Below are 144,179 nucleotides of genomic sequence, written 5' to 3'. Positions count from 1 at the left end.
CCAAAAAAGCCTATGCTTCCAAGGAGTTAGTGCAAAGGCATTTTAATGAACTTCCCAACAAGCCAAGAGGAAATTTAGAAACTTATTGAACTGAAACATGAATGAAGTCTGTTAATACAATAACTTCAGTTAGAACTTTTCACCCAAAATGTGCCAGGTACTTTAGACTTAGGGATTATTCTAGATACCTTTTTCTAGATTATTTCAGGTCCTTTAGAATTTAAATACCACCAACGGTGTTAAACCAACAGCTGAAAAAATCCTGCCAGGCCAAAGAAACATCCTTGAGAGAACCCCACTCCCCTTCACAACTCCAGCCTTGTGCCTCAAAGCCTAGAGGAGTAAGGGGATGAGGGGTCTTCTCTCCTTGACCTTGGCTATATTCACCTTGTATTTTCCTGTCTCTGAAAAAGATTGTGCTTCCTTGGGAGACATGGCCACCATTGCTGGTCTCAGTAAGATGCTACCTCACCAGGACTGGATATCCAACACTCAGGATGGCTTCTTCATCCTGTCCTTTTTTTTTTTTTTCTTCATCCTGTCTTACAGAATATCTATTTTCCCAGGTTGTAAAGTACTGAAAGCAAAAGGCTGAAGATGGAAAAATGGGTTACCAGAGCATGACAGTTCTTCCCCCTTTTATGAAAGTTGACTGACTTACTGAGCTCATGGGGATGGTTGTTCCTGGGTGACCCAACACACTGATTTTCATAGAATTGTTTTCTTTCTACAGGGCATTGCATTTGGTGTTTTTGGAACAAAAATGGTAACATTGCCACCGCCTTTGAAGGACTTTGGTACAGAAGAAAATTTTAGATAAAATCCCAGGTTTTGATAAAAAGAGGAAAGCAGCACAAAACAAACAAAAGAGAAATTTTGCAGTTCTCCCCTCTCCCTCCTCACATCTTACTTCTCTCTAACCCACTCCTGGCACTGCGTGAAAGCCTGGAAGACTTCTTTGATGACACAAGGCAGGGTAACAAAGCCAAAGACCTGGCTTCAGAAGCAGGAGACTTGAGGCCTGGTTCTGACTGCACCCATTGCGGGCCTCCTAGTCCTGGCAACTCATACAACAACCCTTGGCCTTCTCAGAGTGGTTCTTTCTGCAATTCTGGTTTTTGTGAGTTTTTCTGTGAGGTTTTAATGTTCCTTATACATATCTGTCAAATCCACCCTTGTACTGGGCCCTGTGTAACAGAAGGAGGATCACACTTAGTCCCTCATTCATTCATTCATTCATCCAACAAATAGTAATCATAATAATTTTTGGTAGAAAAAAAAGATAAGAAAAAGAAAGACAACAGTTATTATAATCCTATAAAAGAAAAGGTACAATAGTATCAGTCGGGATTCACAATCACAAAGTATCCACCAAGTTTTATTTTAAAAGAAAGGAATTTCTTTGAGAATGTGAGGGGCTTATAGATATTCTACAGCCAGGAATAGGCCCAGCCACCCAGAGGGCTGCTCTAGTAAAGCCTCCCCACTCTCCCCAGCAGCAACCACCCCATCCTGGACCCTACCCAAACAGTTCACACAGAAGGACCATGGGTCAGACACCAAGAGCTGCCTTGGAACATGCAGGTCTTGCACAGACCCACCTGCCCAACAGTGGTTAATCCCATGGCCAATAAGTAAATAGACAAATGTGCATGAAAACATCTTTGGAAAATCTTTTATCAAGAGCTGGTCACCAATTTTCTTTGGAATTCAATTGGGAATACATATTTGTAAAAATTACTATAAAAACATATTCATTGTTAAGAAAAATATCAAACAGTACAGTATGAAGTTAAAAAAAAAAGCAACCTATTCCTCATCCCACTCATTTCCACTCCCACTGTTAACAGTTTTGTCTGTATTATTTCACACATTTTCATGAATATACCTATATATAATATAAACATATTTTTATACCATGTTGTTTTAAAAATTACTTTATTCACTTAACAATATATCATGAAAATATTTTATGTCAGTAAGTACAGATATACATTATTTTAAACATATTTTATTATGAAAATTTTCAAGAAAAAAACATGAAAACAAAGAGAATAGTATATTGAAACAAAATGATAAGCCTAAATTCAATACAATCAATCCCAATTCATCAACATCACCACTTATTCTCCCATCCCTGTAATATTTTGAAGTAAACACCAGGTATCACATCATTTCTTTTTTTTTTTTTTTTTTTTTTTTTTTTTTTTATCACATCATTTCATCTGTAACTATGTCAATAGGTATCTCAAGAGCCAGTTGGTAAAGTGACAGATAAGGTCTCTGTCATAACTACTCAAATCTGCCACTGGAGTGAGTGCACAATGGCCATAGACAATACACAAATAAATAAACTTTATTTACACAACATCCCATGGGCCATACTTGGCCCACAGGCCATGGTTTGTAAACCCCTGCTCTAAGAGATACAAAAGTTGTTCTTTGATGCACAGCTTTTCTCTTTTCTACTAAAAGAAATTAATAAAGAGCTCTTTTCTTTAATATCATCAGATCTAAAAATGTTAATCATTTCTTAATATTATCAAAGCTAAGCAGTTCATTTTTCCCTGGTTGTATGATACAGTCTTAGTTTATGTATTTTTGTGTTCAGCTTATTTAAATCAGAATCAAAAATAAGACTCATATATTCTAAGATATTGCTTGTTATATCTTCTTAGTCTCTTTTAACCTACAATTTATTCCCCATCTCCTTTTCCTCCTTTAATATTTGCTAAAGAAACAGTCTTAATTATCTTGTAAAGATTTCCAGTTTGGATTTTGTTGATTATATCTCTGTGGTAATATGGAGCATGTTCTTCTGTCCCTTGTATTTCTTATAAATTAGTAATAAGATTTAAAGTCTTTTTTTTTTTTATTTTTTTTTTTTTTTTTTTTTTTTTTTTTTTTTTTTTTTTTTTTATGATAGTCACAGAGAGAGAGAGAGAGGCAGAGTCATAGGCAGAGGGAGAAGCAGGCTCCATGCACCGGGAGCCTGACGTGGGATTCGATCCCGGGTCTCCAGGATCGCGCCCTGGGCCAAAGGCAGGCGCCAAACCGCTGCGCCACCCAGGGATCCCAGATTTAAAGTCTTGATCAGGTTTCAGTTAATTTTTTTCTTCTTTGCCAGGACTACTTCTTCAGGAGGCACATGATTCTAATGGTTTCCTTCCCTGTGATGTTATCAGCCACTGACAGTCATTGCCTGATGGTATCTGAAGTTTGCTATTTCTTCTTCATGTATCAGTTAAATTCCTTTAAAGAGAAAATTTCATTTGTCTACTATTTGGTTATTCTGAAATGAAAATCATACAATAAACCTCAAATTGACTTCTGATGCTTTCCTTTAATTTACTTGTTTTCAAGTCATGAAATGGCTCCCTGAAACCTTCCAAAGACATCCAATGAAGGGTTCTTTCTTTCTTTTTGATATCATTATGAACCTATAGATTTAAGCATTGCAGTTATTATCCTTATTGATACTGAAATTGTCCCACCTTTGACCAATGAGAACTTGTTGAAGTTGGGTCTTCAGTGCTTTAGACATCATTTTAGTATTATTTCATGGCATCTTTTCTTTCTGGTATGACAAAATTTCTGGCTCATTTGCACCCCAGACCTGGAAGCAATCATTTCTCCAAAGAGTCATGGTTCCTTCTAGAGGCTAGTGACATTTACAGAACATCATCTAGAATGTAGGGGTGCTTACTGCTACTGGGATGGTCTTTGTGTCTAGTGTTTTGGATGGATAGAGCTAAAAATATGTTTTGTTTTGTTAAGGATAAAATACATTATGAGATCAAACTGATATTTCCAATTCAAATTTAGGGCTACAGGGTTTTTACATAACATCATCAATTTTACATTTGTTTTTCTTTTCAACCATGCCAAAAAATTTCAATTCTCAAAACCACAGCATAATTACTTTTCCTATAATAATATACACAAAAATCTTCAAATAATAATATCAACCTTACTCTCCACAATATGATTACTGAAAAACAGTTTAGTATCTTAGGGTTTTTTTTTTATTTGGTTGGTGGTTTGGTTTGGTTTATATCCTTAGAGCATATCCCCAGAAGGGATATACAGTTAAATTATTCTGTATTAAAGGTATTAAAATAGTTCCTTCTCTTGGGATCCCTGGGTGGCGCAGCGGTTTGGCGCCTGCCTTTGGCCCAGGGCGCGATCCTGGAGACCCAGGATCGAATCCCACGTCGGGCTCCCGGTGCATGGAGCCTGCTTCTCCCTCTGCTTCTCCCTCTGCCTGTGTCTCTGCCTCTCTCTCTCTCTGTATGACTATCATAAATAAATAATAATAAAGAAAATTTTAAAAAAATGTTTAAAAAAAAAATTTAAAAAAAAAAAATAGTTCCTTCTCAAAAGTATGTCCCAGGTTCATTTGTTTTGTTTTACTTTCAATTTTCAGTGATTCATTTTTTCACTTATTTAGCTTTGTTTTAGAATTCTTCATAATGTTTATATGATTCCAAAGTAAATATACAAAATAAGATATATTAATTCTAATTTCTATGTTCTCTCACTATTGCCTCCCTCCTCTTAGACAACAATTTTGAATGCTTATCCTTCCATTTTTTTTCTTTAAAAGATTTTATTTATTTTAGACAGAGAGAAAGAGAGAGCAGGAGCAGAGGGAGGAGCAGAGGGAGATGGAAAATCAGACTCCTTGCTGAGCACGGAGCTCAATGCAGGGCTCAATCTTACAGCCCTGAGATCATGATCTGAGCCAAAATCAAGAGTTGCTTAACATATTGAGCCACCCAGGTGCCCCTCCTTCCATTTTTTTAAAGTATAAGCAAACATGTATATATTTTGTATTTCTTATTTTCTTAGTTGGATAGCCTTCTGCATACATCTACAAGGAGGATATAGTAGTCAGTGTTCCCCCAAATTTGATCATGAAACCTTTTTCCAAAGGAGTATCCCAAAGGGTAAATACTAGGCAAAACTCATTTGAGAAATGCTGATACAATTCATAGAAAAGAAAAATAATCTACAGATGCTCAATAAATATACATCAGCTGAAAAGTTTTTCTTCTTCACAAAGTAAAGGGGTCTCTTTGTTTTTCATTTAATAAAGTCTCTTCCTTGATTCATCAATCCTCTTCAAGAATATGATTTCCATGACTCTTCTTCTAAGAACACCCCATGGAATTGTGACTGAGAGTTTGTAAATGTGATTGCAAAGTCCTACAACATTGCAATTTCTCAACTCCTCACACAGCGCCTTGGCTCTCCACTGACATTTTTTCTCCTCAATGCCAGTCACCTCTGAATAGGGTTACTTTCTGGCATTGAGCTGTCCTCAATCACAAATATCAAAATAATCCAGGAAGACATTTTCCCATTGTTATACCTCTATTCTCATCTTCTTCAGTGTCATTAAGTCACATGAAAGTCCAATGTTCTCTCCTTGCTCACAGGTCCAAGTGCACATCCTGCTCTGAAGAAGCCCTGTGGTGGGCCTGTTTGTCAGAGTACTTATTCTTTGTCCTGAGGACTCCTCTTTTGTACTCCCTTTATCTGTAGTTGAAAGAATTCTGTCTTTGCTCCAAGCACCAGTGGTGGTTAGTGTTTGGACAGAAAATAGGAAGATTTGACTCCTCACTGGTGATACATCAAGAGGAAATTAATAAAGGATTCTGAGCAGCACTCGGTCGACCTGAATTCTTGAATTCTTGCTGAGACAGAGCTCTTAGGAACCCTGATGAAGAGATCAACCCCGCTCTATGTTTCTACTGAGCTCTTCAATACGGCACTAAGGCAAGTTGGCTAATATAACAACCCAGCATGAATGACTACAAAGCTAGAATTGTGTCCCTGGAGAGCTCACTAGGATGGAGATGAGTATTTCATGAAAAAGGCCAGATCACTGCAGAGGCAAAAGGTTCATCTAAATCAGTGTTTGTAGTTGCCGATGTGTCAGCCAGCAAAGTGAGGTTTTCATTTTGCTTTGACTCTACCTATTTTCCTTCAGGGCTGCTCTTGTTCCTATGTCTGAACCTTTCTTTGTTGGAGGCCTTCAGCCACCTAATCCTGATGTATACTTTCTATACACAATCTAGGCAGCCTCCCAAGGGAATGTAATTTTTGTACCCAATGTCCTATCACCTCTTACTCACACTTTCCTTATTCTTCTACCTGCCATCTGGTCCTGAAGGACAGTTGCTTTCTCACTGGTGCCCCTGTTCATGTGCCTGAGATGGAATTATATAGCTTCACATCAGTATACATCAACTAGGAACTGGGATCCTTAACTGATGTTTTTCAACACCTGTATCAGAATCACCATAGGGTGCCTACTGAAATATAAATTATGAGGTCCCATCCTAGACCTTCTGAGTCAAGATCTCTTGTGGGAGGCCTAGAATCTGCCCTTTTAACACTCAAATACTTCTCTTTGCATTAGAAGTTAAGAACCACTGACCCAACCTTTCCTATTTGTAGATCTGACTGCTGGGCATCACCTCAGCTAATCTGTTTCTCTCCAAAGCCTTTTATACATGTGCAGAGTAGCCCCATCTGCCTCACATCTATAGGCTCATACTATTAAATACATTGCTGTAAAATTTACCCCAAACGCTCCCAAACAGCCCCATGAACTTATTGTATCATATTTCTAGAGTTCTTTTTTTAGTTCTCATCAAAAGAGACTTCTACTTATAAAAATAAAAAAACAAGAGTCCCAAATTGCTTTCTCCCATTAAAAAGAGAAAAGAGAACTGAACAAACTGCTTTAAAACCTTGGAAATGGCACAAATTAGTTCTAGTATAAAAACTCCAGACCTACTCTACAAAAGTTTTTTTTTCTACAAGAGTTTAAAAGCAATATTTGAAAGGGCCAAACTGATTACAAGTATTTGACTACCTGTCAGATTAAACTCCAACACACTTTAAAGGAATAAAATAATATTTAGCATTCAACAATGAAAAAATGCAATGTACTAAATCTAGTAAAAAATTACTAGATTTCCAAGAAGCAGAAAAAATGTGATACATAACCAATAGAAAAATAAGTCAATAGAAAACAATCCAGAAATAATAGAGAAAATGGAATAATAAAACAAAAACATTAAAGCAGACATTATAAATGTGTGATAACTCAAAGATTTAAAGGAAAAAAAAAGGAATATAATGAGGAGAGAAGTGAAAGGTATAAAAGAGAAGCAAATGAGAAACATAACATCTAAAATGAAAATTTTACTGAGTGGAATTTTCAGATTAAACATCCTAGAAAAAAAGAAGAGTAAGGAACTTAAATTCAAAATGAAGCACAAGAAGAAAAAAAATGATTTTAAACATGAAAAGAACCTTAGTGGTCTGTGGAACATTATCATGTAGTATAGTATAAATATAATTAGAATGTAAGTATAATTAAAACCTAAAGAAGAAGAAGGAGCATTGAGAAAAAAATATTTGAAGAAATAATGCCCGAGGGAGATTTTTGGGAACATGTCAAAGTAGGAGGATCCTAAGCTTACCTTGCCCCATGGGGAAACCTAGATAACAGCCACATCAGTGAAACTAACCCAGAAAGTGACCAGAAGACAAGCAGAACAGACTTTCCACTGTTAATTGGAGAGAGGAGGCCACATCATGAAAGGTAGGAGGGGCAGAAACATGATCAGGAACTAAACTCCTGGTGAGACTAACCACAAATGGGAGGGACACCACAAGCACAGAGAAGAGAAGTAGACCCCACAACAGGCACTCCAGACACAGACCTGCTCTGGGAAGACAAATCCCCATAGCACTTGGCTTCGAAAGCCAGTAGAGTTTAATTTTGTAAGTTTTTACAATCAGCAGGGCTTAACTCTGGGTACTTTAAAAATTAGCAGGCTTAGTTCTGGGAGATCTGGGGGACAGGGTCAATAGGAAACTGAGCTCCTGCCTTTAGGGACACAGCACAACAAACAACTCTGAGGAGATACAGCATAGAAGCAGTGGTTTGAGAAGTACCTGGGATATACATGAAGAAGACTTATTTATTAACCTTAGAATGTGTGCTGGAGGGGCAAGAATCTTTAGGAGACTTCCTCAAGAACAAAATATCTGGAAGGTGCCATTTCTCTTCCCTCCCTCAGCCGGACTAGCCAGACACTTGCAGGAATAAGCACAAACACCTCATACCTAGCTTGCTAACACCACACACCCTGCCCTGTGTTCTCTCATGTATCTGCCCCATCCAACCCATGTTACTCAGCAATCATCCTTCCAAAGTGGCTCCTGCCATGTCACATCCAGAAAGCAGCCACAGCAGGGACCTGAGCCATTCCATGTCACATCCAGAAAGCAGCTATGGCAGGGACCAGAGCCATTTCAAAGTGACTTCTGCCCTGGGGAGAGGGAAATATGACACCCCCCCACACACACACACCAGTTCAACTGCAGCACCAATAGACAGATGATCTAACTGCTAGTCATGCTCACCAACATAAAGGTCTCAGGGGGCAGCACAGAAAGAAGGCTCTACAATTTGGTGTGATTGCAGCCCCAACAAATAGGTGGAGAGCAGGCATCTGGTCTGGATGCAGACACTGCCCAACTACCAGCCCATAGTGGCTTCAGATTGGGCCTTTAGCAGAACAGGGACCAAACCCTGCCCACAATAGGCAAAGTGGGCCATTAAAACCAAGTGAACTAAAGGCATATGCAGCTCAGCCACAATAATAGGGTGCACACAAACCACATAGGAGACACTCCTGACGTTCTTGGTTCTGGTAAACAGGGGGCATTATGCTATAAGGTACCACCACAGGACCTCTTCTTCATAAGGTTACTACTTTCAAGATCAGAAGATGTAGCAATTTTACTTAATGCATTAAAACAAACCCAGAGAGTAAGAGAAAATGGAGAAATAGGTCCCAAATGAAAAAAAACACCAAAGCAGTAGCAAGAGAGTTAATCAAAATGAAAATAAGCAATATTCCTGATAAAGAATTCAAAATAATGGTCATAGAGATACCAGTGAGTACTGGACTTGGGAAGAGTGGATGAGCTCAGTGGGACCTCCAACAAAGAGATAGAAAATATAAAAAAGAACCAATCAGAGATAAAGAACTCAATAGCCAAAGCTAAAAATCCACTAGAGGAAATCAACAGCAGATTAGAGGAGGAAGAAGAATGGACCAGTGACCTGGAAGACAGAGTAATGGAAAGCAACTAGCTGATCAACAAAACAAAACGAAAAGAAAAAAAACAAAATAAGAATAGGCTAAGGGATTTGGGACATCATCACATCATCAAACACAATAACATTAGCATTATAGGGATCCCAGGAAAAGAGAGAAAAAGAGGCAGAACATTTGTTTGAAGGAATAATAGGTGACAATTTTTCTAATCTGGAAAAGGAAACAGACATTCAGATCCAGGATCCACAGAGAGTTCTCAGCCAAACAACCCCAAAGAGGTCCACTTTGAGACATAATAATTAAAATGGCAAAAAATAGTGATAAGAGAGAATTTTAATAGCAGCAAGAGAAAAGAAAATGGTTACATACAAGGGAAACCTCATGAGGCTATCAGCTGATTTTTCAGTAGAAATTTTGCAGGCCAGAAGTGGCATGATAAGTGCTAAAGAAAAAAACCTGCAACCAAGAATACTCTACCCAGCAAGAATTCATTCATGATAGAAGGAAAGATAAAGAGTTTCCCAAACAAACAAAGTAAAGGAGTTCACCACTAAACCATCCTACAAGAAATGGTAAAGAGAGTTCTTTGAGTGAAAATAAAAGGCCATAATCAGGAGTAAGAAAATTATGAAAGGAAAAAATTTCACAGGTAAATATAAACATAATAAAAGCAGTAGATTAATCACTTAAAAATCAATGCAGAAGTTAAAGCATAAAGCAATAAGATCAATTATATCTCAAAAAATCAGTCAAGGGTGAGGGGTGCCTGGGTGGCTCAGTCAGTTGAGCATCATACTCTTGATTTTGGCTCAAATCATGATCTTAGGGTTGTGAGATTAAGACTTGCATCAGGCCCTATGCTCAGTGGAGAGTCTGCTTCTCTCCCTCTCTCTCTGCCCTTCCCCTTCCTCTCTCTCTGTCTCTGTCTCTCTCTCTCAGATAAATAAATAAATCTTTTTTAAAAAATCAGCTAAGGGATTCACAAAATCAAAGATGAACAGTATGACATCATATACATGAAACATGGTAGGGGAGTAAAATATTAGTGCTTTTCAAATGGGTTTAAATTTAAGTGACTGTCAACAATATAGACTACCATATGAACAAGATGTTACATATGAACCTAATAGTAAACACAAATAAAAAACCTGTAATAAATAGATATGCAAAAAACAAATACAAAGGAATCCAAGCATATCACTAAGGAAAGACTTCAAAGCACAAGGAAAGAGAACAAGAGAAGAAAGGAACATAGCAGAACTACAAAAACAACTATAAAACAAGTTACAAAACGACAATAACTATATACCTATCAATAATCGCTATGGATGTAAATGGACTAAGTGCTCCAACTAAAAGACATAGGGTGACTGAATGGACAAAAAGGCAAGACTCATCTCTATGCTGTCTACTAAGAGACTCGTTTCAGACTGAAAGACATAAGGAGGTTAAGAGTGAAGGGATAGAAAAATTTTTGCCATGCAAATGGTAGCAATACTTGTATTTAATAAAATAGATTTTAAAACAGACTATAACAAGAGACAAAAAAGAACACTACATAATGATAAAAGGAACAATCCAACAAGAGGATATAACACTTGTAAATATTTATGCACCCAGCATGGGAGCACCTAATACATAAAGCAACTAATAACAGACATAAAGGAAGAAATGAACAATAGTAGGAAATGTTAACACTTCACTTACATCAATGGACAGATCAAACAAAATCAACAAGGAAACAGTGGCTTCGAGTGACACATTGGACCAGATGGATCTAACAATATATTCAGAATATTTCAACCAAATACAGTGCTGAAGTGCCACATTTTTTAAAGTGCACATGGAACATCATCTAGAATAGATCATGTTAAGCCATGAAACAAATCTCAATAAATTCAAAAAGACTGAAATCATATTATGTATCTTTTCTGACCACATACTATGAAACTAGAAATCAAACACAAGAAAAAAAATCTGTTAAGAACACAAATACATGGAGGCTAAATAACATGCCACCAAACAATGAATGGGCCAATCAAGAAATCAAAGAGGAAATGAAAAATACATGAAAACAAATGAAAATTAAAACACAATGATCCAAAATCTTTAGGATGCAGCAAAAGCTGTTCTAAGAGGAAAGATTATAGCAATATAGACCTACCTCATGAAACAAGAAAATCTCAAATAAACAACATAACCTTACACCTAAAGGAGCTGGATAAAGAAGAACAAACAAAGTCTGAAGCCAGTAGAAGGAAGGAAATAATAAAGATTACAACTGAAATAAATGAAAGAGACACTAAAAAAAAAAAATAATAGAACAGTTCAGTGAGTCCAGGAGCTGGTTCTTCTAAAAGATCAACAAAACTGATAAACCTTTATCCAGATTTATCAAAAAAAGGAAAGAAAGAAGAAAGAAAGAAAGAAAGAAAGAAAGAAAGAAAGAAAGAAAGAAAGAAAGAAAGAAGAAAGAAAGAAAGAAAGAAAGAAAGAAAGAAAGAAGAAAGAAAGAAAGAAAAAGGAAAGGAAGGAAAAGAAGGCTCAAATAAAGTCAGAAATGAAGGAGGAGAAATAATAATAATACAGAAATACAAATAATTATGAGAGAATGTTATTAAAAATTAATATGCCAACAAATTAGACAATCTAGAAGACATGGACAATTTCCTGGAAACATATAGCCTCCCAAAACTGAAACAGGAAGAAATAGAAAATTCGAACAGACCAATAACTAGTAATGAAATCAAATCAGTAATCAAAACATTCCCAAACAACAAAAGTCTAGGACAAGATGGCTTCACAGGTGAATTCTGCCAAGCATTTAAAGAAGAGTTAATGCTTATTCTTCTCAAACTGTTCCAAAAATTTAAAGAGAAAGGAAAGCTTCCAAATTCATTCTACAAGGCCAGTATTATCCTGATGCCAATACCAGATAAAGACATTATGCAAAAGGAATATGACAGCCTAATATTTCTGATGAATATAGATGCAAAATCCTAAACAAAATACTAGCAAACTGAATCCAACAATGTATTAAAAAAAATCATTCACCCTGATCCAGTGGAATTTATTCCAGGGATTCAAGGATGGTTTAGTATTCACAAATCAATCAACATGATACATTGCATTAATAAGAGAAAGGATAAAAACCATATGATCATCTCAATAGATGTAGAAAAAGTATTTGACAAAGTACAACATCCATTTATAAAAACCCTCAGCAAAGTAGATTTATAAGGAATGTCAACATAATAAAGGCCATATAAAAAGCCCACAGCTAACATCATACTCCATGGTGAAAAACTGAAAGCTTTCCCTCTAAGATCAGGAACAAGGCAAGGATGTCCACTCTCACCACTTTTATTCAGCATAGTACTGGAAGTCTTAGCCATAGCAATCAGACAAAAGAAAGAAAAAAATAGAGAAAGAGACAGAGGGAAGAAAGAGAGGGAAAGAAAGAGAGACAGAAGGGAAGGAAGGAAGAAAGGAAGGAAGGAAGGAAGGAAGGAAGGAAGGAAGGAAGGAAGGAAGGAAGGAAGGAAAGAAGGGCATCCAAATTGGTAAGAAAAGAGTTAAATTTTCATTATTTGCAGATGATAGGATACTGCATATAGAAAACCCTAATAACTCCACCAAAAAACTATTAGAACTGACCAATGATTTCAGGAAACTTACAGGAAACTTACAACTTACAGTACAGATACAAAATTAAAATACATAAATCAATTGCATTTCTATACACTAATAATGAAGTAGCAGAAAGAGAAATTCAGAAAACAATTCCATTTACAACTGTACCAAAAAGAATAAGACACCTAGGAATAAAATTAATCAGGGAGGTGAATGACCTGTACTCTGGAAACTATAAAACACTGATAAGAGAAATTGAAGACAACACAAAACAAATGAAAAGCTATTCCATGCTCATGTATTGGAAAAACCAATACTGTTGGGATGCCTGGGTGGCTCAGTAGTTGAGGATCTGCCTTCAGCTCACGGGATTGAGTCCCACATTGGGCTCCATGCTTACATAGTTAATTAATCTATGACAAAGCAGGCAAGAATATACAATAGGGAAATGACAGTCTCTCCAACAAATGGCACTGGGAAAACTGGACAGCTACATTCAAAAGAATGAAACTAGATCACTATCTTAACATCATACACAAAATAAACTCAAAATGGATTGAAGACCTAAATGTGTGACCTGAAACCATAAAACTCCTAGAAGACAACATATACAATAATTTCTTTGACGTTAGCTATAACAACCTATTTTTCTAGATATGTCTCCTCTGGCAAGGAAAACAAAAGCAAAATTAAACTACTGGGACTACACCTAAATAAAAAGCTTTTACACAGTGAAGAAAACCATCAACAAAACAAAAAGGCAATCTACTGAATGGATGAAGATATTTGCAAATGATATAACCAGTAAGGGAGTAATATAAAAAATACATAAAGAACTAACACAACTCAACACTATAGAAACAAACAATCCAATTTAAAAATGGGCAGAGGACCTGAATAGACATTTTTCCACAGAAGACATATAAATGGCCAGGAGACACATGGAAATATGCTCAACATCACTCATCATCAGGGGAATGCAAATTAAAACCACAATGAGATATCACTTTACATCTGTCAGAATGGCTGGAATAAAGAAGACAAGAGATAACAAGTGTTGGCAAGGATGTGGAGATAAGGGAACCCTCATGCACTGTTGGTGGGAGAACAAACTTGTGCAGCCACCATGGAAAATGGTTTGGAGGTTCTTTTAAAAAATTTAAGATAGATAGATAGATAGATAGATAGATAGATAGATAGATAGATAGATTGATTTACCATATGACCCAGTAATTCCACTACTGGGGTATTTACCCAAAGAAAATGTAAATACTAATTCAAAAATATACATGCACCCCTATGTTTATTGCAGAATTCTTTACAGCCAAGATATGGAAGCCACCCAAGTGTTCATCAATACACAAATGGATGTGCATACATGTACATACATATATACATCTCATATATATATATGAGAATATTACTCAACCATAAAAAAGAATAAAATCTTATCATTTGCAATGACCTAAAGAATATAATGCTATGAAATAAGTCAGGCAGAGAAAGACAAATATCATATGATTTCATATATATGTACAATTTAAGAAACAAAAGGAATGAACAAACAAAAAAAAAACCCCAAACAAACCAAAATATGGACTCTTAAATACACAGAACAGATTGGTAGTTGGCAGAGAGGGGGTGAGTGGGAGGATGGCTAAAAAAGATAAAAGGGATTAAGAGTATGCTTATCATGATAAGCACTGAAAAATGTATAGACTCATTGGATCATTTATTGTACATCTGAAACTAATATAACACTGTATGTTCATTATACTTGAATTAAAAGAATGCCTGAGGGAACCCTGGGTGGCGCAGCGGTTTGGCGCCTGCCTTTGGCCCAGGGCGCGATCCTAGAGACCCGGGATCGAATCCCACATCAGGCTCCCGGTGCATGGAGCCTGCTTCTCCCTCTGCCTGTGTCTCTGCCTCTCTCTCTCTCTCTGTGTGTGACTATCATAAATAAATTTAAAAAAAAAATTTAAAAAAAAAAGAATGCCTGAAATGTTTCTAAAATGAATGAAAACTTTAAACCCACAGACCCAAGAAGCTTAATAAACCCCAATCAACACAGTAAACATAATGAAAACCATACCAAGGTACATTATAACCAAATTGAAAAACTGTGATAAAGATAAAAATTGTAAAAGTACCCAGAGAAAAAAGGCATGCTACAAACAAAGGAATAAATATATTAATTACACAAACTTCTTGACAGAAATTATGAAAGCCTAGAGACAATAGAGTAATATATTTTAAGTGCTGAAAAGAATAAAGGAAAACTATCAACTAGAATTTTAAGTCCAATGCAAAAATAAAGGTGAAATAAAGACTTTCAAATGAACAAAAGCTGGAAGAATTTCTCAACAGGCAGACGTACTATAAGAAGTGTAATTTTTCATGAAGTTCTTTAGGCAGAAGGAAACCAATGGAACTTGGATCTACACAAAAGAATGAAAAAATGCCAGCAATGGCAATATATAGGTAAACATAAGGCATTTTTCTTACTTTTAAATTTCTTTTAAAAGAATTGACCATTTAAAGTAAAATAGCAACAATAAATTATGGAAGTTCAACATATATAAAAGTAAAATCCATTAAAACAGCATAAAGAATAGAAATGGGAAATGAATTATAAAAAAAAGTTATAAAAAAATTATAAAAAAAAGAAATGGGAAATGGAAGTATACTATTGTTAGTTTCTTACACTATACTTGAAGTAGTATAATATTATTTGTAAGTAAACTTTGATATGTTAAAAATGCATATTTAATACCTTATCCACAATTTAAAATAAAACAGAAATATCTAACAATCAATAGTGGAGTAACATGCAATCCTAGAAATAAAACCAATTAATCCAAAGAAAGCAAGAAAGTGGGAAAAGAACAATATGGGATAAAAAGAAAACAAATAGCAACGTAGTATACTTAATTCCAACAATATCAATAATTATATTACATAATCTAAATGCTACTATCAAAAGACAGCTATTGCCAGACTAGATTTTTAAAAATCATATTTTATATGCAGTCCACAAGATATTCATATTAAAATATAAAAAGACAAGTAGGTTAGAAGTAAAAGAATGGGAAAATATGAACCATACAAACACAACCCCTCACCAGGCCCCCCCACAAAAAGCTGGTGAGCTAACATGGCTAAATTACTATCAGAAGAGTAGATTTCAGAACTAATTACACCAGGAAGTGGCACCTGGGTGGCACAGTTGATTAAAGAATCTGACTCTTGATTTTGGCTCAGGTCATGATCTCAGGGTCCTGGGATTGAGCCCCACATTGGGCTTCATGCTCAACATAGAGTCTGCTTGTCCCTCTCTCTCTGCTCCTCCCCCCCTTCTCTCTCTCTCTCTCTCAAATAAATAAATAAATAAAATCTTTAAATAACACATACATACATACATACACCAGGAATAAAGAGGGATATTTTATGTTGATAGAGGGGGTCAATTCATCAGGAAGAGATAACAATTCTAAATATATAAGCACCTAAAAAAAAGCTTCAAAAAACAAAAAGCAAAACCGACAAAATTTAAATGAGAAATAGAAAACCCCACAATTATCATTGAAGATTCCTTAACTTTTCCCTCAGTAATTGATAGAACAAATAAGCAGAAATTTAGTAGAGATATATGAAACATAAACAATACATAAAATAGGATGTTCACTAGGACTGTTGTTTTGGAATTGGCACTAGTGTGTATACCTGAAAACAACAGGCTCTAAGTATCTCATATTCTAAAGAAATTTGCAAAAATTAGAGCCAGTGCTGCCTTATTAAAAAAACAACCAAATTAGCCCTCCTCCTCCCTACCATTGTTCCAGCTAACATCTACCTACCTCATCATTAGCCCACAAGAGAAAACAATTATTGAGGGGGGAAATGAAGGTTGTATGTCTCTGGCCTTGGGAGGAGTCTGAGGTTCACATTTAAGTGACTTCCTCTAACACAAAGCCCAATTTTTTGGAGGAGGCCCTGAGAAAATCCCTTGTAGAGCCTGAGAAAGAAAGACTACCATCTCTTCCTTGTCAGAATCCTTGCTAAGCTGAAAACCCTGAGCAAGCCCACAGTGGTGCAGCCACCAGAATGGAGAATAATGAGAGAATTATTGAGAAAGCTTGATCTTTAGCCCTGGTGGTTGTGTAGCACTTGTGAATTTGATAATGGCGTTTTCTTCTCCTCTGGAAATTACTGGGGGCAAAAAGTCTTAGGAGTAGCTAAAGGCAGAGGGAGAAGAAAAATCTGTGACAGTGGTCAAGATGCAGATTCTTAGCATCCTGAGGCAACTGACTTGGAAGAGAGAAACCCAGTCCCCATGGCCCCACAGGCAAGGAGCCCAGAAGATAGAGGAAACAATGATATGGATGCCAAGATTATGTCCTTGTACCAAGAAAGGCCACTCTCAAGTCAGCATCAGGAGATCTCTGCCTCTCTTTCTCTTTCAGTCTCAACACCACAGGAACTGGGAATTTAAAATGGGTGACGGGCACTGAGGCGGACACTTGACGGGATGAGCACTGGGTGTTTTTCTGTATGTTGGTAAATTGAACACCAATAAAAATTAATTAAAAAAATAAATAAATAAATTTTTAAATTTAAAAAAAATTAAAAAAATAAAATGGGTGGGAGTTGAGAGACTAAGGATTCTAAAATCAGACCTCTAAATAAACCTTCCAAGTGCTACAGTGAGGAAACTGAAGGATCAGCCCACACCCTTACCCTCTTAAGTGAGGCCTCTGGGCTCTGCTGGGGCTGGGGAAAGGGATTTTAATTTCAGATTGAAATCAGATCTAAGCCTGGAGTTTCAATAACTGAGAGTCACTGGAAACCTATGGGATTGGCCAAAAATGTTGCTAATGTAAAAGGGGCAGGGGGATTGACAGCGCAGTTATTGGAAAGACATTAGACTGTCTCATGTTAATATCCCACTGAGTTCCTAGTACTGAACAAAACCAGATTGAGTATTACTGTCTATCCAAACAGTGCACGTATTTGTCAATTTTAATGGCTTTTCATCATATTGATATGTATTACATTATATTTATAGGCAATGATGTACTTAATAATGTACCTATTATTGAACATTTGGGTTATTTCCATTTTTTTCCTCTTAGGAAAAGGGTTGCTATAAACTTCTTGGTATAAATTGCTCTTTTTCTTCTTAGCTATTCCCTTAGATATATGCCCCAGGACTCCCTTCCTGTGTAAATCCCAGACTCACTTCTTTCCCTATTACTCTATTGTGGCATCCCATCAGTACACCACATGTATATGAGTTGACTTTCCTTCTGTTATAGGTGACAGTCTGCAATTCAGACTGGCTTGTACACAAAAAAGAACTTACTGGCTTACATAACTCAAGGTCCAAGGATAGAGCTGGTAACAGGTCATTCAATCCAAAGGCTCAGAGGACACTATTCAGTCATTTCTCCAATTGCTTTGTTCTGCCTTTTTCTAGGAGTCAATTTCATCCTCCAGCTGACATGCCCCAAGAAATCATGATGGTGGCAGCAGCTCTTAACCTCCTACCTTCGCAATACAGTAGAAGGAAAGATAACTTTCCCAGAAGCCCTAGCAAATATCTTTATTCATCTCATTGGCTCCACATGAGTTATGTGCCATCTCTGAACCAATCACAGTGGGTAAGCCAGGTAAAATACAATGACAGACCTAAAGTAAGTATGGCTGGTCAATTCATTCATGGGGTATAAATGAGGAAAAGATGTCTCCTAAGGAAGATTTGGACTACTGTCCTCAGAAAATGGAATTATGGGATTCTGGGTACCAAACAATATATGTCCACTACACCCATGAATGTGTCTCTTTATCCCTCTGGGACTGTAAATGCTGAGGCTAAGGATTATATGGACATCACCAGTTCATTCACCACACCCAGAATTGTGCCATTTATCAGAGAAGGTAAATTTTTAGTGACCATTTATTGAATAAACAAATTCCCCAAAACATAATAACCAGATTAGAGGAAATAAACTTTTTAAAAAAGATTTCATTTATTTATTTGACAGAGAGAGAGCACGTGTGCATGCATAAGCAAGGGGAGAAGGAGAAACAGGCTCCTCACTGAGCAGAGAACCCAACTTGGGGTTCAATCCCAGACCCTAGGATCATGACTTGAGCCAACAGCAGATGCTTAACTGACTGAGCCATCCAGGCACCTTGGAAATAAACTTTTAAAAATATTTTATTAGAAAAGTCTCAAATACACAAGCTAAACTTACACCTAAAGGAGCTGGAGAAAGAACAGTAAATAAAGCCTAAACCAAGCAGGAGAAGAGAAATAATAAAGATTAGATAGAGCAGAAATCAATGAAATGGAAACCAAAAGAACAGTAGAACAGATCAATGAAACTAGAAGCCATTTCTTTGAAAGAATTAATAAGATTCATAAGCCCCTAGCCAGACTTATCAAAAAGAAAAGAGAAAGGACCCAATATAATCATGAATGAAAGAGGAGAGATCATGACCAATACGAAGGAAATACAAAAAAATTTTAAGAACATGTTATGAGCAACTATACGCCAATAAATTAGGCAATCTGGATGCATTCCTGGAAACTTATAAACTACCAAAACTGAAACAGGAAGAAATAGAAAACCTGAACAGACTCATAACCAGCAAGGAAATTGAAGCAGTAATCAAAAATCTCCCAACAAGCAAGAGTCCAAGGCCAGATGACTTTCCAAGGGAATTTTACCAAACATTTAAAGAACTAATACCTATTCTTCTGAAGCTGTTTCAGAAAATAGAAATTGAAGGGAAATTTTCCAAGCTCATTCTGAGGCCAGCATTACCTCCCAAAACCAGAAAAAGACCCCATCAAAAAGGAGAATTACAGACCAATATCCCTGATGAACATGGATGCCAAAATTCTCACCCAGATACTAGCCAATAGGCTCCAATAGTACATTAAAAGGATTATTTACCATGACCAAGTGCGATTTATATTCCTGGGCTGCAAGGGTAGTTCAACATTCACAATATATGATACATAAAAGAAAGAACAAGAACCACACGATCCTCTCAATTGAGGATCATGCAGAAAATGCAGAAAAAGCATTTGACAAAATATAGCACTTTCTTGATTAAAACTCTCTACAGTGTAGAGATACAGGGAACATATCTCAATATCATGAAAGCCTTATATGAGAAGCCCACGGTGAAAACTGACAGTTTTTCCCCTAAGGTCAGGAACATGACAGGGATGTCCTGTCTCACCACTGTTGTTCAACATAGTACTGGAGATCCTAGACTCATCAATCAGACAACAAAAAGAAATAAAAGGCATTCAAGTTGGCCAAGAAGAAGTCAAACTCTCACTCTTCACAGATGACATGATACTTTATGTGGAAAACCCAACACCCTAAAATTGCTAGAACCCATTCAGGAATTCAGCAACATGGCAGGATATAAAATCGATGTGCAGGGATCCCTGGGTGGCGCAGCGGTTTGGCGCCTGCCTTTGGCCCAGGGCGCGATCCTGGAGACCCGGGATCGAGTCCCACATCGGGCTCTCGGTGCATGGAGCCTGCTTCTCCCTCTGCCTATGTCTCTGCCTCTCTCTCTCTGTGACTATCATAAATAAATAAAAATTTTAAAAAAATCGATGTGCAGAAGCCAGTTGCATTTCTAAACCTAACAATGAGACATAAGAAAGAGAAATTAAGGAATTGATCCCATTTACAATTGCACCAAAACCCATGAGACACCTAGGAATAAACCTAACCAAAGAGGTAAAGGGTCTATACTCCAAAAACTACAGAACACTTATGAAAGAAATTGAGGAAGATACAAAGAAATAGAAAAACATTACATGCTCATGAATTGGAAGAATAAATATTGTTAAAATGTCTATGCTACCTAGAGCAGTCTACACATTCAATGCAATCTCTATCAAATACCATCAACATTTTTCACAGAGCTGGAACAAAAAATCCTAAAATTTGTATAGAACCAGAAAAGACCCTTAATAGCCAGAGGAATGTTGAAAAAGAAAACCAAATCTGGTGGCTTCACAATGCCATACTTCAAGCTGTATTAAAGAGTTGTAATCACCAAGACAGTACGGTACTAGTATAATGGAACAGAAGAGAGAACCCAGAAATGGAACCTCAACGCTGGTCAATTGATCTTCAACAAAGCAGGAAAGAATATCCAGTGGAAAAAGGACAGTCTCCTCAATACATGGTACTAGGAAAATTGGACAATCACATACAGAAGAATGAAACTGGACCATTTTCTTGCACCATACACAAACATAAATTCAAAATGGGTGAAAGATGTAAATGTGAGACAGGAGTACATCAAAATCCTAGAGGAGAACCTAGAGAGCACCTCTTCGACCTTGGCCACAGCAGCTTCTTGCTAGATGCATCTCCCAAAGGCAAGTGAAACAAAAGCAAAAATGAACTATTGGGACTTCATCAAGATTAAAAGCTTCTGCACAGCAAAGGAAACAGTCAACAAAACTGAAAGGTAACCTACAGAATAGGAGAAGATATTTGCAAATGATGTATCAGATAAAAGACCAGTACAAGTTACAGAACTTATCAAACTCAACCCCAAAAAACAAATAATCCAGTCAAGAAATGGGCAGAAGACATGAGCAGATATTTCTCCAAAGAAGACATATAAATGGCCAACAGACATGTGAAAAAATGCTCCACATTACTTGACATCAGGGAATTACAAATCAAAACCACAATAAGATACCATCTCACATTGGTCAGAATGGCTAAAATTAAGTCAGGAAACAACAGATGTTGGTGAGGATGTGGAGAAAGGGGAATCCTCTTACACTGTTGGTGGGGATGCAAGCTGATGCAGCCACTCTGGAAAACCATATGGAGATTCCTCAAGAGCTTCCCTATGACCCAGGAATTACACTACTAGGGATTTACCCCAAAGATACAAATGTAGTGACCCAAAGGGGCACATGCACCCCAATGTTTATAGCAGCAATGTTCATAATAGTAAACTGTGGAAAGAGCTGAGATGTCTTTTGACAGGTGAATAGATAAAGAAGATGTGGTGTGTGTGTGTGTGTGTGTGTGTGTGTGTGTGTGTGTATAATGGAATATTACTCAGCCATAAGAAAGGATGAATACTTGCCATTTACATTGACGTGGATGGAATTGGAGGGTATTATGCTGAGCAAAATAAGTCAATCAGGGAAAGACAATTATCATATGGTTTCCCTTATATGTGGAGTATAAGCAACAGGGCAAGAGGACCATAGGGAAAGTCATCAGAGAGGGAAAAAAAACCATGAGAAACTCTTAACTATAGGAAACAAACTAAGGGTTGCTGGAGGGGTTTGGATGGGGGGATAGGGTAATTGGGTGATGGGCATTAAGGAGGGCACATGATGACAAGCACGGGGTGTTATATGCAATTGATAAGTTATTGAACACTACATCTGAAACTAATGATGTACTATATGTTTGCTAATTGAATTTAGATTTTAAAATATCTTTTAAAAATATAGCTTTTTACATGTTGCCAGATTTTCTCCAGAAAAAAATATCAATTTATAATAAAATCGTAATAAAAGAATAGTATAATGGTAATGTATAGTAGGATAGCTATTTCCTCAAAAATATTACCAACATTGAGTTTTGTCATTTTGATTCATTCCTGGTAATACAGTAAGTCTTCAGCAGATTTTTTTAAGCTGCTTTATTTTAGATTAATTTAGTCATTAACAAAGTTGATCATTTACCCAGCACTAAAATATTATATAAATTTAGCTTATACATTTTTTTTAATTTTTTGTTTATTTATGATAGTCACAGAGAGAGAGAGAGAGAGGCAGAGACACAGGCGGAGGGAGAAGCAGGCTCCATGCACGGGGAGCCTGATGTGGGATTCGATCCCGGGTCTCCAGGATCGCGCCCTGGGCCAAAGGCAGGCGCCAAACCGCTGCGCCACCCAGGGATCCCAGCTTATACATTTTTAAAGGACATTCAGTAAGATTTTTTCTTTTTTAAAAAAGATTTCTTTATTTATTTGAAAGAGAGAGAAAGTGTGTGGGATTGGGGGGAGGGGCAGATGGAGAGGGAAAGAATTCTCAGACTCTGCTGAGCATGGAGCCAACATGGGGCTTGATCCCACAAACATGAGATCATGACTTGAGCCAAGATCAAGAGTCAGACGCTTAATCAACTGAGCCACCCAGGCACCCCTCAGCAAGTTTTTATAAATCCCTTTTCTTGGACAGCCCAGGTGGCTCAGCAGTTTAGTGCCACCTTCCGCCCAGGGTGTGATCCTGGAGACCTGGGATCGAGTCCCACATTAGGCTCCCTGCATGGAGCCTGCTTCTCCCTCTGCCTGTGTCTCTGCCTCTCTCTGTGTGTATCTCTCATGAATAAATAAATAAAATCTTTAAAAAATAAATCCCTTTTCTCATATTACATATTCCAGTATATTTTCACAGTGATCAGCCTATGAGGATTCTTTTAATTGTAGTAAAATACACATAATATACAATTTACCATTTTAACTATTTTTAAGTGTAAGTTTGGTGGTGTTAAGTACATTCACATTGTTATGAAGACAATCTCCAAGAACTCTTTTCAACTTGCAAAACTAAAAATTTTTCAAAGATTTTATATATTTATTCATGAGAGACAAGAGAGAGAGGCAGAGACATAGGCAGAGGGAGAAGCAGGCTCCATGTTGGGGGGCCCAATGTGGGACTGAATCCTGGGACTCCAGGATCACGCCCTGAGCTGAAGGCAGACGCTCAACCACTGCACCACTCAAGCATCCCAACAAAACTAAAATTTTTATACCCATGAAACCATTCTCTATTCCTTCTTTCACTCAGCATCCTCAACCTCTATCCCTATGAACTTGACTACCTTAGATACCTTATATCAGTGGAATCATACTGTATTTGTCTTTTGTGACTGGCTTATTTCTCTCTGCAATATGTCCTCAAGATTCATTAATGTTGTAGCCTGTATTAGGCCAAGTAATATCCATTGTATGTGTATATTATGTTTTGTTTATTTATTCATCCATCGGTGGACACCTGGGGCATTTTCACCTTTTGGCTATTGTAAATAATTCTGCTATGAACATGGGTGTACAAATATCTGTTCAGGACCCTGTTTGCCATGGTGGCTACATCAATTCTCATTTCTACCAACAGTGCATAAGGGTTCCAATTTCTCCACATCCTTGCCTATACTTGTTGTTTTCTGGGTTTGTTTTGTTTTACAGCTTTTACTGTAAGCATCTTAATGGATATGATCTGAGTATTTGGTATCCCACAAAGAATATGTGGAGCACAAGGTGGGTAGTGATGTGTTAAAGGTATCGAGGGACTTTCTGCCAAGAAAGCAAACAATGACAGTCTCTCCCTGGCAGGCAGTTTTGTTCCCTCTCCCATGTCTACATGTGAATTTTGAAAAAAGAAACATTCCAGTTCTTGTTCTCAAGAACTAAAAATCTCTGGAGAAGTATGGGTTGTTTCCTATTGGAATTATATTCCTGGTGTCATTGCCAGGAAACCAGACATTTTCTGGAGATAAGAAAGAATACCACCTCTTAACATATGTGAGAGTAGCAAAGAGAGAATAATGGGAAAAAGAAAGTAAATCAGAGGATAAATTATGGGAAATATTATATATTTCAAGGGATACATTTGGCATGTAGGAGAAAGGAAGAGCAAAAGTAAAGAAACCAAGCTTCCTACGAACAGCTGGCTGCAAATCCTTCACAGGCCACCAGCAATCAGGACAGCAGAAATATCAGCAGAAATATCTTGAGAAAAGAGAACAGAGAATAATGGATTTATTTATTCATTCATTCATTCATTCATTCATTCACTGAGCTTGTTCTAGATGTCAGGCATTGTTCAAGACACTGAAGATTACACCATTGAATAAAACAGACAAATCAGCCCTTCACAAAGCTTTCATCATGATGGTAGGAGACTGATAATTAAGTAAATATACGAAAAGATGGATGAGGGGAAAGTGATAGGAAGTGGTGTCAATGAGCAGGAGGGTGCCAAATCGTGTTAGGGACTTGGGCTCTTATTCTGACTGAACTGGCAAGATATTAGGGAGTTGGAATGGAGAAAAGTGTGACCTGATTTATGTTGTTAAAATATCATTTAGTCAGAGTATTTGGGCAAGAAGATGAGACTGTCTACTGCTGGATTAGAAGCACAAAAAGCAGTTAGGAGGTAATTGCCATAATCCAGGACAGATGGTCGTAGCTGGGACAAGGGTGCAAGAGGTGGCAGTGGAAGGAAACTAAGAGCTCAGATACATTTTGAAGGTTGAGCTGTCAACACTGGGTGATGGTTTGGATGTGCAGTATGAGAGAAAGAGAGGGTTCAAGGATGCATCTGGACTTCTGCCTAAGCAACTGTAGGACTGGATTACCATTTACTGAGAGGAGGAACAGATGTGGTGAGGAAAACTGGGAGCTGGCTAGAGGTGTAGCAGTTGAGTAGGCCCCTCAGGGGGAAGGTCAGGGCTAGAAAGGCAGCCCAAGCCATTGCCCAGCCACCTCTGACCTCAGACTGTGAAGTGTTGCCAGCAATCTGCATGAGAAAGATCGGAGGCTACAGCATAACTCACAGCCCTCACATTTATATAGTATAGGTATCTATAACATAGGCTTGCATAAATTCAAGACTTAGAACTTGGTAACAATTATATGTAATATGTTATATATAATGTAACAACATATTCTCAAGTAATATCCTCCAGTAAAGACTAGATCTACTATGCGATCCATATCTTGCCTACCTCTTACCCCCTTTTCCTTGATCTCCATTCATATCATCTTCCTGTTGGCTCCTTAAATCCTCCATGCTTCCTTTCACCACAGGGCCTTTGTACATGCTTTACTCTCCACCCAGAGTTTCATGCCCTTATTCACTCCCCAGGAAACTCCTCCTGCTCATCTTTCAGATCTCAGTTCCTATATCTCTCCCTTGGGAAACCTTACCCACAGCTTCAGCTTATGCCAGGTCTCTGTGCTCCTGGCCATCCCAGAAGGGCCAATCCCTCTTACCAGTGGTAGTTTTATATTTATTTCAGTAATTACTTGATTAATATCGCTCTCACTCATTAGAATATAAGCATAATATAGGATTTTATTTACAATAGTTTCTCCAGGAAATTGCCTGTATCTGGCACAGATACTCAATTATTGTTGAATCAGTGAATAAATAGGAAGAAATTCAGACATAAGATTTTTCTTTAATTGTTTGAGAAATACCAAGAACAAATGTGTTGCTAAGGTTTAAGTCCTTTACTTTAATATAATAATCTCTGAAAAACTATGCTAAAATAAAAATATGAAATATTTTAATTTATTTATGTGTTATAAGAGGATTATATTTCCAAAAAGATAAAAGATAAAACATTGTAAAACTGCTCCTTACGTCAGGCCTTTTTGACTTGATATTTGATGACATTTTCAGCATTCTGTACATATTTTTAAATTTTGTCCTTTTTCTTTCACAGTTGAATACATTCTCAACTAGCTTGACTCTAAGAAACATCTAACTGAGACTAAAGTTTCCACCATCAGCATACATCATTGTATGTAGATTTGCATCATTGTTTCAATCAAATTGAGTTTATTAGATCTAGACTCCTCTTTATATTTAAATGTCTGAACAAACTGGTGGTTGCTAAAGGGGGGGTGGATGGGGGAATGGGCAATATAGACAAAGGGAACAAACTTCCAGTTATAAAATAAATAAGTCATGGAGATGAAAAGTATAGCATACAGAATACAGTCTGTAATATTATAATAATGTTGTGTAGTGACAGATAATGACTATACTTATAGTGAGTACTAAGTAATGTATAAAATTGCTAAATCTCTATGTTAAATCACCTGAAGCTAATATTACATTATATGTCAGCTGTACTTCAATAACACATTTTTTAAAAAGACCTATCCTGACTTTTATTTTCCTTTAATTTTTATAAAATAATAAGGACAAATGCAATAAAATATTTAAATATATACACTATTGTATAGACATTAATGGTGACAGGGCCCCATTACTGGTGGCTTCCAGGCCAGGTCCCATTGAACTGCAGAACAAAATGCTCACCTATCATGGAGCATCAATGTAAGAGGAAAAGATAAAACTTACTAGTTTTTTTAAAGATTGTATTCTTCAAAAAAAAAAAAAAAAAAAAAAAAATAAAGATTGTATTCTTCAAAGATTGCAAATATTTTCATTATATAGAAATTCCTAGTTTATGTGACTATTTACCTAAAAAAATTTTTGACTATAGTTGACACACAATATTGCGTTAGTTTCAGGTATATAATATAGTGATTCAACACCTCTATATATTATGCTATGTTCACCACAGGTGTAGCTACCATCTGTCACCATACACCACTATTATAATATCATTAAATATATTCTCTATTCTTTTTTATTCCCATGATTTATTCATTCCATAACTGGAAGTCTGTACCTCCCACTCCCTTTCACTCATTTTGCCCATCCTCTCACCCTCTCCCATCTGACAACCATAAGTTTGTTCTGTGGATTTATAGGTCTGACTCTGATTTAAAAACAAACAGATTGTTAAGAACAAGAGAATTAAATATATGTAAGTTGGATAAAATTTCATAAGTAATAAGAAAAGATACTAATAATCTGGTGGTGGAGAAAGAAGTATACAAGAATAAGTTTAAAACAAAGACCACAATAAAGTGCCATGATATGGGACCCCAACAGTGATTTGGAGAAAGTGATTCTAAGCTAATTGATCATAAAAAGTCACTTGGATTATGTGGAATTTAAACAAAGTCATAGAAAAAAGTTGACAAGGCAAGAGCAGAAAGAGATCAACCCAGGAGTGACATCTTAGAAGAAAGGAGAATAAGAACCTCCAGAAATTTTTCTACCTATACAATGATTAAACTGGCTGAAACTGACTGAAGTAACTACTCTGGAACTCTGTATCCAGTCAAACACTTGGAACATTCAGGAAAAATCTTGATGAAGAAGCCAGTAAATTTCAGTGAATTTTAGCTTCCTTGCATGGTAGAGATTACCAGCTACTATGGCAAGGCTCTGTGCAGTTGGCTGGCCTGCATTTCTTGGATGCCTGGTTGGAACTATGGTGAGCAATTACACCTTGTCTTTCAAATATCAAGGCTGTGGGCTGATTGCTGCTATTGAGAATTCAGGGGCTGGCAGCCATTGTTTCAATCCTCATGGGTTGGAGTGGCTTCCAGGGAACTTAAAGACATTCCTCAACTGATGCAAAAAAAGCATTTGACAAACTTCAACACCTTTCATGATAAAATAACACTAACAAACCAGTAAAAGAAGGAAACTTCCTCAATATTAAAAAAGGCCACATATGAAAAACTCTCACCTAACATTGATATTCAATCAATTTATATTCAAAGACTAAAAGCTTCTCCCCTAAGATCAAGAACAAGACAAGAATGCCCACTTCTCAACTACTATTCAGCATATTACTGAAAGTTCTAGTCAGAGCAAATAGGCAAGTAAAAGAAGTTAAAAGCATCTAAATTGGAAAGGAAGAAGTAAAATTATCTCTGTTCATAGATGACATGATCTCACATGCAGAAAGCCCTAAAGACTCCACCAAAAAAAAAAAGAAGAAGAAAAGAAATTGTTAGAGCCAATAAATAAATGCAGTAAACTTTCAGTATGCAAAATCAACACTCAAAAATTAATTACATTTCTACAATTAGCAATGAACAACTCAAAAAGGAAGCCAAGAAACAATTCCATTTACAATATCATCAAAAAGAATCAAATACTTAGGAATAAATTTAAGCAAGAAGGCAAAAGACTTGGACACTGAAAGCCTCAAAACATTTCCATAAGGAATTTTTTTAAACTTAAATAAATGGAAAAGTGTCTAATGGTCACAGATCAGAAGACTTAATACTGTTAATATAACAATACTAGTGATCTACAGATTCAGTGCAACCCCTATCAAAATTCTAATGGCATTTTTTTTTTTTTTGCAGAAAAGAAAAACCCATTCCAAAATTCATATGTAATCACAAATAACACTGAATAGCTAAATCAATCTTTAAAAAGAAGAACAAAGTTGGAGAACTTTCACTTCTTGATCTCAAAAATAAGTACAAAACAACACTAACCTAAACAGAATGGTACTGGTATAAGGGTAGATATATAGACCAATTGACTAGAATAGAGAGCTCAGAAATAAACTCTCACATATATGGTCAATTGATGGCCAACGAGATTGCCAAGACCACTACTGGGTATTTAACCAAATAAAATTAAAACACAACTTGAAAATATATACACCCCCTATATTTATTGCAGAATTATTTTTAATAGCCAAGATATGGAAGCAACCTAAGTGTACAGCAATAGATGAATGGATAAAGAAGATGTGAGATATATATAAAGGAATTTAACTTAGCCATAAAAGGAATGAGATCTTGCCATCTACATCAACATGGATGGACCTAGAAGGTATTATGCTAAGTGAAAAAAGTCAGAGAAAGACAAATACCTCAGGATTTCACTTACATGTGGAAACTAAAAGCCAAAACAGATAAACAAACAAACAAAGCAGAAACTGACCCCCAAATATGAGAACAAATTGATGGTTGCCAGAAGGGAGGGGGATAGAGGGATGGGTAAAATGAGTGAAGGGGAGTGAGAGGTACAGCTTTCCAGTTGTGGAATGGATAAGTCACAGGGACAAAAGGCACAGCATAGGGAATATAGTCAATGGTATTGTAATAGTGTTGTATGGTGACAGATGGTATATTTGTGGTGAGCACAGCATACATATAGAGTTGTAAAATCACTATGTTGTACACCTGAGACTAATGTAACACTGTGCATAAACTATACTTCAATTTAAAAAAATAATAAGATTGCCAAGACTAGTCAATGGGGACTAGTCTTTTCAAATAATGGAGATGGGAAAACAGGATATCCACATGCAAAACAATCTAGTTGGACTCACACCTCGTACTATACAAAAACTAACTCAAAATGAGTCAAAGACTTAATTTTAAAAGATAAAACTCTTAGAGGAACACATGGAAGAAAAGCTTCATGACATTGGATTTGGTAATAATTTCTGGATATGACACCAAAAGTACAGGCAACAAAAGAAAAAATTGATAAGTTAGACTTTGTCAAAATTCTAAAACTTTGTGAATCAAAAGATGCTATCAACAGAGTGACAGGACAGTGTTCAGAATGGAAGAAAACATTTCAAATCACATATCTGATACGTGGTTAATATGTAGAATTTATAAAGATCTTCTAAAACTCAACTACAACAACAACAATAAACCTAATTCAAAATGGGCAAAGGGATTTGGAAAAACATTTCTCAAAAAAAGACATACATGTGGCCAATGAGCACATGAAAAGATGTCAACATCCTTAGTTGTTAGAGAAATGCGAATCCAAATCACAGCAACACACCATTTCACACCAATGAGGATGGCTATTATGGAAAATCAGAAAAGAACAAGTGCTGGTGAGGATGTGAAGAAACTGGAACTCTTGTGCGCTGCTGTGGGAACATGAAATGCCGCAGCTGCTGGGGAACACAGTGTGGAGGCTGCTCAAAAAGTTAAACATAGAAGTACCATTTGATCCAGCAATTCCACCGCTAGGTAGATGCCCAAAAGAACAGAAAGCAGGCATTCAAATAGATACTTGTACACCAATGTTTAGAACAGCATTATTTACAATAGCCAAAAAGTGGAAATAATCCAAATGTCCTTCAACAGATGAATGGATAAAGAAAATGTGGCATAGCCATACAATGGAATTATCTAACCATAAAAAGAAATAAAATTCTGATACATACTACAACATGGATAAACCCTAAAAGTGTTATGCGAGACAAAATAAGCCAGACATAAAAGGATAAATACAGTAGGATTCCACTTATATGAGATATACAGAATAGGCAAATAAAGTAGGATGGAAGTAATCTAAAGTTGCCAGGAATGGGAATGGAGAGTTATTGTTTAATGGCTACAGAGTCTCTATTTGGGATGATGAAAATCTCTGGAAAGACTCATGGTGATGGTTACAAAAACATTCTGAATGAACTTAACGCTACTGAATTGTTCAATTAAAATGGTTAAAATAGTAAATGTTACATTTTGTATTTTACCACCATATGTAAATAAAATAAAATACATAAAATAAAATAAGGGCACCGACCCAGGGAGAAGGCTGAAGGATGATGCTTCTTGCCAGCACTGTGAAGAGCACATAAGTTTGGATATTCCCCTGAGAGCCAGGAGCAGTGCCGTGCTTGGCAGAGGGAGAGTTGCGGCAGGGACCTGTGGAGGTAGCCAGCTGGCTGGACCTACAGTCAGGAAGAGGTATCTGAGCCTGCCTAGAGCATCAGGACCAGGACAGGAAATCAGGCACATCACCAAAATGTAGGCTCTAGGACAGCAGACACCTTCTCTGCATTCATCATTTTATCACTAGGCCCGGACACAAAACAGACCATAGGTATTTGTTGGATGGATGGATGAATCAATCAATAGTGAAATCACACTCAAATTATATCATAATGTATGATATCAGAATGTATCTGCATGTATCAGGGTCCCTGGAGGGCTTATCAAAATACACGTTCCTGTGCCCAGAGGTCCTTTCAATAGACTGGGCCTGAGAATTTGCATTTCTTACAAGTTCCCAGGTTATGCGAATGCTGGTAGTCTGGGACCACTCGTTGAGAACCACTGATTTAGAAGAAACAATTTCCATAATTGAAAGACTAGCTCCTTGCTCAAATTTCTCTGTAAATATATTAACCGCTAGATGATTATAAAAAAGCCCAGGCTGATGAAACCAAAACATGATTGGGATTGAATTTCTTGCTACCCTGAGTGGGGGATATTGAAAGCTAAATCAATTAGATTTAAGAAAAAGAAATACGGTTTTTCTTGTGTGTGATTGTTAAAATTTTACTTAATAAAACAGGTGAAGAAACCAATTCATGAAGAAGGCAAATCCTCAGCAAGACCCCAAATAGGCAAAAAGAGAGGTGGATTGAAATTCTGAGTGTTCTGCTCACTAGCTATGTGACTTTAGTGAAATATCCAACCTCTTTGGGTTTCAAATACTGTACCTATAAAACAGAGATGATTGTAGCAAACTCATGGGGCTTATCATAAAAACAAAGTAAAATATAGGAGAAACTTTCTTGCCCAATTTCTACTTAAACAACTTTAACCATCTCTCTTCCTGACCTAAGCCTATTATGTGAGGCCAGCAACAGGTTCACAGCCCACTTTCCTGTCCCTCCCTACCCTTCTGTTCCCACCAACGGAGTGAAAGACATTCCAAAATCAGGTGCATCTACTATCAAACCTGTTTGCTAATTGTGTTTCATATTGTAACTATGTAATTTAACTAAAGATTACTTAAATCCATGAAATATGAATGCAAAAATATATAGTATTGTTTCTGTGAAAAATACCTTGAATGCATTGGAAAGTCTCCATAAAGGTAATGGCTAAAATAAATCAGTATCAGATTACATGCACAGGAGACATCTTGTAGAAGAGTAGGCAGGGATAGTAAAAATCTAGAAAGATTCCGCTCAACAGCTCCCACATACCTTTCAGTGTTTGCTCTACTTTAAAGAATCCTAACCTGGAAGCCTTAGATAATGGATCACAGATGAGGTTTATGCAAGAATAATCCTCTGGAATACAGTCAGGCATTGTCCTCAAAGAAGGGATCTCAGCCATAAATCAATAGTTTGGCAAAGAAATGTACAGATTTGTGTTTTAAGTTAAAGTAGAAGTTTAAGGTCTGAATACAACACTTTGTATGATTCCCTGCTTCCACTGACCTTTTAACAGACCAAAATACCAGTCCTAGTCACATCCGATAAGAAGTGCTCACAGAGCTTGGCACTCACTAAATGTTCCTTCTCCCACTACCACCCGCTACCACCTTGAAAGGTCGATCTGGTTTCACACCCAAATGCCATTCCTGTTCTTTAACATTTCATCAGTAAGTACACACTACTGAAGTGTCTTCACGTTGCACCAAAGCAGTGCTATTTGCAGAGAACATTTGAGGCCCGGGACATTTCAATTTTACACATTCCAGGAGCCTTACCTCCATCAGTCCGCAGAATCCAGGGAGGCCTAGGGAAGGTGCTGATGCAGACCAATCATGAATAGTCATGCAACTCTTAATAATAACAACACCTAGCCTTTACGCAGCACTCTAATGAGGATGAGCCCTTCAAAGATGTAGGTTAATCTCCTGGCCCCCTTTTGAGCTGGGTCAGTGTTATTCTTTTTCACTTAGGACGTTGAGAAGTAGAACACAGAAAGGTTAATTGACTTGCTTAAGTTGGTACTACCAGTCAATAGAGGAGACAGAGTGAGACCTCAGGCTGCCCAGGTTGTCAGCTGTCTGCCCTGGTCTTGGGTTTTTTGCTTTGGTTCCTTTCCCAAAAGCTTATGTGTGTTTTCTGACCTTACAGTAACACATTTATATAAAGTGTGTGTGCGTGCTCCTGTGTGCATGTGCATATGCATCTATGTATATGCGTCTTTCCTCCTTCACGAGAAAGCCTGGAGAGGAAACAATGTGCACGATGCTTCCTCAAGCTTCATTTTCTGCAGTCCCTCAGCTGATTGGGAAGAGCTCAGACCTCCTCCAGCCTTTCTGCATTCACTGATAACTGCATTCTCAGAGAAAGAAGCAGATGCCAGGGCCACTGCAAGCATCTTCCCAGGCCACCTGCAGCAATAAGGAACAGCCCAAACTAGGGGAAGGACTGTGCCTACAGACAAGCTCTCCAGAAGGCCTGGCTATCTTGCCCCCAAGCAATTCCTAGAATTCCGGATAGTTAGGCCCACTTATATTTAAAACATCCTATTGTGTGAAAATAGGACTCCTTGGTGCCAGTGAACATCTCTACCCACTCTGCCCATGCCATAGTTCTGATGCTTAGAAGGGCTGGTTATAAACTGTGACAGTGTCATGTAAGTTATTTGCATGATCTGAAGGCGCTTTTTTTGGGGGGGGGGGGGGGAGGAACTTATGCAAACATCAGCTCAGCCTGAGGAGCAACAGGTTGGCCATAGACAGAATAATCAGGCAAGACTGATGGGATCCTATTGTCTCTTCCAGGGCCAACCCTGTAAGCCTCTGGGAACAACATTCATTCATCCACAAATGTCTATCAAGCAACTACTGTGCACCAAGAAGCAGGGTAGCCTCTGGCACTTAGGAAGAAACTTCCACTAACCAGAAGAAGTAGGAAGAAGGAGGAAGGAATAGCCTAGTAACATGAATGAAGAGGAGATTGAAGGTGACACATGGCCTTGGTACAGGCCTCAGGCTGGTAAGCCTCTGAGTGCTGTCCCAGGACTCTAGCCACGTCCAATGCCACTTTATCTTACTCCTGTGTTTCCTGCTCCCAAACTTTAGAGGCCCTCTGAGGGTGATGATCTTGCCCCACAAAGGTGACAGGTCTCTCTGTCATCCAGAACCAGCAGGAACTTAACAAAATCTCTCATTTTGGTCTTGGTAGAGCAGGTAATTGGGAAGGAACTTCAACTACTTTGTTTCTCAATTAACTCTGATTTTACCTCTGATTTTCTAAGCCACGTGTGGGCCTAGGAACCCCTCAGGTGATTATTCTGTACTCATAGCTTGAGATGGCTTTAAAGTAAACCATATCGCTATTAGCAAAGCAACAAGAGATAAGGGACCCCTTGCACACCATCGGTGGGAATGCAAACTGGTGCAGCCACTGTGGAGGTTGCTCAAAGATTTAAAAATAGAGCTACCATATGATCATATGCACTTCCAGCAATTCCACTTCTGAATATTTATCCAAAGGAAATAAAATCACTATCTTAAAGAGACATCTGTGCCCCTGTGCACTACAGCATTATTCATAACAGCTAAGACATGGAAGCAAACTAAATGGATAAAGGAAACATGATGTTAAAGATTTTGTTTGTTTGTTTGTTTGTTTGTTTGTTTGAGAGAGAGAGAGAGAGAGAGTGAGCACATGAGCAGAGGGAAAGTGCGGAGGGAGAGGGAGAAGGACAAGCAGACTCCGTGCTGAGTGTGGAGCCCCACACAGGGCTTGACCCCAGGACCCTGAGATCATGATCTGAGCCAAAATCAAGAGTCAGATAATCAACCAACTCAGCCACCCAGGCACCCCAAGAAAATATGATTATACACATATGACTTTTTATAAAAATATAATTTATCTATATGTATATATACATATACACATAACACACATATATGTATGTATATACACAACCATAATAAGGAATGCAATTGTGCCATTTGCAACAACATGGATGGACCTTGAGGGCATTATGTTAAGTGAAATAAATCAGGCCGGGAAAGACAAAAATACTGTCTCATCTCACTCATATGTGGAATCTAAAAAAGCTGAACTCATAGGAGCAGAGAGCAAATTGGTGGTTGCCAGGGGGTAGGGGCTGAAGGAAATGGGGGGATCCTGGCCATAGGGTGCAAACTTCCAGTTCTAAGATGAATAAGTTCTGGAGATCTCCTGTACGGCATAGTGACCATAGTTAACAATGCTATATTGTACACTTGAAAGTTGCTAAGAGAGTAGATCTTAAGTGTTTCACTACACACACATACACACACACACAAGGTAGTCATGTGAGATGACTAACACTGTGAAAATAATTTCACAATTTACACATATATCAAATCATCACATTTTATACCTTAAACTTACACAATGTTATGTGTCAATTATAATTCAATAAAGCTAGAAAAAAAGAGTATGCTGTATCACAGGAATGCTAACATTTATAAATGCATCCTCCCTTAACTCTTTAAAAATACCATATGAAGGCAGCATTGTGAAGTTGAAGAAACGCTGAGAGTTCTTAGGTTTAAGGAGACCTGGAATCTCAGCTTTGTTTACAAATCAGTTTGGGGCCAGTTGCTTCATGACACACACATGCCTCAGTTTATTCATTTTACCCCCATACTTCAGTGTGCCCTTCTGAAGGCATGTTGAACCTGTTGGTTTCTGGGCCCCTGCTCTTCAGGAAAATTAAGGGTAGTTCCTTCATTTCCTACCTCTATAAAACCATTAGAATCTATTTGCTTTAGTATGTTGCCAGATGCATTTTATACACTCTGCTCTGGACAGAAAGGTAGCAGTTGGAGAGGTGGCAGGTAAACACCACACTCATCATCTCTTGTTCATTTAAAGGAGGCAACAGCCCTGTGATGGAGGCCATGGTGCCCCCCCAGTCCCACCTGCAGCCCCAAGTTGGAGGTTCAGGAGGTTGGCTGTGACCCCACCTGAGCTCCTCCTTGAGAACCGCCCTTGCCTGAAGAAAGTGCCAAGGCACCCAGGTTACACATCCCTATTGGGGACAGCCTGATCCAGTAGGAGTACAATGGCCCATTCCCTTAGCTTCATTTTAGAACAATTCAGAGGACTGAGTTGTAGTCCCTGTGAGATGTACCAAGGCCTCTGGTAGAACTGCATCACAGCCCAGCTTTCTCTTCTGCTCCTTTATTGCCTCACACCTGCTGTTCCCCAGAGCACTCCCCGAGTTGACCCGTTGCATGTGGTCTCCATCTCAGAGTCTGTCTCTTGGCAAAAAAAACTAAGACAGCTACCCACCCACACCCAAAACAGGCCTGCGTTAAGCAAGGCTTGGTTCAAACATTTTGGAGTGACAGACAACTGGCATACTTCCACCCACACCTTTCAATGAAAGGATGACGAACTACTTTCTGCGCTCAGGTTGGGGTGTGTGTGTGTGTGTGTGTGTGTGTGTGTGTGTGTGTTTTAATCCATTCCAGAAGCACCCAGAACAAACTGGGTGATGTCCTATATGTAATTGACTATGAGATTAGGTCAGGTTGGCTAATTAAGACTCACTCGCTGCCATCTCCTGAGATGAAAGCTTCTCTGGGGCTGGCATAGAAAACAATTAGCCCTACTTGAGTTCAAACAGCTTATGTGAGCTGAGAGAGCCCATTTCCCCTTCTGGAGCCATTAATTAATGAGTCTACTGCTTTCCCCCATCCCTTATTCCTGTCATAACTTCTTTCACTGGTGGCATCAATTGTCATTCTGTGCAATTCCCCAACTCTCAGCACAAATGCAAATTTGGAGAGAATATCACAGGAAGAGGGCACACTGTGCCCGGGGATGTTAACATCTGTTTCTGTGGAGATGCTCCTTTTGCTTGGAAGCATATCACAGCCTAGCTAATGCGAGGATCCATGGTCTTAAAAGACATCAGCAAGAAACCCAGAGGCACTGAAAATCCTCACTAATATAAATGAGTGTGGCTTACATTTGGCAGGGGTAGAGAAATAGTGTGTTTTTAAATGAGAAGACCTGAAGCATTGTAAGTGAAATGAGAGACCTCCCTTCACAGGTATGTATGTGTACCACTCAGATCCTGATGATGAATGCTAGAGGCTTGTAATTACCCACATCAACAGCTCTTTTGAATTGACCTGGTTATTTGCAAACAAGGTTATTGACTGTCACTTTCATTTGCACTATTGCCAAAAGAGATGCACTGCTTTCTCCTATTGCCTTTTTTTCTATATGCCTGTGGTTGTGATCTTAGGTTTCTCCAGAGTTGTAATACAGAGCAAAGAGAGAAGTTGGAAGGCTAGTTCAGCTGGAGATTTCTAGGGATTCTACAGATATCAGACCAGTCTCAGGGGGACAAAGTCACACCAGCCAAGGCCATGAGGAGACTGAGTTGTAAAGGAGATCACTGATGTACAGCTAGGGAGTCAGAGAGTGAGGTGGGGGGTGGGGGAGATAAACATTTGTATAGACAGAAACATTCAGAGGAAGCATGACACTTCTTCACTAAGCAAGTTATCTGAAACAGTAATTGGAAGATTAAGCAGAGAATCAGAGCAAAGGGAGTTTTGTAGGTTATTTTCTCCAGTCTAGGGAAGACCACGAATTATCTGAACGCTCTCCTAGAGTTTACTTTGTTGTAACTATAATTTTAATCTCTTCTAACTTTAGAGTCCCTTTCTCTCCCCATTAGACACTGCTAAACACAAATAATTTGCTTCTGAACTCTTCCTATGCTCCACATAAACTACCACCTAGAGTTGGCATTTATCACAAAAATGTTGCAATTACTAAGATTACTATTTATCACATACAGTTGGCCTTTGAATAAACTGCCTACTAGTACAATTGATGGCATACCTCAATACACACACACACACACACACACACACAGCCATTTGCCAAAGGCTGGGAGTCCTACTAGTTCAAAGCTTTTTTTTTTTTAATTAAGCTTAATCTTTTTTTAAAGATTTTATTTATTTATTTATTCATGAAAGACGGGGGGTGGGGCAGAGACACAGGCAGAGGGAGAAGCAGGCTCCATGCAGGGAGCCTGATGTAGGACTCGACTCTGGAACTCGATGGTGGGACTCCAGGATCACGCCCTGGGCCAAAGGCAGGTGCTAAACCGCTGAGCCACCCAGGGATTCCCCTAGTTCAAAGCATTTAAAGAAGTCTGTCCAGGGGATCCCTGGGTGGCTCAGCGTTTTGGCGCCTGCCTTTGGCCCAGGGCGTGATCCTGGAGTCCCAGGATTGAGCCTGGCATGGAGCCTGCTTCTCCCTCTGCCTGTGTCTCTGCCTCTCTCTCTCTCTCTCTCTATGTCTATGTCTATCATGAATAAATAAATAAATCTTTTTAAAAAAAGAAAGAAGTCTGTCCAATCATTAGCTGACCACTAAGTTAGCCAAACACAAACTTCAATGGCTTCACATAACAAAGAATACAGATTTTATAGATTTAGTCCAGGAAAGTCTCTAAACAAACAGCAATAATTACAAACAGAAACAACAAACCCTGGGGAATAGGAGGAATCTTATTTCTAGAGTTACCATACTATACTATTAAATGACCAATTTCAAAGAAAAAAAATAAGACATCTAGAGAAACACGACAGTATAGCCCAGGTGGTAAAAATAAGCAATCTCTGTCAACAGTCACTGAGGAAGCCCAAATATTGGACTTACTAGAGAAAGATCTTAGATGCGATATTATAAATATGTTCAAAGAACAAAAGGAAACCAAGTCTAAGGATTTTTTTAATCATGAGAATGATGTCTCACCAAATAGAGTTTATCTATAAATAGACAGAAATTATTTTTTTAAAGAACCAAACAAATTCTTGAGTTGAAAAGTACAAAGGTTGAAATGAAAATTCACTAGAGAGCTTCAACAGAAGGTTCAAACTGGTAGAATAGAGAATCAGCGGATTTGAAGTCAGACCAATTGAGATCATCTAGTGTGCAGAAGAGAAAGATAAAAGAGTGAAGAAAAGTGAATAGACCCTGTGAGACATCATCAAGCATACTAACATACACATGAAAGAGGAGAGAGAAAAAGAAGAGAAAGCACTTGAAGAAATGGCCAAAACTCAAATTTGATAAAAATGATTAATCTGCATATTTTTTAAAAACTCAATAAGCTCCAAGTAGGATATATCAAAGAGATTCACTCTCGACATACCACAGTCGATCTATCAAAAGACAAGATAAAGAGAAAATCGTAAAAGCAGCAAGAGAAACAACTCATCACATACAAGAGATTTCCAGTAAGATTAATATCTGAATTCTCATCAGGAAACATGGAGGCCAGAAGCTAGTTGGATGACATATTCAAAGTGCTGAAATAAAAAGACAATCAAGAGTTTCACATCCAGAAAAACTATCTTTTGAAAATCAAAGAAGGAATTAAAATATTCCTTGAAAAACAAAAACTGAGAGAATTCATCTAGCAGACTGGCCTATAAAAAGTACTAAAGGGAATTTTATAGGATGAAATGAAAGGACACCAGAAAATAACCTGAATTCATTTGAAAAAATAAAGAGCACCAATAATAATAACTGCACAGGTAAATATGGCAATATGAATATATTTTGTTAGTCTTCTCCTATCTGATTTAAAAGACAGCTGCATAAAGCAATAATTATAAAACCATGTTGATAGGCTAATAATGTGCAAGGATGTAATTTGTATTACAATAACAGTACAGGCAGTGAGGGACACAGATCTACATTGGAGCAGTTCTTGTATGTTATGAAATTGACTAGTTCTGAACCATACTGTTTTAAATTAAGATGTTTATTGCAATACCCAGGGACACCACTAAAAACTAACTTTAAAAATAGTAAAAGAAACACCAGGGAAATAGAAGGAATATATTAGAAAATCTCTAACCAAAAAGAAGGCAATAATGAAGAAACAGAAGAACAAAAAATACAGAAGACATACCAAGAACAAATAACAAAATGGCAGATGTCAATCTACCTCATCAGTAATTACATTAAATATAAATGGACTAAACACTCCAATCAAAAACAGATGATTGGCAGAATGCTCTAATAAAAAAACAAAACTGTGGTCCAACTCTATATGCTGTGTACAAGAGGCACATTTTAGATTCAAGACACAATAAGTTGAGACTAAACAGATGGGAAAAGATATAAAATACAAAGAGTACCCAAAAAACAGCTGGAATGACTACACAGACAAAACAGTCTAAGACAAAAGTTGTTACTATAAGTATTTCATAATCATAAGAAGAATAATCCAGCAGGAAAACATAACAATTATAAACCTATATGCACCCAGAATACCTGAAGGAAAACTGACAGAATTGAGAGGGAAAATAGACAATTCAACAATAATAGTTGAAGACTAACACATTACATTCAATAATAGATGGAGGAACAACTTCCAGCAAAAGGTCAACAAAGAAATAGAGGACTATTTCTTCCCTAGTTGGAAGACATTCTGAGAATACTTTATCATCCATGTCCCATAAGAGGGAAGATCAAAGAGTTGTCCAAGGCAAGAAAGGGATCTGGAGCACCAAAAGGGAGGTATTCCCAAAAGAGTACCTCCCTTTGAAGGAATAAAAGCGTTTAATTTTTTTCTTTCTCCTGGAAAAGTCTTTCTCCCCCCAGCAATTTACCCAGATGCTGGTCCTTAATCCATATCAACACTTCTCATTAAGGGGAAAAGAAACCTGGGCTAGAAATGGGGACCTTGACTTTTCCTTAAAAATCAGAAAGTACCCTGTCCTCATCTTTCTACACAAGATTGATTACCTAATATTTAGAGAGATAGAGGCACTAGAGAAGACATCAGCTTCCCAGAACCCCTGGAAATGTTAGGGCAGAATCATTTACCTAGACAGGCAGGGAATACCTGGAAATGATCATCAGGCTACTGCTTTCAATTTAGAATCCTGGTATTTCAAAATATATGAAAAAAGTATGCGAATTTAATCAGATGCCAATAGAAGAAAAAAGAATTAATTTAAAATTAATTTAAATTATAATAAATAATTTACTGTTATTAATTAATACAAATTAAATAGTTTTTCCCTCATTTGAAGGAGCCTAGATTTTTTTTTACCCATAAATGCCTGAACAAAAGCTGCTGCTTTTTCTCTCCTCAGAGATTACAAACATTTTGCTATGTCATTGGGCAAGCAATGATGGATTGATATAAGTTCAACACTCCACTGGGGAAAGCACTGTTTCATAAATTAAAGCTTACCTTGTAATTTATTGACCAATTCCTTCAGTCAAGTCCATTTTAAGGGCTTTAGTTGGTTTCCAATGTAGTTTAATGACTTTTTGTGCTGACCTCCTATAATAGTACTTCTTAGCATTCTTTGAACACCTTTATAATCTTTAATTAGTCAATCTTCACAACACCCAATGAGGTTATATGAGAATTATTCCATTTTTACAGAAGACTCAGTGAAGGGCTTCTTGTATAAGAGTGCACATCAAAATCATCAAGGTTACTTGTTTAAAAAGATTTGTGGGCTCCATTCCCCCAAAAACCTTTGATTCAATAGGTCTGACTGAGACTCACTACCCTGTATTTTAAATGACCAGTCCTTATGAGGATAGCAGAGAACTACATTTTGAGAAACATTATCTTAATCCACAAATCTCTAGAGACATCTTTTGTTTTAAAAATATAGCAGACTATCTACCTTGGCTCCCACCCAAAATATTACTTTCATGTTACATTGTAAAGCATCTTCAGTGCTGGATAGTACATAAGACAACTTTTAACCACAATAAATCTGGGGAGAAATTAAGAAATGACTAAAGGACAATGCCTCAAGAAGGTGAGAACTGAAGAAGTAGGTAAGGAATTAAAGCCAACTTTCACCTTGAAGGCATTTGCTAGATCAGTGAATTTTAGTGTCAGTTTTTATCCCCTTAAAGGACCACAAGACATGAGAGAAAAAGACCAGGGCTCGCCCAAGGTGGCAAACTTATTGGGAGACACCCCCATTATCTTCTCAATGCAAGGGTGAATCAGAAATAAGTCTGTCCTCATTCACAGCAGAATATAATGAAAACTGCTGACTCACATTGGCCCTGGATGGGCAAGAGGAAGAAAAATTACCCTAGGATTTTTACCCTCATGATACTTTTCGCATTAGATGCAGCCCAAATTCATATTACCTGTATAGTTTGAAAAACCTCAAACTAAACCTTTTTAAAAACCAGGTCCTGGGGTCAATCCAACAAGAAGATATAACACTTCTAAATATTTATGCAACCAATATGCAAAACAAATATTAACAGACCTAAAGAAAGAAATAGACAATAATACAATAATAGTAGGGGACTTTAATACTTCATTTTCAACAATGGATAAATCTGACAGAAAATCAATAAGAAAACATAGGCCTTAACACATTTGACTTAACATATGACTTAGAGACATGCAGAACATCCAAAATCAACAGAATACACATTTTTCTCAAGCATACATGGAACATTGTCTAGGACAGATCACATATTAGGCCACAAAATAAGTCTTAATAAATTTAAAAATATTGAAGTCTTTTTTTCTAATTACAATGGCATGAAACTAGAAATCAACTACAAGAAAAAAAACTGGAAAATTTGCAAATAAGTAGAGATGAGACAACATGCTACTAAACAATGGATTAAAGAAAAAATCAAAAGAGAGATCAAGAAATATATTGAGACAAATGAAAATATATACGATACAAAATGAAAACACAACAACTAAAACTTATTGGATGCAAGTCTAGGACCAGATGGATTCACAAGTGAATTCTACCAAACCTAAAGAGTTAATATCTATTCTTCTGAACTATTCCAAAAAACAAAAAACAAAAACAAAAAAAAAACCAGAAGGAAAGGAAAGTTTTTAAATACATTCTATGAGGCCACCATTACTCTGATACTAAAACCAAAGATACCACAAAACAAAACAAAACTATAGGCCAGAATCCCTAATGAACACAGATGCAAATATCCTCAAAAAACATTAGCAAACCATATTCAACAATACATTTAAAGGACCATTCACCCAATCAAGGGAGATTTATTCTGGATACTCCAATATTCATCCAAGGAATAACACTACATTAACAAAATAAAAGATAAAAATCATAAAATTATCTCATTAGATGTAGAAAATTTTGACAAAATTCAAAATCTGTTCATGATAAAAGCTTTCAAAGAAGTGGGTTTAGAGGAAATATACCTCAGCACAATAAAGGCCACATATTTTTAAAAATGCCCATAGCTAACACCATACCTCCATGGTAAAAAACTGAAAGCTTTTCCTCTAAGATCAGGAACAAGACAAGGATGTCCACTCTCACCACTTTTATTTAGCATAGTACTGAAAGTCCTAGCCACAGCAATCAGACAAAAGAAAGAAGAAAGAAAGAAAGAAAGAAAGAAAGAAAGAAAGAAAGAGCATCCAAATTAGTAAGGAAGAATTTAAACTTTCACTATTTGCAGAAGACATGATGCTATATATAGAAAACCCTAAAGACTCCACCAAAAAGTTATTAGAACTGATCAAAGAATTCAGAAAAGTTACAGGATACAAAATTAATATACAGAAATCAATCACACTTCTATATACTAATAATGAAGTAGCAGAAAGAGAAATTCAGAAAATAATTCTATTTACAATTGTACCAAAAAGAATAAGATACCTAGAAATAAGCTTAACTAGGGAGGTGAAAGCCCAGTACTCTGAAAACTATAAAACATTGATAAAAGAATTTGAAGACAACGCAAACAAATGAAAAGCTATTCCATGCTCATGGATTGGAAAAAACAGTACTGTTAAAATGCCCATACTACTCAAAGCAATTTACAAATTCATTGCAATCCTTATCAAAATCCAGTATCATTTTCATACAACTAAAATAAGTAATCCTAAAATTTGTAATGAGACCACAAAAGACCCCATACAGTCAAAGCAATCTTAAGAAAGAAGAACAAAGCTGGATGTATCATAATTCTAGATTTCAAGATATACTACAAAGCTTTAATAATCAAAACACGAGGGCAGCCCGGTGGCTCAGCGGTTTAGCGCCCTCTTCAGCCCATTGCCTGATCCTGGAGACCCGGGATCTATCCTACATCAGGCTCCCTGCGTGGAACCTGCTTCTCCCTCTGCCGGTCTCTGCCTCTCTGTGTGTGTGTGTGTGTGTGTGTGTGTGTGTGTGTGTGTGTGTGTGTCATGAATAAATAAATAAATAAATAAATAAAATCTTTAAAAAATAATAATGATCAAAACACTATAGTACTACCACAAAGACAGACACACAGATCAATGGAACAGAATAGAGAGCCCAGAAATAAACCCACATTTATATGGTCAATTAATCTATGACAAAGCAGGCAAAAAAAACACAATGAAGAAAAGACAGTCTCTAAAATAAATGATGCTAAGAAAATGGGTCAACTATACATACAAAAATGAAATTAAACCACTTTCTTATGCAATACACAAAAATAAACTCAAGTGGATTACACACCTAAAAGTAAGACCTGAAACCATAAGACTCCTAGAAGAAAACATAGGCAAAAAGTTCCTTGACATTGGTCTTGGCAATGATTTTTTTATATGACACCAAAAGCACAGCAACAGAAGCAAAAATAAGCAAGTGGGACTTTATCAAACTAAAAATCCTCTACATAACAAAAGAAACAACCAACAAAATGAAATGGCAACATACAAAATGAGGGGAAATATTTGCAAGCCATGTATCTTTTAAGGGTTTAATATCCAAAATATCTAAGGAACTCATACAGCTCAGTAGTATAACAATAACAAAGCAAAAAATCCAATTAATAAATGGGCAGATGATGTGCATAGACATTTCTATAAAGAAGATACAGTTGGCCAACAAGTACATGAAAAGATGCTCAACATCACTGATCATCAAGGAAATGCAAATCGAAACTACAGTGAGATATCACCACAGACCTTTTATTTTATTTTTTAAATTTAAATTCAATTAACATATAGTGTATTATTAATTCCAGAGGAAGAGGTCAGTGATTCATCAGTTGTATATACCACCCAATGCTCATTACATCACAGGCCCTCCTTAGTGTTCATTACATCACGTGCCCTCCTAAATTGTTTCCTATGATTAAAGGTCTCTTACGGTTTGTCTCCCTCTCTGTTTTCATCTTGTTTTATTTTTCCCTCCCTTCCCCTATGCTCCTCTTTTGTTTCTTAAATTCCATATATGAGTGAAATCATATGATAATTATCTTTCTCTAACTGATTTGTTTCACTTAGCATAATACCCTCTAGTTCCATCCACGTTGTTGCAAAATTTGTTTATGACTGAGTAGTATTCCATTGTGTATATATACCACATTTTCTTTATCCACTTATCTATTGGTGGACATCTGGGCTCTTTCCATAGTTTGGCTATTGTAGACATTGCTGCTATAAACATTGGAGTGCAGGTGCTCCTTCAGATCGCTACATTTGAATGGCTATTATCAAAAAGGTAATAAATAACGAGTGTTGTTTAGGATATAGAGAAAAGGGAGCCCTTGAGCACTGTTAGTAGTAATATAAATTGGTGCAGGCACTATGGAAAACAGCTATGGAGGTTCCTCAAAACAAAGTTAAAAATAGAACTACCATAAGATTTAGCAATTCCTCTTCTGGGTATTTATCTGAAGGAAATTAAAACACTAGCCTGAAAAGATATATGCACTCCTTTGTTTATTGCAGCATGATTTACGATAGCTAAAACATGCAAACAACCTAAATGTCCATCAATGGATGAATGAATTTAAAAAGATGTCGTGTGTGCCACACCACAAAATGGGATATTATTCATCCATAAAAAGAAAGAAAGCTTGCCATTTGCAAAAACATGGATGGACCTTGAAAGCATTATGATAAGTGAAATAAGTCAGATGGAGAAAGATAAATACCATATGATCTCTCTTACATATGGAATCTGAAGAAAAAAAAAACCCACAAAAACCAAATGTGAAACAAAACACTACCAAATTCAAAGATTCAGAGAACAGATTGGTGGTTGCCAGAGGTGCAGGGTGGGGTGTGAATGAAATGGGTGAAAGGCGTCAAAAGGTATAAACTTCCAGTTACAAAATAAATAAATCCTGGGCATGTAATGTACAACATGGTGACTATAGTTAATACTATAGTTAATAATACTAACACCCAGGGATCCCTGGGTGGCGCAGCGGTTTGGCGCCTGCCTTTGGCCCAGGGCGCGATCCTGGAGACCCGGGATCGAATCCCACGTCGGGCTCCCGGTGCATGGAGCCTGCTTCTCCCTCTGCCTGTGTCTCTGTCTCTCTCTCTGTGTGTGTGACTATCATAAATAAATAAAAATTTAAAAAAAAAATAATACTATAATAATACTATACAATACCATATTGTATATAGTTAACAATACAAATAATACTATATTTGCAAGCTGCTAAGAGAATAGATCTTAAAAGTTATCATAAGAAAAAAAATGTGTAACTGTGTGTGGTGATGGATGTTAACTAAACTGGACTTACTAAAATTAAAATAATATAAAATCAGACTTACTGTTGTGACCATTTTGCAATATATACAAATATCAGGTTATTATGTTGTATACCTAATTCAAGTAACATAATGTTAATGTCAAGTAGTTATAATGCAAAATAAGTAATATAATGTTACATATCATTATATCTAAAAAAAGAAAAAAAAAACAGGTTCTGAGTTGATAATGCCCCAGGCAACTGCTATGTACAAACCTTTCCTGGAGAAACCCACTTTCATTGGAGAACTCAAAGAATTTCCACAGGTAAATTCCAAGAATCAAAGCTCACAAATAAAATTATCATTTAATATCAAGGAAACATTATCATCTAATTCCATGAGTTGGAGCCAGAACAGAAAACAAACAGCAGAATCAGATCCACAAAGAATTCTAAAATTGGAATTATTAGACATATATGAAAGCATATGTGTAAAATGTTTAAATAATAAAGATTTCATATGACTTAGGTTTGAAAATTTTAGAATTTAAAATTTAAAGATCTCTGTTGGGTTTAAAAGCAGATGGGATACACAAAGAAAGAACTATAGAATGAAAAATAAATGTGAAAAATTATGTAGAATGAGGTGTAAAGAAAATTTGAAAAATTAAAAGAAAAAATAATAAGGTCTAACAAATGTTTGAGATTGCAAAAGAAGAAACAGAAATAGAGTCAGAGGCAATATTAAAAGTGATAGTAGATAAAAATTCTCTAAAAATTATAAGACAAAAATCCTCAGATTCAAGGATCCCAAAGATTCCCAAGCAAAATAAATAAAACTTTTCCTGAATAGGATTAGTTAATAAAAATTTTAGTTATTACAGGCTATACTCTGGTGTTACCACTGCTCAACTATGCTGTTGCCAGGTGAAAAGAGTGACAGTATATTAATAAATAAATGATCAAGGTTGTATTCTAATACAACTATATTTACTAAAACCATTGATGTGTCAGAATTGGTATGTGGGCTAGTTTGTTGACTCCTGACATAGGCAAAAAGAAATTAAAAGCAACTAGAGAGAAAGATTACCTTTAAAGAAATGACACTTAGATTTGCTCAATAGCAAAAATTAAGACAGCAGAATCATGTCCTCAATGCTGACAGAAAAAAAATCACCAGCCTAAAGTTCTGTCAGTCAAAATAACTTTCACAGATGGAAAGAAGAAAAAAGCAATTTCTTAAAAACAAAAATTAGAGTTAGCCACAAACATACTCTCACTTCAGAAACAAGTTCTGGAGGATATATTTCAAGTACCAGGAAAGTGATCCCAGATTAAAGGTTCTTTTCTTAAAAAAGAAAAAGAAATGATGAGAATTAAACTATAAACAATAAGAAGTATGACAATATTTGTTTTGTGGCCCACAACACAATCTATCTTAATGAAATTTCTTTGGGCAATTGAAAAGAATACGTACAGTGTTCTTGTAAGGTGGAGTATTCCACAAATGCCAATTAGATCAAGTCTTTGGTCATTGTATTATCTATTGCTTCATGAAAAATTACTCCCAAACAAGAAATGTTTATTATTTCACAAAACTTCTGAAGGAATCTGAAAATGGCTTAGCTAGGTAATTCTGGCTCAGTGTCTCTCATGGGGCTGTCTCTCAAGTTGTTGCCCAGAGCTGCAGTCTCTGAAGACTGGAGCTGAATGATCCATTTCCAAGCTCTGTCACATGCCTAATGGCAGGTCCTAGGCCTCTTCATAAGACTGTTCACATGATGGCTTCCCCCACAGTGAGTAATCCAAGAGAGAGAACATGAGCATGCAGGATAGAAACCCCACGGTCTTTAATAACCTAAACTTAAAAGTGACACCATCACATCTGCCATATGATATAGGGCTCTCAGATCAACACTGGTATGATACAACATAAGTGGGAATACCAGAAGGTGGGACCAGATCCCACAACTGTGCTGTTCCAGTTTCTATCTCCTTACTGATTTTGTTTGGTCTGCTTGTTCTACCAATCACTGAAAGACGAATGTTGACATTTCCGATTAAATTGTGATTATGTCTATTTCTCCTTTCAGGTCTATCATTTTTTGCTTTATGTATTTTGTAACTGTATTTTTAGATGCATACACATTTAGGACTGCTACATCTTCTTAAGCTACTCTACCCTTTATCATTACAGGAAGTCCTCCCTTATCCTTGACTTGGAAATTGACTTTGTTTGGTACTAATATAAACACCTTTGATTTTTTTTTTTTTTTTTTACTGTTCTTATCTAATTACATTGCTCCTATATATGTCTTGATATTTACAGTGCGGTCTCTCACGTTCTTTGGCTTTTGATCCCCCTCCTCCATTTTCAAAACCAGCAATGATGGGCAGAGTCTTTCTCATGCTGCCATTTTTCCAGTTTTCTGCAACTAGAGAAGGTTGTCCACTTTTAAGGACTCATGTGACTACATTAGGCCCACTGGGATAATCCAGAATAAATCTCCTCATCTCAAAGCCTGACCTCTTCGAAGAGTTTTTTGTGTGACTGATGCTCCATCCTTTGATCTCTCTGGAGTATTAGCAGAATGTTGTACAGCCACATCCTCAGTTTACCTGCTGGCAGAATTCAACTACTTCAGCTTTATGAAGTCCTTTAAAAACCTATATTGTTGCAGAGTATCTGGATTTTTCTCATCAAGGTAAAAGCAGCATGCTCTTACAGCTTTCTACATCCTAACCACTGGAAAATCTACCTAATATTTAATTAAAATATTTTTTTTTAATTTTTTATTTATTTATGATAGTCACAGAGAGAGAGAGAGAGGCAGAGACACAGGCGGAGGGAGAAGCAGGCTCCATGCCCCGGGAGCCTGATGTGGGACTCGATCCCGGGTCTCCAGGATCGCGCCCTGGGCCAAAGGCAGGCGCCAAACCGCTGCGCCACCCAGGGATCCCTAAAATATTTTTTAAAGAAATAGAAAAAAAAATAAACGACACTGTTGATTGTGAGGTGAGCCAGGATAGGTGCTAATCACATAACTGAGAAGTTGGTTACAAGACATCCAAACACATTAAAACAAAAACAAAACCCTGTGGTAGACAGTTTGTTTTTGATTGATTTTTTAAAAGCTAAGTACAAAGATATGATTCCTGGTTAAACCATCACCATGCCTTCATATATTCCATCTGGTAAGCAAGATAAGTGGTCTCTGGAGTGCCCTTAGTTCCACTGACCCTCATTACCAGAATTAACGCAATGTGGTCATGGATTAACATACAACACATCCTTCTCTCTCCCACATTATGAACACCATCCTCACCCCAAGGCTCCGGACAAGGTGACTCCAGCATTTTCAATAAAGGACAATATATGTTGACAGCCAGCAAAATCTATCCTAGTCTAAGGACCAAAGACAATATCTTCTCTGATCCTAATTTTCACCTCTAGAAGGAGACAAAACACAGCATTCTAATCTAGTACTCTAAAGGGCAGGTATTTGTTTCTGTCACAGAAATAGAGTTAGAAGGAACCCCAAATGTACTTCTTTGCCCCAAGCAAAGCTAAAAGAAATTGGTGGAGTATCTATCAAGACTGGGAACAGTGCTTTCTATACATATATAAATAGCAAATTTGTTCCTCCTTTGGGCTGAGTCTATGTGCAAGAAGAACTATCAATTTTTATGTCATCTAATTCTGTTATTTTTTCCACATATTTAATGGAAATAACTAAAATTTATGTAAACTATAATCAGTTATTACATGACCTCAAGTCATTGCTACATGGCAGGGACCTTTTTTCCTAATACTTCTGAGACGCTATTGGGGTCAAGGCAAGGAACAAAGAAACAACATCAAAAATTAAAGAAGTTGTTTAATCTTTGCCAAGCATCCTCCTACAAGTCACAATCAGGGGTCCCAGCTGGCCTGCAACCAATGACTGGTTCTCTCTCATTGGTATGGAAATTTCTTGTTTTCTCAGCATTTATGCTCCTGGGGAAGCTATCTAACACAGTTCTCTCGGAAGTCCCAGGGGATACTTGGTCTTGTGCAGTGTGTATTTACAAAATTGAGGCCAGCCAAAGATGAGGGTGTTTGAGGTCACTTGGGTCTGTGCACAGCAATAATTTGGAGGATGTACCTTTGGTTCTATAGTTGTGCTTGTTTAAGTCTGGCCTTGTGTGAAGTCCCAGAGGAGAAAAAGGTTTTAAAAGGAGGAAGAAGAAGGTACAGAAAAGAACATCTCATCCCTGTGCCACCATGATAGGTTTACCAGCTACTGCCCAGAGTATGTTGGTTTAGTTGCTCAACTTCCTATGATAAACATGTGGCCCAATTCTTTTCATGTGAAAAGATTATATCCCATGTAGGTGAATAAAAGTAGGTAGGTGCCAGCACTGCCCGCTCCATGCCAGGCACTGTGCCAATGTCTAGATGTATGTGAATTCTAAATCTAACACTATCAGACTATAAGACTGTAACTCTCACATTGTATCCCATTTGGATCAATGCAGAAACCAGCTTATAGAGGTTAAGTCACTTGTACAAGCTGTATTCAGCTAGTAAGTGGCAAAACAAGGATCCAACCTGATGAAAGCCCTGCTTCCTTTCAGGGCACCAATTGCCTCTATCCAAAAGAAGTACATTTTCACTCTTGCCCCCAGGATGTAGCTCTCCCTGACTTTAAAAAAAAAAAAAAAAAGGCAACATATAATCCTCACTGGGCAGGTCAGATTTTGCCTGGGGAAATTTTTTGGGTCTCCAATTATGTGGCCTTCATCTGTCCTGTTTGAGACACTCTGTCAAAGTTGATGCTCCTTCAGAAAATGTAAAATGCTGGCTTTATCCAAACCCTCAATTAAGAATGAAGCTTTAACACTTTGCCCAAAGTCACCCAGCTTTTACCCTCATGAGACCCAAATTTCCCAAGGTCTCCAATGTAGCTCTTTCAGTACATATGTGGCCTTCTGAGGAAGCCTCACACGGCCAGAAGCCTCAAGCTTTGGGCTGACTTCTGCAGGATGTCAGATGTTAATACCAGATTGAGTAAGAAAAAAAATCTCCCTTCAATCTGGAAATGTTGCATAAAGTCCCAGTGTGGAAGGTTTTTGCTATAGTAGAGCCACCTAAGAGCCTTGAAGAGAGCCAGCACCTGCTAAAACAGAATTCTGCATTTCTCCTTTGGTACAAGGCAATGCATGTGTTAGCAGGCACCCACCTTCACAGCATGAACCAAAAAATCAGGTTGTGACTTGAAGAATGCCTCTCCCAGCTTCACCGACCTGAATCCTACTGTTTCTTCAAGACCCAGGTCAAGTTTTGCCCCTTCCTGATGTCTTTCTTGACTAGTGAGGTCTTTCCAATGATTCCTCCATCCTCTGAAATGGACATACCCTCATTGTAGGTATCATCCTTTTGGCCATGCATCAGACCCCTCTACAATTATGGCTCTTTCTTGTTGCCCAAAGCTCTTATTTCTTCTCTTATCCATTACTCTCTGAGTGAAGGCCATGTCCTACACACATTTGGTCTCCATGGCTCCTAACACACAGCTCCCACTGATAGAAGCTTATTTGTTAGGTCCTCACTATTTTGTTTGGGAACCTAATCCAATTTGGTAACTCTCAAGTGTCTAGTGTAGGAATAGAAGCAAACAGGATACTGAGGCTTTGGTGTGGCTGTCCATGGAGTCTGTTACATCCTTAGAGGTGATGGCTGGAGAAGGGTGCAGGTGAAGACATTCCTCAGCTGTTCTGGGATTCATTCCAACTCTGCCTCTCTCTGGCTACACAGCTTTAGGTAAGGCCTCACTTTCATTTTCTCATGTCTACACTATCATACCAATAGTATCCACCTAATTGGCCTTTTGGGAGGGCTAAAGGACATAATACATGGAAGTGATCTGCACCGAGCAGAGCTCAATAAATATTAGCTATCTTGATTCTCCTCTCTCACCACTTCCTTCATTGTTGCATATTCATTTGTGTGGTTATTTAACAAATAACTGTCTTTCCCACTGTCTCTGCTTGGTAAAGCAAGAAGCTCTGTTATGCTCATTTCTGTACTCCAATGACTCCCAGCACACTATTCAGCACACAGTAGATAATTGGTAAATATTTGGTGAATATGTGAGTGTATGAGTGAATTGAAGGTACTTAATAAATGTTTGTTAGATGATTCTGGAAGTATGGCTAATGTTTCTCAACCGAGGTGCTGGTTACATCCAGAAGGCAATGTACACATGTTTTAAAATGTAGATATTATTATTCAGGAGTAGCAAGTTCAGCAGATCAGGGATAACTGCAATCGAAAAGGTAGTTGGTTATAGTCCCCAAGGGGAGGGGACTTGCCGGGGCAGTGAAGCACACTGTGCACAGGACTTTCTGTGATGGTAATCAATCCAGTGAACTTTACCAGATGGGGTAGGAAAGTACTTACAATTTTCCAGGAAACATTATTCCTGAGCTGAGTTTTGAAGGAGACATAGGAGTTGTATGGGCAGGGGTGAAAGTGATCTGTGCAAAGAAAAAATGTGCACAGAGGGAAAATGCAGGGTAGGCATATGCTTGAAAGACCCCAACATGTCTATAAGATGTAAGAGATGATGCTGGAGAGGTGGAAGGGGCCAGGCCATTCTCTAACAAACGCTAGAAGAGTCCAGAATTCATTCTCAATGGTCTAATTCTGTGTTTCATATACCCTGGCTATTTGAAATAGCGAAATTCCAACCACAAACGAGTGAGGTAACTTCCTATCATTTGTCTTTTCCAGCGTCAGGGGTTAAATCTTGAAACTAAGAAAGTTTGCCTTTGGCTTTGATGGAAAAAGCCAAAGTGCTCTGTCTCTGCAGGACCAGATGTTCATCAAATCCAACTGTCTCTCCCAGCTACACTGCTCACCAAGAGACAGAGCTCTGCTGGGGACACATGGGGGCAGAGGGTGAAATCTGCACTGACCCCCTCCCACTGCAAATTAACCCTGTCATAACCATACCAACTCGCCATCTGGCAATGGCCACTCCAACAGCTGTGGGCTATTACTCTTGATGACGTCCTTCTCCTCCTGGTTCCCATCAGTGCGGCTGGTGAAGGAAAGGATGAGCATGTTTCTGTGCTCAGCCCAGCACTCTGGCTCTCGCTGACTCTTCATTCAGCTCTGACTTCACCATCTACACCTACCTGCCTCCCAGAGTTCTGCCCCCAACAGAGACAGGACCCAGAACAGGTTCTTAGCCCTGGCCTCCCACTACTGCACAAGAAGCATCCGATTCAGACAGACTGGGTAAGCAGAGCCCCTCTGGCGAGTTGAAGCACTGCCAGAACTATGATCTATAGCTTCATCAATCTCTGTATTCTCTTCCAGCTGTCCTGCCCGTGGGTTTTTGTCAGGACAAATAAGAAAGAAGTTAGCCCTTCTTTAATCCCACTAGCCAAATACAGTTCTTCACATATCTCAGGATGATGCACTCCATACTTTTTCAACGGGCTTTCATATACTTGTCACATTTCACCCTGTGCATCAAAGCCCCACACTGTGCTTAAAGCCACTGGAGCCCCAAATCAGTATCCAATTAAAGGTAGATTTGGACCTGGGTATCTTATCTCCCTGGCTCCTGGTCTCGTACATTTCCTATCCTATCACACAGCCATGTGTCGATTCTATTAGTACGGCTGTGCTTTCAATTAATGACTATCTCTGTGTAGAAAGCAATCCAATGGCTAATCCACAGCTTGTGTGGAACAGCCCATAAGCAGCCCTCATCCACCACAGAGGCTTCTCTACCTTGCCTCCAAGCCCTGGTCAATGTATAATGCCTTCACAACAGCCAGGAAAGGGAACTCACCGAGGCTGACAGACTCTCCTGCACTCTGAGGGAAAACATCAGCTGAAGGACCTGAGGAGAAACTGATGTGAGACTAATGGAATCAGGAGCAGTTATTGTGGAGGATCAGAGGCCCACACAAGCTAATGCAGTATGTTTACGATATACAGCAATCTAACAGAGCCCAACTTGACCCAAGAAGTAAAACTGGGCCTCAAGGAAAACAGGAGAATAAACGGCAAACCTCCTCTCTCTTCTGTTCTCTCTCCCTCTTTCTCTCCTCCCCCACTCTGCATCATCTCTCATCTCAGCCTCTCTCTCTCTCTCTATGCCTGGTCCTTTATCTTCTTTGTATCATGGTTTCTCTGATTTCCCAGGGCTTCTACTTCCTTACCCTTTCAGCCTGTTTATTGCTTTGTCTCAGGTGCCTCAGGATGAGCCTTGGCTCTATCGGTACCTGGGCCGTACAGTTACCAAACAAGTCTATGGAATTGGACATGTCCTAATTCCGGATGCTGAGAGGATCTAGTGGTTCAGCTAGGCTGACAGGGCCTGTTCCCAATCCACTCATCTGTTTCCTGGGGATCTAGGTCACATGGGATGCTGCCTAGATTGACCCTTCAGTAGAGATCAATTCCTTAGAACCAAGTCTAGATAAGCACCTCCATGAGTCTATCTCTGAAAGAAAGGCAAGGACTCGTTTCTAGAGGTCACTAAACAATCTATCAAGCAGAGTTGTAACATGGGTCAAAACGATGGACATTGGGGCACCTGGTGGCTCAGTTGGTTAAGCAGCCAACTCAATTTTGACTCAGGCCATGACCTCAGGTTTTAAGACTGAATCCTGTGGCAGGCTCCTGGCTCAGCAGGGAGTTTGCATGAGATTCTTGCTCTCAGTCTCCTTCTGCCCCTCCCCCTCACATTCTCTCTCTCTAAAGTAAATAAATGAATAAAGAAAGCTTAAAAAAAAAAAAAAAGAACAATGGATGGTAATACAAAAAACAAACTAGGACACAGAATCTATTAGATTATATCATTCCTGAGGAAGTGATTGTCTACAACAATGATTATAAATCACTTCCAATATATGAAATTATTCAGGATGCCTGGGTGGCTCAGTCAGTTAAGTATCTGCCTTCACATGAACCCAGGGTCCTGGGATTCAGTCCTGCATTGGGCTTCTTGCTCAGTGGGGAGCTTGCTTCTACCTCTGCCTGCTGCTCTGCTTGCTTGTGCTCTCTCTCTCTTCTCTGACAAATAAAATCCTTTAAAAAAAATAAATAAATGAAATTATTCAAGTAGAGCAAAATGCCTCATTTCTCAACAGACCTTACTAGAAAGAAAAGCCCCACCACATTCAATAAGAAGAAAGGCCTGCTTTAGATGAGACTCTAAAACTTGGATAAGCATGAAAAATCCTGCACTGGGACTCAGGGGACCTGAGTTTTAATTCAGGCTGTGTGATGAACTTTCCATCTGGCAGTCCCTCCTTCTTTGTCTTGCTAACTCCTAATCAATTTTATTTCCAAGACTCAACTCCAGGAAGTTTCAGCTCTGCCCTCCCTCTACATAACCCCATCATGGCAACTTCACATTGTTCTTAAATTGTTTGCTTACTACCTGTCTCTCTCACTAGAAGTAAATTCCTCTAGCATGGAGCCTCTATTTTTATTCCCAGCTATATCCCAGTGCTTTCCACATACCTGACATACAGTAGGCACTCAATAAATGTTTTTCAAGTGAACTGATTTTACAACATGCTTATCTGTGCCACAAATAAAGGCACATATGCTGCTGTCTGGAAGAAAAATTGGGACTTCTTGTGATGGGAAGAGAGTCACCGCTGGATGGACATTGCCTCAGGTGCAAGACAGCCAACACTCTAGAGCACAGCCAGCCATTCCTGGGACAGATTTCTCTACCCGTAATATTAGGAAGAAACTGCATATTCCTAAACTGGAAACCAATATGTCCATACCACTACAGGTTCTTTCCAAGGCACATTTTATTACAAAAGGAAAGTCTACATGTAAAAACAAATAGAATGATGTCAGAAAAATGACAGAAGAGGAAGCCCCAAGCTCTCATCTCTCCCACAAGAAACATTTAAAAACAAGCAGAAACTGTCAGAACAAATTTTGTAAGAACTCTGGAAAACAGTCAAAAGTTTACAACAACCAAGTGAAAGCTAGATCAAGGAAAAGGCACTTCAAAACTCTACAAGGCTTTTATAGCCATTTGTATGCCCTTGTCCAACCCTTTCCCCGTGTAACAGCAGTCTTAAAGTGGCCCCAGTCTTAAAGCAGCAATGGTCTTAGTTACAAACAAGCTTAAAGAGGCAACAGCCCAAGTTCTCAGGGTGTGGTAATTTCTCTGGTTCTAGAGGGAACAGAGCACATTTATTTGCAAATTCCTGTGTGTGTACATATACCTGAGCCACATGTCTCTTCTGACCTGTCTGGAGACTACCTGAAAGGCTGATACAAAGTGCTTCTCTCTGTTTCACTTAACTCAGAACTCAGACCAAAAAAGCTCAAAAACATTGGAAGCTGAATTAACAAACTTCAGATGCCTAGAAAAAGATTACAGTCCAACATACAAAAGACAATCTAAGGCAAAGCTGTAGAGAGTTGCTCTAGGAAATTAGAACATTCAAAAGCAATCTAGATAGACACAAGGATTCCTAAGGCAAGATGCAGTCTCAGAAGAGACCTGAGAAGAACCTAGGCTTTCACCTTGAACTGATCCTTAGGCACAGGGCAGGCCTAACTAAAAATCAGAGAACCCAAGCACAGAACCAATTTCAAGGAGTCAGAGAGCTCTAAGCTTTTAAAGAATTCTCTGTCAAACCATCAGCTGAATGAAAGCTAAGGAACAGAGACCGGTGACTACATCAAGATGAACACAGTCTTTGAAATACCTTGGGAATGTCACTAAACAAATAGACTACTACAGACTTCAACAACTAAAAAGGCCAGCAAATCCTTGGGAAAGGGAAGAATTTGGTTTCCATAGTTACCACATAATAATGGTATATTATTATATACTATATATACTATACAATATTATATATATACTATATTACATATTTTACTATATAATAATAGTATAATAATAGTCAAGTGTACAATTTTCAGTGAAAAGTCATAAGGCATAGAAAGGAACATGAAAGTATGGCTCCGCCAAGGTAATAAAATCAACTGAAACTATTGCTGAGGAAGGCCAGAAATCAGACTTACTAGACAAATTTTTTTAAATTGTCTAAAATATGATGAAACCACCAAAGGAAAACATGAATAAAGAATGAAAGAAAATCAGGAAAATGATGTATGAACCAAATGATGTTATCAATAAAGGGATATAAATTATTTAAAAAAAAAACGAAATTCTAGAGCTGAAACGTACAAGAACTGAAATGAAAAATTCACTAGAGGCCTCAAAAGCAGATTTGAGCAATCAGAAGAAAGAATCAACAAATTTGAAAATCAGACAATTGAAATTACCAAGTCTGAGGGGCAGAAGAAAAAAAGACTGAAGAAAAGTGAATAAAGCCTAAAAGACCTTTGAGACACTGTCCAATAGAGCAATATTCACATTATGGGGGTTCTGGGAGAAGAGGGAGAAAGAAGAAACAATATTTGAAGAAATAATTATTGAAAACTTCCCAAATTTCATCATTTTTCATGAATGTAAAAATCCAAGAAACTCAAATACAAGTAGGATAAACACCAAGAGATCCATACATAGACACATAAGCAAACTGATAAAAGACAAAAAGAATATTAAAAGCAAAAGAGAGAAGTGGCTCTTTCTCAATTTAGCCCATAATCACACTAAAGAGTAACTCAAAGCCAAAAGAAAAAAATAAGAACATTAGTAAAGGTAATTACAGAGGTAAATATAAAAGACTGGTAAATATAAAAGTCGGAATCCCTGGGTGGCACAGCGGTTTAGCGCCTGCCTTTGGCCCAGGGCATGATCCTGGAGACCCGGGATCGAATCCCACGTTGGGCTCCCGGTGCATGGAGCCTGCTTCTGTCTCTGCCTCTCTCTCTCTCTCTGTGTGACTTTCATAAATAAATAAAAATTAAAAAATAAATAAATATAAAAGTCAATGTTATTGTAATTTTGGTATAGTTTATAAACTATTTCCTATATGATTTAATAAACAAATATATTGAGCAATAGTTATAATTCTACATTAATGGACATAAAAAATACAAAAAGGTGTAATTTGTGACTATAGCTATTTAAGAGGAGAGACAGATGTATAGGAGCAGCTATAATGTACTGTACAGCTTTAGCGTGATTTGTACATTATTGAAAATAAGTTGGCATTATTTTTTTAAGATTAATTAATTTATTAATTTATTTATTTATTTATTCATGATAGACATAGATAGAGAGGAGAAGCAGGCTCCATGCGGGAGCCCGACGCGGGACTCAATCCCGGGACTCCAGGATCACGCCCTGGGCCAAAGGCAGGCGCTAAACCGCTAAGCCATCCAGGGATACCCCATAAGTTGGCATTATTAAAATTAGGTTGTTATAAGTTTAAGGTGCTAGTAACAGTCCCCATTAATCCAACAATATCACAATAGCAAAGCCAGATAAAGACATCACAAGAGAAACCAATAATCTTTACAAACAGTATGCAAAATCCTCAACAAAATAGTACCAAATCAAATTCAGCAGCATATTAAAAGGAAATGTACACGGTCAATTAGATTTGTTCCTGGAATGTAAGGATGGCTCAGCATACAAAGATTAACTAATACCTCACATTACAAGAATGAAGGAGGGAAACTCCATGATCATTTCAATGCAGAAAAAACCATCTGAATAAATTCAACACCCTTTAATGACAAAAACATTCAATAAACTAGAAGTAGAAGGAAACTTCTTCCATATAATAAGAGCCATATATGAAAAGTGCACAGCTAACATTATACTCATGGGTGAAAGACTGACAGCTTTTCCTCTCAAATGAGAATAAAATGTCTACTTTGGCTACTTCTCTTCAACATATTCTAGACATTCTAGCCAGAGAAATTAGCCAAGAAAAATAAACTCATCAAATGGAAAGGAAGAAGTAAAATCATCTCTGTTCACAGATGATATGTTCTTGTGAGTAGAAAATCTTTAAAAATTCCACCCAAAAAATCCTGTCAAAGCTAATAAATCAATTCACCAAAGGTGTAGGATATACAAAATCAACACTTGAAAATCAGTTGCGTCTCTATACATGGGCAATGAACAATCCAAAAAAGGAATTTAAGAAAACAATTCCACTTACAATATCATGAAAAAGAATAAAATACTCAGGAATAAGTTTAGAAAAGGAGATGAAAGACTTTACACTGAAAATTGCAAAACATTCTGAAGAAAAGAAAATATAAATAACAGAGATGTCTCATGTTCATAGAGTAAGACACATTTTTTATTTTTTAGAGGATTTTTTTTTAAGATTTTCAATTTATTTATCCATGAGAGACACACACAGAGAGGTAGAAACACAGGTAGAGGAGGAAGCAGGCTTCCTGCAGGGAGCCCGATGCAGGACTCGATCCCAGGACTCCAGGATCACGCCCACTTTTTTTAGACTACAATAATGCTCAAAGCAATCTACATATTCATTACAATTCCTATAAGATCCCAATGGCATTTTAAAATAGAAAAAATATTAGAAAAATAGAAAAAAAAAAAACCATATAGAATCTCAAAGGACAAAAAAAAAAGAATCTCAAAGGACCTTGAATATCCAAAATAATCTTTAAAAGAAAAACAAAGCTGGAGGCCTCCTGAATCAAAACTTTTACAAAGCTATAATAATCAAAGCAGAATGGTACTTGCTAAAGACAGACATGGAGTAATGAATAGACAGCTCAGATATAAGCCCTCATATATATGACCAAATGATGTTTGACATGGGTGCCAGGAATATGCAATGGGGAAAAGATAGTCTCTTTAACAAATGGTACTGGAAAAACTGAATATCCACATGGAAAAGAAATAATTGGACTCATACCTTACATTCTATTCAGAAATTAACCCAAAATGTATCAAAGACCTAAATTCAAGAGCAAACTATAAAACAGGATAAAACATATAGGAAAAGCCTCATGACATTGGAATTGGCACTGATTTCTTGGATATGACACCAAAACCAAAGGCAACTAAAGGGAAAAAAATAGATAAATTGGACTTCATCAGAGTTAAAAACTTTCATGCATCAAAGAATACGATTAGGAGAGTGAAAAGAAATGCAAAAAAATAGGAGAAAATATTTGCAAATCATATATTTGATAAAAGCTTAATATCCAGAATATATATAAAGAACACTTACAACTCAACAACAATAAAGACTCAACTCAAGAATAGGCAAAACTCATGAGTAGGCATTTCTCCAAAGAGGATATACAAATGGATGATAAGTTAGAATTGCATTAGGAAAATGCAACTCAAAACCACAATGAAACACTACTTCAAAACCATTATAATGTCTATCATTAGGGAAAAAAAAAAAACGAAGAAAGAAAAAGAATACAATTACTGTTGACAAGATGTGGAGAAAGCAGAACCCTCTTGCATTTCTGATGGGAATATAAAATGATGCAGCTGCTGTGGAAAACAGTTTGGCAGTTCCTCAAATAGTTAACTTAGACTTACTATGTGGTCCAGCAATTCAGCTCATAGATATACACTCGAAGAATTGAAATCAGGTGTTCAAACAGATGCTTCTCCAATAGTCACAGCAGCATTATTCAAAAGCAGCCAAAAGGTGGAAATTATTTATCTGTCCATCAACAGATAGATATAGATGAAACAAATGTGTCACACACACATACAATGGAATATTATTCAGCCTTAAAAAAGAAGAAGGTTCTCACCCATGCTACAACATGGATATACCTTGAAGACATTATGATGAGTGAAATAAGTCAGACACAAAAGGACAAATATGGTATGATTATACTTATAGGAGGTAACTAGAGAGGTCAAATTCATAGATAGAAACTATAATAATGGTTACCAGGGGCTGAGGGGAGGGAGTAATAAGAATACCCATAATCTGATGGGTATCAAATTTCAATTTGGGATGCTGAAAAGGTTTTGGAAGTAGATAGTGGTGATAATTATATAACATAGTGAATGTACTTAATGCCACTAAATTATACAACTGAAATTGGTCAAAATGGTAAATTTTACATTATTTTACATATTTATATTATTTTATATTATTTATATATTATATATTTATATATTATTACATGTATTTGTATTTTTTATATATTTTGCCACAATATTTAAAAATTAAAATAAAATTAAGGATCACCCCAGGTAGAGGGTATAGGCAGGTTCTTCTTCTCAGAACTATAAAAGGAACAAAAATTTGGGTGTCCCCAGGGTGCCTGGGTGGCTTAGTCAGTTAAGCAATCAACTCTTGATTTTGGTCATGATCTCAGGTTTGTGAGATCAAGCCCCATGTCAGGCTCCACACTTGGTGTGTAATCTGCTTGAAAGTCTCTCTCTCCCTCTGCCCCTCCCCCTGCTCACTTTCTCTTTAAAATAGATAGATGATAGATAGATGATAGATAGATAGATAGATAGATAGATAGATAGATAGATAGATGATAGATAAAATCTTTTAAAAAAATTTTTTGGATATCCCCATGAATAGCAGGAGCAGTGCCCTGCATAGCAGAAGGGGATGAACTGCAAGCATCTGGAAAAGCAGGCTGTTGACGCAGTCTGCAATCAGGGAGCTCTGAGCTTACATTGTATCCCACCTTTTGGCTATTGTGAATAATGTTGCTATGAACATTGCTACACAAATATTTGAGTTTTTGTTTTCAATTCTCTTGGGTATATACTTAGAAATGGAATTTCTGGCTTATTTTGTAATTCTATATTTAGCTTTTTGAGGAACCAACAAACTGTTTCCCACACCCACCCTCTCAGAAATGTAAGAGGGCTCAAATTTCTTTTCATCTTGTTATTTTCCTCTGTTTTGATTATATCCACACTGATGAGTGTAACTTAGTATCTCATTGTGGTTTTGATTTGCATTTCCCTAATGACCAGTGATACTGAGTATCTTTTCATGTGTGTATTCACTATTCATGTCTTCTCTGGAAAAATGTCTGTTCAAGACCATTTTTAAATTGTGTTATTTGTTCTGTTGTTGTTGAGTTTTAGGTATTCTTTATATATTCTGAATATTAAGATACAGATCAGATACAGGCTTTGCAAATATTTCCTCCCATCCTGTAGGTTGCCTTTTGAACATCTTGATAACGTTCTTTGACATGCAGAAGTCTTTAATTTTGAAGTCCAATTTCTCTATTTTCTTTTGTTGTTCGTACTTTTGGTATCATATCTAATAATCTATTACCTAATCCAAGGTCATTAAGATGTACTCATTAAGAGTTTTATATTTTGGTCATTAATCCACTTTTAGTTAATTTTGTATATTGTGTGATGTAGGTGTCCAATTTCGTTCTTTTGCATGTAGAAATCCAGTTTTCCCACCACCATTTATTAAAGAGACTGTACTTTCACCATATAATGGATTTGGTACCCTTGTCCAAAACCAACTAGCCACAAATATATGGGTTTATTTCTGGACTCCCAATTCTATTCAATTGTCTATGTGTCTGTCCTTATGCCAGTACCACACTGTTTTGATTACTGTGACTATGTGGTTTGAAATCAAGAGGTATAAATTTTTCACTTTTGTCCTCTTTAAATATTGTTTTGGTTATTTAGAGTCCCTTGAGATTCCATATGAATCTTGGGATGGTTTTTCTATTTCTGGGGGAAAAAAACCACAATGGGATTTTACAGGGATTGCACTGAATGTAGATTTCTTGAGTAGTATTGTCATCTTAAGGATATTAAGACTTCTGCAACCTAAACACATGACTGACCCAATCATCAAAGCAAGGAAAGGAAACATTCTTGGAACCTGTTTCCTGGGGACCAGTAATAAACCCTGACAATCATGCTGCACCAAGAATGAGAGGAAGCAAGTGGAAACAGGACCAAAGATTAACGAGAATCCTCTATCCATTCTTTCATTCTCCAGCATTTACTGGGCACCCACAATTGCCACATTATGTGATAGGCAGTAAACTTCAAAGACAAGATATACCTCATGCTCTTGTGACCCTCAAAGTTAAGTGGGATATGCGTTAGGATCTTTCAGGTTATAGCAGACACTCACTAAAACTCACGTGAGAAACAAGAGGTTTCTTGTGAGAGAAGTCTCCCCCAGAATGTAGGGATGGCATCCAGGCCTCAAGAAAAGCAAGGAACCAGTAACTGGAAGGCTTTAAGGTACTCAGGGTGCCCTCCATCACTATCTCTCACATCTATGTCTTTCCAAACATCTGCTTCCTTCTCTTCCTTACAGATTGGCTTCCACTGCTCTTCTCATCTGTATGGTAGCAAATGTGGCCAAAGATATTAACCATATTTGCTCATTACTGGTCTGTATATGAGCTATACTTTTGATTTTTCATTTTCTGAAGCCAAGACCAAGAAAGACAATTCTAGCATGGTATAGATGGGAGACACAGGACTTGAGGTGGGTCAGGTGGGAAGAACTCACAGTTCCAGTTTACACAGCTAGTAACATGCAGATTAAGCACTAAGACCAAGTCTACCCAATTCAAAAGGCCATGATCTTTCTCTACTCATCACTGCACCTCTTTTGGTAGAAAAATGTTTTGCAAAAAAAGAAAAAAAAAGAAAAATGTTTTGCCAGTCTGAGCAAGTATAAGAAAAGCTCCATAAAGTTATGAATCTGTTTGTTACCAATATAATGTCTTCTTTTTAGAAAGTTTCTGAGAGGCATATAAAAATACCTTATTTTCAAAAATTACTAATCAAACCATTACCATATGGCAGATATGTTCTAAAGCTTTGACCTACACAATACTACCCTTTACAATAGGGTAAATAATAGTATTACTGCTTCCATTCTTTGGATGAAGAAACTGGGATTTGGAGAAACTTTAAGTAATTGCACAGTGTGACACAGCTAATAAGTGGCAAGCTAGATTTCAAGTCAAGTCTGAGTCCTAAGCTCTTAACTCTTAGGCTAAATAACTGAAAAGTCAGGGCAGAGGAAACACATGATTAAGAAATTACATCCTGATTATCCCTTAGAATTCTATTCTATATGGTCCTGATTGGAAGACAGGAATAAACCAAAAATATTAAAGATTCCTAGTAGACAAATCAAAAAAGGAAGAACAATAGTTGCAAGAGTCAAAATATCCTTAAGATAAATATAAATTTAGGATAATCCCAATTTTTCTGATACTGAGAGACTTTTACCCATGAGTCTTCATAAAGAGAGAATTATGTGTGATGTCATGGATAATGTCCTGATATCGTTATAGCTAATACTATGATGGTTTTTATAACTTCTACACTTGACAATTCACACAATTAATTGCAGTCAACATAAAACCAAAGAACATGTGAGTTTAGGAAGTTCTGTATGAGGCCCAACTAATGCAGTCCAATTCACAGCTCCCTGTAGAACTGGTTAGAACAAGGGCGGGGGGTGGGGGGCAGGTGTGTACACGGATTGCACTTCCTTCAGAGAATCCTCCACACATATTTGAACAAGAATTGTACAGGGAGTCCTAGCTGGGATTTCTAAGATAAACCTGCAGTGTAGCTAGTCTATGCTGCTGATTAAAAGCAGAGCCCTGAAAAAAAAAAAAAAAAAAAAAAAAAAGCAGAGCCCTGGAGAGAGATACGGGCTAAAATTATGGCACTAAGAAATATTCACCTCCATGGGTGGTCACCTTACCTACCTGGAATAATTTGGTTTTGATCAATATTATCTTATAAAATGTTAAAAAAAAACAATATTCTGTGAAAATTATTTTAAGAGTAACATGTGAAATACAAATGTATATGCTAATGCTATCTTGTGTTCCCTCAATTGTTTTGAAAATAAAGACAGTGATTCTTACTATTTAATTGCAAGCAGGAAAAAACATTTTAATAATCTAATAAACAACAACCAGTGCCTACAATCAAAATACACATAGAAGCTAATAAGACAGCTCTCTATTGGCATAACTTGGATCATTCGATACAAAACTATTCTTTGAAAGATTTTCTCCTCTTCTTTATAATGGAAATAAAGTGCCTTATAAATGAAGTTTTTATTAGGTATTGAAAGAAAGCAATGAAAATCTTTTTTTAAAAAACTTGAAATGAGGTGAAATTGGTGAGGAAGAAATATTAGTAGAACATAAATCAAAATATATGAAGATGTCAAATAAAATATTACTTGGAATGTCAGCCAGGTAGTAGTCTGCTTACAGCTTAAAATAGAACAAAATATTCAGATGTTTCTATTTAAGTTCGGAATAAGATGAAAAATTAATATGCTTACTACTATAAAGTGAAGAATTCATGGTTTAATTCATCAAAAAGTATTCCTGGTTTCAACACAAAAGCATAACTAATAAGTCCACTTGAGAAGCATCTATGATAGTTTTTGCTCATGAAATGTTTTTCATAATACAGACTGAAATTAATGGTGGCTAAATCCAAGGACTCTGCAAAAATGGACTGTATTGAATGTAAATCTTAATGAGAAAAAAATGGGAATATAATTAGTGAAAATGGAGCTGATTTCTTTATAGAACTAATTACAGAAACCAGGAAAATTTCCCCTAATAAGAAACAGGGACCTATACCAGCTTTTTTAAAACTATTTTTACTGTTATGATATCAGATGTAGAATTTATATATAGATTTTTAAGTTATGGGGCAGCCCGGGTCGCTCAGTGGTTTAGCACCCACCTTCAGCCCAGGGCCTGATCCTGGAGACCCAGGATCGAGTCCCACGTCGGGCTCCCTGCGTTGAACCTGCTTCTCCTTCTGCCTGTGTCTCTGCCTCTCTCTCTCTCTGCATGTCTCTCATGAATAAATAAATAAAATCTTTTTTTAAAAAAAGATTTTTAAGTTATGGTGCTGACTTAAGGAAAACTCTTGAATTTCAGGATTAACTAGAATTTTACAAATTTACTAAATTTTACAAATTTATTCAAAATACTCTTACAGTCTCATTCACATATTCTTTTGTGATCACAGCTGAATGGGAGGTTAATACCCATTGCATCACTGCAGTGTAAACTCCATGAAGGCGGACTTGTTTGCTTCACTGTTGTACTCTCAGCACCTACAACATTTTGGCACATAATTGCTACTGAAGAAGTATCTGTTAAAAGAATGAATGCTTTTGTGTGAGTGAATGGATGTCATTGAGATGCAGAAGTAAATGCCTGCCAAAACTTGGAAATAAGTTTAGCCTCTAGGAATGAAACTAATAATAAGATATACAAAAGACCATAGCTATCTGTAAAAAAATAATCCAAAAGATTGCCTGTATATGTGAGAAGGGGGTGGATTTGGGACTCCTAAGTATAATTAAGATATGGAAGATAGTATCAGGGAGTCATGATAAAAAATGATTGCAACTAAAAAACCAGAAGACTGATTTTTTATATGCTGCTGGGGGAAAAAAAAACTATGTAACCAATAGGATCTGGGAAATAAGGGATTAGAGATGAAAAATTCTTAATTTTTCAGGGTCACCTGGGTGGCTCAATCAGTTGGGCATCTGATTCTCAGGGCTTCCGGTCTCAGGGTCATGAGATCGAGCCCTGCGTCAGACTCTGCGCTGGGCATGAAGCCTGCCTAAGATTCTCTCTCTCCTCCCTCTGACTCTTCTACCCTCCATATGCACGCACACATGTTCTCTCTTAAAAAAATTTTTTTTAAATTTTTCTATTGAATTACTACATTGTACACTTGAAACTAATAAAACACTGTATGTTAACTATGCTGGAATTAAAATAAAACAAAATAAGGAAAAATAAATAAATAACCAGGTTTTTGAAGTGCACTTGATGAAAAAATATTCACTATCTAATGGTAAATAAAAATTGAGAGTACAGATGGAATTTCCCCTAAATTAAAACTACACATATCTGGAAGGAAGAATTTCAAAATATAAAAGAGAGAATTTCTAGATACTAAAAGAAAAAAGAACTTTTAATTTTTCTGGTTCCCTTACTAGTAAGAAACTAAGCTCCATGAGGGAAGAGATTTTTGTTCTATTTACTTATTTATTTTTAAAAATATTTTATTTATTTATTCATGAGAGATACAGAGAGAGGCAGAGACATAGGCAAAGGGAGAAGCAGGCTCCCTGCAGGGAGCCTGATGCGGAACTCAATCCCAGGACCCTGGGATCACAACCTAAGCCAAAGGCAGACGCTCAACCACTGAGACACCCAGGTGCCCCTTTTTGTTCTGTTTAGATGGATGGATGGATGGATGGATGGATGGATGGACAGACAATTCTTTCATTAATTTATTCATGCATGGAAGAATTTATCCATATTAACCAACATGATCCAGGAGAAAGAATCATTGAATTTGTCAGAGGACTCTGGGCACCAGAATGACATCTGCTATTCTGGGACAGACATGGGTTCCCCAACTTTACCATGGCTCAGTTCAGTTAATAAACATTTATTGACTATCTATTATTTAATAGTTCTCAAATGAGATGTCAAGACTCATGGGTGTTCATTAGGATACAGAATCAGCTGGCTGTGATTAAAACCAAAAATAAGTGTCCTCTGCAGCAGAGAACTGTGTTTCTCTCACACAGGTACATCCAGACCACGTGGTGGCTCTGTTCCACAGAGTGGCTCCAGAACAGCTGGTGCGCTAGTCTGGTTAGATGAAGTTCTGCTGCAGGAACACAACCCTGAAATCTTGACGGCTTGATAATTAAACATTTTTCTGGTTCTTTCCCCCTGGCCATGGAGCAGCTGCTATGAGCCTGACTGTTCTCTGGGAAAGCTGCTTCAGGCAGTGGTGCAAGGATCCAGATTAAATCAATGTTCCTGTCAAGCACAAGGCCACGGTGAGGCCCAAGCCCTGGCAGATCCGCTGAGCAAGCAACAAAGAGCTGTTTTTTTATTTAGATTGATTGTTTACTACTTACATGGACAGTGAGGAAGCAGAGCCAAAGGTGTCCCCTTCCTGAGGTCCTCGCCACACAACCTGGAAGAATGAGCCCTAAAACTAGAGGCCATATGATAATTGTCCTTCTCTGATTGACTGATTTCACTCAGCATAGTACCCTCCAGTTCTATCCATGTTGAAGCAAATGGTGGGTATTTGTCATTTCTAATGGCTGAGTAATATTCCATTGTATACATAGACCACATCTTCTTTAGAAATAGTGAAAGGGATTATAAGGGAAAGGAGGGGGACTGAGTAGGAAAAAATAGAGAGGGAGACAAATCATGAGAGACTCCTAACTCTGGGAAACAAAGGGTTGCAGAAGGGGAGATAGGTGGGGGGATGGGGTAACTGGGTGACAGGCACTGAGGAGGGCACTTGATGGGATGAGCAATGGGCATTAAACTGTATGTTGGGGATCCCTGGGTGGCGCAGCGGTTTAGTGCCTGCCTTTGGCCCAGGGCACAATCCTGGAGACCCAGGATCGAATCCCACGTTGGGCTCCGGGTGCATGGAGCCTGCTTCTCCCTCTGCCTATGTCTCTGCCTCTCTCTCTCTCTCTCTCTCTGTGTGTGTGTGTGTGACTATCATAAATAAATAAAAATTTTAAAAAAAAGAATCTTAGTCTTAAAAAATAAAAAAATAAAAATAAACTGTATGTTGGCAAATTAAATTTAAATTAAAAATAATAAATAATTAATTAATTAATTAATTAATAATAAATGAGTAAATAAAACTAGAGGCCAAGCAACTGCAACACAAGATTGTGGGACATCCAGTGGCGGAGCTGCTAATTACAATCATCAACCTTGTGGTTTTACAGTCTGCAGCTTTATTCTAAGGGGCTGTGGCAGGACCACCACCACTCAGAACCCTGGAAGCCCTGGGAAATGATCTTGCAACCTAAGGAGAAAAGGAGGCTGCACACAAAGCCCCCCATCCTCTCATATTCCAGAAAGACCCAAGACGTACTAGCAAGACAGATTCACTGCATGTCAAGCCTCACATAGAGCCGTTCCCCACAATCTCCACCTGCACCAGAGAAGAACACAGACTGGAAAGTTGTGTGTGCCTTGGCCCAGAAGTGAGCCTATGTCATAACTGAACACAGCTCTGCTGAACAGCCAGGGAAACAGGGGTGGAGGTGGGCATGAGGATATCTGGTGAGCTGTGACAAACATCTGCTGTAGCAGGTATGGCTCTCAAGGTGTAGGATCCAGGCTCTTCCACTGGTCATCGACCATCCCCAAAGCATTTGTCTTGTCTGCATGACCAGGTTGGCTGCACTGGAGGCAACAGGAAAAGAACCTTCCTTTTAAGGGAATGACCCTGAAGATGCATGCACTACTCCGGCTCCTGTCCTACCAGCCACATGGTCATACAAGGTATGGTAGGAAGTATAGCCTTTCTCTTCAGAGGTCACATACCTGGTACAACTCTGTCACTGTAGAAGGGAGGACAAATATTGGGGGAGAGAGAGCAGAAACATTCACAGGTGTTTTGGGATCATTTGTAAGGTATTTTCTGGGTATTCTGGCTCCAGGAAAAGTTAAAACATCAATGTTTTGTGAGTGATTTTCTTTTGCAATTTGCAAATTGTATATCCCTCTCATTGTCTTTCATTTTGACACAATTCTGAGTGAAGAATAAGGTGTAGAGCTGCAGCTACTACATCTGGGTAGATGAGCATAGCTTTCATGGATCTATGAACTTCATCAGGCAAGTATGCCACAGCAGGTGGAGGAGGCAGAAATGCACAGAATACTCTATTATCAGGTGGACAGAGAGTGCACCCACCTGGGCTCAGAGACATGGATTAAAAAGCAATGTGTGAAACCTACAAGCAGATTGGCCTTGTCAGCATTTAAAACACAGAGAAATGGCATGGAAAGATCTATGTGAAATTATCCTTTACGGCCATGCAGCTCCTGTTATACAAATACCATCCTTACCAAGCAAAACCCTGATGATGAACCAACTTCCCAAGGACTCTGAAACTAAGAACTCGGTGTCTTCCTTAATAGATCAAATCTGGTAGTCACTGTCAATGGATCTTGTCCATTGCAAATCTCTTTCAAGTTTGGTGATCAAGACATTATGAGTTAGATCTGAGAACCATTATGAGTTAATGCTGGGTTTACTGATAGATACAGTGAAGTTTCTGAAACTGCTAAGTGAATGCACGACACCAGAATATAGGGATCCTGTTATGGACCTGCCTAGGACAGGTAGCCAGCCAGTCGTCCCTTAGCATTTCTTTTTTTTTTTTTTTTTTAAGATTTTATTTATTCATGAGACAGAGAGAGAGAGAGAGAGAGAGAGAGAGAAAGAGGCAGAGACACAGACAGAGGGAGAAGCAGGCTCCATACAGGGAGCCCGACATGGGACTCCATCCCGGGTCTCCAGGATCAGACCCTGGGCTGAAGGTGGCGCTAAACCACTGAGCCACCCGGGCTGCCCCCCTTAGCATTTCTATGGAGGGCATGCATGTCTCATGACAAAAGAAGGTTAGCCTGACAATGTGTGGTCTCATGACTTGATGTGCATGTTTCCACCAGAATGATTGCCTGCCATCCAAAAGGTGCAACGTGATAGCAGGCATGTCCACACAACTATGCATTTGAGACAGGAGGTGCTACTGAAGTCACCAAGAATCACAGAAACTCTTAGGGCAAATAAGCACAGAAACCACCAAATGCCTTCTCCCTAGCACTCAAAAATAAGACCACCAGTATTTCTGATTTAACACCTCTGATTTGAGAGGTGGGAGAAAGAGGGGAGGGGAGATCTCCTGCCAAAAGCTACAATGGAAATAAAATAATAAAACTTCAGTAAAAACCCGAATCAGAAATACATCTTAAATATAATCAAGGTACATAGTGCCCTGCCTATCAATTTTCTTAAGTGATCTTTTCATGTTCAGTGGAAATTACAGGCATAGCTATTCTCAATAAATGTGTAATTTGGATGGAGAAAAGCCCAGAGCTGGCATAAAATTCATCTCTATCAGTTGGTGTTTAGATGTTTCTAAAACGAAATAGAGCAGAAACAATTTCGAAGCTCCCAGAAAGTGAGCTGTTTTGAAGAGGTAGCAAATAAAAATGAAACACCTGCAAAGCCCACAGAGAACCATCTGTAGCATCAAAAGCTCCCAGCCACCTGGGAGGGCAGTTTGATCCCAGTAGGATTGTGTCCACTGTAGGGAACCAAAGGGTTTTTCTTTTTCTGTGTTAAAATACTCTTCATTACTTACAGATAAGGATAGAAACTCAAGTCTAATGACCCAAGGGCAAGGACCACAAAAAGAACAATAATTAAGAAGGTCAAGACTTTTCTTAAATTTCATTACATTTGTTATTATTGATGGTGCTCTTATAAACCCCAATTTCTATTCTTTTAGAAGTGGCCCTCAGTGTCTGCACTAAAAACCCACCAAATCCCTTCCCCACGCAATGTGACCTCGCAAGAGTCCCTCTCTTTTTGTCACTCTATCCCAAGAGAATGGGATGATCTTGTCTGATCACCCAGAGTTTCTCAAACCTTGACATCTTAAGACGTCACCTTAAGGCATCCCCATTTCCCCGTGGAAATCTCCATAAGAACCATATCTAATAATAAACCCCTCTTAGATAGCCACATTGTCCTCATCAGCTATGGAAAATGCACCCCCCCCCCATCTAGTTCTCACTTATCTTTAATAGTAACAGCTTTTAAGAATGCCTCTTTTGATTTTTTATTTGATAACAGGGGCAGGGAGATGTTTGGTGGTAGTTGTCGTGGGATCCAATCCAGATTCAAGGACTGTTTGTTCTATCTCAGCAGTGTCTCGGTCTGAAGTAATCCCCTTGTCTTTTTCTTTCTTTCTTTCATGACACGTTTTCCCCCTTCCACTTCAGCTGGGTGTTTGTTTTTTTTTTTTAACTCTTATTGAAATTCAATTTGCCAACGTATAGTATAACACCCAGTGCTCATCCCATCAAGTGCCCTCCTTAATGCCCATCACCCCATCACTGTATCCCCCCATTCCCTTCTGCAGCACTTAGGAGTTAGGAATCTCTCATGGTTTGTCTTCTCTAATTTTTCCCCACTCAGTTTCCCTCCTGTTCCTTATAGTCCCTTTCACTTTTTCTTATATTCTGCATGAGTGAAACCATATGATGATTGTCCTTCTCCAATTGACTTATTTCACTCAGCATAATACCCTCCAGTTCCATCTATGTCAAGGCAAATGATAGATATTCATCCTTTCTGATGGCTGAGTAATATTCCATTGCATATATATATATATATGTATATATATATATATATATACACACCATATCTTCTTTATCCATTCATCTGTTGAAGGACATTGTGGCTCCTTCCACAGTTTGGCTATTGTGGACATTGCTGCTATGAACACTGGGGTGCAGATGTCTCAGAATTTCACTACATATCAGTGTATTTGGGGTAAATACCTAGTAGTGCAATTTCTGGGTCATAGAGTAGTTCTATTTTTAACTTCTTGAGGAACCTCCACATGGTTTTCCAGAGTGGCTGCACCAGTTTGCATTCCCACCAACAGTGTAAGAGGGTTCCTCCATCTCCACATCCTCTCCAGCATTTGTTGTTTCCTGTCTTGTTAATTTTAGCCTTACTGGTGTGAGGTGGTATCTCATTGTGGTTTTGATTTGTATTTCCCTGATGGCCAGTGATGTGGAACATTTTTTTATGTACTTGTTGTAGGTCATGACACTGACTTTTTGAAGAGTTTTACAAAATGCCCCAAAGACAGATGTCTCCATTCCTTGATTTTCTGAAAGTTAGGTCCAGAACAATGCTATCCAAGAGAAATATGATGTGTGTCACATATGTAATTTAAAAATTTTAGTGGCCATGTTTTAAAACTTTTTAAAAGTTAATTTTAATAACATATTTTATTTAACTCACTGTATCTAAAATCTTATCATTTCAATACTTAATCTGTATTTTAAATTATCGATGAAACATTTTACATTATTTCTTCATAATAAGTCTTCTAAATGCGGAACATGTTTTTTATGTAGAACGCATCTCAGTGGGGACTAGTCACATTTCAAGTGTTCAGTAGCCACAAATAGCTAGCTAATGGCCATCACATTGAACAGTACAAGTCTATACACTTGATTAGGTCACATGTAAGAATTTTGGTGGCAATATCTCTTAAGTGATGGTGTGTGAGCAGACCACCACATTATGATGTTGATTATTAACGTGGCCAGATCTTTCTATGATAAAGATACCTTCCTCCTTCTTTGTCTTCAGTAAACAATCCTTGAGTTGATACTTTGGCATCAAACAAATATTCTTCTTGGGACAATTGGGAAATTTGCATGTAGACTAGACATAGGATGACTTTATAGAATTATTTTTATTTTTCTTAAGTATGATAAGGACATTGTGACTATGTAGGATAATGCCTTTATTACTAGGATCAGGATGAAGTTTTTAGGAATGAAACCTCATGATGTTGGCAACTTATTTTCACACTGTATTAGCAAAAATTTTATGTATATAAATGCAGATATAAATCGGTATGTTTAAAAAGAGATAAAGCAAATATATCAAATATTTACAATTTTTAAAAATCTAAGTACAGCATATATGGGTATCTATCATGTTACATTTTCAATCTTTCTCCAATTTTGAAATTTTTTAAAATAAAAAGCTGAGGGCAAAATTTTTGAATAAATACCAGCACTTTTTTTGTTCCAGGGACTATACAAAAAAAGTACTAAAGTCTTTCCTACATTATCATATTTAAACCCTGAAACAACCATATCATCCCACTTCTTCTGACAGAGAAAATAAGGAACAAAGAGGTTAGGTGATTTGTAAAAAGTTACACAGAGTTTAATGAATGACAAGACTAAATTGAGTATGTGTGACTTGGAATCCAAGTTTTGAATCACAAAAATATATTGCCCCCTTAGCATTCAAAAGAAAGAATTACGTTCAAGAAAGTCATTTTTTTAGGTCTTTCCAAGCACCATCTTTATTCTATTTTTTTAAAGATTTTATTTATTTATTTGAGAGAATGAGAGAGAGAGAGAGAGAGAGAGAGAAGGCATGAGCAGGGGAATGGGGAGGGGCAAAAGGAGAGGAAGAAGCAGACTTCCCACTAAGCAGGGAGCCCCATGTGAGGCTGGATGCTAGGACCTGAGACCATGACCTGAGCCGAAGGCAGACACTTAACCAAGCCACCCAGGTGCCCCTCCATCTTTATTCTAAAAACCCAGAAGCAATGGAATGTGAACTTAGAGAAACTATAATCTTGATTCAGGACCCTGCTAGTGAGGTCACCCACAATGACTTCAGCGAGGGGACTGATCTATTCCCAGGACCAGACCCACTGTGTCTTCTCACTTACGCAACAAGCTTTTGCTCAGCCTAATGTCTCTAATAACCATGATGATTTTCTCTAACCACCCACAGACAAGGGGCCCATGCAAGTCATTTCAAATACTACTGGCAAGGTTGGATTTCCACTCACTCCTCTCTAGTGGGGTACAGAATAGCAATGAGGGGAACTATAAGCTACTATGTATTGAACACCTGCTGTGTGCCAGACACTGTTCTGAGTGCTCTATACACCTAACTAAATTCTCCCACCAACTCTGTGAGGCATGTTCTAGAAGGAAAATGAAGCACAGTAGCTATAGGTATTAAGTATAGCCTAGATAACATAATTCCAGATGGTAGGTAGCCTCCCCAGAGTTTGTTACGCTGGAACAGGGGTACAGGCAGGCCTGCCATGAGAAGCAGCAGCCACTATACCATACCACCCTCCAGGAGAGGGAGGGGAGGATTGGCAGAGAGAGCATTTATACCTGTTGAACTCTATCTATGTGCTAGTATTGGGTGAAGCCCTTTAAAATCCATTATCTTGTTTAAAAGTACATGAACACTCTAGGGGTAATTAATAATTATCTCCATTTCGCAGATGAGAAAACAGAACTCAGGAAATTAAGTCACTTCCCCAGAGTCTCATAATTAAGAAGTGGTTCCTGCCACATAGTAAAAGTTAACAAATGTTTGCTAAATGAAAGCACAAATAGCTGCATGAGCTAAAAAAAAAAAAAAAAAAAATACAGAGACTGTCATACATGCCATAAGCTAGATGTAGTTGCTTCTCAAAAGGAAAACTATGGCTCAGTGCCTGAGTCCCACGTCATAAAGAGGCAGCCTTGACACTGGGGCATGCTGGGAGTTCCTGGCTGGAAGAAGGGACTGAGCTAAGGGAAGCAACGGAAAAGAACCTAGGGCCAAATCCTCACATATGACCAGGCACAAGAAACCCAAGGCAGTACCAACTACCTCCAAAAAATAAGACTCTGGAACAAATCTTGGGGGCAGATGGGGAAGGAAAGGGTCTGGTTCCATGAGCAGTGACTACTCACAAGGAGGTATCTGAGCTGTACTTCAAGTGGCATGGGTGACCCCTGGCCACTGTGGAAAAGCAGGTAAGCACAATTCCCCCAGAACTAAGAGAAAAAGGTGCCTGCTCTGCGTGGACACAGGATCTGGGGTAGAGGGCTCTGCTAACAGAAGTCAGGCCAGATTCCAGCCCTGACTTATTCACTCAGCCAGGGACTTCTGGACATGATGCAAACTGCACAGCTGTACACACCAGCCAGGAAGTTAACCAGGTTTAATACAAGAATCTGACCAGATACCCCTTTGTCCAACCACAGAGCTCCGTGTAGACTTCCCACTCTAGAAATTTTGAACTCTTGCAGACATGGCCTTGCCTCCTATGCCGCCCCTTCCCTTGGTGGAGGCCTCCTCCTCATCCCCTACTTGATGCCCACAATGCAGATATAGGCCAGAGGCCAAGAGGGGAACATGCCGTCCCATGAGCTCTCTCTCCTCTGCTTCAGGGCCTGGACCCTCACTCCTGCTCCCTGGGGTTGGGCTCCATAAGAAAATGAGATCACACATGTCTGCTCTCTGGGGAGCCCAGGCTAAGACAGAATAAATGAAAGCCACAGACCTACTCCTGAGAAAACTTAACATACGAACTGAGGCATGAAGGCTCAGTGGGTCTGGGCACCCCTGAAGGTGAGCTTAAGAACGTGACCTTACGGAGGAAAGTAGAGGTTATGGTTTCTAAATAGAAGCACATTTTCTTTTTCTTATTCTAGGACACACCCCAGGATTTCAGACTCTGGGAAAATTCAGGAGTTGGTCATGGAGAGGGGAGCTCAACAGAGCCCTCAGCAGCCTCATAACATTCACCAGAAGCTAAAGTCAAGCAGAAGTGAAGCAGCTGTCAAAAATTACCAAAGAACTGGAGGAGGGTTTAAAATGGATTTTGAGTCAGGAGAAGGTGCTTCTCTCCCACTGCTCTGGCTCTTGACCAGTATCCCAATCTCAGCATCCATAGTCTTTTCCCCAAACGCCCTTTGTGTTTTTAGCAAGAAATATCAAAACCGTTCAGTAAGATAAAAGGTTCATTATAAACCTTCCATAGTCCAGAAGCCCACAGGCAGAAAGAGCAACTCACCCAGGTCAGAGCTCCTCCAGCCCTGCATGCAACCATCTGAACATCACACATGCTCTCCCAACCTCCGCACCCCCCCCTACACAGAAGGAAAATGCCTCTGGGGATTTGGGGGGATTTCTATAAGGTATCCTGAAGGGAGAAACATTTGCTCTTCTAAAGACTTTGAAAGGAACCTTTACAGTTCTCCCTCCAATCCTTTAAGGAGGGAAGGAGAAGCCCCCTGGCCGCATGCCACATCTGTGATGAATATGCATTTAAGGGGCTAGAGGAAACCATTAGTGATCGCTGAATGCACAGCTAATGCAACAGTCTTGGACATGCATGCTAATCATTTTGACAACCTGTCAGCTGAAAAACAACAGCGGCATCCAAATGCCACCTAGAGAATCCTGAGAGACCAGTAGGCCTTTGGGTCCATCCCGTGCCCAGGCTCCATGCAAAGGCACAGCAGAGAGAGGGGAGGGCTGCTTTATATGCGCTCCAGCTCCTCTGAATACTCCCTCCTCTCTTCAGGGCTCCTCTTGCAAAGGGAGCCACCGGTCCCCTTATTTCCAGCACCCCGCGCCAGAGCAGCAGAGGGACATGTTGCCCGAAGCCCCGTCAGAATATCAAATCTGGCGGAACTGTCTTCCACCTGCTCTCAAATCTGAGTGACAACCAAACAAGGTGCCTAGCAAACAGGTTCCAAAAAGCTCAGCCTCTGGGACTGAAAGCCGCCCTCCTGACATGTGCCAAATTAGGGATGATGCATCTGGAAATTGTGACAACCAGGAAACTAAAACACGAAGCAAAACGAAACACAATGCTAGTGCATTTCCCTGATTTTATCACAATGTAAGGTGTGGGTGTTGAGGGGAATGAGGACACAATTCAGTGTCAAGCTTCAGTCACATCCCCTGTAGTAATCAGCACCCAGAGGCCTCTGCAGATCCTGGCCGTGAGACTGCACACAAGGGATGCAAAACCTCCTTGGCCCCTTCACTTGTTCTTTCAAATATTTATTCTACAAAGATGCATTCGTTGACATTTATGGAGGCGGGAGAGTGGAGCACAGGGGATCAAACTGCTCTGCTGAAAACCCAGAGTTCCCAGGGGGTCTTCACTGAACAAAAATGAATTGAACACCTACTACATGCCAGGTCTACCCACCCACGTGGGTGCTGAGATACAGCAATGAGCAGCACAAACAATCCAGATTAAGACTCATGTGGATCTTGGGATCCCTGGGTGGCGCAGCGGTTTGGCGCCTGCCTTTGGCCCAGGGCGCGATCCTGGAGACCCGGGATCGAATCCCACATCGGGCTCCCGGTGCATGGAGCCTGCTTCTCCCTCTGCCTGTGTCTCTGCCTCTCTCTCTCTCACTGTGTGCCTATCATAAATAAATTTAAAAAAAAAAAAATTAAAAAAAAAAAAAAAGACTCATGTGGATCTTAACTTCTAATGGGAGAGAGGACATCAGACAAATGTAACACGTGAAATACATAGTAAATTGGAAAGGAATAGTAATAATCAGCAGTAGTGATAATAATAGGAAAAAGCAATAAAGCAGAGAAAGACAGAATGGTCAAAGCAGGGAGGTTGGAACTTTATTTAGATTGGGTTCCTAGGGAAAGCTTCACAGAGGGACTTTTGAGTAAAGCTCTGAAAGAAAAGGAGACCCTGGTAAGTCCAGCAAAGCCAGGGAGGGAGGGAGGGGAGCAAAGGGGAAGGCAGAGCCAGGGAAGGGGGGGTGGCGAATGGGAGGAGGTAGGAGGTGGGGTAGGGAAGGCAGATCAGTGGGAGGACCCAGAGTGCTGTGCCAGGTGACCCATTTTTTCCAACTATGGTAGTCCTACTTTCATCCGTTCAAAACGCTGAGGTTCTACACTGATTTTTGTTTTAAAAAATCATCCACTGCTAAAAAGAGTAGGGGGTAGGAGGAGGGTTGAAAACAACCCATGTGGTGTACAAAGCCTTTGGAATAAGACAGTGCTGGGTTCAATTCCCAGGTTGGTCCCTTGTAGCCTGAGTTTTCTAGAGTCTCCCTTCTCACCCTGTGTGCTCCCAGCCTGGGGAGCCTTGGAGAATGAGCAGTTGGCATAAGGGTTTGGAACTTAGCAGAGGGCAGTGGATGGCTTCCCTGTCCCCACTATAGTTGGGGCTGCTCATGAGGGAAGTGCAGACACAAGGTCTGCCTTTGAGGAACACACCAGCAAGAAAGCTGAGATGATGCACACGAAGGCAGCATCAGGCCACAGTGAGCTACACAGTTCATCTCCAAAAACCATTATTTTCAGCTACAGGGACCATGAGAAGGCAACCTCAGAATGAGGCCTGCGAGCAAGGGCAGCTTTTTAACATAGGATATGAGTCAAGGAAGACACTGCAGGTGGGAGGGGACAGCACACACAAGGCATAGATTTAACAAGCAGGATGTGTTTGAGGGATGACAGAGAGACCACCTTGGTGAAGGTCCCTCCAGATGACACCTGGGAAGATTGTAGGTAGACTGCAGTGATCACAGTGCCAGGATGAAGGGTATGTCTTTAGAAGACAAAGCATCCCTGGGTCCTTGAAGATTTCCTAGCAAGGTAGAACCACAATCATTAAGGTGATTTGGAACAATACATGGGATGACCAGAGGCAGCAAGAGAAAGGAGGAAAGATGGGGGTTGGTGGAGCAACAGAGATGCTGGCAATGAGAGCTCAAACCAAAGATAGGAGTCTAGAGGACCAAATGTGAGAAATCTACTCTGTCCTCTCAGGCTGTCAACTCAAGAAATAAGGCAGGGTGATTCAGTGTAGAATTTGGGCAATGTGAGAGGGTCCTGCACAGAGGCAACTGGTGATATCAGAGGAATGGAGAGGGTGGAGGGGAAGGTCAACAGGGGACTGCCCAGAACTGATCCTGGGGGACACCAGCATTTCAGGGTAGGAGAGAAAAAGGAGCCAGTGAAAGTAAGAATGCATCAGTGATACACGAGTCCCTAAAAACAGAAGAAGCCAATGGGGAGCCCAACAGGCCAAAGGTGCCTCAAGACCAACAAGATCAAGGACCAACCAAACAGCCATGACGCTGGATGGTTAAAATAGATCCCATTACCTTCCAGAAGGCAGTTTCAATGGGGAGGATTATCAAGATAAAAGGGTAGCAAGGTATAAACAATAAACGTGGGCTACTCTTATATTTGTTTGGCAGTCAAGACTGTGATGGGGAGAATAACAGGAAAAATATTCTAAATTTTTAGATTGAGGGTATTCTGTGTATGTCTATTAAACAGAAAGGAAAGTGATAAGAGTTTCAAGAGACAGAAGGGATATGGCTAGAAGACTGGGAAAAGATTGTTTGGCTCATTTCATCAGTGATAAAAGCTCAAAGAGGGCTTAGAAAAATGCCAGCACACACACTGCATGTCCACAGAATACTGGACATTGAATACTGTGGGCATCTATACTCATGCATACAAGAGTAATCACCTCAGTCTTTAAAAGTGGCCACAGTTGATAATGGCCACAGTTGAGTGTGGCCGGGCAGCCCCTGTGGCTTAGCGGTTTGGTGCCACCGTCGGCCCCCGGGGTGTGGTCCTGGGGACCCGGGGTCAAGTCCCGTGTTGGGCTCCATGCGTGGAGTCTGCTTCTCCCTCTGTCTGTGTCTCTGCCTCTCTCTGTCTCTATGAATAAATAAACAACAACAACAAAAAACATTAAAAAAAAAAAAGTGAGTGTGGCCACGTCCTCTACCATGATGTTGGTACGTCCCTGCATATTTACCTGGGTGGCTTCCCTCAGTACTCTTCCTCTGGGTCCCATTTCTCTGAATGTGTCTCTCATTCCACACACCAGGTGAGCCTGGTCCCACTGTGTGTGGCATGGTTGGCGCTGAGTCACATCCCTCCATCCTCCTGTGTAATGAAAACCCTTTCCTACTCATATCAGTTGTATCCATTATAGAGCATCTTACAGACCTCTTTCTTGTCCATAAATTTATTTTCTACAATCAACCAGAACTTGATACTAAAACCACAATAATCCAACTACCACTAACTCTTAACATCTCAAAGCTATGTTGCCTCATGAATGTTTCTTCCTCTGATTTAAAAAAAAAAAAGAAAAAAAAGGTATTTTCTTCCAAAGAGGTGGACCCAGCTGAGGAGATAACAGGATTTTGTGCAGAATCATCACCAGGATTCTATTACCTTCTGCAACAGAGCCTATCCCTCTGGAGTGGAGGTGAGGGGACATACAGTAGGATAACCAGGGGCATCTCCAGAGCTCAACAGAGTGACAACAGTCAAAGGAGGGAAATGCTAAATGCAGGGAGGTGAATGTGGGTATGGTGGCCATGGGGTGGCAACAGGGAATTAGCTGGATGGAGGGACAACAGGGAGACAGAGATGAGGTGGTACAGAGGGGGAGGGGACATTGGCTCCTGGAGAGAGGGACAGCTGAAGGGGAGCAGACATGGAGACCCCTGGAAAGGACATGGCTGGGAGCTGCAGGCAGAGATGTAGCCAGCTGGGGAGAGCGAGCCTGGAGCAGAAGCTGCTGAGTGCAGATGGCACAGTGTCTGGAATATTCCACTGGGGACGACAGGTGCGTCAGTCCCCACGGCCCAGGTGACAGAAGTCCCAGCCATTAGAGAGACAGTGGTTACCTACAGGCTGAGCAGGAAAGGAAGAGCTGAAGGAAAGAGAGGGACTTGAGCCCCTTAGAAAGGAAAGGGAGAATGTTGAGAAGACACCGAGAATCAATCCCTGCTAGGACCACTCTCTCTGCAGTGGACTTTACGAGACTAAAAATATAAAGATGTGAGCCTATTAGACAAAAGAGACAGGGCTGTAGCCTGGCACATGAGCGCCATCAATCGGCATAATCTCTGTGAACTACTTGGAAGATTCAACCCGAATCCCTTCCAGGTCTGCACATGCCCTCCTTGACGTGTCTTTTCTTCTTAAGCCTTTCTGTTCCTCCACAAAGCAGGGAGGAGTTGCAAGAAAGGAGTAAGCATGTGGAAGGTACACATTTCCGGAAGCTGAAGAGGAAGACAGACTGTGAAGACCTACCCACGGTGGTCCAAGGGGAGTGGTCAAGGTCAAGGATGGGAACAAGCAGTTTGTGGTGTCTCCTCTGGGGCCACCTGCAGTTCTACATCTAGGACCTCCACAGTGGCTCCTGCAAAGTCACAGCCCAGGCAGAGGCCCCCACCGCCAAGCCTTCTCCCTTCCAACTTCCTCCACACCTGCCGCTCCCTTCTGGTGCCTTCTCTCTCCCCAAACCAATCTGACAAGTGAATTCAGAGCCAGCCTCCTTAAAAGCTCCTTCCCTTCCATCAGGCAGGTCTCAGCTCAAATGTCACCTCCCCAGAACAGCTTCCTCCCTGCCAGCCCCTGCCCCATTTTCTCTGTTTCCCATCCCTGTGACCACACCCTGCAATGATGGGCGTATTGGATTGCTGGCCCCTTGTGGATATCCCTTGCCAGAAAGCAAGCTCTGTGAAGCCCAGGAGGATGGCCCCAGTCCTTGGCCGAATAAAGAGGGAAGTGATGCCCACTTGTCATATGAATGTACAGCCGGGGCCTTCCAATTCAGAGGGAGTTTGGTACCCTGGCCAATTTGATGGGGTCCTGCTCAAGCCATCTTTCACTGTCACCCCCAAAGCTCCCCACTCTGCCATGCAGAGAGCTAGCCTGGGCCGACTTTCTTTGCCTGGAAGATCTACTCTAATCAAATAAAAACACACGGCATAGTTGCCCTTATTACCACCAAGAGAAATGTTTCCTCTTCCTCATTAATCAGCAAAAATAGAATTGAAAATTATTTCTTTCCTGAGGGAGGTTTAGAGCACCTGGTGAGGAAAGGGGGACAGCATTTCTCAGGAACAGGCATACTGCAGAGGTAGCATATTTGAACTGTGCAAGGAGGCCACAGGGTTGACAGCCTTCTCGTCCTCATCCCCTTTCTTCCAAGACAGCGAGTACTTTACACACAGGTGCCTCTGGGCATCTTCAAAGCAGGCAGGGCCTTCAGTTGCGGGCCGCAGTGCCACCGTGAGGACGCCTGAGCAACTGCTCCGTGTTGGTCTGCATTCCAAGCAGGAGAAAACCAATTACTGCTCATCTCTGGCCTTGGTGAGCTCCTGGCAGAAAAAAATAGTTACAACTTCATGGGGGAATTCTGAGACCAGCAACCTTCCTGTTTGGGCACTTGACCAAAATGGTAAAACCAAGAACATGTTTTTAAATCTAGCTTTGTTCACAGCCTGTGTCCTTGAAAGGTCACCTGCTTGCTCCAACACACCATCTCCAGGTATGAACAAGAAATAACATCATCAACCTCTCAGAATTAGAGGATCCTGCAGGCAATTGGGCATAGAAACAAAATTTCATCAATACAGAGCATTAAGCAAAAAGATGCCAGACCACCTGAATTCCACCTGAATTTGGGTTACACGAGCTTAGAAGCCTCTGCACACATACTATCTAGGCAGAGGGAAGGAAATGGATCAAGCATGTAACGTGCAAAGCAGAATCATCTCCTCAACTCAGCCGATACAAGAAACAAAAAATCAAATTTGGGGCATAAAAAATGAGCTATTTCTCTTAGGTAGCCAAAAAAAATCCATTTCATATTGTCTGTTCCAATCATAAGTGCTTGAAAAGGTAGGGTAAAACCAAGCCTTTTGCTTAGGTATGATCCTTCAAATAATTTAAGCCTATATTTCAGGAGAATTCCAACATAAATTCTACAAAGATAGTGTGTAAGGAAAAAAAGCAAATATCCCAACTGATAACCAGGCTAATGTTACATAAGAAATATAATTACATAAATGTAATTTATACAAGGAATAAAAATGGTAAATATGAAAAATGTATCATCTCTTGGTAACTAAGGAAATTCAAGACAAAATAACATTTCTCTACCAAGGAAACATAAAACCAAGAAAATCAATTATACTAAAGTTGATTCACTAGTGAGAAAATAAATTAGTACACTTTCTGGAGGGTAATTTGGCAATATTTATATAAAACCTTAAAACTGGATCGGATTTTTGACAAACTATATAATTATGGGAGTTCATCTTACAGAAGTAAAGATAGAAGGAAGAGTCAGCTGCAAGCACCACATGTAAGAGGACATTTGAAAAGATCCCGATGTCTAACCATGGCAGATTTATTAAGCAGCTATATCTATGCAACGGACTACTATACAGCCATTAAAAAGTATGTCAAATGTTTTTATAGACCCAAAAATGTTACTGAAATATTACATAGGAAAAGCTAGGTAACTAAAACAAAACAAAAATGCATTTATGATTCAATTTGGCAACTATATATTTATTTCTATGTACATCTAGATAGATACATAGCAAAGAAATGGAAACCAGGTATTTAAGATGACAGAGGCTGTCCGTGTAGTTGATACTAGGAGTGGTTTTTTCAATTTTTTCCCTTTTATTAACTGAGGTTGCTAAAATAAAATCTATTGCTTAGGTAATTTAAAAAAAAAAAAAAAGAGTATTTCTTAGACTGAAAAGAAAAAAATTCCAAAATAAGCTTCAGAGAGCTAAAGCAGGAAGAGCAGGCAGAACAGAGCACTGAAGGGGTCAACCCACGCATGCCACACAGGCTGCACGGCCTCCCACCTCTGTCCAGAGCAGGCACCTCAGCTAACACTGAGTCTCAAAGCTCTAACTGTCCCCAGGCTCCTTGAGGAGGTATACTCAGAAGGAAGGTAGAGAAAGTGGCATTTCAAGAATACTTCCCATGTTACTTGGGAGAATATAAAAGGCAAAGATATTTAAATGGGATTTAATTATACGGCCATGTACCTAGTTTCCCATGAGGAGAGGAAACACCAAACCACTGGAAGATAGATCAAGAACCACATTTGGATGGCCACAAAAGAGGTTCAGTAATTTTTTATTAAATTCACCTTATTCCAAGGTCAGTGATCAGAATTCTATTGCAATACATACTGCATAAAAAGATCTGTTAAAAAATATTCAGTGTGGAAAACAGGGCTGTAAAATATAGTATATATATTACATAAACTCAAAAGTGTTTTCCACATATCTCAACAACAGAAATTAGAACACCTGAATTCTTTCCCTCTCCAACTCTTCCAGAACAGGGGGCCAAAGCCACTCCATGGTAACACCAGCAGCACTTCCAGAACGAGGCCTCAGGCTGTGTATCTTTTCTCTCCTTCATGTTTCGCCTTGTGGTATTTCACATAATCATTATACAGCTCCTTAAAGATGTCTCTCACCCCCGGCTGCAGGGAGACCCGCAGGAACTGGACATCTGGCTCAATGCAGAGGTCCAGGATGAGGTAAATGCCTTCCTGTAGAAGGCCCTTCACCGTGGGGTACAAGGTGACCTGCAAAAGGAGGAAACGCCCACCATAAGAGCAAACACAGACCATGCCCTCAAAGGACCGGACAACAAGTTTCAACTTCAGCCCCCAATTTGAGAAAAGATATTTCTTTTAAATTATAGTTTTGCACATAAATAAATACTCATATCTTAAAGATTTGTGTCTTAGGTAAATAAAAGGCAACTCAAGTAACAAAAGCCTGGAATAAAGCCTTACAAAATTACAGAGTAGTTTTGCTATTCAGTAAATGATGCCCATCAGGGGCATTTAAACACTGGAATCTTTAAACTTACAAATCTTAGGAGAGCCACCTGCACATTGTGCCAAATTCTTTGCCATAACAAATCGCACTGGAAGTCACACTAATGTGGCATAACGACAGTAACGTTCACTATGGGACTGACCCCACCTTCTCCCATAGCAAGGTGTGCTGGCAGGCTCCTACTCTGCAAATGGATCATTCACAGGCCTATATTAGTAGCCAGATCACATCACATCCAAACAAATCAGTTGTGATTTATGGTTATACTTCATACATCTTTTTATTTCTAACAACAATCGCTCAAGGGGACCTGAATTTCTAACTGCCACAGGATGGCTGTATTGGTTCTTGAGCCTTCAGATGTCTTTCTTCCCTGAACTTCTGGTTTAGCTACAATCTGGGGCACAGCAGGAAGAACGGTCAGTCTGGCTCCAACTGTACTGGATATTGTGCACAAACTTTCAGATGAGAGATTCAGACTACTGCCTAGACAAAAAGGCTGAGAGAGCAGGCTCTACTCACACCTGCCACAACCATTCAGGTTTCAGCTGAACCTGGCACTAAACCGTCTGAATATCCCAGGAGCTGAAACCAAAAAGCAACTGGAAGGTTCCGGCAGACTGGCCTCGGATTTGGTAAATTCTTCCTTAATGTCTTGTTGGCCTAAAAGAGTTAAAGCCCCTCTACAAACATGTAGCTAGCTTCTGGCAAGGATATATAGTATTCACTAGAAGTCTGATTCACTAAAGCAACCAGTAGAAGGCATGTACCTAGAGACCGTTTGTTTTCTGTTACCAAGATGCTGTTGTTCAAAGTTATGGTCATTTTCACATGACAGCTCAAAAACTTTCTGACAATCATCTTAAGATTTACTGTTTATAGTTGATAAGAGCAGTCAAGGACTGGAGATAGAACTGTCTGTGACTTCAGCAGAAGGCATCAGAGAAGGAAGGAAAAATAAAACAAAAAACCAAAAGAAGTCCTGAATCTTATTGGCTGGGTGAGGATCCTATAAGTCGACTGCTCATTAATTTGTCTAATCTGCACTCACTGAACAGGTATTTCTAATTCCAAAGGCAGTAGGTGAAGTAACTGTCCCAGTGACAGAACTGAGAGCTGAAGCCCACCAGTTGGAGGCCAGGGCCCACATGCTCCTCCATCCCCTTATGCTGGGACTCCTTAGTCAAAGGATGGTGCCAAGCATGCAGCTCTGCTGGGTCACACGGAGACAGGCAGCAGCCGGCCTATACAACCGCTATGTATCTTTCTGTTTCCATCAACTTGTTTATAAAATGGGGGGGGGGGGGGGGGTGTCAGTTTCTATGACATCAGTGAACATCACTGACCTATGAATGAAAAGATCTCTCAGTAGCCTAAAAGGACCTTACTTTAAAAAAAAAAAAAAAAAAAAAAAAGGACCTTACACAGAATAGGCAGTACAAACTATTTACCCTAGACTGTCAACATAGAAAGATGAAAATCTGATCTATGGATGAAAGAGATAAGTGACCAGATTTCCCTAGCACATCCCCACAGTGACACATTACTGTATGGAGGATACAAGGTCTGTAGGAGTCACTGTGTATCCTGCCTGACACGGTCTCACCAGCTCACCACCAGACCTTCACCCACACCCACTCCACAAGACTATGGGGGGAATGCAAAGGAGGTTCATTTAGCTGTACTTGCTATCTAGCATTTAATTAAAATTACAAATGTCTTTCTGGTCTAGAAAGATTTCCAGTTTTCAGCAGAAGCCTCTAATACATATGGAATATTTTCTTCATTACTGAGTCAAAAAACAAATGAAAGATAAACCATAGACTCTTGCCAATGAATTCTGGGATGCTACAGCCTTAGATAATTCCCAAGGCCTTTGGCTTTCAAGATTAAAAATAAATAACTGAGAAGCATAAATTAGACATGAATAATGAGGCCTGGAAACCAGAGACTTTCATAAAGTAAATCTCAGAATAATAATTAGTGACTTAAGGGTTCAAATTATCACCTCCCTTCTTGGACCTTAGTTAAGTGATATTACTATCTCTCACTTTATTTTTCACTGAATCAGAAAATAATGCCGGCTTTTCCTTCAGTAAAGGCTTACATATCAATAACTTCAGTGCCTGGAAAATATCAAGATTCTATAAAAAGGCTAAGCAATTCCAAGGAAACCAAACACGAAGCCCATCTCTCATGTGAACGCTGACTTAGGGGTCCTCGCACATTGCCACCAATCCTCCACACACCATGCCTGGTGAAGACCCAGTGCATACCCACAGGGCTGGGCTGCATCTTACAGGGCACCCCCCCAACCCCCATCCCATTTCAAACCGAGCCAAGTGCCCACCCACATGACAGGCATCTCCACTGGCTAAGGCGAGCAGGGCCACCGTGTCTGAAAAGTATTTAATGTTATAGATTCATCATGAAACAGGGTCAGAGTAAAAACGGATGTAACGCCAGATTTTCTGAGATAGCTCATTCAGCCCCATCTCCCTTGAGGAAAACCTCTTATGTAACAAGTTTACCAGTGGTTTTAACATTATTCTTACAAGACTTACAAAGGGGGGCTATTCTACAGAGAGCAATATAAACAACACAGATGTATTATCTATACCTGCAAAAGTAGATATGCACAGAAACACACTGTACTCGAAGCCTCTGACATTCAATTTAAACAAAGTAAGGTACTAAGTCTTGTAGTGAGCTTCACTGCTTGGGTCACGGAGGGTCTTGTGGAATTTTAGATATCACATGCTGACATTCCAAAGTGAGACCACTGCTGACATTGAATTAATTATCCAAAAAATATATTAAGTCAAAATGTCAGATTAAATAGGACAAAAGTATTTTTGTTTAAAGGAGCTGAACGAATCTGCCAGTATCTCCACTATGTCCTCTACTTTGAGCATTTGAGAGCAGCTGACTCAAATGCACCATGCATTCCAAGAGGATAAACTTCTGAACTCCTGCCGTTGGGGGGTCCCCAAGACCCTTCTCCCTGGTCACTGTTAACCCTAGCCCTAGGAGAGCTCCTGTTCTTGAACCTGGAAAGCATTTTATCTCACTCATTACTCAAGAGACTGAGCAGAACAGACCCTGCAGCTTGTGCTGCAGCAAGAAGGGAGAACCAGGGATCCCTGGGTGGCGCAGCGGTTTGGCGCCTGCCTTTGGCCCAGGGCGCGATCCTGGAGACCCGGGATCGAATCCCACATCAGGCTCCCGGTGCATGGAGCCTGCTTCTCCCTCTGCCTGTGTCTCTGCCTCTCTCTCTCTCTCTCTGTGACTATCATAAATAAATTAAAAAAAAAAAAAAAAAGGGAGAACCAGTGGTCATGGACCACCTTCCAGGTTCTAGGCATTGTTAGCTTCAGTCAGTCATCCTGGGGACCCTGCAGGGCTACTGCTGAACAACACATGGTTTGGGACCATCAAGCTCAAAACATCACCCGCCACTATGGTTGAGAAGACCTGCCACAAAGGATGACAAATGAAAGCACTTGGTGAGAGCGAGAGTGAGAGCGAGTGAGTGAGCTTGGTTTACCTTCTGCACCTCGGTGACATAGTGGGCCACCATAAAGGGAGAAAACACCGTGAACTCTTCGGCCCGAGCTGCGATGTGGCTGTACATCCTTTGCACCAGACGGGCACACTCGAGGACCACCGACAGGTCATCTGTGCCTCCTATGGAAGCAGAGTGTTTCCAAACTAATTAGTCCCTTCTAATTTCATACATTTAATACAGCTGAAAATTATTCAAGTCTTCCCTTTTTTCTAGACTTGTTAACTGGCTTATTTCACAGACAGAATGAGGGAGAGATAGTATACCCAAATATTTATCTATATTACAAAGGAAAGACCACTTAAAATACTCAAGAGTACATGGGGTTTTTCAGGAGTCTAGAATAATCAAAATTTTTAGGATGAAGTCTACTATTGCTATTGTATTTTAAAAAGAGGTGGAGATCTATAAGGAAGATTTAAATTGGAAAATTATCTTTAAAAAACATGGTTTTTTACATCATATGATTTTAAAGATGAGACGGCCTAATTATGCCTTTGCCTTCTATGTTTCAGAAATTGTATAGGCAGATAGATATAAGACTCAGCTATCACTATTAGATATCTTCCTGTCTTCCCAGATTGACTTCTGATTTCCTAGTTCTCCACCTTAAGGTGACAGGACCACCCAGGCCCTTCTTAACAAACTCCTCTCAAGGATTCTAATAGCCTACAATGTCCCCGAGGCCCTAGTCATACCCGCTCCCTTAGGCATACACAACAGAGCAAAGTGGGAAACCCCAGCACAGGCCAGAGTACCTTCCCCAGCTTTCATACAGCATAAAGAAATATACCCATTTCTGTAAAATTCTACAAACTGCAAACAAATCTATATTGAAAAAAAAAGCAGATCAGTGGTTGGCTGGGAATGGGGCCAGAACAAGAATAGCTGTAAGAAGAATCTTTTCGGGATGATGCGAATGTTGGGTATTTTGATTGTGGAGACAGTTTCCTGAATGAATTTACCTATCAAAACTCATTCACAATTGTACACTTTAAACAGATGCAGTTTGTTACACATATTTTATGACTCAATAAACTTCAGTTTTAGATGCACAATGTCTTTTTTAAAAACCCTGAATATACATACAAACATGTTACATATAGACCATTTTTCTAGACACAATGTAATTTTATGAAGTTATGTAAACTTCTAGCATTCACTGGACATTTCAACAGGCAAGAACTTTAGTGAAGCACTTGAATATCTACTATGTACCATTTCTTTCCTCTTTTCAGAATGCTCAGCACACATGTGCAGCTCAGTGAACACCTGGCATTTCAGCCACACAATGTGTGGTTATTAAGAGTACACTAATAGGGGTGCCTAGAGGGCAGTTGGTTAAGCTTCTGCCTTCAGCTTGGGTCATGATCTCAGAGTCCTGGATCAAGCCCCATGTCAGGCTCCCTGCTCAGTGGGGGGTCTGCTTCTCCATCTCCCTCTCCTCACCCCTGGCTTGTGCTGTCTCTCTCAAATAAATAAACAAAATCTTTTTTAAAAAGAGTGCAGTGGGGCACCTGAGTGGCTCAGTCGGTTAAGTGTCTGCCTTTGGATCAGGTCATGCCTCGGGGTCCTGGGATCAAGCCCCACATCAGGCTCCCTGCTCAGAGGGGAGCCTGCTTCTCCTTCTCCCTCTGCCTGCCACTCCCCCTGCGTGTGCTCTCTCTCAAATAAATACATAAAATCTTTAAAAATAATAAATAAATAAATGTTTTAAATTTTAAAAGATTTAAAAAGTGCATTAGATACCAATAAGAAAAGAGTAAATAGTTAAAACTCCACTTAGTTAAGCTATGAACACATCAGAGAACTGAGTCTTGGCAGATGGGAGGCACCTGAGCTGCACCACATGGACACAGCACTGTCACACTTGTGAAACACGCCCCTGCACTCCCTCAGAACAAATGACAAAGGACTCACAAATACACGCTGGACACTCCTGTGGCAGTGTGATGAGGGCTCTGTTCCCCTACTGCTCAGCAAGGGCTGAACCAGGGCCTCCACCACACTGCCATTTCCCATTTCCTGTCAAGGAAGACATCACTAGGAAAAACAAGGATTCTTCTTGCTGAGCTCAAACATGACCATGACCTTAACGGCCTCAACACAGTGCCACAGTTAGCCACCACCAAATGACCAAGGATAGCTTGGGAGATGGAACCTGTTTCCCTACCCTGCTCCTAAACATATTCACAATTTGACACTGACACCAGTATTACATCGCTCTGCACTAGGCCTGGGAGAAAGCAAAAGATCTCACTGCCACTGACCTAATCTCAAAACGAGGCATAATAATTTGGGAATTAGAGCCCAGTGTTAACTATACCATTTCTTTTTTCTCAAAAAAAAAAAAAAAAATACGGTTTAAGTAGCTTAAATCTACAAGTCTGAACCCATTAAAGTGATTCACACAGGAAGGGGAGAAATTGAGTAGCACTCCTGCACTTCTGATTAGTCTAGAACTGCTGTCACAGGTTCTTCCCAGACACCCTTCAAGTTGAGTTATAAAATCCACCTTGTTGGTCCCAGAGCATCCCATCAGGTACCAGGCTCTGCAAATTTGAAAAAGCATAATATAGACTGCCTCAATTTATATGCAAATTTTTAAATGAGAATCTCCCCCAAACTAGAAATTTAGCAAGAATCAACAACCTTCAAGGCTGAAAACAAACTGTACTGTAATTTATGCCATCACCATATGGCAGTTCACTTCACTGTAAACAAACACAACCTTGCCAAAATAAGGCTGAAATGATGACTTGCCAGACCTCATCCCTTTTGTAAAATGCAATAGCTCTATAACTGCTCATTCTTTTTTAACTTCCCCACCAAAATAGAACTCCTTCAGGGCAAGAATGGAATTGCAGTCACTTTATATCCCCTCTACATGAGAGTAAATATTTCCTGAATCTAGATTCTTTTCTTTCTTTCTTTCTTTCCTTTCTTTCTTCCTTTCTTTTTTTCCCTTTTTTCCAGGAAAAGAACTATTCAATTAGGAGATCATAAATGTACTCATTGTTTTGGACATAGCAAAAAAAAAGGGGGGGGGGCAGTCTGAAATTTTTTTAAAAATTGTTTTGGGCATTCATTGAGTGATCTGAACATTTCTTACTTAAGCTCAACTGGGTGGTTTTATTTTCAGTAACATATGAGGCCAGAGGCATCACAAGATAAATACATTTGAAATCATGTATCTGATACTATTACTTTGAATTACCTTTGTCTTTCTGCCTCCCTTCGTGCATAACTGAAAACAGCAATCTATTAAAACAGTTCAAGAAAGAAGGAATGGCTTTCAGCATTACCTGTAATAAGAAGCAAAAGAATATAAAAACATGTAATTATTTATTTCAAGTTCTACTTTAAAAGAGCTCATGTTTATTTCCTTCTTAACCCCATATCTATCAAGATGCTCAAAACAGCATTGGCAACTTCTTTTTTGCCTGAACTTTCCAGGGAACCACTCACCCACCCTACTTGACTCTTTAACATTTGTTTTAATGGTTTCGGATAGGGCTTCTAACTTTAGGAATCTAAATGAGTGATCTGAGTTTAGATTTTGCTTAATCTATACTGTTAGCTGTTACTCGTACATTCTGGAAATGGGCAGAAATAAATAATAGAACAAACAATAGCCAATATATTCTAGTATAATGCATTAGAAAGAGGTTACATAAAGCAAGTCCATTTAAAAGAAGGACCCAAACTTCTCATTTTTTTACTGATGAAAAGGTCTGGCTGAGATTTTTATCTCAAAAAATTATATGAAAAAAAATTTTTTTTTAAGATTTTATTTATTTATTCATGAGAGACACACAGAGAGAGAGGCAGAGACACAGGCAGAGGGAGAAGCAGGCTCCATGCAGGGAGGCCAACGTGGGACTTGATCCTGGGTCTCCAGGATCAGGCCCTGGGCCGAAGGTGGTGCTAAACCACTGAGCCACTGGGCTGCCCTATAAAACATGCTTCTTTTATATTCAATCACCTTTAGATCATGACCAAAACAACACACTATCCAATAAAGCAGCCATGAGCTACATGAGGCTACTTAAACTTAAATTAATTAAAATTCAGTTCCTAGTCATATGGCTCCTAGACCACATTTCAAGTGCTCAAGACACATGTGGCCTGTGGTTACTGTGCTGGACAATACAGACACAAAACATGTCCAACAGTGCTTTAAAGAATTACTGGACAGTTGTGCTCTTTTCTCAGAATTCTTAGAATGAACAAAGACTAAATCACGTGTTGACATTTTTTCTTTGGTACAATTTATCCAAACAAATTCTTGCTAGCATTAACATCCCATTCTTTACATCAAATTATTGACATCCACAGCATGCTCAGAAAGAGGTCATTTTTGCAAAAGTATTCCACAGCTTCATCAAATTTCCCAATGACCTTTTGTAAACCTCTGCTAGCATACTGATTAAAAACACACAAATCCAGAGCCAAATTATTTGAATTCACACCCTGGCTTAATATGGCACCAGCTGCTGATCATTGTGCTGGGTACCCCCTGGCTTAGCTGACCTCATGCTATCCCCTTTAGATTTACCTAAGCAGATTCTAGCCTGGTGCTTTTATCAACTCAACTATGCACATGGCCAACAGTGTGATCACACACCACATGGAGCCCCCAACCCATGTGGGAGATAGTGAGTGGGAACTATTATTATTAGTCACATCATTCTTTACTTCAATACCATGTCAATATCCCTGTCAATTTTCTTTCATTAAATGGTCTAATTCTGCTAAATGGTCATTTGTCAGTGGTTCTGCAGGAGATTCCCACAGCTTTCTATTATTACTTTTCATCAACTGCATGGAATCCTGCATCTTTTGCAAAATGGGCAATTTCATCTTATAATTGATATGTATTGCATTTATTTGTATGGTCACATAAAAATCTAACAGTCAGCAGAGAGATTTAAAACAAAGATCCTGGGGCAGCCCAGGTGGCTCAGAGGTTTAAGCACCGCCTTCGACCCGGGGCCTGATCCTGGAGACCCAGGATCAAGTCCCACGTTGGGCTCCCTACATGGAGCCTGCTTCTCCCTCTGCCTATGTCTCTGCCTCTCTCTCTCTGTGTCTCTCATGAATAAATAAATAAATCTTTTTTTTTTTTAATAAATAAATCTTTAACAAAATAAAAATTAAAAAATAAAAATAAAAAAAATGATCCTCAAAAGACAGGCAGGGCCAAAAGCACTGGAGTAAGGCCCAACATCATGAGTGCTTTAGTTTACGAGACAGTAAATTTTTTCAAAACTGTGCTGCTGTCAGGTCTCTAACTTGAGAACACGAAAACACTTAAAAATAGTTGAATGTGTCTGTGTATATGTGTATACATCTTATTTATGAGTTTCTACATGTCACATGTACAGCAGTGGTGCAGTGGAATGAACCCAGGCCAAAGAATTAACAGTCCTGAATATAAAATTTAGCTTCGGCTAGGTCAAATCACTTAGCAGCTCTGAGCTTCAGTTTGTCAATAAAATGGACTACCATCTATTCTACAGACTTGCTGTAAGGGTGAAATGAGACACACAGCAAATGTTCAATAGATGGTGGCTGAGCTGGAATCTTTTCTATGGAACATTTATTCCTACTGAGTTTAATTTCAAAGGCAGAGTACTACACAAGTGGAACTTGGGAAGTCTTGCTCCCTACACCCATCTGAGTTATAAACCCATGAAGAGATCAAAGCAAGTGAGTGAGATTTAAATGTGGGGTCTGCAAAAAGAGGATAAATGTAACGAGCTTCCTTAAATAGCTAGTATACAAACACCATCAAGTGTCAGACCCAACAAAGATGAAACTCACTCAAACAGCCTGATGTGAAGATCAAACATTTTTGTGCTTAAGAAACCACTGTGACTCTGGATATTACTGGAACCAAAAAGTTTGCTTGGCAAATTGATGTTCTTACCATCCTCCAACAGTAAAACTCTACTGCCACTGTTCTGCAAGTTGAAATTATCCTGCCTTGTGCCCTGTTCCTCCTCCTCACCTTCGGATGACACTGCAGGATGGAGAAGAGCACATTGTGCACCCGCAAGAAGATGCACCCATACTCAGGCGGCTTCAGATGGTCCAAAGGGACTGTCAGCAGGATACTGAAAGCCAGGCTGACGTGGTGTGGATTGCTGATGGTCTCCTCCCCCTGTCGCAGCAGTGCTGCCAGCAGGTCCAAAATAGGCCCCACCACTGCCAGGAGCACAGGCTGCTCTTGACAAGCCTCTCGGTTTTGCAGCTATAGAAAAAGAAGGCATAAAGGAAAGAAAATGAAGGTGATTCTCTAAAGAAAGAATACAAAAACTGAAATAGAGATAAGATCTGAAGTGACAGAGGTAAAAATGTCAAAGTGAACTAACGTGGTCAGAAAGCACTTTGAACAGACAAGGAGCCCAATGTTCAATCTCCGAGGGCAACCTACTGTGGATTTGGCCATTTCGGTCCATGCTTTTTGTTGGACTCATCATCCACAAAGAGAAATAACTTCTTACAAGAGTTTACTTGCCCAATTTCTCAGAACAAGTAAACTTCACATCAGACATACACTATATTTTCCCAAAAAGATCCTTTGTTGTACATATCTATAATTAAAGTTCATTTGTTGTATTTCTTAAAAATTAGCTCTAGTTAAGACAGTCACTTACTGTTCTAGAGGATAAAAAGAACAGGCTCAGTTTGAGGGCCAGTGCAAAGTCTTACCTACATAACCTGGGAGAACTCACTGTGACCCTCATCCTCACGTTGCCAGGTGTAAATAGCAGCCCTGGTGTGGCCTGCTGGGGCTTCTCACCGTGCTCCCTTTGCCTGGGGACTCCAACTGTGCTGACTTCATACTGTAAGATCTACTTTTAGATTTACCTGCATGGTTTCTAGCCTAGTGTGTCTATTAACACAGCCCAACTGTGCACCACCAGCAACACTGACCACGCACCATACGAGTGTGTCTTCCTCCGCCCTACTCCCTGCACTCTTCCTCCTGACACCCATTACACACACCAGGTAAAGAGGAGATTCATCCACTAACACAAATTCCCAGAAAAACAACAAAGCAATCAAAGAGAACAGAAGAGAACATTCAGTCTACTCTAGATCCTCCTGCCCTGAGAATCTGCTAATCCAGGGCAATTCTCTCAGGGAGCACAAGAGAATTATGACTGATAATGATGGTAAAAGAGATGCTGATCTTTTGAACCCAAATGCAAGAATACTGACTGGAGACTCTCTAGAGGGCGGAAACAGAGCCGGTTCCAATCAAAACTATGTTTTTGTGCTAATGAAACAAAGTCATGTGACTGCCACCGTTATCTTCACCAGGTGCCAACGTTTAATGACTGGGTGGGATCTATCTGCAACATTACTGTCCCATTCTATAAAGCCATTTTTTCCTCACTATATCATGGATTTAAATGTACACACCCCTCTACAAATGAATAAATGCACTAAACTGACCACAGAATTTTTGTGGGGACAACAGAAAGCCCCAGAATTCCTTCTCATCTCATCTACTTGAAACGAGCTTCCACAGGAGCCCCATCTTATGACTGCATGCCTCTATTACTGCCTGCCTAATGCTTCCTGGGGCTGCTCAACACCCCCTCACTCCACCTCTCCCCCACGTCTTGAGCAGACACCAATGTTTGCAGACACACAAATGCACACACAGCACACACACTGACAGAAAAGCATTCCACTGGCTGCTGTCTTCAGGACATAGTGCCCAGAAATATATTCTGCATAAAACGAGAGCTGGCAGAAGCCAAAATGCAGCCTTTTGTCTGTAGAGGGACAGGAGCGATGAGATGAAGGGAGAGGAAGGGGTACTCACAGTGAGAGCCGTGACTATCTGCGGGCATGCACTCCAGAACAGACGCGCTTTCTCTCCACTGAGTGGGGAGCTCAGGAGCACCTTGGTCAATGTAACAGCTGACAAAATGGCCTGAGAGAAAAGGGACAAAAACTTAACAGAAACAGCCAGTTTTCTCTTAAGAAGTCCATCTTGGGAAGAAACCTGGTCACGGGTGCTGGAGAGAGAGAGCAGAGCCCACTAGAACCCTAGGGTCAGAGGCACGGACAAGACCCGGTTTGGGCTAAATATAGAGGATGAGGCGAGGTCCATTCCATCACCAAGCAACCAGGAAATAAATGAATAAAATGAGGTGGACTGTGGCCAAGTGGAGGCCATTTCAGTAGCATCTCACTAAACCAAGCATGCAAATGTACCAGGATGGTGAAATAAAAGGCGGCCACAAATGGGCACAGCAGCCTAATTACAGGATCTTATTTTGTCAAGATAGTGTGGAAAGAGGCGACAAGCTATAACTTACCCATGCAAGAACTGCATACGCTCATGGATAAAAGGAGGAGCCGGGGAAAACATGTACAAAGTAAAACAACTAGATTAGGTGCTATGACTACAGGTGGTTTTAAACCATGAGCAGGGAACTATGTGGGAAGGCAACTCACTTTATTGAGTGCCTATGTCAATAAACGTCCAACCCTATGTTGGCATTTTACATCATTAATTTTACCCTTCCATCAGCCCTTCCTCCCTAACACTGCAGCCCCACAATCCATACAATTCTCACCTAGGCCCTTTGCTCTCACTTTCCATCTCTCCCGCCCTGAGTAGCCACAGCCCTATACATACTCCCTCCCACTAGGCAGCCCTGCCCTCTCTCCTAAGCTGGGGGCCCACTTTCTTAGCCACCTGTAAGACATGTGTACCCACCAAGGGCCTGAACACTGGCGTCTCCCTTGCTGTCCACCTCACACCTATACAACCTCTGCCCTGCTGTGCACATAACACCCTCCTCCTGTCTCCATGGCAACATCCCCCCATCCAAATCCTCTCCAGCTCTGAGCGCTCAGGCTCCAGTCTCGTTTCCTCCATAAACCTTCTCTGACTGGTTTAAACAGAAACCTACAGTGAGGCCTTCTCAAAGCTGTGGCCCAAATCGTGCCACAAATGCACACAATGAAAACTTCCAGAGAAAGGAGGGCAAGTGTCATAGGCAACAAGGAGGGGCTGGTGCAGAGCAGCGGCCCTGGTCCAGCCTGGGCCTCTTCCTCACGTACAGAAATGTGATTTCTCCCCGCTGTCCCTCTGTGACCTCAATTACCCTCTCCAGCTCTCCACCCATCCAAATCAAAACCCAAGCCTTTGTGCTGATTATAACTGCAAGTTAAGAAGCCACTCATGAGGCAGAGAAAGCTCAGAACCAGAATACATGGGCTGCATTGCTGGCTCCAAGATACTTGGCTCTGGGGCATTCTTCCTCCTGTGCAAGCAGGGACATCTGACCAGACCAGAGCACAGAGCTGTTCAGCAGACCAAATTCCAGCAAGTAAACTTCATAGAGAGGCTCTCCTAAATATGCAATGCCAAATGCAAATGCAGGGCTTTATTAGCAACTACCAAATACCCTAAGGTGCAAAGGACTGCAGGGCAGCTTGCTAATCAGAGTGATTCTCAAATAGGATCAGGGCTATGTGACCAAGTAAAATTTTTAAAAAGTATGATGGCAGATGTCTTACACATAGGATGAGTGGAATTTACCTTTTTTACATGTCACTATCAGTATGCAATACTTAGTATTTCACATAATAAGTATACACAGTTGTAATTTGAAAAAGTTGCCCTTTGAAAAATAAGTTCCTCTTACACTAAAGCCCCAGGCTTCTCCATAAACATCCCCTGGGGTTTGATTTTGTGTGTTTAACTTTAGGGATGACATCGCATCTCAAATAAGTTTTCCCATTTGAGCTATCATTTGTGTGCCTTCCACCCAAGGGAAAAAAGGAGTACCCACCTGCAGATCTGCTTTCCACATGTTACTAACATCTAAACCTTGGAGAATACACTGCATCACCATCCTGAAGTCCTCTGTTGTCCCAACTTCTAACATCTGGGTGAACAAGGCTCCCAAATGAGGTTCAATGTCCTGAATTATTTGAACTGGAATTGTAGGATCTGTGTGGAAAAGAAACCAGTACTGCTAAAATAAGATAGGAAAGGGGCAGGCGAAATACTAGAATAATCACATGACAAATAGGGCCCCAGCCCTTAAAAGTCACAATTTGAGAGGCACAGAAATACTCATAGTGCGAAAAAGGTGTGCCGCCTGTTACAGAGTGACAGTGCTCTGCACACAGCTGACCTATGTAGACTGCATCCACAGCACAGGGGAGAGCCAGAAGGATGACAGCAGCTGTCAACAGTGCTTAACACTGGACTACTGGACACAAGTGATTGCTAATTTCGCTACACTTTTTTCTACTTTCCTTGTTCAGCTGTACCTCAGAGATGGGACAGGTTTGGTTCCAGACCACTGTGATAAAGCAAATGTTGCAATAAAGTAAATCAAATAAATTTTGGGGGTTATCCAGAGCAGATAAAAGCTATGTTTACACTATGTTGTGTACAATAGCGTTATGTTTAAAAAAATCAATGCACATACCTTAATATAAGAATACTTTCTTGCTGAAAAATTAACCATCTGAGTTTTCAATGAGTCGCAATCACTGACCACTAATCATCGTAATAAATGTAATAAATAAAAAGTCAGAGATATTGCAAGATTCACCAAAATGTGACAGAGACACGAAGTGAGCAAATCCTGCTGGAAAAATGGTGCCAACAGACTGCTCGAGCAAGATTGCCACAAACCTTCAAACTGTAAAAAAGCGGAGTATCTGTGAAGCTCAATAAAGAAAAGCCCAATAAAATGAGGTATGCCTGTATTCTTTTATAACACCAATAGGGACACAGGTGTGGTGTGGTACGTTGGGAGAGACAGGAATGTTGAAGACATTAAAAGAACCCCACACTTCAGGGACCCTCCTGCTGCAGTCATCCAGCTGTTACTCACTTGATGCAGGAAAGTCTTCTAATGGCCCCAGGGTGCTCTAGCCCAGGGTTTCATTCTAGAGCCCAAAGTCAGGATATTCAAGGCCCTTTATCATCTGATGCCAGCTTACCTTCCCAGCCACATTTCAGCCTGCAGACTGTTCCATGTTGCCAGAATATACCTTCCAACATCCCAGTCTTTGCTCACTACATAAGCTTTGCGGATGAAGGGGACGACAGGTTTTGAGAGATAAAGACCTCGGTCCAAGTGTCCCACAAGCTAGAAGATCCTGGACTCATGAGTTCTCTGAACCTCCATTCCCTCATCAGTGAAATGCATATAACAGCACCAACCCTGTGGTTGGCAAATAAAAGGAGCACTGCAGAATGTCTGCCACATGGAAGGCTCAACATTAGCACTCCCCATGACGTCCACCCATTTGACCTATCCCTCAAAGGCCACTGCCTACTAATGCTTTCCACACACTCTCAACCCACAGTCTCCTAGTTCTAGTATACCTGACAGCATTTCACTGTTTTGCGATTTGTACGATTTGTATGAATGTCTATTTACTTGATTAGACAGGTCAAAATCCACACCGTATTCATCTCTAGAGTAGGACATGGTTCCCCCTATATATGAAATATTTGTAAAAGTAATAGCTTTTTATGATTGAATTAAGGAAGCCTATTCTACAGTCAGAAAGCATTCCTTAAAAATGCTCACTTTCATGAGCTGCAATCTACCTGAAACAACCTCTGAGAACACAGAGGGCCACACTTTGGTTATTCATAGCCACCTTAACCCTCCCTCTCCCCACTCAAAACTTTGGACCCTCCTCAGTAGGCATTTCTTTCAGACCTCTCACCCTGGTCCCTTTTCTAGACAAGTCTAGCAGCTCAAGAGTATGAGGCCTGGACCCAACAGCAGCACCTCAGCCCATGATCTGAGGAGCAGTGGGGCAGGGGGGCCTTGGCCCCCTGAAACTGCCATAACTAAGGCTCTTTCCCTGGAGTTGGAGGCACCTCAAGTCCAGGGACACATAGTTAGGCCCTAGAGGCCACCTCAAGTTAAGAGGAGTAGAGGGAAAAAGGAAGACACAGTATTCTGTTTAACAAAGAGAAAGAGGGGACAGAGCTTCAGACCACCAGCTGCTATTTAGATCACTCATTTAGGACTATAACTAGTGTTAATAAAAGACTAAATTCTAGCCTCCACTAAGGTGAAAACCATTCCCTAAAAGAGTCGCTGACAGTACAGGATAGAACATGGGACACCAAAGCCTTTTTAGTCAATCCACAATCAAGGCAGGGATAGAAAGGCTATTGAAAGGGAGACAACAGCAGTGTTATTCTGGCCTCAACATTTCAGTTCTGGTGCTGGCCCGGGCAGCCCGGGCAGCTTTGCTTTCTACAAGGCCCTACTTTACGCTTTTGTATCTGAGCACGCCTGCAGCCCCATCTGCGGCTCTGCCTGTCACAGCTTCTTCATTGGGAAACAGAAGTCGGCATGTGTCCTGGGGGCTAGGTTTAGCTGACAGACTCCTCAATCTCACCTCAAAGGACTATTCTAATTAACCTCAACCCCTCAAGAACAACCAAAACAAAAAGAAAACAAACCCGCACCAACTTGAAACACTGCTATCTTGAAACAGGAACAGATCTGGCTCATTGGCCTTTGAGCTAGGGGACAGCAGATACTGAATGCTTCTGTACACTGGCTGGGTTTGGCTGGTCTAAAAGGATGACATCAGAGTAAAAGACTTGAGACAACAGCTAAACCTCTGTCCTGTTAGCACTCACAGCCTAACGATGGCCAGGCACCACCCTGAGACCTAGGCAGTGCGAGTCTGGCCCTCAAGGAATTTTATGAGGTTCCCTAAGTATTAAATCAGTTGCATTTTTTAAGTTGGCAGGTTTTAGATCTTTCTTAAATCGCTGAAGATGGCACTAGAGATCGGACACAAAAAAGGCCACTAAAAAGGATGAAATTATGCATGCTGACCATCCTGGGCCAGGACAGATATAAGCTAAAAAAGAGTAGAAGACTTTAAAACTATAAACTAGAACAATCTCCAAAATAAATGAAAAACTAGTGCCAAACAATATACCAAGACGGTTACTATTTGTGTAAACAGCAGAACTGTGAGGGTCACCGCTTATCCTTGCAGAGAATGCAAATACTGGGAACGAGTTCCTGGGAGCGGACAGGAGGGGATTTTCTCTTGGCCTGCCGGCCTGTGCCTTCTAAAATGAATACCTTTTCCAAAGGAGCTTGGGGGCAGGGGGCACTCGCCTTGCCAGTGGCTTACTAGCTTTTACCAAAAGCCTAGCATGATGCTGAGTAAGAAATGCAATTGGCACAAGTTTCTTATAGAACAAGGCAGATTTTTCTTTAAAGGTTTTATTTATTTATTTGAAATGGAGAGAGCGTGAGAGAGAGAGAGCACAAACAAGGGGTTGGGGGGTGGGGAGGGGAACAGCACAAAAATATCTTACCTGCAAGAACTTTTCTCATAGAATGAAACATGGAGGTAAAAACAGAATCCTTCTTGGGATGTAGCTCTGGGGTCAAAAAGAATAGAGTTAAAAACCGCATGGCTGCTTGGAAACACTGACTGTCTTCTGCAAAAGCCGGCAACTCTGACAGTAGTTGAGAGTAAACACTCTGGTAGAAGGTAGTATGTGAGCACGTCATTTCATCTGTCATTTGGGAAGTCTCTGTCCTGTGCCTAGGGTGCTGGCCTACATCTGCCTCCAAGAGTGTGCTGGCTGATGAGATAAAGATGGAGGGAAGGCGGTGATCCTGGGCACCCTGGGCCCAGTAGAGCTGCAGCACAGCTCCTGTGTGGAGAACAGCCTTCTGCAGCAGCTCACACAGTGCTTCTGGGGCCTCGTGGTGCTGCTTCCGCTCTTTGACAAAAGGCCCTAGGACTTGGCACAACTTGGTTAAAGACACCAGAATGAGCTGCTGGCCCTGACAATTCTGATTTTCCACCTGTTTGCCTACAGTCGCTTCAGTGTAAAGTTTGTGGAGGAATCTAGAGATTTTCCCAAAATTAAGTACCAAGCTGAGCTTCATCTGGATAAGCATCTGCATTAGCTGTTCTAAGAACGCCCCTATCACTTGGAGGAATTCCAACCAAGAAGGGTCATCCATGTTAATAGGCAACCTACTACTGGCTTTGAACAGGGAGGTCAATATGATCTCAAAAATATCACTAACATACATAATCTTGAGCACTGAGCGAGCACTTTTCCCTCTCTGCAGGTAACCAAGAAGCCGATAGCAAGTCATCAAAAACTTGAGGGTCAGTGAGGAGGAGCAAGAGCTCCCCAGCTTGATTATGGCCATGGACAATAATAGAAGGAAATAATGCACATGATAGGGAGTCAAGAGGCTGTCCAGCTGCAGAGTAGAAATAACGTCCAGAAGTCCCAGGATGCTCTCTAATTGTTCTCCATCCAGCTGAATGGGGAAGTCACTCTTGACCAAGGATAATAAGTTTTGGGCAATTTCTCCTTTTGGTTCTACACCTTCAGGTCCAACTTTTGCAAATCTGTTTTCCCAAAGAGCCACCATCATGTGGTCCTTTTCAAAAAGCCAGGGCAGCTGTTGACTGAGAAGACTTGGGTCACACTGGGCCCCAGAACACAGGATGCTAGTACATCCTTCAGTCAGGCACATTAAGAAAGCAGAATGAAGGGATTGCATTTCTGGAAAGAGAGGGCTGTGAAGGATGGAGCTGGATATTTTTTCAAGTGTGATGCTTGGCTCTTCATCTGCTGAAACTTCTTGGGCTTTACTCATTGGTAAAGTTCTTAGCAGCACGCTGGCCAGGGATCTCACATCATCTGGACAAAGATAGGATATCAAAATTGTGAGATTTGACACAATCAAGTGCCAGTGAGCTACAGGGTATGTGAGTGCACTCACTGTCCCAACCTGGGCATCCCAGGAAGCTCTTGTTCTTTGATTCAAGCTTTCTCTGCCAGAATCAAGAATGTAGGCAGCATCACACCGCAAAGTTCGGAGGGCTTCTTCAGACTGGAAGTTAGTTTGCATTAAAGTCTTTTTCATTTTCTGCAAGTAGAGCTGTTCTAAGCAATACCTGCCAAGAGAGTCAAACTGAGCTGTAAACTTTTCTATCTTCCTCCATTGGTGTGTTTCAACACCTGGGAGCAACAAGGGGAGGTTTGAGATCTCTGTAGCAACATCTGTTAGAGCCACAGACACAGAGTGATACTGGCTACAGTTTATACTGAGCATGGCATCAACCTGGGCCCAAGTGTAAGAGAGCAGGAGTGCAGAGTCACTGACCTTCTGCAGCCAGAGCTCAAGCTCTGGGACCTGGAGGTCCAGGAGAAGGTCCAGCAGGGGCCTTACAAGCTCTCGGAGCATCCTCTCCATTGTGCGCTGCATCCGTCTGATGATGGGCAGAGGTGTGCTGCTGTCTAGGCTCCTCATATTGAACATGATACAGTGCAGCAGTGAGCTCAGGGACAGTGATTTCAAGGCCATGTCGACATCATCCTGCAAATATGGCAAGACCAAAGACTGGAACTTCTCCAACAAGAGGGACCATGTGTCCAAGATCTGACTTGGAGGCAACTCCAGGAGGCACTCACAGAGCACCCTGGAAGGGCCCGAGGCCAGCACAGGCTGCCTTAGCTCCTCAGCAGCTGGACGACAGATCACCCCCAAAATCTCCTCAAACAACCGCGGCACTTGTCGGAGTTTGACATATGTCTGGAAGAGAGTATGAAGAAGCGCCTCCTGTGCTTTTTTGGTTCGAAAGTCTGTCACTTCTGCATCGATCCAAGCTGAAGCCAACAGGTCATCCAGGTCTGGCTCCAAAATCAAATGATTCAGAGACATCAAAGCCTTGAGGCAGCGGAACCAGGCCGGCACAGACGCTTGAGAATGGTTTATCAGCAGCTCAGCCAAACGGCGGTAAAAATGGAACTGAGCCTCTTCATGTCGGATCCTATCAGCAGCAATGTTGTAGATATTGTTGCTGGCCACTGAATTTAGCAGCTGTTCTACAACCAGGAGTTCTGTAGTCCAATCTGACGTGGCCAGGGCTTTTATCTGCTCCTCCTGCAGATGTGAAATCCTTAAGCAGCCGAAAAGCCTGGAGAGTACCCGGAAGCAGAGAAGCTGGTTCCCCTCCTTGAAATAAGAATCTAAAAAGAGCTTATACAGCAAGGCCACTGAGTTGGCTATAACAGCAGAACGAAGGGATGGCTCACAGTAGCCAACATCTAACAGCCTAGCAATCAAAGTGTCCATGGGAGCTAATAGATTCTTCATGGTCCCTATCTTCGTGTCACCTTGCTGCTGGTCCAAGAGCTCCTCTTTGTAGGACGAGAGCAACTCGGGCTGAAAAGCTCCACCTTGAAGTAAAGCCTCAATCTGACTCCTTATATCCCGGCTCAGCCCCTGTCGCAGCTGGCCCTGACCAGCCTGTGTCCACCTGCCCCCGGAAAGTAAGTGCCTCAGGACCAGGCAGGGCTGGAGCAAGTGCCCAGTCATCTCCCCAAAGGCACGTCTTGGGTTGACTTGCTGTTGCTGGATCGAGAGGTAGTGGCCAAGTGCCAGGTGAATGACTTCAAATAACTGGGCCACCATGGCTCCTTCTGGCTGTCTACAGGCCAACCAGCACAGCTGGCTCAGCAACACCACTATCAGCTCCTGTCTAGCTGTGTAGATAACAGCAAGGGCAGGCGTTGAAAGGATGCCCTGGCAGCAGCTCAGCACGGCACACATACTTCTTTGGGATTCCAAAAGAGAGAATTCAGCTATTCTCTCATTTATGATCTGAGCATTAAGAGAGAAAGAAAACTCATTACTGACCCTACACATACACAAGAAAAATACAAGAGAATCAATGAACTCACTCTTTGCCCTTATCTTGACGAGAAAGAAATCCCCAGATCATCACATCTAAATGAACTTGATGTTTGCTTAATGTCCCAAAGGAAGGCAAAGTACCTCCTTCACATATCCATCTCCTACCAACATCATTTCAGAAAAGGGATGACTGCCTTTGTAATTCTGCTGTCCCTTTTTAAAGAGCTGGGTTTTTATAAGACTTAAACTGCAAAGATTACTTTTGCTCACATCCTAAGCCTGCAATTCAGCTTAAGATGCTACTTAAGGTGGATGGATGGTAGCCCTGAGCTATGATCCTTTGTCCCAAAATACATTTTTATAGTTAATTACACAGTTTTTCTATTTAAAACACCAAAGCAAAAGGTACTCTCGAAAGAGGAAAGCATGGGCAGCCTGGGTGGCTCAGCAGTTTAGTGCCACCTTCAGTCCAGGGCGTGATCCTGGAGACCCGGGATCGAGTCCCCATCGGATTCCCTGCATGGAACCTGCTTCTTCCTCTGCCTATATCTCTGCCTCTCTGTTTCTCTCATGAATAAATAAATAAAATCTTTTTAAAAAAAAAATGAAAGAGGAAAGCAAATGTCAGCAATTACTGCATATCATACAGCAAAAACCAGTGTCTTCTTCCAAAATTCTGAAATTCAAAAACACCAGAAATTAATGAAGCCCAGGCAGATTCCAAAATTTATTCAAACCACTCATGAGTGGCTTGCTCCCAGCCCTACAGCATCAAAGAACCATATTTATCCTGAGTGCTAAATCACTAGCAGCCCAATGACACGGGTGTGATTGTCTCCATTCAAGTAACTGCTGGCTCTGGAAAAACTGAAAAATGTAAATACTTATATGCCAATGCACTGCTACAGTGACTGTCAATATTTCTGATTATACAACTTATCTACCAAACTTTTTTCACATTTATACCCAATAAAAATAATCTATTTTCCAAATCATGGGTATATACTATACTACTACTATCTCAACATAAATATAAAACGTATACGAATTGAAATACGACATTTAAAAACCTAAGATTTTTTTTCCCCCATACTCCCAAAGGACAAATCAGAATAACCCACTTTGGTGCCCAGTCTATTATTTTAAAAAGTAACATACAATTTAGAACATAATCTCAAGAACCACTAAAGTCTATGAACCATCAGACAGTTCAACTATTTAATTTTCTTATTATCAGCCTTTACTGATTTTCTTTTGGCCTACACACTCATGTGGGTAGTGCAGAATGACGGTTAAGAGCACAGGCTTTGCAATCAGGTAGATCTATGTTCAAATCCTAGCTATGCCACTTACTAGCTGAGTGCATTTTAACAATTACTAAACCTCTTTGAGCCCAGCACACATTAAGTATCCATTATTAGTGCTTTCTATTGTCACCAGCTATTCTCACAGTATTTCAGAACACTCGGTTTTGATAATGAAGTTCGTAATTCTAATCTGAGACTTCAAAATCACTTTGACTCAAGAGCAAATTCCTATTCAGATTTTGGCCTTTGATCTTCCTCCAGACTAATGGAAAAGTGTGGGGGTGGGGGCAAGGATCACAAAGTAGCATTACTTGCTGGCAACATTTCCAATTAAAAGGTAATCAACAACCACTTTATGAAATAGTTCTAAGCTTTCCTTGAACATTAAACAACATAAAGTGCTTCACACAGCGTTTAAACAACATAAAGTGCTTCATATAGCATAGAGCATACCATATACATTCTTTTGTAAAGACGTTATTTATTTGAGAGAGTAAAGAGAGAGACAATGAGCAGGGTGGAGAAGGATAGAGGGAGAAGCAGACTCCCCACTGAGCAGGGAGCCCAATGCAGGACTTGATCCCAGGACCCCAGGATCATGACCTGAGCCAAAGGCAGACACTTAATCGACTGAGTCACCCAGGCACCCCTACCATACGCATTCAATAAATACCAGTCATCACTATAATTCTAATATCATTTCCTTCTCTTCCTCCACCTTGATACGTCCTGCATCTTCAATAATTAACAGGAAATCAACAGAGATGCATGTCACACATACAGGACAACAAGGTAAACAGAGAATTACCTTGACCAGGGAAATCTGAAGGTTAATTGTCTTTCCATTCTTGAGGAGATCCTGCAGTTTCTTGCTGTGTAGAATGTTATCTATATAGATCCAAAGCCTTTCAACAATATCTTCCTTCAGTTCAAGTTTTTTCTTATAAAATGCAATCAATGACTGTCTTGCCCAATCAAGTAGTACCTGAATTTGGAAGAAATATGCTCTAAAAACAAATGAATTTCTTTATTAAGGAAGAAAGATGCTGGACGTTTAAAAGGACATCTCATACATAACCAAACCCAACTGCCAGGGAAAAAAGCTGTGCTTTAAAACTTATCTTTGGTAATATTATATTATACAAATGTTCCAGTATCTTAAAATGTTTATTATCAAAGAATCAATAAAATGAAAGAAAAATTTTGTCATCATCTGGGGCCAATAAAGAGTTTCCAATGAAACTCTTAACAGTTTCTTCTAACTTTTCTGAAGTTATACTGAATTTCAAAAGTTAGAACAACAATTGTTCAAAACGGCCACAAAATTACGTATGCACAAAAGCAAAAATGCAGAGTCCAAAGACAGAGCTCTGTGCCCTGGCTTCCCATGTTACTGGTAAAACCTCTAAGGTCTACTTACCCTCATCAGAAGACAGAGACAGTCTTCTGTGAAAGTGCTTTATGAAAAAGAGAGGCGGACATAGTTTCTATTACTGTGACATGTTTCCTTATTCGTAACATGAGGAAAGGTGGTGAGGCCTCATTTCATGATACCAAAACTGTCAATAATAGTATGAACAGTGACAGATGCTCAAAGGAAAAAAAAAAAAAGAATCTCAGCATAAGACTAGGTGAGACCTTAATCAAACTGCCACCACCACTTCCCCCTTTCATCTCATTCTGGATAGCACTTGTTAGTTGACTATCAAGCTGCTAAAACAAATCTCAGGGGCAGCCAGGTTTAGAAATCACTGAATGTAAGAGTGTTCTACATACTGTACCTCTCATCATCATTTTAATAGATGTAATCCATCTCTGACAGACACATTTTGTGCTGTCTCCTTTAATACTAGCATTAATCCAATTTCATGAGCTCAACATCCGGGGGTCTCTAGTGTTCTATAGTACTTTTATTTATTTATTTATTTATTTTTGCCAGATAATGGCATTGAAAATGTTAACAAAGAAAAAAGCCTTTCTCGGTTCCTAATCTATTTCTAGAACAGCCTGCTACAAATACTAAAGCTTCTCTACTTCCCTCCCTGTCGACTTATCAAATTCCAAAGATGTCTAATAAAACACCAACAAGCAGTTGCTTATGGAGCATCACCTTGGATTTACAAACAAATGGAGCTACCCATAGACTCAGATTCTAATTTCTATAACTCAATTCCCAATTTGTTCACTGATGCATATACTTGATTTGAAACAGAAGAGATGTTTCCAAACATAAAACACTGAGACTTTGTAACAGAAAAACTTGGTTAACGAAATATTTGACTCAGAATTTTTTTCAATGACTCTACTTTTACCTCCAACCATGCTTCCTTCCCCAACCTTTCCTTCAATCTTTTCAAATTTTAACTAAATATCAATGTACAATTTATATAAGTGACCATTCTTTTCGGTTATAAAAACTGTAAATTTCACATTAAACTTACTTGCTCTTTATTTGGAAGAACGCATTGGTGGGAAATCCAAGCAAAGTGAGCTAGTTTTAGTTTATCTTCCCAAGAAGTTGTCTTGCTTTTAAGCTTAAAGGAAATTCCAGAATAAACAGCAGCCATTGTTACACTTTATCTATAATTTAAAATGAAAAAAATATATATATTATGGTCAAACTCAGTAAGTACCAAAATATGAACACCACGTATCTTATTATCTACATAACATATACTCCTTTAAAAAAAACTTTTTGGTGAATTAAAATACATCAACAAAATTGTTGGGTATAAATCTATACATAAAATGTTGCAGCCCATAATCGGGGAAATACACATCAAAACCACAATGAGATACCACTTTGCACTGGTCAGAATGCCTAAAATGAACTCAGGAAACAGCATACGTTGGCAAGGATGCAGAGAAAGGGAAACCTTCTTATATTGTTGGTGGGAATGCAAGCTGGTACAGCCACTTTGGAAAACAGTACGGAGGTTCCTTAAACAATTAAAAATAGAGCTACTGCACAACCCATCAAATTCATTACTAGGTATTTATCCAAAAGATACAGTGATTCAAAGGGGCACAATCACCCTGACGTTTATAGCAACAATGTCCACAGTAGCCAAACTATGGGAAGAGCCCGGACGTCCATCAACAGATGAATGGATAAAGATGTGGTATATATACACAATAGAATATTACTCAGCCATCAAAAAGAATGAAATCTTGCCATTTACAACGACATGCATGGAACTAGAGGGTATTACGCTAAGCAAGTTAAGTCAGAGAAAGACATACCATCTGATTTCACTCACATGTGTAATTTCAGAAACAAAACAGATGAACAAAGGAGAAGGGAAGGAAAAAAATAAGACAAAAATAAAAAGGAAAGCCAACCATAAGGGACTCTTAACTATAGGAAACAAACTGAGGGTTGCTGGAGGGGAGGTGGATGGAGGGATGGGGTAAGTGGATGATGGGCATTGAGGAGGGCACTTGATAACATTGCAGATAACAACACCCAGTGTTATCTGACGAATGACTAAATTTTATCTCCGAAGCTAATAATACAATATATGTTAATTGAATTGAAATTTTAAAAAAATTTAAATGCTTTAGCCCATGAATTTCCTGGGGGAAATTCAGACAAAAGCAGGTAGAAGAATTATACACACACGTATAAGTATTCCTCCTGTGATCAAACATCACATCCTCAGAGGTGACTGTGTAGGAATACAATCGGGCAAAACCCAAAGTGTTCAAACGATCTGTGAGAGAAGATTCACACGTGGCTTCAGACCGAAAATTACTGCACAAATCATCTGAAACATACTATGTATTAAGACAAGCTCCGTCAAATAGTTGAGAGATATAAGCAGTATTTGGAGAAAGTAATGTTTCACTAAGTAAAAAAGAAATACAGTATAAACCTAGTCCCCATAGAAATACTGTTATTTCAACTGCAACAGTAACTTCCCACTCTAACTTTATTCTGTTTACATAGAAACCTAGGGACAGGCACAGCATCCAAAAAAAAAAAAAACTCTACAAAACACAGCTACACAATTGAGACCATTAAAAACACAGCACAGTAAAATTATGAATAAAGGAAAGCGAGCATACCAACCAGCTGTAATTCTAAAAACCTGAAGTAAACATAGCTTTGAGTTTCCTAAAAGGCATAATAAAAAGGGGAAATATATTAAGTCGTTCTCGTTATATAAAACAAAAATCTGTTCCTCAAAAGTGAAAATTCTTCATAATACTGAAGTTGAAATATCGTATATAAAAAGCAAAACTGGGCGACACCAATGATTCTAATATACTGCGTCCCGCGGTCCTGATACACTACGAAAGCAAGAGAGTCCGCTACACACCAAGGGCTGGGTCACTTTCATCTCTTCCATCCGTGGGGCCTGAAGCCTTACAGACCTACCCTCGGAACTTCTCCTCCACAGGTAAACGCCGCCGGCAGGGCGCCAACGCGCAGGAGAGCTTCCTGCGCTCGGTCGCAGGGAACAGGAACGGTCAGGAGCTGGAAGTGCTCCCATTCTGCCACAACGTCCAAGAGGTACAAATCCGCAACCTCCGAGACTTCTAAAGTTAGTGTGTCAGAAAGTCAGCGCGCCAGCTACAAAGTACTTAAAACGTGTCCGCACAACTGGTTGCGAAGGCGCCGCAGACGCCCCCGCACGGCTACGAACGTCCCGCTCTCGGCGCCCTCCAGGTGCCCCGGCTACTAGAAAGCCCGGAGCGGAACGCAGAACCCGGTGAGCGCCGCCGCGAGGGCCGGCAGGAGCCGCCGCGATCAGAACCGCGCCGAGCGGCACGAAACCAAGTAACCAAACACGAGAGAGTACCGAGGAGCGACACGAGAGGCCGCCGGAGGCGCGAGCCCTGGGCGCTCTCCCCGGCGCTTGCTATCAGGGGCTGGGAGCAGGGGCCGCGGCGCGGGACCGTGCTCACCTGCGGGCGGCCTCCGGGCGGGCGCTTACCTGGACGCCGCCCTCGGGTAGGGCGCTCCCCGCAGGCCCCGCCCCGGAGAGCGGCGGCGGGCGCGGACGAAGGCAGGCCCCGGGTTACGCAGCTCACCGGGCGGCCAGCCCCGCTGGGCACCGCGGGTGCGGGTGCGGGCGCGGGACGGCGGCGGGTCCGGGCTCCCGGGCGGCCCCACCACGTGAGACCGGCCCCCGCGCTCCTTCCGCCCGACGCCGGCGGCGCGGAGGGGCGGGGCGGCGCGCACGCCAGGCATCGCCAGCAGAGCGCCGAGGCGCCTCGCCCATTGGTGGAGACGGTTGCGCGTTGGAGGCCCGAGCGGCCCAGCCCGCGGCCCGCTCCGTGTCAGTCAGTCATGGAGCGGCCGCCCAGAGCCGCCGCCGCGGGGGCGGCAGGGCGCGGGGCGCGGGGGCCCGGCTGAGCCGGCCGTCGGAGCGAGACCCTGCGGCAGAGACGACGGAGGCGGAAGCAACCCGATCCTGGAGGCGGCGGCGGCGGGAGGAGCCGGAGCCGCCTGGGATGTTCAGTGAGTGCGGGGCGCGCGGGCGGGGAGGGCCGGGGGAGGGGGTCGCGAGCCGAGCGCGCGCGGGCGGGCGGGCGGGGGCCGGGAGGGAGGGAGCGCGGGCGGCGGCGCGGCGGCGCGGCGGCGCGGCGGCGCGCGGCGAGGCCTAGGCGGGGCGCGCGCCCGCAGCTCCCGCCGGCGGGGCGGTGGGGGCGGGGCGGGCGGGCGGGCGGGGCCGGCTGTGCGCGGGCGCGGCGGCCGCGCCTCCGCCCTCGGCCTCCGAGTCCCAGCGGCCGCGGGCGGCGTGGCCTGCAGTCGGCAGCTACACCTGGAGGGCTCCGCGTTCCTGCTCGGGGTGGGTCCTGCCGGGGGCTGCCGGGCGCCCGCCGGGAAGGGGTCCTGAGCGCCGGACGGCCGGGCAGGAGCGCAGGTCCGTGTCTCCGCTTCATTTAAGGAAAAAGGAAATGCCTTTTGGCCGAACTCGAGATTAAACTTCGCACATGGTGGTTGCGGGGGGCCGGCTGTGAAATCGGCCTCTGCGTGTGACAGGCGAGATCTCGAGTGAGGCCAGTTGCTGCTGGAGGACACCGACCTGCAAGGTTGCCTCTGGGGTTGGTTGAAGTCTTGACAGCAAGAGGCTTGTGCGCTCAGGCTGCGCTCGCGAAGCTCCGGGGTCCTTGAGAATGTATCGGGCGAGGCGAGGCGTTGGTCCCCAGTCTGTGATGGTTAGAAATAGTGGTGTCGTTTTAGACTTAGCGGAAGTGGAGCGCGTGAAGCTTCGTGCAGTTCTCCCATCAGTTGTGGAAGTGTCGTTGTGCTGCGGATCTCGGATCTCGCAGCTCTAGGCTCTGGGACCAGGAGGTAAGTCCGCCGATCCCACGCGGCGTTCGTCTTAGGTCGCCTCAACTCTGACCTTGCAGACTGGAATCTTGCAATGGTGACTCCCGCGGACGAGCACTCGGGTGCCGCGTCGGGAGGGACAGTGAGGGCGGAGTTTGTCTTCTCTTAGGTGATACGGGTGCGTGTGTGACATACCTGAATTGTGGGGTGGGAGGAGGGCAAGGCGGCAGTTCCCAGCCGTGCTCACAGCCCTGCTTGAAAGGGAGAGCGGGAAGGGGGGTCTGTGCCGCACCTTGAAACTCCGAGAAACTTAGTGGACTGAACGGACGGGGCTTGACGGCTATGGAGACCTAAAGCTGAAACCACGTAGCGATCACTGTAACTTTGGTGAGCCTTGGTTTCCTCTTCTGTAAAACGAGGTGATGACTGATGACTTAGAACTGGATCTTTTAAAGGAGACCAAAAAACGGAATAATGAATGTGAAAATGCCTGACATACACAGAACATTCTAAATATCAGCTGTTGTAATTTCTTTTTGGGGAAGATACCTTTCAGATTCCTTGTAGGCCTAAATTTTGTCTGTTAAATGGGAAGCATACTGACATTGATTTGTTTCATGAATTACAAATTCTTCTTGCTTGGAAAATCAGTGTTAAACTACGAAACTGAAGGGTGGGCTTGCCTTGAGTTTTTTTTTTTTTTTTTCTTTGTCATCAAACAACAAATCAGGTTGTTGTGTCTTGGAATAGTTTTATTGTTTCTGCCTATCAATGTGAGGCTTATATGTGCTTCTGTCACTGGTAAGCTGAGTGAAGGCCTCACTAAACTGCTCAGCAACTGGTTTGGGGGGTTTTGTTTTTGCAAACAGATGTCCTTCATGATACCTGTGAAGGACATCTTTGGAGAAAGGAAAAGAGTTTTGGCTTTCATGATTGATTTTTGCTGGAAGGGAACCCTAGGGATCATCTGATAAACCCATATTACTCTGTGGACAGGCAGAAGTTGTTTCCAGCCTCCCCGCATCTTCTCAGGTAGTAATTGTTCTCCTTGTAATTGTTCTGATCATTCCCTCAACAAGCAACTGGTAAGCCTTCACTATTGTGAAGAAGCCTCTGATTTAACATAGAACCCTTTGGGCAAGCAGGACATTGTAAAAGGTAAGAGTTCAGACCCTGAAGCCAGGTGACCTGAGTTTCCATCTTAGCACTATGGAACCTTGGGACAGTGTCTGACTTCTATGGGCTTCTGCTTTCCTATCCAAAGAGTGTTATCTAGCTCATAAAGCTGTTGAGATATATACAAGAGATAATCTGTGCACTTAAAATAGTGTCGTACCAGTGGCATACACTCAGCAAGTATTAGGTATTAGCAGTGATAGAGTACGAGGCAAATATTATGGTAAGCAAGCAATGAGACAGAAGTGTTCCCAGATTCAGAGGTGGAGAAGGCTGAGCGGAGCTGTGAAAAAAAGAGCAGGATTTAACCAAGTTGGAGCAATAGTGTAGGGGGTGCCTCCACTTAATGGAGAGGTCTTGGCCAAAGCCCCTGAGATGACAAAGTGGGATAGTACCTACCAGGTGAGTGAACAAAGGTGAATCAGAGTAACCCCGGAATGACATAGAGGAGATTGAATTTTTTTTATCCTCCACACTGGTGGAGGCAATAGAAAGTTTTTAAACTGAGCAGATGCCATCAGATTAGTTTTGGAAAGATTGTGCCTGCAGTAGTGTGGGATTGAATTAAAAGTAGGGAAGGGGGACGCCTGGGTGGCTCAGCGGTTGAGCTTCTGCCTTTGGCTCAGGGTGTGGTCCCGGAGTTCCAGGATCGAGTCCCACATTGGGCTCCCTGCAAGGAGCCTGCTTTTCTCTCTGTCTATGTCTCACTTTCTGTGCCTCTCATGAATAAATAAATAAAATCTTTAAAAAAAAAAAAAAAAAAAAGTAGGGAAGGCCCATCCATTCACTTGTCCTGGCAGCTTTGTATCTTCCTGTGACTCAAAAAGGAAAATGACTGCTTAGCAGAGACCTGCATTTCATTCCAAATCTGGAAGCTTAGAGAGCATTTACAGAAGGCATGAAGAAAGCCTTAGATCATCCCAGGCAGCCTTCCCTCTTAAAAGTCGACTGCAGGGCCCTACTGTATACACCTGATTACAAGGCAAAGTTCCTCCCAAAATACCCCTCTGTAAAGAGCGTATCACCACATCTTCAAGTCTCTCAGGGCACTCTCAGTCACTCTATTTTGAACAATAGGATGCTGTTTGGGAAATATGTATGGGCTAAAATAACTTCAGTTGATGCTAGTTTGATATATTTATTCAGTCAATCAGTATAGTCACTGATGACTGAAAAAATGTTCTGCCTTCCTGAATAGGTGTTGATGGCTTTGGCTGGTTGAGATTTCCAATAAGAGCATCATGTGTGGATTCAAGAAGCACTCTATCACAGCTCATTTGGTAAATGTGAAGGTGATGTGCTCTAGAAAATGGAATTTGATAATTCAGAGTAGCTTGAGTGACCACAGAGACACTGATATGTGGAAGATGAAAGTGAATAGAGTAAAATTATTTCATGAATTAATATATTGTGCTATATAATGTATTTTTAAATATATGTGAGTTAATAAATGAAAGATTATAAGCAGACATTTGGTTTTTTTTCAGACATTTGTTTCATCTATAATCATCATAGATTTTTTTTTAATTAACCCTAAAAAGTTCTTACTAATTTTCTCATTGCGAGGGTATCATTGTCTTAGGTTTGAACTTAACCTTTTATTTGGATTTTCACAGAAATTGACCACTGATCTTTTTCTTTACTGAGACAAATTCCCTTTCCTCATTTTTTAAACTTTTAGAAGGTTTAAAGAACATTGTGTACTGGCAAGGTTTAGAAAACACTGTGGAGAACTTCCATTCATAATTCTTTGTTCAGCAGTCAAATAAGATATTCTTCTGATAAAATGTATTGAAATGTATCTTAGTCACCTTACAGTGATAGGTTGTCTTAAAGGAGAGTTCTGTTTTACTAGCATAATACAGCTCACCCTTGAGCAACACAGCTATAACTGTATGGGTCCACTTCTAGGCAGATTTTTTTTCCTGTAAGGGCAAAACAGTACCGTAAATCCTATTCTCTGGCTTACCTTATTGTAAGAATACAGTATGTAATTTTTTTTTTAAGATTTTATTTATTCATGAGAGACAAAGAGAAAGAGAGAAGCAGAGACACAGGCAGAGGGAGAAGCAGGCTCTGTGCAGGGAGCCTGATGCAGGGCTCAATCCCGGGACTCCAGGATCACACCCTGGGCCGAAGGCAGGCACTAAACCAATGAGCCACCCAGGGATCCCCCATATATGATTTATATATGAAACGTACTAATTAACTTTATGTTATCAGTAAAGCTTTCAGTCAACAGTAGGCTATCAGTAATGAAGTTTGGGGGGAGTCAAAAGTTCTGTGCCAACCTTTTTTTAATATTTTATTTATCTATTTATTTATGAGAGACAGAGAGAAGGCAGAGACATAGGCAGAGGGAGAAGCAGGCTCCTTGTGTAGAGCCTGATGCTGGACTCAATCCTGGAACTCCGGGATCATGCCCTGAGCCAGAGGCAAATGCCCAACCGCTGAGCCACCCAGGCATCCCATCTGCATATTTTTGACTGGGAAGGAGCAGAGAGGGTCACTTACATTGTTCAGGGTCAGCTGTACTCCCTTTTGGATATTTGGTAATCTAGTTAATCAGACGTGTTGTGCAGAACTTTGCCAATCAGCATTTTAAGGCTAAGGTGCTGATACATTAGTTTCACAAAGTAATACCATGCTCTAGAACTGTGTTGTCCAATACTGTAATAACCATTAGCCACATGTGTTTGCTTAAATTTAATTAAAATAAAAATTTAGCACTAGCTACAATTTAATTGCTCAATAGCTGTATGTGGCTGGTGGCTATCATACTGAACAGTGCAGACTTAGAATAGTTTTATTATTAAGGAAAGTCTTATGGGACAGTACTGCTCTAGAATGCAAAAATGAATATCGTTCTACTTTGAGACACATACATAAGTGATTTAATGTCATTAAGCTGTTTCTGAAACCTGGCTGCATTTGAATTCAGTTTCACAGAGAATGATTAACATTTATTCTGAGAGCAAAACATCCTGTTTTTTCCATCTACAACATTGTTTGCAAATAGAGCATATATGAAAGTTTTCTTTCTGAAGTCATAGTAAATAATGTAGATCTCCATTCTTGTGCTATACTCTTCCATGTTAATGAAGTTTTGTATAGGAATTTTTTTTCTGTGCTGTAAAACAGTATTAAAGGAGGAATCAAATATTTGTGGCTCATAAAAATTCAGAAAGATTATGAACCTAAAGTAAACTGTCAAAAATTCCAAACAGAAACTAGACAACACTCACTTTATTTTTAATGTGAGTTTTAAAGATAAGAAAAGCTGTATCCTCCAGGAATTCTCCATCTGTCTGAGCAAGCTAAGGAACAGTGATGGCAGGATTGGACAGCCTGCATTGGGGCAGGGTTGGGGAGCAATTTTAAGCTTGGGAGTAGCATAATCAGATTTGTCTTCTACTCTGGCTGCATTCTAGAGAGTGGTTTGAGGTAGGGCTGGAGGTGGGAGGATGTTGGAATATTCCAGTTGAGAAGTGATTTGTGCTGTCATATAGCAGCAGTGAGGATGCGGTGGCAGCAATGGCTGCAAGAAAGAATTCTATGTAGAATAGAAGGAGTTAGAATTCAGTGAATTCAGTGAGAGAGAGAGAAAAAAAAATCTTAAGATGATGACTGAGGTTTTTGCTTTAGTGGTAGGTGATGACACCATCAAACTGGCTAGGAACAGTAGAAAAAGGAAGAGGTTTTGAAGGAAGATAATATATTTGAGCATGTTGAATTTCAAATGTTTGCAGGTAGAGATGTTCCTCAGAATTGAGCTCAGGAAGGTACTCTCACCATAGACGGTATAAGTCTTGTGTAAGTAGCATGATGATGTAGGAATGTGAAGAATGAGAAGCAGACCAGGAATGGGAGAGGGGAAGCGACCAAGGAAGAGGGAATTTCAAGGGAGGAGGGACCTGTTCAGCAGCCAAGAGACCCTGTGGGATAGTGTAGAAAAGTGACTGTTTCATTTGGCAAGAGTTGAGGAGTCTTAAGTCTTAATAAGTAGCCCACTGAGGTAGGGAGCAGGGTCAGCTGGCTGGATAAGGAGACTGGTATAGTTTTAGAATAGCCAGGCAGGAAGCTACAGGGAAAGAAACTAATTGTCAAAAAAATACTGGAACATCGTAGAGGTCCCAGCTGATGTTAGAGAAAATTAATTCCTAGTGGCATCTGTCAGTTGTGTGAGTTCTGCATGCCCAAAACAAAACAAAACAAAAAACTCCAGGTGCTATGTTACATCCTGACTGCCCAGTTCTGAGCATTATTCTCATGTTGTTTATTTCTTGGGACACCATAAGAAAGAATACAGCTTCTAGTTCAAGTATGTATGTCAGTCTGTGAGCAAAGATCAAATATAAAAGGCCATCATAATGTTAAAATTATACGAGGTATTACTAAAACTGAGAGAAGTAGAGCTCATTTGTCACCTGTGACTTATATTTTCACAAAGATAATTGAATACACTTTACCATGATGATTAATGCAAAAGCTAGCTTTTTAGGTTCTCCTTAGAATGACCTCTTGATAGATATTACATTTAGACTTTTTCAAGTAAAGAGAAGAGAACTAACGTATTTAAATACCTAGTATGCACTGTACCTGGCATCTTGTTGAACAAAAAGTATGCAATCATTTTTCTTTTTTTTTTAATTTTTATTTATTTATGATAGTCAGAGAGAGAGAGAGAGAGAGGCAGAGACATAGGCAGAGGGAGAAGCAGGCTCCATGCACTGGGAGCCCGACGTGGGATTCGATCCTGGGTCTCCAGGATCGCGCCCTGGGCCAAAGGCAGGTGCCAAACTGCTGCGCCACCCAGGGATCCCTCATTTTTGTTTCTAAGCATAAATTTATAATTGCTTTAAAGCACACACACATACATCCTTAGCTGCCTGTCAGTAGACTCATTTGGGGAGCTGATTTGAGAATGGTAATGGTGAGTTTGACTAGATTTTTTTTTTTTTTTTGAGACTTTATTCATGAGAGACACAGAGAGAGAGAGGCAGAGACACAGGCAGAGAGAGGCAGGCTCCATGCAGGGAGCCCAACGCAGGACTTGATCCTAGGACTCCGGGATCACACCCAGAGTGGAAGGCAGGTGCCCAACCACTGAGCCACCCAGGCGTCCCTGCCTGGATTTATGTTGAACTCACCCGTGCTCAAAGCTGCCACCTTAAGGGGTGTTGTCCATACAGTATTCCACTAGCATTTAATAGAATTGTGTAGTATTTCACCCACTTAGCCCTTCATGTGGTGGGCTGGGGGTGTCTCTCCTAGCACCCTCCAGCAACACATATATTTGAACATAAGTGGGTGGGATGCAGTCTGTAACAAGTAAGAAATTTACTTGGCTGCAGTCCTGTATTATCATCATCTTAAGAGTATGTCTTTGCCTTCTCATATTTCTGGGATATCAAGAGTGTGGCTGTGGTTTTTTCCTGCACAGTTGTTACTTTGAGACAGGAAGATGATCCTGTCTTGATTTTATGTAGCAATTTTATTAAAGTATTAAACAGTAGGTAGCTATTGATGTTTGAGAAAAAGATACATATTGTGTCTGAATCTTTATTTTAATTTCCAGAAATACTATTCGTATCACATGAAAAGAAAGGTATGTGATCATCTATTTTTACCATTAAGTAAGTTGAAAAATCATTGGAAATCCTGAAATTTTAACAAGGATCCAATTATATACAAACAATTTAAATTTAAAAGATTTTATAATTATGAGAAAAGCTAAGCAAGTAACGTGAAATTGCAGTGTTAGTGTTATGTTTAAGTCTCTCGAAAGACAGGTCTATTTTAAGGAAGTTTGTTTTTTTTCCCCCCAATGTGTCCATTTATGGATATTAGTATTACAGAAATTAGTAGGGGGAGGAGAACTGGTTTCTCCACAGAACTCTTCGTTATTTATTTCATTTGAAATATGTGTGCATTGGAATCAAATCCAGTTAAGTCTATTGGATCATGTCTCTGGTATTTCAGTTGAGTGTGGTTGTAAAAGAGAGTTAGTTAATTCCAGGATTCCTGATCTTAAGATCCTTGGCCCTACAGTTGGCTCACTGCCCACCCTCAAGGAAGGTCCCTTGTCATAAAAAGTGGTTTGGGTTCAGAGAAACTGCCAGTCGGGGCAGCTAACTTGGACACATTCATTAGAATCAGTATTTATAGACTAATTTCTAGCAATCCCAAATATGGCCAGTTTTCGCTGTTCATTCTCATTCCTGTTTACTCTCCCATACCTTTCATATCTTTTCCCCTCCTCCTCTGATGTGCATAAACATTGCCCCACTGTGAGGACAGTGTGTCATTGCAGGGTCTATTCTGTCAATTTTTCTGTGTCTTTCCCGTGCATGGTTTCTTCCTGTTGGAGAGGCGATCTCTTATTCCCATTTTATTTGGAGCACTGAGGGATACGTATTGATACAAGCATGTATTCCCATAGCAACAAGAGATTGGCAGCAGAAAATCTGAAAAAGTGTTAGTCTCAGCTAAAATACAAGGAATTGGGCTACTTTGGAAGACTTTGGAGACTAGGAGCTCTTGAAGTTAGATTAAAAGCAGCTTTAGTAAACATCAAGGAGGGGTGCAGGTGGGGGGGGGCAGTGGGAGCTGGGTGGTTGGATTTAACTAGTCCTGATTTGGGGCCAAACTGGGAGAGGGCAGTATTGTCACAGTCTCTGTGCATTTTATTGTTTTTCTCTAATTATAACATTGAATCAGAATTCCAGGGCTGAAATTATTTACACACACAGTTACAGGAGGTTCTCAGGTGCAACCTTGTTAGAGAACTAGAATCACTGATACAGTCAAAATGATACACAGTAAGGCCTCTTAGTAACCACCAAAAAACAATTATCTGCTTTCATTGATGGACAGATCAGGGCTTGGAGCAGGGATTCTCAAAGTATCAAAACTCTTGTATTGGCAATAAAAATTTTTTTTTAATTTAAAAAATAATCTAAGTTAGCAATATAGTGAAAGACTAATACACCGAAACTGAGTGAGACAAATTCCACAGTAAAACGGTGGTTCAGTCTTGGGAAATTTATTAGTACTTTTCATTGTATCGCTGTCAACCATATCACACCCAGTGCCCCTCCTTTTTAGCAAATGATTTTATACTTTTTTGATAATCCAAAGCTGAAATGCATAGAGAAATATAATTTTTCTAAGTAAATAGTTTAGAAGAACATATTTATGATATCCTAATATTTATATACTTAAATAGATATGTATGTTTTAATCTGTGTGTCTCCAGCCTTTATTGTTTGCTCTATGGTAGGATTTTTAGGGAATTAAAAAGTATATTTCAAAAGGGCTACCACAGATCACTTCAGAAAAAGATTATTTGCAAATGATTGTAGCTGCTACAGTATTTGTGTAAAACATTTGGCTGTTCGCCACAGTCATACACTAAAAGAAATGGCAGGTGAATAAAAATTAGATAGAAATAAAAATTTTTGAAATGTTTAAAGGAAAAAAGGCAGATCTCTGGAATGGGGATCTGGATTGGGGAAATTTCACATCTTCAAAGGGAATGGAGGAAATGACAAAGGAGAAGGCCAGTTCATGTCATTGAAACAGAAAACTCAGACACACCCAAGTAAACTGCCAAAAGCAGATCTCCCACACCCAAAACATGGGGAACCATTGATTTAAAGAGGTTACTTTGATGGGGACAGTCATGTGTATGGATAATGTTGCATGCGTTCCATTTTTACATGACAGAAGTGAACATAGAAAATTCATCCAGCTGTCTTGGGTCACTTGGACTGCAGTATCCTTTACTTCTGGCAAAGTAATGTGTGAGATTCATGGCACCTTCGGGAGTTCCTCTTATTCTTGATGATCAATTTAGTTGTCAAGGAAAATAGTCCTTTTTGAAGGGAACCCTCAAATTAGCTTGAATTATCAAAAGTAATTTAGCCCCAGCTGGTACACTTCCTACCATTTTCGTTTTCTTTCTTGTAAGAATTTGTGAGACACATTCTAATGCATATACATATTCTTACATTTTGATGCTTTGCTGTGCCAGAGGTTGGAGGAGTGAAAGAGGTAAATAATGGGATTAAAATTAAAACACATTGCTCAAATCTCTGACGTAGTGCTACCAGACTTCTCCTATTAGGAAAAGCATAGCATTCCTTACCTCATTATTAAATGCTCACTTTCTCAACATCTGTTTATCCAGTTTCTGAATTTCTCAGATTTTTTATTTCGTATTGCTTCCTGCCTGCTTTGTTTGGCCGGTTCATTGCCAATTAACACCTCTCTCTCAGAGTAGATGGGGAAAATAAAAGGCTCTAGAATTGACCTGGTCCCGTTTGCTCATTGTTTAGCAGTTCTAATGAAAAGTTCTACCAGAAAGATTGAAATCATGGTAGTAAATGAAATTTGGGGGTGGTCTGTAGGGTCTTATTCTCCATCATATTCCTATTTTCCATAATTGAAGTGGACCATATCACTATTGAGAAAATAGGTAAATGGGAGAGTGCACCAGGCTGGTAACTAAGGCATTCTGCTTTGCATCTTAACTAGGTCACTTGACTAGCCATAAGGCTAGTCTTTCTCTACTTATTTTACTCATGCAATGTCCTCTTGGATTGGGTAATCTCCAAATGCCTTCGTGTTCTGTGGTTCCCTCTAAAGGTCATGAAACGAGTGCGCACCGAGCAGATTCAGATGGCAGTGTCCTGCTACCTCAAACGCCGGCAGTACGTGGACTCCGATGGTCCCCTGAAGCAAGGACTGCGGCTGTCACAGACTGCTGAGGAGATGGCGGCCAACCTCACAGGTAACCAGTGGGGCCGCCCTCGGGCAGGCTGGAGCAGGAGAACCCCTGCTCCTACTTCCCCTCCTGTTCTGGAGAGACTGCAGCAGCCTCAGCAGGCAACACTGTATAATGGTGCTGGCCTTCAGAGATGCTATCTGCCCTTCAAAGCCACTTCTAGAAGCCCCTGTCATAATCCATCCTGCTTCAGAATTCTCAGTGCTTTTCTCCATATCTGATGTTACATGCAACTTTTTCCCTCTGTGAACTATTACACTGAAAGATCTGGAGGGCCAGGGTTCCCGTCCCTGTCTTGCACATGGCCCTCCCTGTAGCCTGGAGCCTTGCCCACGGAAGTCAGGTTTGCTGGGCAAACCAGTACTTTGGGATCAATGGTCGAAAAGATTGGCGTCCTAGATAGGTTCCTGAGGTTTTTAAAATTTGTTTTGGGTTTTAGTTTTGCAATCAGATTCTTTTTTAGAAAAATGTGTTTTAAATCTATCTAGAATTGCAAATAGTTATTACTTAGCTATGTTGTGAGTTCAGTTTTTATGTGATATAATTTTCTTCTATTGGATCTGGGTACTGGAGACTTTGCAAACAAACAAATGGCTGTGGTGCTTTTCGGGTGATTTTGAGCTGCTTTAATGGCTATGTGTGAGTTCAACATTGCAGTGCTTTCTCCAGCTCAGCCCTGGAGAAAGGTTCCTCTTACCTGCTCGGACTAGACTCTTCTTTCTTTTTTATTCTTGTACTTCTTTCTGCTCTTGTTAGTATCTGTTACCACCTACTTCATCCCTTAATGGTTTCAATCCCCACACTGGTAGCAGAGCTCCCTCTATTCCCTCTTACTATCTTCAGAGTCATGTCAGAGCCTTCATGCTTAAAGGTATATTGCCATTGCTAGAGGAAAAGAATGATGGGACAGTAAAAACCTGAGGACATCCTCAAAGAGGTGGTTCCTGACCCCCTGAGATAGTAGTAGCAGCCCAGTTAGGCATCTGCCTTCTTATTCTTTAGCATCACATCCACCTCCATTGTTCCTTTCTTTCAGACTGGGTTACCCTTGACAAGAACAGAACCAGAGGACGGACTTGAATAGATTACTAAAGCTATATTGTTTCTAGTAGGATGACCAATTTATAGAGCCAGAGTAATTCCTTCTCAGCCCAGCAGCACAGCCTTTAATGTGCACACATAATCTCCTGCTGCCCCCTGTTCATTACAATCTGAGAACAGTAATTCAGTTGCAGTTGTTGATAGAAAATAGAAGCAAGCACTCTTAAACAGACTTACAGAACATGACTCTTCTTTGTTGTCTGAAGTCAGACATAATGGCTTATTAGGAAGGTTCCTGGAAAACCACCAGGAAATGTGTGTATCATAAGATTTTGTTCTAGGTCATTCTGTCAGTTGAGTAATCTGAATAATTGTATCTTCATTCAGCAGACCACCTATTCAACACCTGCTGTAGGTCAGGTGCTGAAAAGTCCTAGAGATAGCTAAGATTTGATCCTAGCTCCGGGAGAACTTCACATCATAGCCAGGAAATGAGGTAGATAAGTCAGTGATGACAAGAGAGCACAATGTAGTAAGTTCTGTGGTGGGAGAATGTTTCAGGTTCTGTACAATGAAGATGGTCATCTTGGCAGGTCAAGGATTGTTCCCCAAAAGGTCTCATGATCTCCAGCATGTAGTCAGGGGTTGGTAAATAGAAGGAGTGAGCTGAGTCTCAAAAGAACCATTAGGAACTTACCAGGGGACAAGTTGGAGGAGAGTTTCCAAGTTCTCAGGTGTGAATTATGGAAGCATCATTCGGGGCTGCACTGACTGGGGAAGGCCCAGAGTAGAACCACAGTAGTTAGTTAGAAGGCCGTAAGGGGATCCCAGTGAGAAGTGAGGACAACCTGAATTGAGGAGGTGCTAATAGGAGTAGATAGATTGAAGAATCTATAGGATTTGGTGACAGATTAACTCCAGGTGGGAGCCACATAAAGGAGAGAGAGGAGTACCATTGATACATGTGCAGCATATCCTGCTCCAAGCTGTTGCTTTGCATTCTTGTAGGGCACATGGACATCCCCCTTCCTGTACATTTTATGCTGTAGCTGCCTCCGTCCTGCTGCATTGATTTCGTTCCTCTGTAATCTATCTTCTGAAATGTGTTAATGTTTCATCCAGATTATTAAAGATGGATCCCTCAGTCCCCAGCCACCTTTCCCCAGTGTCCCTTTATCCCTGTAGGAAGAGTAAGGAAGTACTGTTCTTCTTTTTAGAAAGCATAAACTCACAGGAAACTAACTGCATGTTTACATACTGAATATATGAATATTGAGACTCCAGCTTTCTTCCCCATGTTCTGCTGCCCAGAACCCTTGCAGTCAGTCACATATCCCTCAGCAGGGTGATTACAGAATCTCCCCTGGTGAATCTGACCTGCCTAAAAGAGAAGACCAACACAGACATTGACATTGGGAGATTGCCCATCTGGGTCATGCTGGGTGATAAACAGAGTTCTCATCAGCTCTCTAGTACCTCACCTTCAGCCACAAAAGAACCTAACATACTAGGAAAAAAGAGAGGTGGATAGAAAAAGGGAGAGCCAATTGAGTGAAGCAAACCTCAAAAATCGCATCATTGATAGCCTTGAAACAAAAAGAGAATGCTATTTTTTAAAAACAAAGATCATTCAGAGAACAGCAAGAAATGTGGTAAATTTATGTAAATGGTTAGTAAAGATTAAAAATCAGTAGAAAGGTTGATAGTTGAGGCAGCAGATCAGTTCAAGAGATCTAACCTTGGAATAGTAGGGGTCCCCAGGGTGCATGGCTGGTTCAGTCAGTAAACCATGTGACTCTTGATCTCAGGGTTGTGGGTTTGAGCTCCACATTGGGCCTGGAGCTTACTTTAAAAAAAAAAAGAAGAAGAAGAGGAAAATAGAGATATAGTAGGGGGTCTCAAGAAAGAGAAAACAGAATCAACAAATTTCTCAAAACCGAGAGACATGAATTTTTATTGAAATTCATTTATTGAAACCCTACTAAGGGTCCATCATGATGATTGAAAACAGATCCATACCAAGGAACGTTATTGTAGGATGTCAGAACATGGGGTCAAATGCTTTCAGATATGTCTCTCACAAACTTATATACCTGTCCTCTTTCAGTCAACTTATCCTGTGCTTTATATCTTCTCATTTTCCACTGTCATTTTATTTTGGGTAACAGGAGGGAGGGAGAAAGATACAGTTACGTGTGATCACTTGGCCATATTTAGCCAGAAGCCTCAACAAATTTTGGAAATCTGCTGAAATGTCCATTGGTATGGATGCATACTCAACACCCTCTTCGATCCATCCTTCCACATATTGGATTAATAATCATGTTTCCCATCCCTACTTTGTGTGTCTTTTCCTCCTTAGTTCAATCAGAATCCGGTTGTGCCAACATAGTGTCTGCAGCCCCTTGCCAGGCAGAGCCCCAGCAATATGAAGTACAGTTTGGACGACTACGAAATTTTCTCACTGGTAAGTGCTAGAACTTCTTATTAAGAAAGAATCATGCAAGTGTCCCTCAGAACCTACTATATTCCAGGTATGGAGTAGGGATTCAGAGGTGGTTGAACACAGTACTTGCATTCAATCTTGAGATCTGTTGGAATTCCTAGGAGAGTTAAATCACAAGGTAAAAGTTTGCAAGGGCTAGGGCTCCAGGTGTTTTTTCACTGTTTTTTTGTCCATGGCTGTCAGCAGGGTAACTAGAACTTACATTTGAAAAAATGAGGTTATTTTGGTTTTCTTTTTTTATTTGAAAAATCTTCAGGTTAATAATTTTTAATGGTAAAGATGCATATAAGGCACCAAAAAAAAAAAAAAAAAAAAAAAGATGCATATAAGGCAATCAACTTCTAAACCAAAATAATATATCTAGTTTTACATTACTTAGGGTTATCCTGATTTACTTGACCCTCCTAATGATTTGTGCTTTAAAGGAAAGAGTCCAGATTTTTTATATTCTGGGGGAAATGGCCAAAATGTTATAGGAAATAAAGGTTACAAAACAAAACCTTGGAGAGGGTAATCTTATCAGCCTTAGAGTTATTGAGTGGTGGAATTCATAAGTATAATCTGTTAAGTTGTTACAAAAATGAAAAAGTCATAAAACTTAAAGGTTTAGTAAAAAGAGTCTATTATGTTTATATTGAAAAGAAAGAAGTTCCATTAAGATCCTCATATCATGAATGTTAAATATCTCAGAACAGTGATCAGTATCCAGTAGGATAAAAAAAGAAAAATTAAATTTATAAGAAGGCTTTCATTCAGAGGTGAGCAAGAACTTGGAGATAATGCATTATGTAATCACTGGCATTGATTTTTGAGGTTTTAAGCAATTTTTTAAAAAAAAATTTAGAAAGTGATTTTACTCATTTTTTTTTAATATAGCTATATTTCTTCCCCATGATCCATTTCTCTCTCCATGCTAGTGGTGGGGAAGCTGGTTTAAAAAGGAATGCCTGGCTTCTCTCAGCATTTCTCTTTCACTCATTCAGCCAATATTTATGTTAGGCACTGACTACTTGCTGGGCTAAATGTCGCAATAGAGCATATTGATGTGGAGCCTACTGCCTAATGAGGGAAACAGACAAAAGCATAAAACCCCAGTGTATCATTATAATAGTGATACCCACCATGTACTCATGCCGTGAGATGGCATTTGTCATAGACATGACTTATTTCCGTTATGAATGACATTCATGACTGTAGTGACATTATGTAGATTTTTGTTTATATTTTTTAATCACTGAAGCATAGCTGTAATAAAATAGACTCGTTGGAATAATTTTATTACAGAACTGTGATTACTTTTTACAATGAGGAATTAATACATTTTAACTCTTAACTCTTTTGGTTCTTGTACCTGATGATGCTGGTTTTTTTCTAATATGTGCTACCTTCTTTATTCTCCTCTTGTCATTTCCTTCCCCCAGAATTTTAAATTTCAATAAACTATAATCTATTAACTCTTCCATATGTCTTGTTTCAAAACTGAAGAAGTTATCTGTTATTGTACCTATAATTCCTTTATCTGCTGAGCACAGGTTATTTGAAGGGAGTGAATATATATTTTGTGGGGTTTGTTTTTTTATTTTTTTACAGACTGCTTTTCCTGGGACATTTTTCCCTACCTCAGGTCTCTGATGAGCAGTCAACCAAGTCAAATGAACAAGTATTTCCTGAGCACCAAGATAAAGTCATTAATCTAAATAGGAAGCAATCTTAACATAAGAAGGCTAAAAGTAAAAGTTTTTTTTTTTAAAGATTTTATTTTATTTTTTTTTTTTTAATTTTTATGTATTTATGATAGAGAGAGAGAGAGGCAGAGACACAGGCAGAGGGAGAAGCAGGCTCCAATGCACCGGGAGCCCGACGTGGGATTCGATCCCAGGTCTCCAGGATCACGCCCTGGGCCAAAGGCAGGCGCCAAACCGCTGCGCCACCCAGGGATCCCAGTAAAAGTTTTTAAATAAATTTCAAATATAGTGGAAGAGTTTTCACAGGCCAGGATGAAATCAGTGCTAAAGTTTGTACATAGAGGACCTGTATTAGAATGAAAGGAGAAAATGATTTGGACGGCATAGTTGGAGAAGGTCTTACCAAGTAGGGGGTGGAATTTAAGTTAGCTTTTGGAAGATGGGTTGGATTTCAGTAAGCTGTGGAAGAGAAGTAGGAGGATTCAGGGTATGTGAGGAGACATGAGCAAAAGGGAAGAGATGGCCTTTATGGCACTCTGCACTTTGTGCAGAACAGTGAACAAACTGGCTTGTAGAGAATCAGGCTTGCAGATTGGAGAGGAAGCCAGCCACACTGGAGCCAGGTTGAGGAGAGACCTGACCACCAAGCCTAGGAGACAAAAGTCTGAAAGCAGTTTCTGAAAGGGTTTGTGAGTGGGATGACTAGGAGGCCAGCCTAAAGTTCACTGTGGTACTGGAGAAGTGAGAAAGGACCACAACTCACCAGTGTTGTGCAAGTGGAAAGCAAGAGCTTGATTTCATAGTTAAAATTCCCAAGGTAGAATCTCCAAGGCTCAGGATTAAAGGAGGAAGAGTTGAGGATGACTCGCACTCTGTGACAAACGGGGGCTCGAGCTATATCGAGTAGAAATAAATCAGTTTGGGTGTTTTACATCTATGATGGTGGCCTCTTACTATATAGCTTGCAGTAAGAAATTGGAGGCTAGTATTTAAGAGAAAGATACAGACTTGTGATAAAGAATTCAGTACCAGTTTCATGGAGGTGCAAATGCCATTTTTAGGAGATGATAAATCTCAAAGGAAGATACAAGGAAAGCATCTCAGGCCGTAGCACCATATGTGTATTTTTCCTCTGTAAGTTTTCTATGGGTGAGAGATTCTGTGAGCTCACCTGTTGCTGTGGGCCATTTTCTTCAGGAGGCATAGAAGAAGGAGCATAGATTTTGGAATCAAGCTGTCTGGGTGTGAATCTGGGGCCAGCTGTGACAATAGACTTGAGGATGGATGTCTAGTGCCTGAATCACGGAAAGCACACACTCAGTGTTCATCCTTGAAAGCAAAAGGAGCATTTGAGAAATGAGGAGAGGAAGAGGAGCCCAAAAGGAAGGGAGGTGAAGAGTCAAGCTGACTAGTGTGGTATTTCTGAGCAAAGACCAGGGGTGTGAGGTCAATGGGGTCAAACCCTATAGAGACAGGTGGGAGAACAAGGACTAACAAGCTCAGTTTTCATTTAACCTAGCGTCCTTTTCACTACTAATTTCTGTAAACTCGTGAAAAACTTCCTCTTATACCACCATCAGAGTGTGGCAGCAAGTAGGTATTTGTTACATGGCCAGTGGATGGATAGATGGATGGAAGGAAGGAAAAGCATACTTTTCAGAGGATATGTTACTTTTGAAATTAGAAAAAATATATTTCAAGAAATACATTTTCAGTAAAGTATAAAGTGTATATTATGAATTGCAAGGAAACAAGATTAAAAAAAGAGTTAAGATTTATGCAAGTCTTACCTGTTCCACATAATGAATATATTGATCAAAATTTTATTTTATACCTGACATATTGTTCTCTTCAGACAAAAGAGAACAATTAGGCAATTTTGAAACTGAGCTGAAACAGCAGTGAATTTCAGTAAGTTTTTAAGTTACGCAGCCCTATCTCTTGATGGCTGGGGTTTTTTTCCCCTAAATTTATTAAACTAAAATGCCTCTCAGTTAGAAAAATAAGCCTGAAACTAAGAGTTTAAGGAATTGCAAATGGTGCTTTGTCCCAGTAGAATATATTAGAAGTCTGATTGGTAAGGGTTGAGTTCTCTTGGTTTTGTTTTTTTCGTTAGTATTTTGGGGAAAAGTACAAGCAAAACCACAAAAGCAATAAAATTCAAATTAGCAGCAAGTGAATATAATGGATAGATTTTGCCAGAATTAACCTGCTGCTCCACCTCGGCATAAGGCCAGTACTGACAGCTATGACACAGACAACTCTGTACACAGGTTCTTGAGGTGCCCCAAGTCAGTTGTGGTCCTGTTGCCCGCCCTCACCTCTGGCCGAATGGCTGCAGAACCTCTGCACCATCACAGTTCACTCTGCCCCACTTATGTGGGTGTCAGATACACCTCTATGCTTTTCTCATTCACCTGTGGTGATTAAAGCTGAACACTTTTTTTTTTCTTTTTTTATTTATTCAGAGAGAGAGAGAGAGAGAGAGAGAGACTGAGGGTCAGAGACACAGGCAGAGGGAGAAGCGGGCTCCATGCAGGGAGCCCGATGCGGGACTCGATCCTGGGTCTCCAGGATCAGACCCCGGCTGTAGGTAGCGCTAAACCACTGCGCCACTGGGGATGCCCAAAGCTGGACACTTTTTTGAGCATCGCATGGTGTTAAAGTCTCGAAATAATAAAAACGTCTCATCTATAAATCATCACTGTAAAAGGGTAATTTTACTTTTTAGCCAACATAATCAAAATTATTACACTGGCAGATACGGGACAATTTTGGGTGAGTGTTGTCATCGTTGTGTTCAGGCGTGCCAGCCTGGGTAGCTAGTCATGTTAATGAACTCACTAAAATAAGAGCTTGGATAATACTGTTGGATGATGGAGGCCAAAAGTGATCACAAAACAAAACAGAGCCCTAAAATAGTATGTCAGTACTTGCTTAATGGCCAGCCAGATAATTCTGAATATGCCTGTATTTGTTGTTTTTAAAAATTACCAAACTAAAATGTTTCTGTGAAGAACTTACAGTCTCCCAGAGTATATCTAAGGACCCTCAGAGGTCTGTGCTCCCCATTTTGGGAAACACTAAGGTATTGTGGAAAAACAGTGAACCTAGAAGACGAGGGTACAAGCTCCTGAAGTATTTTGAGAACTTAGTCAAGTCACTTAACATCTGGGGGATCAAATTCCTGACTTGTGGCTGACTTGAGACCCTGGTTTGCTAGACTTCAGAATCCCTGCTCTTCCCTCTTCAGTCAAAAGGCTTGGACTTTGAGTTTCCATAATTCTGTGTCTGGTTTCTATTCAGTCAGCAGTCCTGACCAGAAAGTGTTGTATGATAGTGGGCTCCCTGGGAGGGCCACATTATTCTTTGAAGTTATACTAATTATAAAGCCCTTACTTTTTGTCATTGTAGATTCTGATTCCCAGCATAGCCACGAAGTGATGCCTCTCCTCTATCCTCTCTTTGTCTACCTCCACCTCAACCTGGTCCAGAACAGTCCGAAGAGCACAGTGGAAAGTTTTTACAGCCGCTTCCATGGAATGTTTCTGCAGAACGCTAGCCAGAAGGATGTCATTGAGCAGCTACAGACCACTCAAACCATCCAGGACATCCTGTCTAACTTTAAGCTTCGAGCATTCCTAGATAACAAGTACGTGGTCCGTCTCCAGGAAGACAGCTACAACTACCTTATCCGCTACCTCCAAAGTGACAACAACACCGCCCTGTGCAAAGTACTCACCTTGCATATCCATCTTGACGTGCAGCCTGCCAAGAGAACAGATTACCAGCTCTATGCCAGCGGCAGCTCCTCTCGAAGCGAGGGCAACGGCTTAGAGCCCACTGATATGCCCGCCCCTATTCTGCAGAATGAGGCTGCCCTGGAGGTCTTGCAGGAGAGCATTAAGCGCGTCAAGGATGGCCCTCCCTCCCTCACTACCATCTGTTTCTATGCCTTCTATAACACAGAGCAGCTGTTGAACACTGCAGAAATCTCCCCAGATAGCAAGCTGCTTGCTGCTGGGTTTGACAACTCCTGTATAAAACTGTGGAGTTTACGATCCAAGAAGTTAAAATCAGAACCCCATCAAGTAGACGTGTCTCGCATCCACTTGGCTTGTGACATTCTGGAGGAGGAGGTATGAGTATCATTTTTCTTCCCTACACCTGCCTTACTAATTTGCTTAGAATTCTTACCAAATATGACAGCTCCTGTGGAGAATGGACTTCATTATTTCCTCCATCATATAGCTAAAGCCAGACCAATACCCATGTAACCTGTAGCTATTGAATTCCTGCTCGTGTCTAACCTCAGAAGAGATGAAAGCTATTTTTAACAACGTTACCTGAACATTTTTAATGATTGGTCAGAATTTATTACTGTCTGAATATGGATAACATTGCTAAGCCTAATTAAAGACCTTTAGCTAATATTGAAATTTACAGTAAGTGTGTGTGTGTGTGTGTGTGGTGTATGTTTGTGTACATTTGTGCAAATATGAACACTTAGAAGTAGGATTACTGGGTCAAAAGCGTCTGCATTTTAAATTGTGATGAATGGTCTCATTTTCTAATCTCATCAAAAGTAAATGAGAACATTGGTTTCTCTTCCCCCTCACCAACCCTGAGTGTTACTGGCCTCTCTGAGGCCAGTGCACATCCTCTGGCTCCATGTGCTCTGGGTGTTCCCAAACCTCATCTTGAAAAGTGCACAGGCAGTATAGTTGATATTTTATCCATCAGTCAATGTAATGATCTTGCTGGGTTTGTTTGGGGATGGTTAGGGAGAAGGGCAGGGCAAGTCGCCTGAGTCTCAGGTCACTGAGATCTCTGCCTTAGAAGACATGTGGGCAAAGAGGGAGAAATTGAACTTCACAAAGGTAACTTGCCCTGAGAGTGAGAGCTAGAATATTTTTGTCATCACACCACTGAAATTCAGGTAGCTCTGCCTCACTTTACTTGCAATGGAAGATTCTTTGTACAGGATTGAAAAATTGAGGAGTAAAAACAAAAAAACACATTCAAGTTAATTTCCACAGGTGATAAGGATATCAAGAATATTGGGTACACAAAATAAGCCCTTTTTTCCTATTCTTGTTTTCTTAGTTATTCTTGTTTTCCAGTTAGCATGGTCTGTGAATTTTTGTTTCTTGCAACTGAGACAATATAATTAGGGGAGTTGTGATGAGTAAAAGGTATACACTCCAGCTTACATGCTTTGATTTCTAGGATTTTATAATACCTTCCAAAATGTTTTCTATTGCACATGTATTTGAATTTTAAAATTCCTTTTCCTAGGAGACAATTCTAGCCTTTTGAGTATTCTTCACATAAAACTGAAGGATGCTGCTGTCATTTGTTTACAGCTCCCTGTAGATACAGGCATCGTGTTTGGAGATTATTCTCAGTATTACCAATTAAAGGAAGAAAGCAAAGATAGATACAAAGAAGAAAGGAACATTAGACTAAAATGTTTAAGATTTTACTCTGGCTACCACTAAAAATTAGCTCTGTGACTTAATCTGTGAAGATGTCCAGGCTTTGGAAGGTGCACGTTTGAAAACCTAGAAATAAAGAATAACATGATGAATTCCAGGCAGTGAAAGAAATTCCATCTGGCTGGAGTTGGGAGGGGTATGACAGGCAGCAGTACGACTCCACAGGCTATGCTAGGGATCATGGTGGCCTGAGCCAGGGCAGTGGCAACAGGAAAGGAACGCGGTTGCCCGCTCAGACAAGAACCTGTGACTGGATTCAGTGGAGGGGCCAGAGGGGAAGGAGTGGAGGATGACTTCTGTGTCTCAGACCTGACCACCCAGGTAGATGGTGGGAGGTGCTGTTCAACTCCAAGAGAAGAAAGGATGTCAGAGGAGCACTTGTTTTAAATATCTCTCTGATTTATTCACCATTATCCATATTGAAAGTACTGTGGATGCTGCCACAGTGTAAAGGTACTGCTTTCCTTGTGAATGGATTTAAATTTTAGAACTAAAGTTGAGGTCTTCCTATTATGTTGTCGAGAGGTTTCCTGTTTAGGATTTCTGCATCCCCTGCCCATTTTGTTATAGCAGTTTAGGGACGTTTTTTGTTGTTATGGGTTTGGGGGGGGGGGGTTTGTTCCTGACAAGGAACATTTTGGGGAAAGCAAGGTATAAATCAGTTGTGGTAGTTTGTTTTTGGGGTGTGTGTGTGTGTGTGTGTGTGTGTTTTAAGATTTGATTGATTGATTGATTGATTGATGAGAGACACACAGAGAGGAAGGCAGAGACCTAGGCAGAGGGAGAAGCAGGCTCCCTGCAGGAAGCCTGATGCGGGACTCAATCCCAGACCCCGGGATCATGTCCTGGGCTGAAGGCAGACACTCAGCCACTGAGCCACCCAGGCACCCCTCTGGTAGTTAGTTTTTAATATTTCTTCAATGAGAACTTGGACTTTTTTTTTTCCTTCTAGAATTCACAATTAAAATAGAAACTCTTAAAAAAAAAAAATAGAAGCTCTTAACACAAGGATCAGAAATTCACATTCCTATAGAAGCCAAGCAGGGAAACATAAATGGTAAACTAGTAGGATCAAAGAGATGGTAGGAACTACAAAAGCACATGGAAACCCAATTAAAAAGCCAATTTGCGGCCTGTGTCTTAATTTTTGTGAAGCAATAGCCATTGCATAAATTAGCAGATTAAATGTTTTAATAGTAGGTATTTAAAATACTGATAAGACCCAGCAATTCCATTTCTAGATATATACCCAAGAGAATTGAAAACATATGTCCCCACAAAAGACTTGTACATGAATGTTCGTAACATCATTATTCATAATTGCCAAAAAGTGGGAACACCCCAAATGTTATTAACCATCTGGTTAATTGATAAACAGTGTGGTGGATCTGTGTGATGGAATATTATTTGGCCATAAAAAGGAATGAAACTACAGGAGACATGAGACTTGATATATTGTGGATGAACCTTGTAAACATTATGCTGAATAAAAGAAGCCAGTCACAAAGGACCAAATGCTCTATGATTCCAAATACAGTCATATCCATAGAATCAGAAAGTAGATTGGTGGGGACCAGAAGCCAGGGGCTGGGGACAGGATAATGGATTTGGGGTTCTTTTTTGAGGTGATGAAAAAATGTTCTGGAGTAGATAGTAGTGGTAGTTGTACAACTCTGTGAGTATACTAAAAGCTATTGAATTATACTTTTTAAAAGAGTGAATTTTATAGTATGTGAATTATATCTCAGTTTTTTAAAAGTCAAAACCAGTAATCAAAAGCTCTTATGAGGGCATAAAATTTTCTCTATTAATTAAGCCAAATAAAACAGGATTTACAGCACTGCCGTATAGTTTCTGATATCTCCAGTGTAGAGATATTCTAGATTAACCTCTGAAAAGCTATTAACTGGCATAGCGGTGCCCCTCTTCCCACCAGTACCAGTAGCCCCCATCCTTTCTGAGACCCTCTATCCTCTGTTCCACAATAAATGGAGTTAGAAACGAGGTCCAACTTTTACCCTTGTTGATTGGTAACTATGTATTTTTAATAATTTGGACAACATGGCAAAGCCACAGATACCAAATCAAGGATTTGCTCTTCGTTTCAGGTATGTGTAGATGATCACCCTCGTCACTGCCAGCTTCCCGCCCTCCTAGCCCAGCACTACAGCACCAGTATTCGGTTCATGTACTGTCTAGTGAGCCTTCCCCCAATCCAGCAATCTTTAAGTTTGAAAAGTAAAGAAGTCAGTATTGTCAAATATTCAGTTCTGTAATTTGTATATAAAACGGTCATGTAGGTCTATGTTGGCCTATAACAATATAATGTGAGCCATGTTTGTAATTTTGATTTTCTAGTAGCCACTTAAAAAAGTAAAAAGAAATAGTCAATTAATTTTAATAATGTATTTTATTCAATCTAATATGGCCAAAATATCATTTCAACATGTAAGAAATATTAAAAAATTATTAATGAAATCTGTTACATTCTCCTTTTTTGTCCTAAGTCTTGGAAATCTGGCGTGTTTTACACTTACAGTACATGTTCAGTTCAACTAGCCAATAGCCACCTCTTCTATTCTAGTTCAGGTTACTGTCATTTTTCCTGGAGAGAGCAGTCCATCCCGTACCCCCTCCCTCACACACACTTGATTCCACGTCTTAACCCAATCCCAAGCCAGCCATATTTAATTTCATTCCATTTCATTGGCAGCTCATGTTGGGGAAACAGCCCAGGGCTAAATTTCAGACCCCAGAAAGTACCCTTGGAGCTGGGAAAAATTGTGAGGTGAGGCACTTTGAACCTCCTAGTACAGGAGCAGACATCCATAACAAGTCTGAAAGTTGTAGGGCCTCCATGGTCTAAAGCAGGGCTTAGCAAACTATGGCACAGGGGTACATAAGGTCATGTTTGAAAATCTTTTTATACTTTCCTATTATTTTTAAATTTCTCATTTTATGCATTTTTATAGTGTACATAGTGTGATTTATTATTACATGAATATACCTTAAAAATTAAAGATTCCTATTTGGGATGCATGCCCATTTACTGTAGGGTGTTCATTCAATTGTAGGGAGTTTGGGTTTTGTCCCATAAGCATGAAAGGAAGGAAAGGGAGAATCTGGGGCTGGGCATGTGTGAATCAGCTGCTTGTTCAGAATTTTAGCTCGACTTTGCTGAGGCCCTTGTGGGACTTGGTTGAGCCACAGAAGAAAATGTGGCTGGGTTATTTTAAGCTGTGGTCCTGGCAAAGAGCTGATAGTGATAGCCAGCAGGAATGCTCTGGTTTTCCCATCTCTTAGTCTATAGTCAACCAGGCACTTTTCCACGTGCTCAGGACAATCATTGAGACCCCTGGGAAGTGCCACCTTGACCCCTGGTGCACCCTCCTCTCTCCATCTCTGAGCATGCTGTTTGGGTCCCCACTAAGGAGCTGAAGACCCACTTTCCTAACTTCCTGCCCCAAGAGAAGACCACTTAAGCCTCAGAGATGGTAACGTGCCCTTTAATCTACCACTCACTTTCTTTCAGATACTCTCTGTATAATTTATCTGGAGTCGTTTTTTGCTCCCACAGTTTTTATATAAAGTTTCTGGTGTACAGCAATGAGTCACTCTTGAAATTTTAAAGTGTTGCTGTAACCTCTTTTGAAAGGAAAATTGCTAATATTCTTGGTAAACTCAGTAGACTGTTAGGCTCCTGAATGCTTATGTATTTTTAATGTGAAGTGTCTGGAATAGCCATTTTGAATATTCATGGACATCAGTGTTTATTTTCTCTTAAATTTTTCTGAAATCCGTACACATTGAAGGCATTTGTTTTATTTTGAATTTAATAGTTTTCAAATAGAGGTTAAAAAGATGCCCTTTTCCTGTACAAGAACCTAAGACCCACAGACCTATTTATTTCTAAGCTAACAAAGCCAATTGGTTCAAAACTCCTTCTTACTCCTCATTCTTCTGGTGTTTAATGGAAACCATTTTAATTTGTGAATTCCTGGATAGAGACAGCTGTGGTGTTAGGGAGCTTGTCCATGAGGGAATGAAGGCAAAATGGATTTTGAACAGAGATGCTGTCCTTGAGGGGAAGAGGGTGAGAAAGGGACTTTCTCCCTCAGTACCATGAGTGGCTATCTTCTTTGCTGTCCCCCCACACAGAAATTTATTTCCAAGAATCCCATAAGTTGGCTTTGTTTGAAGCCATTCTGAACCCATGCCTCATTGGGGAAGATGTTTCAGACCGTTCAGAAAGTCACGGTTTAAAAACTTCATCTTTATTCCTCTTTGGACACTGGCAGTTTCTGCTGGTCACAAGCTGTGAGGTCCTTTATTGATAACTGGACCTTTCTGGTTTCCTCTCAGCTTCGATATGTTCGGGCTTTATTTTGACTAACTTTCTACAGTGGTTCTGTATTATTTTGAAGTGAGACGGTGCCTGCCTTCATCATTGATCCCACTCATGGGAGTAATGAACATGCCAGGAAGTTTCTTAGTGGAGTAGAAACAGGGAGCAATGTGGCTTCCAAAGCAGCTAAAACCGGCAGATAAAGACAGGCCCTCAGAATAAAAGAATCTGAGAACTTAATGTAAATTCAGAAGTCAGTCTTTCCAAACGATGTCTATCAGAATTAACAGTGGAAGTTACTGTGGGCAGTCTTTTAAGCAGGCTTTGAAATCTGTTATTTTCAGCCTCACTGTAAGGTCCACAGTCATCACTGTATAATAATGACCTTGCATTTGTGCACTTTTAATACAGTATTAGCTGCAAGATATATTTCAGGAAAACAATTTGCAAGTTGCAAGAGACCTTTTATTCATTTGTGCAATTATGAGTTTTCCTGGGGTCACCCTTAAGGGCAAGACCACTGTCATTTGTCAGGCAGATGCTATTTCCCAAGTAGTGGCTTGTGTTTTGTTTTTTTTTTTTCTTTTTGTTGGACTCTTTGGTTTTCATGGCAGACCACTAAACATTTTCTCCTTGTGTGTCTCTCTGCCACCTGCCCCCCCCCCCCACTGTCCCCAGGATGATGAGGATGACAATGCGGGCACAGAGATGAAGATACTACGGGGACACTGTGGACCAGTGTACAGCACAAGGTTCCTCGCAGACAGCTCAGGGTTGCTCTCTTGTTCTGAAGACATGTCCATTAGGTACTGGGACCTCGGGAGTTTCACCAACACTGTGTTGTACCAAGGACATGCCTACCCTGTGTGGGACCTGGACATTAGCCCATATAGCCTGTACTTTGCCAGCGGGTCCCATGACCGCACCGCGAGGCTATGGTCATTTGATCGGACGTACCCGCTGAGAATATATGCTGGACACCTGGCAGATGTGGACTGTGTCAAATTCCACCCTAATTCAAACTACTTAGCCACAGGCTCGACTGACAAGACTGTCCGGCTATGGAGTGCTCAACAGGGGAACTCCGTGAGGCTCTTCACGGGCCACCGTGGCCCCGTGCTCTCTCTTGCCTTTTCTCCCAATGGTAAGTACTTGGCATCAGCTGGTGAGGACCAGCGGCTGAAGCTATGGGACTTGGCCTCTGGGACCCTTTATAAAGAACTGAGAGGCCACACGGACAATATCACCAGCCTCACCTTCAGTCCGGACAGTAGTCTGATCGCCTCTGCATCCATGGACAACTCTGTGCGTGTCTGGGACATCAGGAACACTTACTGCAGCACACCTGCCGATGGTTCCTCTGGGGAACTCGTGGGTGTGTACACTGGGCAGATGAGCAATGTACTGAGCGTGCAGTTCATGGCCTGCAACCTTCTCCTAGTGACTGGAATCACACAAGAAAATCAGGAACATTAATTTTTTTTTTTTTTTTTTTTATCTTTGTTGTAATGGACTGGGGCAGTAGTGGAAAGCCTCCAGGTTGCAAGTCTTAGGACAAATTAAGATTGAATCACTGACTGACTGTGAAAGACTCCCTGCTTCTCCCCCTTCTCCCTTGCAGACATCCTGAGCTCATCACCCCTTCACTCGGTCCCCCAAATGTCAAAGGACTGGAGGGGGAAGGTGCTGGGATTGGACATGAGATGGAGAATTAAGAGGCTCTGGAGGTCAGATTGCAAGTTCTTCAGAGATCCCACCTGTGTCCTCACACGAGCACCTTCGTGTCTGTCTCCTTTTCCTGTCTGTAAACCCGAGATGCTGCTTACCTCGCTGCCAGGTGCTGCATTTGGTCCGAGGATGGTTGCGGGGCACCCTTACAAGGAGCGGTGCCACAGGGTCACATGTGCCCAGGTGCTCGGGTGGAAGGGATCTTTACTGGTCTAGGAATGCAGGGGTGGGAACTAGGAATGGGGGGCGGGGGTCATCCTGGCATAAAGTCTTTCCTTTTCCATAATTACAGAGAACCAGGATTTTTTATTATTATAATTATAATTATTATTATTGAGAAGAGGAAACCTAGCACTGGCAGAGGGGCCTTCTCTGCTCTCATCTTTCAGGTTTTACTCCTGGCACTGGCTGTGATACTTGGAATCTTGAGGTTCAGGGAATTCAGAGAATTTGGTAGCAGAGTGTTTTGGGAGAAAGGGAAAATTTCTGGGTGATGGATTGATCACTCTGGCTGACATGTGTCTAGAGGTGGGTGGGTGGGTCTGTTTGAGAAAGTCCTGGCTCTTGCAGTGATGGTGGGAGAGGAAGAGTCTCCTCATGGCTGCACTTCTATGAACAGTTCTCTCCCCTGAAAGGACAGATTGTGGTAAAGAAATGAAAATAATTTAAAGTGATAAGTCAAAAAAATAGAATTAGAAGATGTTAAATTTTCCAAATGCCCATTTATTCCGAGGTATGGCTTTCTCAATGTGTTTTTCTCCTGCGATCATTTGCTCCCACCTCCTGCATTGCAATAGCGGTTTAATGAACACTTTGTGAAACAAAACGTAAGTACATACACACATCTAAAACTGTGCTTTGAGGATAAAGCAAGTTCGAATTCGTGGAAAAAGGATTAAATATTTCTGTTTTCTGAAGAGAGTTATTTTGTATTTTGTTTTCTATTAAAATGTATTTAGTTTCAAAAAAAAAGTGTTGTCATCTCATTTAAACTGTGAGGACAGGTGGGTGTGTGGCCTGTCCAGGGGTGACGTGCAGCCCACCTCTCTTCAGAATAATAGCCACTCATGTGGGCCAGACAAGCCACGACGTAGGTACACTCTACTTGTTCCTATATTCTGTTACTTTGAATCATGATTCCTCTCTGCATTCACAGGAATTATTGGTAACATTTATTACTGTTTGTACATCCAAGATTGCCAGTTGCTAACAAGAGACAACATACATTTTACCATCTAGAGTAATTTGGGAAGATCCCACTTCCAGTTTTCTTTAATGACCCCATTATAAAATTTCTAAGGGGAACAAGAACTGTGCTATTTAATTTAACTTAAACTATTTATAGAACAATTCCAGATAAATTTAAATGATGCATGAATTTTTTAAATGTACTGTAAAGCAACTTCCTGGCAAGAACACCAAGAATTATCAGGAAATTAAATGAAGACACTGGAATTCTATGCCAAATTTTTTTTTCTTGAGCCTAAGATGCTAATTAATAGGAAATGTTTCTTATTCATAAAAACCTAGATATTTGAAACATTGTAGGAAGGATCCTTTAGTGCCTCAGCCAGCATCCCCTTCTGCATAGTGTGAGTGAAGAAGCCCAGAGAGAATTCAAATGTGTTCGTATCTGTAATAAGTGAACTCTTAAGTTAAATTGTATGATATATTGCTAGAAACAATAAAATCCCTAAATTGGGCCAAATCATTCTCAGAAGTGAAAATGCCACTGTTTAGCAATGATTTGGAAAGGCTTTGTGTTTGTTTTTAATGCAAAAATTTTTTAATTAAACACAAAAATGTATTAGGTTGGTCAGTCTTCAAATTACCAATCATGTATATACTTTGTAATTTCATTTTTTTAAAAGATTTTCTTTATTTATTCATGAGAGACAGAGAGAAGCAGAGGCACAGAGGGAGAAGTAGGCTCCCCACAGGGAGCCGGATACAGGACTCAATCCCTGGACCCGGGATCATGCCCTGAGCCAAAGGTGGATGCTCAACTGCTGAGCCACCCAGGCATCCCTACTTTGTAATTTCAATTCAAGCTCTTAATGATCTGTATGTTTGGCCTCTTTTTTCAAAATGATTTTAATGTGGGATGATTTAACTTTATAGACTGCCCCTCACAACTTCCCCAGAATCATAGAAATGTCGATCAGAGGTATGGATGTATGTTTATGGCCACAAGGTACATAAGAACATAGTTCTAATCTTCAGGTTACTCTCTTGCATTGTTTTATTTTCTCTTCAGGGCAATTTCATTAGGCAGACAGGACGGGTGATACTACTATTTTGTAGATGAAGTATCTAAAGCCCAGAGAAGCTATATTATCTATACCCAACATGGAATGGTTATGTCTTGGGTATGTTATATAGAGGATCTATATTCGGTATGCTCAAGTTCTAGCTGGAAGAAATAGCCCTGATGATAGAAAAGCCTTAAAACAACAACAACAAAACAAAGAAAAACCTTCCATAAAGGAAATATGAATATTTAACAAATGTATATATTAATGCTTACTATCTACCAGAAACCATTCCATGAGCTTTATGAAAGTTAACTTTTTTATCTCTGTAACAACCCCGTGATATAAGTACCATTTTTATCCATATTTCACAATGAGGATCCTGAGGCCATATTGGATTAAGTTACTTTGCCAGAGAGTCACATAGCTAGTAACCAATGAAGCCAGAATTTGCACCTGGGCAGTCTGGCTCCAAAGTTCGTGCTCTTCCTCAGGCTCTTATCTCGCTTCATTCCCCTGGTACCAGGTAAAGAGTGACCTGAGGTTACTAGTAACTAAATGTTCCTGGCAACAGTCCTAAGACTCATGCTTCCCTTTGCCAAATAAATCAGCAGCATCAGGCAGGATCAGGACCAGACAATAAAAACAAACTTAAGCAATATATAGCTAAAGGAAACCTGAAAATATCCAATTATTTTGAACCACAATGATAAATCTCTGCAATGTGTAAGAGGCAGAAAAAAAAAAAAAAAAAACAGCTGAAATTTCTCAGACTGATAGGCTCAGAAAAATCTGACTGTAATTTCAAATTAACAGTAGACTGGCCAAAGAAAGAAAAGGTTGAGATATAAAGGAAAGTAAGAAGTAGACATGAAATGGGAACCAATTTGAAGTTTTTATATTCAAGATCGAGTTTCTAAGGATAACTGTGATTAGCCTTTCATTTGTTTTATTCATATTATTAAAAATGTCTTGGTTGTATTAAAAACATCCATTGAATATTTTACTATTGCCCAGATTGGTATTTAAGTATATGGATTAAAAGATTAGTCTGTACTTCAACTTGTCTTTCAGTTGCATGTTTTAGAAAAGTGTCCATTACATCTATGCCCAGCCCACAATGAGGATTCATATTATAGACCCCTACATAGCAACCAAATGAATCTTTATGGTAAATGGAAAATCTTCATTATAGAATTTGAGGAATGCAAATGTTCCTCGTCAGTTTGACCCATTGAAGGACAACTTAGATACTTTCCCATAATTGAAATTCCTAAAAGAAATATTTTTATATTAAATATGGGAGTATCTATTATGATCAGATGTTGTGTTAGTGCACAAAAATGCAACAATAAGCAAAACTGATACAGGTCCTGGCTTGAGTATAAAGAGGGAGGCAGTTATTGACCAAATAGTACCATAAATTAATATATAATTTCAAACAGTAGGGAGGGCTATACAGGGAGTAATGAAAAAGTAAGCCCAGGAATCTAATTTAGATTTAAGCATTCAAGGAAGGCCTCCCTGAGGAAGTAATAATGAAGTTGGGAC

The 144,179-nt window shown here is 40.2% G+C and overlaps 2 protein-coding genes across 8 annotated transcripts; one reads left to right on the top strand and one right to left on the bottom strand.

Moving 5' to 3' along the window:
• Positions 1-85,001: 85,001 nt before the first annotated feature.
• Positions 85,002-112,458, bottom strand: URB2 (URB2 ribosome biogenesis homolog). 5 transcript variants are annotated; one of them, XM_041748819.1, is made up of 10 exons: positions 112,238-112,458; positions 109,768-109,906; positions 108,135-108,311; positions 102,665-105,986; positions 99,129-99,289; positions 97,145-97,255; positions 95,315-95,557; positions 92,519-92,606; positions 89,284-89,423; positions 85,002-85,477 (listed from the first exon to the last, which is right to left on the bottom strand). In XM_041748819.1, the coding sequence occupies exons 2-10, from the start codon at positions 109,891-109,893 to the stop codon at positions 85,280-85,282; spliced, it is 4,566 nt and encodes a 1,521-aa protein (XP_041604753.1). In that variant the 5' UTR covers positions 109,894-109,906; positions 112,238-112,458; the 3' UTR covers positions 85,002-85,279. The 5 variants fall into 5 exon arrangements, with proteins under 5 accessions (XP_041604753.1, XP_041604752.1, XP_041604754.1 ...); XM_041748818.1 differs by having other exon boundaries at positions 112,267-112,458; XM_041748820.1 differs by lacking the exon at positions 112,238-112,458 and adding an exon at positions 111,708-112,198.
• A 125-nt stretch (positions 112,459-112,583) lies between these two features.
• TAF5L (TATA-box binding protein associated factor 5 like) lies at positions 112,584-141,348 on the top strand. Of its 3 annotated transcripts, none has more exons than XM_041748823.1 (5): positions 112,584-112,793; positions 123,435-123,579; positions 126,977-127,081; positions 132,220-132,944; positions 139,327-141,348. In XM_041748823.1, the coding sequence occupies exons 2-5, from the start codon at positions 123,438-123,440 to the stop codon at positions 140,122-140,124; spliced, it is 1,770 nt and encodes a 589-aa protein (XP_041604757.1). In that variant the 5' UTR covers positions 112,584-112,793; positions 123,435-123,437; the 3' UTR covers positions 140,125-141,348. The 3 variants fall into 3 exon arrangements, with proteins under 3 accessions (XP_041604757.1, XP_041604758.1, XP_041604759.1); XM_041748824.1 differs by lacking the exon at positions 112,584-112,793 and adding an exon at positions 113,036-113,199; XM_041748825.1 differs by lacking the exon at positions 112,584-112,793 and adding an exon at positions 113,275-113,630.
• Positions 141,349-144,179: the final 2,831 nt, after the last annotated feature.

This window comes from Vulpes lagopus, chromosome 3 (genome assembly GCF_018345385.1).
Source record: "Vulpes lagopus strain Blue_001 chromosome 3, ASM1834538v1, whole genome shotgun sequence".
NCBI lineage: Eukaryota > Metazoa > Chordata > Mammalia > Carnivora > Canidae > Vulpes > Vulpes lagopus.
Note: the sequence above shows the minus strand (reverse complement) of the source record. Positions and strands in the feature narration are given on the sequence as shown.

What these genes read in the sequence shown, in the direction of transcription:
- TAF5L (XM_041748823.1), top strand. Translation starts at nt 123,438, where the DNA reads ATGAAACGAGTGCGCACCGAGCAGATTCAGATGGCAGTGTCCTGCTAC. An exon ending in ACTACGAAATTTTCTCACTG is followed by an intron (nt 127,082 to 132,219) that starts GTAAGTGCTAGA and finishes TTGTCATTGTAG; the next exon opens with ATTCTGATTCCCAGCATAGC. An exon ending in GTGACATTCTGGAGGAGGAG is followed by an intron (nt 132,945 to 139,326) that starts GTATGAGTATCA and finishes CACTGTCCCCAG; the next exon opens with GATGATGAGGATGACAATGC.
- URB2 (XM_041748819.1), bottom strand. Translation starts at nt 109,893, where the DNA reads ATGGCTGCTGTTTATTCTGGAATTTCCTTTAAGCTTAAAAGCAAGACA. An exon ending in AGATAGTCACGGCTCTCACT is followed by an intron (nt 95,558 to 97,144) that starts GTGAGTACCCCT and finishes CTTTTTCTATAG; the next exon opens with CTGCAAAACCGAGAGGCTTG. An exon ending in TCCTGCAGTGTCATCCGAAG is followed by an intron (nt 92,607 to 95,314) that starts GTGAGGAGGAGG and finishes TTCTTATTACAG; the next exon opens with GTAATGCTGAAAGCCATTCC.